A 144,179-nucleotide genomic window follows, 5' to 3' on the forward strand; every position below is an offset into this window, starting at 1 on the left:
TGTTAAAAAAAAAAAAAAAAAAAAAAGGTTACATGGAAGGTACTTACCTAAAGCTCAAATGGATCCATTTAAATAGGAAGATGGAATCTGTTATATGGGAATAATCATCATATTCAATGCCCTCTAGCAAATATTTCCTAAGTGCCCACTGTGTGCCCGGTATTACGTTAGGCACTGGTGATTTAAAAGGCTAAACAAAATAATCTCTGTCACAAGGAGGTCACAGTCTTACGGAAGGGCAATTATCATACAAAGCATAATATGACAAGTGCTATGACCCACAATTTACACGTGGAATGGAAATACAAAGAAGAGGGCACCAAAGGGAATCATGGAAGGCTTCACAGAGGAAGTGCCCTTCAGGATGGAGAAAAGAGGGAGACTTCCCAATGTGGAAAATAGCAGGAGACACTCCAGGCAAATAAATCGTATATGAAAAGTCACAAAGGGAAGAAAATTGCAAGTGGATTGTTATGACTGGAGTGTAGATTGAGAAGTGTGTGTGTATGGTAGTGGTGGTGAGGGGGTAGTTACAATTCATAAGGTAGATACAAAGCAATTGGGGAATACCTTATGCAGTCTGGAAGAAAGTTTGGGTACTATACTAAAGACAATGAGAAGCCATCCAAAACTTTCAAGCAGAAAAGTACCTGATTTGATTCATGGGTTAGAAAGATTTATCTGGAGGCTCTGTGGAGGATGGATAAGAAGGTAGGGGGTCAGTTGGAAAGCTACTGCCATATTCCGTGCATGAGATCATGAGGATCCAAAGCAAGACAACAACCATGGAAATGGATAGAACGCCATGAATATGAAAGCATTTTTAGAGGTAGGATCCATAGGGCTTGATTACTTATTGAATTTGTATGAGGACATATGTGAGATGAAGCAAGAAACGATTTTCTGCTTTGATGACTGGCTGGATGTTAGTAGCAGTAAAGAGGAGTTGGCAATAAAAAAGCAGAAACAAATTTGTAGAGAAAATCAATGGTTTGGTTATGTGGAATTGAAGTTTCCTGGGGGTATTAAGTGAGTCAGATAAACATCACTGGGGTTCAGGGTACAGATGAAGTTGAAGAGGTTGAGATTATTGCTATGGGATGCACTTCTATTACAAAAAGTGAGGGGTGTCTGGGAGGAGATATTTTCTCTGTAGTCCAATAGTAAAACCCCCAAGTAACACTACTCTGGAAAATGCAATATGCAAATAGTTCTTTTTATTATTAACATTAGGTTATGTCGAATTTTAAAATATTTAAACTTAAAGTCAAAATATCTGTACAATTATTACAATTGATTCACTAAATCAGAAGTGACAACACATTATCTATACTTTTATACTAGAAAACAAAATGAAGTCAACAAAATGTAATTACTGAAACTCCACTGTGGATCAGGATACAATGTGTCCAATATTAACTCACAGTTTCCCAATAAGTGTAAAAATGAATATGGCATTGTTTGGACAACTTGTTTCAACAGTGAATCCTCTGATACTATTTGTTCAATAACATATACAAATGCAAAACTGGCAGGTAGGAAAAAAGGTTACTTTGTTTTTTGCAGATATTGTACTTGTAAAAGAAAGTCAAATGAAGCATATGTCACACATACCAAAGTCTTACATTATGCCTTTCTAATACAGACAAGTGAAATATTAACACATACTATTTAAAATAATAAATATATATTTTATTGACAATAATTTGGCATGTTAGAGATACACAATTTTATGTACAATTATTCAGATTAAAACATTTAAACCTAGGTTTTATCTACAAATATTTATCTTCCTCTGCTATTTGATGTTTTAACTCAAGAAGAGTTAAAACGGATGCATCTGTAGATATATAGTTGAGAGTGTGTGTTCAGTCACTTGGCTCTGCGATAGTAATCTGATGTACCATGTCAGACAAATTTTCAGACTCCAGATCCTCTTTGCCGTTATCTGAATTTCCTGATGAGATATAACAACCAGAGTCCCTTGGGCAGTCATCTAACTGTGACTGATTTAAGGAGATGTCTGAGCTCAAGGATAGGGGCATAGGTTCATTTTCTTGCTCTTGAATAACTGTAAATAGAAAAGAGAGCAGGAGTTAGGTAAAGCAACACAAAATCTTATTCATGTACTCATTCACTTTCAAGTATTATCCTATTTTAACTGTTCTAGCCATGACTTCATTACAACGGAAAGTTCTGCTAGTAAAAGATATCTTTGTTTATTTCAAAAGAGAGATTTGCACTCAAATATTCAAGCTACTGTTTTATTAGAAGCCAAAATTTGCCCTTCACTCTTCACTTGCAGTTTCATGGAATTCATGTGCATTTCCTGCATAAGCAAAAATCAATATGGACTCTCATTTTACATTAATAATAAGCTGCCAGAGAAAGCAGATTGTATCCACAGTGTGACTGATGCCTTGTCCAAATACTCCTTAAAGTATCATTACAAAAAGGCACTTATAGTTTAAATGCACAATCCAAGTCAATAGTGATCTTTGTGAACAATTTTAGATTCATGATAATCTGGATTAATTAATAAATTATCACTATGAGTAAGAATGTACAGTAGGACTTCAATTATTTGGAAGTTACCTAATAAAACTTTAAATATCCAGAGTTTTCCCATGTTTGCATGTATCACAAAATAGATATAAGAAACCAGGTTGCTTTTAGAAAGTAAAACACCAAAATTTCCACTGAATCTACCTTATGAATATTTAGTCTTCCATAGCTTTGTCTGTAGTCCTGAATAATAATCATTTATTTTCAGATTGATAATTCTGCATTCTTAAAGCAGTGTTCTATATTCAACAGGCATTATCTTTTAGAAAAAGATGAATATTAAGGATGTAACAAAATATATTTTGGAAGAACCCCTAAGCAGCCTGAAGTTCAAATGTTACTCTTCTCGATTCCTTTAGCGTCAGCTTTCTCTCTGTCCACATGACGCTGAGCTCCTTAGAGAAGAAATAGGTCTCAGGGACTGCCTCTTAGCTGCAGTACCATATCTTCCTCTTTCCCCTTCTAACACTGGGGCTTCACCACAGTAGGTATTTGAATAGCTCCTTGTTGAAAGAGCCAAACACACATTTAAGGTTGGGAAAAGAACTCTGCCTACAGAGGCTTTGCACTTCATCCCATTCCAGTGAGAATAAAGTAAATCCAAACCTCGAAATCCTTCAAAGAAGGAAAAAGTATGATTTTCTTCAATAGGCTATTATAATGCTAGTTAATTTATATCTAGGAAGTCTACTCTTTATCTTATGTATTATATATATATATATATATATATATATCTTGTTTTAAAATGCGTTTTCTAGTTTCCATATGTTTTGGTAACGTTAGTTTGCGATCCACTGTGTGTCTGATTGCCATCAACTTCCATTACAAATGAGAATTGTGCTGTAAGTTACCCTTGTAATAATGAATTAACTTCTCTTTAATACTTATAGAATGGTACTAGTTATGCACCATCCATGGGAGAAATTGAAAAGTGTTACTTAAAATATGTTCTAAGTTCTGTAGTTTCGAAGAAGAAGACTGGCTGAGAAAGGCTGGAAGAAAATCATAAAAATTGCTTCTTAGTCTACTCATCTTCAGAATGAGTCATAACAGTTCTTTTAACCTTTTCCTTAGGGCTTGTATTTGCAACAGTGAAACCATATTCATGCCATTCTTCTGAATCTTCACATTTGCCCCACAACTTCATTTAACTATAGATTCAAATATCAGGTATTTGTCTAGTGATATTATAACTAGTTCTAGGTATAAGATGACAATTTTAATATGCACCTATCGTGATTGTTATTTTTAAATTTTAGCTACCGTGGAAGCATTTTGTGTTCATTATTCATAACAATCTTTAAGTTTAGGAGGGTTTACTTATTATTCACTAGTCTTTCTGAGTATCAGTCATTCATTCTTCTTTCTAAGCCCCCCCTTTTTTTTTTATGAAAAGCAGCACTAAAATGGGACCTCATTCTCTGAAGAATTGCTTTCTATCCTGCCTCTGCTTTTCTATCTTATTGCCACTGAAATGAAATGAGCCAGCTCTGTGTTCCATTATCCAAGTGTTTCTAGAAAAGGCCAGAGAAATGAGTCCTTTTGTATGCATTCTGCCACATCAGCAGTGATCATCCTATTTGGAGTGTGAACCTCTTAGTCATAATGATTGTGGGGATAAGGCCACATTTCCCCAGATTATATTTGGGCCAATATTACCTCAATGCAAAATTAAAAGAACTGATCTACTTTCCTTCACATTGATATCCTAAACAAGATTTGGCATAATGAAAACTGTTTGTTCCCAATACTCTGTTCTATTTAGGCTGATTACCAATTGTGGGACTCTCTTCAGGATATGAAACAGAGTCTTTAAGAACTATAATTTCCAAAATTAGTTCTTCGCCTTTTTAAAAAAAAAAAAAGTATTTAGCTTGTTATTTCACCCCCAGAAGCCTCTGTGCATTCACCTCAATGGAGAACAAAGTAAATAAATTAAAAACCATCTTTACCAGAGAATATGTCATTGTGTAATATTAGTAATAAGAATGTATTTGTTTTTATTTCCACATGAGAAATGCTATATCACATTCTCTAAATTCTAGGAATAGTTTTGTTTTAAGCACAGGTCATTTATTGTAGAAACCTTTCATCCGCAATTTTTATGGAAAAAGAAAATAGTTTCTCAGTATGAAAGTTAAGCAGCACAGTAATTTACAGAACAGCAGTAATTTGCTAAATGATTTCCTAGTGAAATGAAAACATGACTGTGCCTCCTCAGATGCTTCCCACCAGGTTTGCAATAATTTCAGGCAGGTGATCAGCTGGAACCCCTCAATTGTAACTATACAAAGGCAGGTCATTATGTTATATTACGGAGATGAAAGCTATATTGCATTCACTTTCGTATTTGGAGGATCGAGATTTTCCTCTTCTTGTTTCTTTTCATCCTGACACTAATGACAGGGATTGGCGCAAACCTAGGTCTTGTGCTATGCGTGTTTCTTTCCTGCAGAGGAGATGAGTTCATACTAATGCATCCACATTTTCTTTCTAAGTCATTTAGTCCCTTCATGTAGCCATGAAACAGAGTAAAGCTAACTGGTCTACCCAGAAATTGAAACCATAACCTTCATCAGTTTTGTCCCATGGTTCAATCATCTGGGCTAACCAGGCAAGTAACACATTGGAATAAGAAACAGGTTTGCCTACAAAATTACGGACTTCCCATAAGATGTTTCAGGGCATCTTTTTATACTAAAACGTTTCGGATAATACGCTAGGTTTTAAAAGGTATACATAATTCATGCAGTCTATTATTAAAATTATATAAAAACATATACATATGCATACAATTTACAAACAAACGTGTTCAAATTTGTTAATTTCCCCTCTATTTCTAAGGTCATCCACATTGCTTTTTAATGAAAGAATTAAAATGGTATAATTTTTCAATAAAGCCCCCAAATGATTTGTAAATATCTTAAAGGCCATACATATCTAAATTAGAATACACTGAAGAATTATTAAATAATTTGAAAAAGGGTCTTTCTTATTGCTGCCAGTTGACAGCAGGCATAATAGGAACTCCAGAAAGCTGTATAATTCTGTACTCTATGTAATAAAAATAAAATGATAATATTAAAAAATTATTTAGGAAATATTTTATCATCAAGAGCTAATTTGTGTATTAAAATAATTTATTTCCTACCAAAATTGTTACAGAATTGTATAAAGCCCATGAAAAAAACATTTTAAGATAGGTATCAATGTTGAAAAAAAAAAGGGTGGCATGGTGATGAAAACAGAAGACAGCTAATATAATTATTCACAAAATAATTATATTGGAGTTGTGATGTTTAATTAATTAAGAAAGGCAGTCTCAATTATACTAAAAGTGAAGATAGTTTTAAGGAAATAAAACTGGATCCTTATTCTGGGAAAAAATTAATAAAGAGGAGAAATCTGCCCCATCTTTACATATTAAAAAGTTAAAGATTCAACTTTTATGAAAACTAATTTTGCTTGACTTTCCCAGATTTCTTTGCCCAAATCATCCAGACTTTGTCTTTACCATTTTGCTTGCCTTAGCTTTGAAGCCTCTCTTTCTTTGGGCCAAGTACTATAAAATTATGCAAACTTGAAGGCATAGGAAAATTCCTGGCTAAAGGAATTTCTCAATAAATAATTTTTTAATAAACACAATGATATTTAGATGAATTAAAGACAATTAGAACTAAAGAAGAGCAAAACAGGAATTTTGTTAAAATTTAAATGAGAATACCTCTAAGCTCCATCAATCATCATCCTGTTTTTCTCTATCCTGGGGCCATCTCCAAAGAGGGAAAACCCAGGAACACACATCTCAGGAGGACTCAAAACCTCAACCTCATGTTTCAACCTCACTGGAGTCACTCAAATGAAAACCCAGCTACTGTTCAGGTAACTATGGCTAGATTTATTTGTCCAGAGGCAGCATTATCCATGGAGGAAAATTTAGTGGACAACATGGCATTTCTCTCCACTATTTTTTATTTCATCTAAAGCACATTCTTAAGTTACCTGAACACTTTAATCCTCCTAGTAACAGTGACTATCTGGTGTTCATTTCACTTGAATACTAACTCACCTTTTGGAAACACAACAATAAATGAAAAATAGGATTCCATTCATCGGAAAATAACCCGTTGCTTCTGTTCCCCTGAGGCCATGAGAGGATATGGAGTTGAAATGACTTCCCCTGCTCTTGCCTGTTTTTGGAGCCTAGCTTCTAACGAGATGTGTACCTGGAAATAGATCTTTTCGCTCTCAGCCAGGGCAATCTCCACTTCCACTGTGCTAGGTACTTCAGCAGGGGCAGAGGCATACTCACTCAAGATCACGGTAACTCAGCACCTACCTGGGCAGTCTCATTAGACTGCCCCTCTCCCCAACCACACACCCTATGGAGGCCTTTGGTCCCAGGAAATATTTATCCTCCTCAGTTAAAGTTGTCATATTGTACTGACTATTTTGGTAATGACCAAATAATGTTTATAACTGTCACACATTATTTAATTAGGGGCCTTGGAAGGTCAAGTTCATATTTCTTACAGGTTAATTAAACCCATTTACTTGATGAAGGAGTTAAGAACACATTACCCCAAAATATGCTGCTCTGGCATATTGACTATTTTGAGTTGAAGACACTTGAAGAAAGCAGGTGCAAGAATATCACTCTGGCTTTCCTTTTTTTTTTTTTAAGAGAGAGAGAAATAGGGTCTGGCTAGGTTGCCCAGACTGGTCTTGAACTCTTGAGCTCAAGCAATCCTCCTGCCTCAGCCTCCCAGAGTTTTGGGATTACAGGCATGAGCCACCATGCCCAGTCTGAATTTCCTTCTGCTACTTAAAGGCAGATGACATTTCCATGTGAAAGCCACTTTCCCTCTACCAGAAGGAAAGTATGGTTCCTATCCTCAGGGACAGGAAGTTGAGGCGGAGGGAAATCTGTACAATTAAGCAATGTTAGACAAGCCCTTATCTTTCTACCACTCCACCCAATTAGCTAGCCTATTTCAAGCTTCTGTAACTTGTCACATTTTCACAACTTGTTACTCTTTTTCTACTTCAGTATACAAGTGTTCAACTCTAACTACATCTTTGGGTCTTCATTTCCTATGACAGCTCCCTTGCCACATGAAATTTGTGTTAAATAAATTTGTGTGATTTTTCTCCTGTTGATCTGTCTTATGTCAATTTAATTTTCAGCTGTTGTAAAAAGCCTAAGAGGGTAGAGATAAAATTTTGCCTTCCCTATATAGATATGGTAAAAAACTAATCTAATTTCATTACGTCTAAAATTATTACTTTTGACAAAAATAGGATTACTCTACATATTATTGGTCTACAATTTGCTTTCACATTTAACATGTTTTTGAAAAACTTTAATATCAGTAAACAGCATGCTATATCATTTTCCTAACATAACACCTTCAAAACTACTTTATTGTTTGGATATATCTTAATTTATTCAACAGGTTAATTATTGATGGAAGTCCCTATTGTTTTTAGTTTTTACCCAAAACTACTAGATTTTTAGCTAGTATTTTTATGTGGTTGTATCTTGAATTTAGTAGAACCAATACTTAGAACTGGAATTTCTGGATACAAAAGTGTGCATATTTTAAACTTTGATTGTGTTTTACATTATTACCTTCCAAAAATGTACTTATTTACACTCTTGCACACATGAATGCACACATGCATGCTTAGCATATTCATAAACTAAATCTTGATAACGTACCCGAATACCGATCTGCTTATTACAAACACTTGTATGTGTGAGGTGGGATTGCAGGCAACTTTATCTTTATAATAATAGAAGACTGACTTACTATTTGAGGATCTTTTGACCTCCTCATTCATCATTTACCCATTTTACATGCATTTGTTAACCATCCACTAATGCAAATCACAGGACTAGGGGCTTGGGGAAAGCACATGGTAATAGAAGATTGGGTCTTGTTTGGCCAGGGTAATCATTACAATGCTATGTGTAGTATACTATCACAATGCAATATAAACACAGGTAGAGGAGTGCTCTATACATACGGGCATTAGAGAGGAGTGCTCTATACATGCGGGCATTAGAGAGGTCCTTATGTGACTAAAGTGAAAAATCTGTGAACACTTTTCATTGGAAATTTTCTGGTAGAAAAGTGAGAATCCTTATGCTTTATTTTGTAGTTTTTTTGTGTGATATAGAATACGGCATCCATCATAAATGAAAGTTTAGAAGTAAAATTAAAAAGAAATCTGAAGAAATTAAATTGCATGAGGGCGAACAACTATGACTATAGATATTAAATACATACAAGTAAAATGCCTGCATGCTTTCTCTACTTTCTGTGGACAGGTAGCATAACTTTTCTTCAAAGCTGTATATTTATTGAATCTAGATGCAAATCATATGGCAAGTGGGTTGGAAACGCCAGGTACACATGTCAGGGGCTAGGGCACCAGGCTATGCTGGCACTCTGTTAGGCCAACTGCTGGACTGCTGCTTGGCATGACTACAAATCTCCCCTGCTGACAGCTCGTGTTCCAGGCTCCTGGCTGCGGCCCGCCATTTGCCCTGCATCGATTTGGGCAGGCAGGCAGGCAGGCAGGAAGGCACAACTGGGGATGCTTGAGCAATGAGGGGCTGCTGTGACCACAGCTGGTATCAAAGTTCTGGCACACAACCCACCCTTTCCCCTTCCTCCTCATTTGGCACTGCAACCAGAGTTTGCAGGTACCTCAAATGCATTGTATATAGATTCTGTAAAGTTTGCTTCTTCTGTTACTTTTTTTTCAATTTTAAATTTAATTATCCCTGTAATCTAGAGCAAACAAGGTATTTCCATCTCCCATTTTCCCCAAGGACAATAGTACACATTCTCATAGACACAATTTTAAGACACATCGAAGTGCTTCTAAATGTGAAAAATGAGGAACAAGTGCAGAATAAAGAGAAGATGTCTACTATAAACAACAGTAAACCATCTTATTATTCTAAAGAGGCACTTCAGAGTAAGGCAAAGGGGCCTTGAAGATTGTGTTTATGGAACAACAACAACAACACACATACACACACACACACACACACACACCCTCACACATTCTCTGTTCTTTTTTTTATTTGAGAATATGTACTCCCAAAGTAAATGAAACATTTTTAAATTCAGACGACAAATAGAAAAACTCAAATCTGCACAAAATGAACAGATCCTGCTCTCTTGTCCCTTCAAGAGCTGCATCTCACCCCAGTTTTTCTTCTCCTTATAACCTTATCTAGATTCCCAGTTGAGGGAACCGATGACCTAATTCCTCTCAGTTCTAATGCAACACAGGAGCAAGTTGCAAATATCTATGCTGGTCTTGCTGGGACTGCAGAACCCCGGGGTGGTTACCCTCCTCCAGAGGTAATCCTGTGATCAGTGCTAACACCACATGCCAGCCCTTTTATCAGCTTGTTGGAGAAGCACCTTTACTTCCCGCCAAACAGTGACCTAGATACCATCTCACCGGTTAGTATGGTGATCATTAAAAAGTCAGGAAACAACAAATGCTGGAGAGGATGTGAAGAAGTAGGAACGCTTTTACACTCTTAGTGGGAGTGTAAATTACTTCAACCATTGTGGAAGACAGTGTGGCGATTCCTCAGGGATCTAGCACCAGAAATACCATTTGATCCAGCAATCCCATTACTGGGTATATACCCAAAGGATTATAAATTGTTCTACTATAAAGACACATGCACACGTATGTTTATTGCAGCACTGTTCACAATAGCAAATATTTGGTACCAACCCAAATGCCCATGAATGACAGATTGAATAAAGAAAATCTGGCACATATACACCATGGAATACCATGCAGCCATTAAAAAGGAAGAGCTCATGTCCTTTGCAGGGACATGGATGAAGCTGGAAACCATCATTCTCAGTAAACTAACACAGGAACAGAAAACCAGACACTACATGTTCTCACTCATAAGTGGGAGTTGAACAATGAGAACATATGGACACAAGAAGGGGAACATCACACACCATGGCTTGCCAGGGGCTGGGGGGCTAGGAGAAGGATAGCATTAGGAGAAATACCTAATGTAGATGAAGGGTTGATGGGTGCAACAAACCACCGTGGCATGTGTATACCTGTGTAACAAACCTCCACGTTCTGCACATGTATCCCAGAACTTAAAGTATAATACAAAAAAAAAAAAAGTATAATCCAGTTTACATTTTCAAGGTCAAAGTGGGTACAATGCTGTCTATCTTGGGCTAAGAAGAGAAAAGGAAAAATGCTTGCTTTAAATCTTAGAAGTCTGTTTTTTTTCCCCATGTTTTGTACCCCATCCTCTTGATCTCTCTAGATATATTCAAGTCTCACATAGGACTTGTCGTCTTTTCTACATTATCTCAAAATTTTAGCTCTTATCCTCATGATATGTGGCCATTTTGCTCAACTTTTATATTGAATGATTAGCAAAGCAGATCCTTTTATGTTCTCAATCTAACAAACAATGAAACACCAAACTAGGAATTTATTGCGATTCCTCAAACTGACATCATTCAATGATCAAAATAAAATGCATCCATAATATCTTAGAAAATTTACATGCTCTACTCTTAAAAAAAAAAAAAAGCAAACTACTTTTAACCTTTAATGTGACATGCATTTGTTTTTCACTGTCTCAGTTTTATATAACCATATACTCAAGGTCTTTATCATTCAAGGTACAGGAAGGTTGTGCGTTTAATCTTTAGCATGGTTGTAGGAGATATGATTCACAGAGTAGAAAATAGATAAAAATAAGCATGCAGCCAGCATGGTGCCAAATCATCAGAACTCACCATCTTATCAACAAATGGAAGTCATTCTTTATTTCTTGAGCAAGCAGTTTCATATAAGATAAATAGCTTTCAGTCAGAATAGCCTAACATGCAATATGCATCTTTTTGACATGTATATTCTAATACTACTCTAAACCGTAAGATTAAAATAAGAAAAATCTCAGGGTAGTGTGTTGACAAGAAGCACTGGTTGAATCTGTATTTTTTTTTTCCATTTTTCATCTCCCAGAATTTGGCTGTGTGTATGTTTGTACCTTACGGGCTGTCATTAAGTAATCAACTTCTAGTGACTTTCAATTATCATTTTCTAAAGTTTTATGCAGGGGAATAATTTCTGGGACATGTCCTTTCTATATCAAATATATATCAAATATCAAAAACCATTTAATGCTTTGGAGACACTATGTTTTGTTTTCAGAGACCAGGATATGACAGAACATGTTTCTAATAGATATAAGAGACTGAATTATAGATTTGTGAGCTTGAAAAAGCCACTTAGCTACTGGATTTTCATCTTCTCATCTTGCAACGGAAGAATTTTGTGTCAGGTGTTTCTTTTTTTTTTAATTACACCAGCTCTATAAATAATTTTACCGTCTATGAATAATTGTTCTTTTGTTAGCATAGAAAGGAGACAGGTGATGAGTGAGGTGGAATGAAAAAATTAAGGGGATGCAAGCCTTTGGCACTGAACCCATCTTCCTTCTGTGGGTCCCTGGGGACACTGGTCATTGCTGAAAGTGCTGCTTGCCCAGGTTCCCAGCCCCTTCTCTCCACAAACCCTGTTGGCAGGCAGCCATGGTAGCCTCTCGTCTTTCACTTTCTGATATAGAAAACTGAACTAAAGCCCTTGAGACAATTGGTGAAGTAGCAGAAAACTTCAATTTTCAAATATTCATTGCTTTCCTATTGGCCAATTTGCACATGTGGTGGAGTTTATAGTAGACTCCCTTTGATTAAATCTCCATCTCTGCACTCATCTAGCTGTTTGACTTCTTTGAAATTCATCTCCCAATTTATTCCTCATCTGTAAATTGGGTAAAATACCTAGATGTGTGATATTATGGAAGAAAAGCAATTATTTACAACTGTTCAAAAAATACTCTTCTCCTCCCTGTACTTCATGGCCAAATCATTTTGGAGAATATGGGCGATGACACTGGACGTTGTCCATAATAAAACTCTATAGACTCTATTTCTAAGCCAAACATTGTTTAGTGAGGATCCATGTCTTGAAATGACAAGATGTGAAGGAAACTGACTCCTTTACCTGAAAGAACTTACTATATCTGTTTATATTGATCAGTTTTGTCTTGACTTGAAATATTGATTAAATTGGCTACTTCCTGAAGTTTGAACTTTGTCCGCCTCTGTGACCACATCTCCCTCTCTTTTCCATCTCCCAGCCCCACACTTCAAAGAAAGCATGTAATAACCTAGGCCTGATGATGAAATCAGTCCTGCTGATGTCAAATTAGTTATGTCTGTGAAAGCTCTTGGAAAAGGATGATAAGAATAAAGTAAAAAACAATTTCTTAAAAAGTAAACTACTTTCCACTAGATAAAAAGCCAGTGTATAGGAAACATGTGCTCTGCCTCAATTTTGTGGGACTTATGATAGACAGTATAGAATAGCCCACAAAAGGACAATCAGGAGGCCTGGTGCCTAAATAACGCTTTCCTCCCTCCTCACTCTCCATTTGGATGTTACTTGTAGTGTTAGAAAGTATAACATAGCAGCACATACACTGGGTTGGAATCCCAACTCTACACTTCACTAAGGGAGTGTTTTTAGACAAGTTACTTACTGTCTCAATTTCTCATCATAAAAATGAGGGCGGTACTGTCTAAGTCAAAGAACTGGGGTAAGTACTCAAGAGAATAATCAGGAAAGACCCTGGCCCACAGTCTTGCTCAGAGCACACATGTTTTAAAAAATGTAGTTAATAATTTCTAGTATTATTTTTACTGCTGGGTGTGGTGGCTCATGCTTGTAATCCCAGCACTTTGGGAGGCCGAGGTGGGAGGATCACTTGAGGTCAAAAGTTCGAGACCAGGCTGGCCAATATGGTGAAACCCCATCTCCACTAAAAATACAAAAAATTAGCCGGGTGTGGTGGCATGCCTATAATCTCAGCTACTTGGAGGCTGAAGCATGAGAATCGCTTGAACCCTGGAGGCAGAGGTTGTAATGAGCCGAGATCGTGCCACTGCACTCCAACCTGGACAGCGGATTTAGACACCATCTCAAAAACTAATAATATTAATACTAATAATTATTTCTAGTAGTAGTATTTTTTGATAGAGAAGGCTGGATTTGATAATCTAAGTTCCTTTTTATCTTTAAAGTTAGACTTTCCCCATTTGGTTGCTCACAAAGTACTCCTTGCGGAGTTTGGCACACCCTAAGCTCAGTGTTGGGGGACCTGACCAGATTTGGCAGGAAAGGCAATCTGAATGGATAATTATAAAAAATAAAAGATATTCTATCTTTACAAGCCTTGTTGGTGTAGATAGTATTCTGCAAATCTCCATGATTATTTCGTCTTCAGTTAATACTTACAAATACAGAGAACCATCTCATACAATAAAAGTGAGTGCGGAATATTTTTGCAAGCTATTATAACATTTTGAAAGAGTACTATAAACATGTACAAGATGTGACTATGTGGTGATGAAATGAATTTTCCGTGTGGCATGAAGGCTCATTATCTTTTTTTTTTTTTTTGAGACGGAGTCTCGCTCTGTCGCCTGGGCTGGAGTGCGGTGCAGGATCTCAGCTCACTGCAAGCTCCGCCTCCAGGGTTTACGCCATTCTCCTGCCTCAGCCTCCCCAGTAGCTGGGACTACAGGTGCCCACCACCTCGCCCGGCTAGTTTTTTGTATTTTTTAGTAGAGACGGGGTTTCATCATTATCTTAAAGCCATGCTCTGTGCTGTTTTACAGAAGCCATGTGTGACATTTCTCACTAATGGCTTATGTTGTTACTAAATACTTGTCTCTCCCTCAGTCTTTGGGAATGCAGGCATCCACTTGCATGTAAATTAATACCTTTGCAGAATGGAAATGAGGTACCCAGAAAAGTCCTTTCATTTCTTGAGTCCAATAAGGAAATACGTTCCTTTTCCTAATTATATATTTGACCATAGTTATTGTTTTCAAACTTACATGGAAACAGTTATTTTATGGGAAAGCATGCTTTCATGATCTCAGTAAATAAAATGGGGGCTTTGTTTCTCATGATTATACTATTTACACTAAACTGTGATTATCAGCTGGGGAGAAGAGTAGGTGTGCACACTTACTTTCTTCTTCGAGGAAGTTTTCAGCAGCTGATAGTAATCTTCTTCTGTCATCTGGGTTTTCAATATTTAATTCAATGAGGTGACTCTCTTTTATATCCTTTAAATCTTCTAGAGTCTCATAACCATTGAGCAAAAGTGTTGAGGTATATTCCTGTGGGACAAAAAATATAATGCAAATTAGATTCAAATATTTTATTTTTAGTTCTCTTTAGATTATAGAGATGCATATGGGAACCAAAGGTGCCAATACAACTTTCACTTAACTTCACTTGTATTAGTTTTTGACATATGAACTCCAGGGCTCTTCAATGATTGTGTTGTATAATTCTCGCCTTTTGGAAGGCCAAATGTAAAGAGGAAATAATTACCTTAAGTTATACAATTCCAAATCATGGATCAATTCAATAGTTGGATCATGCATCTCATTTGGAAATTTTTCACTTCTCAACTAACTGAATTGGCAGAACTAGCATTACTTTAAGTCTGTCAATAAAATGCCTCTAGCAGAGTAGCATGCTACAGTAATATTTCAGAATCTACATCTCTTCTTGTTTTCATGATTGCAAAAGCATCTGCTCTCAAAATGTTCTTGGGGTAGGTTAAAAAATGAGTTTGAAACAGATGTAATTCTGTACAAAAAGTGGGTGTAGCATTTTGGTTGAAAGGCATTATATAAACCAAAGGAATTCAAGACTTTCTATTTAATTGAAAACTTTTACTAAGCATAGAAGCACTGTAGTTGGGGCAAGAATTGTTTTCTCAGCATGTGTATTTTGTTCATCATTTGAATCAATATATATTAGTTTAAAATTCGTAAGTTTCTGATTTCAAAGTCTGTATGTTATTTTGAAATTTCTATCCTCTCAAACAAAATAAAAATATTAAATGAAGTTGAGTGCTTTTTCAACTTCCTCAGATTCCTCCCCCATTTTACTTGATCTAATTTCAATATCCTTATTTTAATTACTAAAATAGAATAAGAGGAAGTCTAAAAGTTTTAAGTAATCAGGAAGAACTTATGACTAGCCCTTTTTAACAAAAAAAAAAGGAAGAAAAGCAAGAAGAGTGACAATTCTTTCTTTAGAAAAGTATATTCTTAGCACTGAATTAGAATAAAGAAACACAAATTCCTGTTCTGACATATAACCACTTAACTGAGGGTTCTTGGGGAAGCCATTTCAGTCTCTTAGACCTTGGTTTTCTCACAGGTCACAGAACAAACAAGATGCAGAGGCAAGGTGCTAACCCATACATTCTCATAGGAATATCTCATTTGAGGTGCACCAATAGTAATATAGGAAGGCTTAGATACTGTGTGTACAGACAGGAACATAACTAGATAATTCAGAAAAAAACAATTAAGAAAAGTGTAATTGATTATTGTCTTGATGAATTTTGAAAACTATCAAAGTACTTCTGAGTTAATTTTAGAAATGGATTGCAAAACTGTAAATTGATTGATACTAGATGTATTGTATGTACACACCATTTAATAAGGTAGATATTTCAAAAGATATTTGGTAATATAACAAGAAAATAATAATTGGGTTATAAATACAGACAACACAGTTTCCTTAACACAATCATTATGGGGTTTGATGATCACCGTTTTCCTCAAAATTTTTAAAAAATAATTACATTCAGTTATCTTCTCTCAACTTGATTTTCACCTCTGCTTTGTAGAAAATACATTTCCCTTTTCATTTTTCCTTTCACTTTTTTAGACTTACTTTATTTCTTATATTCTCTTTACCATTCTCATTTAGACATTTTATTAGGGCCTTTTATTCTCCTAGATATTTTTCATTGTTCATTGCATTTTCTCAACGTTCATCTCTATTGTCACTGCTAAATACTATTAAGGTATAGTCCAAGGGATATTAGATCAAGACTTGTCCCTGCATAAAAAAATGTCATAAAGGAGAAATAAGAGCTCTTCTTGGAAAACAGGCTTTCCTTTGCTTCTAAGTCTTGTATTTTTAAGCAACGCAACACAAATACTGATCCACTCCCTTCAATTTGTCCATTTACATGCCGCCAAAAGCAAACAGGACATAGATTTGCTCACCTGAAGATGAATCCTCTCTAGGAACTCCTGCAGAGTCTTGGATTTTTCATTGTTACTTCTTCGGTTTGTCTTTATTTTCTTGGGGGCTGCTTCCTCTTCTGAGATGACATCCACATAAATGAATTTGAAGTTTCCCACTTTATTGTTCAACATTCCCGTCCACATCCCCATTGGTGTTTTGCAGATAATGTCTATGATGTCTCCTTTCTAAGGACAAAAAAATCCATAAACATTAAGTTTCAGAGAACTATGATGCTATAAAAATTGGTAGAAAGAATGAAATCATAGAAAACTAGGATAATGAAGACATTATGCTAAAGTGGTTCAGATATAACAGAAACAAATCTAAACATTCACTTCTTTCAAAAGTTCAGGCTGGTGGCATGCTGGGTCATGCTTATAATCCCAGCACTTTGGGAGGCCAAGGCGGGAGGATTGCTTGAGGCCAGGAGTTTGAGACTAGCCTGGGTGACAAAGTGAGATCCCATCTCCACAGTTTTTTTTTCTTTTAATTAGCCTGGCATGGTAGCATGTATCTGTAGACTGAGGTGGGAGGAGTTCAAGGCTACAGTGAGCTATAATCATGTCACTGCACTCCAGCCTGGGCAACACAGTGAGGTCCCATCTTTAAAAAAAATTCAAAGAAGTTATGTACTAGTTACAATGAAGAAAACTTCAACATTCTTGACAAAAAGCTCTCACATAGTTTGATGACATGTTTCTGTTTCTGTTATTGTATCAATTTATCAACTTATAACTGGAGAGCGCAGTGTAATTTACAAAACACTTTTGCCTACTCTAAGTTATTTTTGCTCACAACACAGTTCTTAGATACATAAAGGGAGTATCATCATTATTAATTTAAATATTACAGAAAAAGGAACAGAGATATTAAATGACTTCCGAAGAGCTTGCAGGAAGTTAATGGCAGAACCAGAACTCAAGTCCAAGTTATCTGAACTAAAAAATGATGCTCTTTTTATTTATACTGTCAAAGTAATATATATGTAACAAAGCTCAAGTTATCATTCCTGGAAGTGCTCCCCAGCTGGGGAAGGAGATGAAAGAGAAGTCTGTTAGTCTATGTATTTCTAGTGCATCTGAAAAATTTATCTGCAGTATAAAATAAACCCATTTCAAAAATTTCATCCATCTAAAATAAGGAAATTTTGCAGAATTCACGTAAAAGTATGTGTACACTAAGGATAAATTATGCTACTTAATTCCTTTTAAGGTATTCATGCTCTCCTCTTATTAAGAAGAGACAGCACTTAGATTGAGCTCACAGCAAAGTTTAGATTGAAGTATGAATCATATTAGTATGGACAAATCAATTGGTGTTTTTCTTTACTCACATCTAAGACCATAATTAACTATAGGCTGCCAGTTATTGGCAAGGGTAGAAAACCTCATGGGGATGTGTCTTTGTAAAGAAAATTTATTTCTATGCAAATATGATGTCTATGTTCAAGAGTTATTGTTCCTCTTTTGAGACTTAAAACTTTCTGCCTCAGAGAGGACTTTACAGATTCTAATATTTTAGCCCCTTTTAAGTGTCTACCCTCAAACAAAGCATCAAGCCTGCTACTAAAAATACTTTTTTCTTTTTTTTTTTTTTTTTTTTTTTTTTTTTTTTTTTTTTTTTTTTTTTTTTTTTTTTTTTTTTTTTTTTTTTTTTTTTTGAGACGGAGTCTCGCTCTGTCGCCCAGGCTGGAGTGCAGTGGCCGGATCTCAGCTCACTGCAAGCTCCGCCTCCCGGGTTCCCGCCATTCTCCTGCCTCAGCCTCCCGAGTAGCTGGGACTACAGGCGCCCGCCACCTCGCCCGGCTCATTTTTTGTATTTTTTTTTTTAGTAGAGACGGGGTTTCACCGTGTTAGCCAGGATGGTCTCGATCTCCTGACCTCGTGATCCGCCCGTCTCGGCCTCCCAAAGTGCTGGGATTACAGGCTTGAGCCACCGCGCCCGGCCTAAAAATACTTTTTTCTTGCTACTCTGGGAATGTGTGTTCTTCCATCTAAAAAACAAATTTTATTTGTAATGGTATAATTCACCATGACTGAAATATCTGGTCTACCTTGTGATCATCTGTCTGTTTAGTCTTGTGAACTGTTAGACTAGGTCCTTCTGCCTTTAACAAAAGGGAATCAAATCATAGGTTGGATGGTATCAGCTAGGGAGACTGAGAAGTTCTCCTGAAGCTCTAGAAAGTTGTTAGGCATGGAAACCCTTTACTGCGTCCTTCCTATTATCCTTGAAACTTGTAAATTTGAAACTTTATCCTTTACAGGTATATAGCTGCACATTCCAGGAAAGCCCACAGGTCATCAAGCAAAGACTCAATTTCATTTTGGTTAAGACCCTTGATGGAAATAATAGTATTTCAATTTTCATGGGTAACTGGGGAATTCCTATTGTGTCCTATAAGAGCTCCACCAAAACTCACCTCAGACAGCAGCAGTAGTGGTACCCTGGCATGGTATTGTAGGGAAGTTGAAAGGCTATCCTGAGTCAAACTGTGTTGTGTTTATTTCCTTCTACTGCTCTCTCCCACAATGGTTACTAGGTTATGGGTATCCTTTCCCCAAGACTTGAACTTAGACATCAGATCATTCCATATACATAACTAAGGAGCTTACTATGGGGAATAGTGCATTTTTTATTCTCCAGTTGAGCTTACTCTGATTTAATAGCATGGAAGGGATCAAGAGAAGGGGTGAAGACTTTAAATGTTGAATAATAATATAAATACTCCATAATATATCATAATTATTAGTTAACATTGGTTTAGTGTTAACAATATAGAACATTCATACTTTATGTCCTTTGACTTTTAGCACTTTGTGATATTAGAAAGGAATAATTTAACATTTATGAATTCTTTTAGCACAAAACCTTTTGTTTGTGCCATTGTAACTGACCCCTCTCCTTGACTGTGTGCAGGATTATGAAAATGATGGATTTCACACTCATGATTATGTTACCCTTATATGATAGGAGGGACTTTGCAGATCCAATTAGGGTACTGAATTATCTGATTTTGAATTAACTGAAAGGGAGATTATCTTGGTGGTCTGACAAATCAGGTAGGATCCCTTAAAATAAAGATTAAAGCCTGAGTGAGCTTTTTCCTGCTCATCCTGAAAGAGCAAACTGCTGTATTGTAGAGAGGGCTCTGGCTGGTGGAATCTAGAGGCTGAGAATGGCCTCCAGTTGACATCCAGCAAGAAAAGGGGGTCCTTGGTCCTACAACCATAAGGAACTGAATTCTGCCAACAGCCAGTGAACTCAGAAGAGAACCTTGAGCCTCCAGTGAGATCACAGCTTGCTTAGAATTCAACTGAGCCATGCCCACAATTATGACCTATAGGAACTGAGCTAACAATACATTTGTTTTGTTTCATGCCTCTGAGTTTGAGGTAATGTGTTACACAGCAATAGAAAATGAATACAGAGGATAAGAAGAGGGAATTCAGGAGGGAATATCACTGGGAGAAAGGTCTCTGGTTACTCATAGCAACCAACTTTAAAAGTGCTAGACATTTCCAGGGCATCATGGCAGACGGGAGGCAGGACCAGGTTGCAGCTCCAACTCGAGCAGAGAGAGGAGTGTGTGGACACTCACATCATGAATTTTTGCTTCAGAACAATTGCAGAAATAAATCAGGAAACCTGGGAGGACTCACAGACCCCCTGAAGGAAGTGGATTCCTCCTTCAGTAAACAGGAGACAACCCAAATACTGTGCTGGTATCCACAGCTGAGAGGCCCACAGACAGTTAACATCACAAGACTCTGTGCAGACAACCCCTAGTACCAGTCTAGAGCCTGGTAGACTTGTTGGGTGGCTAGATGTAGAAGAGAGGTAACAACCATTACAGATCGCTCTCGGGAAGCCTCATCCATAGGAAAAGGGGGAGAGTACTACATCAAGGGAACACCCTGTGGGACAAAAGAATCTGAACAACAGCCTCCAGCCCTAGACCTTCCCTCTGACAGAACCTACCCAAATGAGAAGGAACCAGAACACCAACTCTGATAACATGACAAAACAAGGTTCTTTAATACCATCAAAAAGCACACTAGCTCACCAGCAATGGACCCAAACCAAGAAGAAATCCCTGATTTACCTTAAAAAGAATTCAGGAGGTTAGTTATTAAACTAACCAGAAGGCACCAGAGAAAGGTGAAGCGCAATGTAAGGAAATAAAAAAAATGATACAAGAAGTGAAGGGAGAAATATTCAAGGATAGATAGCATAAATAAAAAACAATCAAAACTTCAGGAAACAATGGACACACTCATAGAAATGCAAAATGCTCTGGAAAGTTCCAGCAATAGAATTGAATAAGTAGAAGAAAGAAATTCAGAGCTCGAAGGCAAGGTCTTTGAATTAATCCAAACCAACAAAGACAAAGAAAAAAGAATAAGAAAATGTGAACAAAGCCTCCAAGAAGTCTGGGATTATATTAAATGACCAAACATAAGAATAATCAGTGTTCCTGAGGAAGAAGAGAAATCTAAAAGTTGGGAAAACATATTTGAAGGAATAATCAAGGAAAACTTCCCTGGTCTTGCTAGAGATCTAGACATCCAAATACAAGAAACACGAAGAGCACCTAGGAAATTCATTGCAAAAGGATTATTGCCTAGGCACATTGTCATCAGATTATCTAAAGTTGAGACAAAGGAAAGAATCTTAAGAGCAATGAGACAAAAGGATCAGGTAACCCATAAAGGAAAACCTATCAGATTAACAGCAGATTTCTCAGCAGAAACCCAACAAACTGGAAGGGATTGGGACCCTATCTTCAGCCTCCTCAAACAATACAATTATTAGCTAAGAATTTTGTATCCAGTGATATCAAACTTCATACATGAAGGAAAGATACAGTCTTTTTCAGACAAACAAATGTTGAAAGAATTCGTTACTACCAAGCCACTAAAAGGAGCTCTAAATCTTCAAACAAATCCCAGAAACACATCAAAACAGAACCTCTTTGCAGCATAAATCTCACAGGACCTATAAAACAAAAGTACAATTTAAAATGCACACCCACACACACAAAATGTATGCAGGCAACAAATAGCATGATGAATGGAATAGTAACTCACATCTCAATACCAACATTGAATTAAATAGCCTAAATTATCCACTTGAAAGTTACAGAATTGCAGAATGGATAAGATTTCACAAACCAACTATCTGCTGCCTTCAAGAGACTCATCTAACACATAAGGACTCACACAAACTTAAGGTTCAGGGGTGGAAAAAGACATTTCATGCAAATGGACACCAAAAGTGAGCAGGAATAGCTATTGTCATATCAGACAAAACAAACTTTAAAGCAACAGAAGTTAAAAAAGACAAAGAGGGACATTATACAATGATAAAAAGGCCTTGTCTAGCAGGAAAATATCACAATCCTAAACATGTATGCACCTAACACTGGAGCTCCCAAATTTGAAAAACAATTACTAATAGGACTAAGAAATGAGATAGACAGCAACATAATAATAGTGGGGGACTTCAATACTCCAATGACAGCACTAGACAGGTGATCAAGACAGAAAGTCAACAAAGAAAAAAATGGACTTAAATTATGCCCTGGAACAAATAGACTTAACAGATATATACAGAACATTCTGTCCAACAACCTCAGAATATACATTGTATTCAACAACATATGGAACTTTCTCTAAGATAGACCATATGATAGGCCATAAAATGAGTCTCAATAAATATAAAACAATTTAAATTTATCAAGCAGTCTTTCAGTCTACAGTGGAATAAAACTGGAAATTAACTCCAAAAAGAACCTTCAAAACCATGCAAATACATGATCCTTGGGTGAAAAATGAAATCAAGATGGAAATTAAAAAATTATTCGAACCAAACAACAATAGTGACATGACCTACCAAAACCTATAGGACACAGCAAAGGTGGTGCTAAGAGGAAAGCTCATAGCCCTAAACACCTACATCAAAAAGTCTGAAATAGTCCAAACGGACAATCTAAGGTGACACTTCAAGGAAAGAGAGAAACAAGAACAAACCAAACTCAAACACAGCAGAAGAAAGGAAATAACCAAGATCAGAGCAGAACTAAATAAAATTGAAACAAAAACAATACAAAAGATAAATGAAACAAAAAGCTGTTTTTTGAAAAGATAAGCAAAATTAATACCATTAGTAAGAATTCAAATAAGCTCAATAAGAAATGAAACAGAGGATACTACAACTGACACTACAGAAATACAAAAGATCATTCAAGGTTACTATGAAGACCTTTACATGCATAAACTAGAAAACATGGATAAATTCCTGGAAAGATACAACCCTCCTAGCTTATCAGGAAAAATTAGATACCCAGAACAGACCAATAACAACCAATGATATTGAAATGGCAATTTAAAAATTACCAACAAAAAAAAGTTGAGGACCAGACTGATTCAGAGCAGAATTCTATCAGACATCCAAAGAAGAATTGGTACCAATCCTATTGACACTACCCCACAAGACAGAGAAAGAGGGAACCCTCCCTACATCATTCTATGAAGCCAGTATCACCCTAATACCAAAACCAGGAAAGAGGATAACCAAAAAAGAAAACTACAGACCAATATCGCTGATGAACATAGATGCTAAAATTCTTAACAAAATACTAGCTAACTGAATTCAGCAACATATCAAAAAGATAATCCACCATGATCAAGTGAGTTTAATACCAGGGATGCTGGGATGGTTTAACATATACACATTAATAAATGTGATACACCACATGAACAGAATTAAAAGCAAAAATCACATGACCATCTCAATAGGTGCAGAAAAAGCATTAGACAAAATCCAGCATTTCTTCATGATTAAAACTCTCAGCAAAATAGGCATACAAGGGACATACCTCAATATAATAAAAGCCATCTATGAGAAACCCACAGTCAACATAATACTGAATGGTAACAAGGTGAAAGCATTCCTTTTGAGAACCGGAACAAGATAAGGATGCCCACTCTCACCATTCCTCTTCAACACAGTACTGGAAGTCCTAGCCAGAGCAATCAAAAAAGAGAAGGAAATAAAGGGCATCTAAATCACTAAAGAGGAAGTCAAACTGTCACTGTTTTCTGATGATATGATCATTTACCTAGAAAACCATGAAGACTCTTCCAGAAAGCTCCTAGAACTGATAAAAGAATTCAGCAAAGTTTCTGGATACAAAATTAATGTACACAAATCAGTAGCTCTTTTATACTCCAACAGCGATCAAGCTAAGAATCAAATCAATAATTCAATCCCTTTTACAATAGCTGCAAAAGCAAAACAAAACAAAGCAAAACAAAAAAAACAACTTTGGAATATACCTAACTAAGGAGGTGGAAGATCTCCACAAAGAAAACTACAAAGCACGGCTGAAATAAATCAGAGATGGCACAAACAAATGGAAACATGTTCTATGCCCATGGATAGGTAGAATCATTATTGTGAAAAGGACCATACTGCCAAAAGCAATCCACAAATTCAACAGACTTCCCATCAAAATACTACTATCGTTCTTCACAGAATTAGAAAAAACAATTCTAAAAGTCATATGGAACTAAAAATGAGACTGCATAGCCAAAGCAAGCTTGAGCAAAAAGAACAAATCTGGAGGCATCACATTACCTAATTTCAAACTATACTATAGGTTATAGTCACCAAAACAGCATGGTACTGCTACAAAAATAGGCACATAGACAAATGGAACAGAAAAGAGAACCCAGAAATAAATCCAAATACTTAACAGCCAACTGACTTTTTAAAAAGCAAACAAAAACATAAAGTGGGGAAAGGACACCCTCTTCAACAAATAGTGCTGGGATAATTGGCTAGCCACATGTAGGAGAATGAAACTGGATCCTCAACTCTCACCTTATACAAAAATCAACTCAAGATGGATTAAGGACTTAAATCTAAGATCTGAAACTGTAAAAATTCCAGAAGATAACATTGGAAAAACCTTTCTAGACATTGGCTTAGGCAAGGATTTCATGGCCAAGGACCCAAAAGCAAATGCAACAAAAACAAACATAAATTGCTGAGACTTAATTAAACCAAAGAGCTTTTGCATGGTGAAAGAAACAATCAGCAGAGCAAACAGACAACCCACAGTGTGGGAAAAAATTTTCACAATCTATGCGTCCGACAAAGGACTAATATCCAAAATCTACAATGAACTCAAATCAACAAGAAAACAAATAATCCCATCAAAAAGTAGGCTGAGGACATGAATAGACAAGTCTCAAAAGAAGATATACAAGTGGCCAACAAACACATGAAAAAATGCTCAACATTACTAATGATCAGGGAAACGCAAATCAAAACCACAATGTGATACCACCTTACTCCTGCAAGAATGGCCATAATCAAAAAATTTAAAAATTGCAGATGTTAGCGTGGATGTAGTGAAAAGGGAACACTTCTACACTGTTGGTGGGAGTGTAAACTAGTACAACCACTATGGAAAACAGTGTGGAGATTCTTTAAACAACTAAAAGTAGAACTACCATTTGATTGAGCAATCCCACTGCTAGGTATCTACGCAGAGGAAAAGAAGTCATTATACGAAAAAGATACTTGCACACACATGTTTGTGGCAGCACAATTTGCAATTGCAAAAATGTGGAACCAACCCAAATGCCCATCAATCAATGAGTGGGTAAAGAAACTGTGGTATAGGCTGGGCGTGATAACTCATGCCTGTAATCCCAGCATTTTGAGAGGCTGAGGTGGGTGGATCGGGAGGTCAAGAGATTGAGACCATCCTGGCCAACATGCTGAAACCCCATCTCTACTAAAAATACAAAAATTAGCTGGGTTGTGGTGGCCTCCAGCTACTCGGGAGGCTGAGGGAGGAGAATTCCTTCAACCCAGGAGGCAGAGGTTGCAGTGAACCATGATAGCGCCACTGCACTCCAGCCAGGTGACAGAGCAAGACTCCATCAAAAAAGAAAAGAAAAGAAAAGAGAAAAGAAAACCATGGTGTATAAATATACGATGGAATATTACTCAGCTATAAAAAGGAATGAATTAATAGTGTTCGCAGTGACCTAGATGGGACTGGACACTATTATTCTATGTAAAGTAACTTAGGAATGGAAAATCAAACATCATATGTTCTCACTCATAAGCAAGAGCTAAGCTATGAAGACGAAAAGGCATAGGAATGACCCAATGGACTTTGGGGACTTGGGGAAAGGATGAGAAGGTGGTGAGGGATAAAATACTACAAATAGAGTACAGTGTATACTGCTTGGGTGATGGGTGCACCAGAGTCTCACAAATAACCACTAAAAAACTCACTCATGTAACCAAACACCACCTGTTCCCCAATAACCTATGGAAATAAAAATAAAAATAAAAAGTACTGGAATTTCCCGGCCACGTCTGGTTCCCAAGGCCTTTGCTCTGCTGGGCTCTTGCCTGACATTTGCACCTTTTCTCCCTCTCTCTTCATTATTTCTATTCCTGCAAGTATCAGGCAGAGTTGGGCACCTTCAGCAACTGTGAGGCTTTGGTTTTCAGGAAAATGGAGAGAATTCTTTCCTACCTGATAGACTCTGAACCTGAATCACCTACATAACAACAACTTACACTAATAGCCTGAACAGACTGACACCCCGACTCCACCTCACATATTTTATTCAAACTCTTAGCACTGTAAGTGAGCTTCCACTTCTACTGTTGGGAAGAACGCACTCACACTCTGTTCTCCCACTGCTTATACTTGCTGAAACAGATCATAAAATCAGCATTTGACAAACCATTCAGAAGGGGGGATATGATGTCCTCTCACCTTGATTTTGAGGGAGTCAGTGTCATAGGGACTTGGCGTGAAATCCGTATGCACTCTGGCACGACCGCAGAATGGTCCTGAATATGGGCCATCGTCATCCAGTCGAAAGCTGTCCCGGTTACTCGTACCATCTGAACAGCTTGTTACGCCACCTGATGAAAGCAGAAGTTCACAGTTGTCATTGAAGACTTGTAACATTCTGGACCATCATCTGGACACAACTAAGTATTGATCGTGCTGGACCACTGGATGCCAGGCTCAGGAGGAGGTTCTAATTGACCCATCCTGGTGTCTCTCTCCCAGTTGCTCTCAGTCAGTGACGTCTGTCCTCTGAGCCATTTCTAACCTTTTTCCTGATGATCTGGCCACTCTCTCCTCTACTACCAACCCAAGTACCCTCTCACTTCATTCCCCATAATCTGATCCAGGACACAGTGTACTAAGTATTGGACACTTGCCAAAAGCATGACATCGCAAAGTTCCCTGCAACTTATCACAAGACTTCTTCCCCAGAGTTCCCACTGTGTACCAAAGGCCATTCTGAGGCAATATTTCTGACATAACAGGTGGCACTTTTGCTTGTTGTATGAGTGTAAGGGAAGGAGAAAGTGTGTCTGAATATCTGCACCACCATGTGGTTTGAAACTTCTAAACTGGGTCTTTAAAACTGCTCCAAATCCTTGTTGTCTGCTCCTCTTATTTTTGATCTTAAACTTCAGGAAAAAGAGAAAAGAGAGCATTTTGTCACCTCCCTGGAAACAAGAATGGCTCCCAGTGGAAGTAACTCTCCTCCCCCACCCTCATACTCAGTCATCACGTCATCACTTCATGTCTTCCTTCAGTCTAACCTTTCATCACTCTGTTCAATGAGGGAATAGCCCACGTCTCACTACCATGCATTGTGGAAATAAGGTAAAGCTCCTTCAAAATGTTCCATATTGTATGTGAAGTGATGTAAAACACAGATGAGTTGCATCTAATCACACAAATTAAGTGGTACACGGTAATCGTAAAATGAACCACCATCTCTTCACACCCTGCCTTCCACGGCAACTCCAGACCAGGGCTTTTCACAGTCCATTCTAGTTAATAAAATTCTCCCCACATCCAGCATCACAATATAGAGTTTTAAAACTTCCAGCAGAAATGAATACTAATGAGATCTGAATTTCATACATGCAAAAAAAAATTCTTTAAATGTTTCTGTGTTAGCTTTTGTCACAAAATAACTATTCTACAACCAATAGGAAAATAGGAATAAAACTCAGGATATTTGAAACATCTGGTCTTTGCCATACATCTTCAAATAACAGAAGCAGTTGATTTAAAAGGAAATGGAAAATAAACTTTGTAAAAACGTTTAAAAGCCCTGAAAAGATTAGAGAGATGTATAACAGTCTACATATAAAAAGTCATAAGGCACCCTGCAATAGCAATCGTTTCATCCAAATATTGTAGCTGGAAATGTGACTAAATCCTGAATGATTTCCTTCTTAGAAAAAATATTGATCTTCATTAGAAAATCCTTGTTGGTTACTTATGGATCCCGTTTTGTCACCTAATGGTGATAGTCCTACCATTTATTATTTGCATATTGCTTCACTCTTTACTCGTTCATGCTGGGTTAAGATCTAAAAAGTAAATGTCGGTAAAGTAAATTGATGCAAATGTGCTACATTTTTCAGAGTACTTCAGGAAAAATGGAAAGTGGTGGGGGGGGAAGAAAGATGGGGACACAGGGAAGAGGGAAGGAGAAAGAAAGAGACAGAGAACAGAACAGAAAATAAATTTCATTTATCTGAATACTTAAAGTCATTTTTAAATATTTTGGCTCAAGATAAAGCTGGCTCCCTCCAACAAGGATTTTTATTTTAAAGATGCATATTTAATCTCCTAATATGACTTTTTTGAGGCATATCCCCAAGAGCCCCGTTGACTACAGTGTTAAAAGTTTTAACACAGTATATAACTGTGTCAAATATATTATGTATTATTTAAACACTAGCAACTCTATATAGATTTAATATATCTTACATTTTTACCATTTCTCTTATCAAGTAGCTGGAACCTTGTTGCTAATATAACTTGTTGTTTTTTAATTGATTTAACCCGGACCTCACACCCAGGATCTTGTCCCTGATTCATCAGCCTTACTTGATGAGCTCTGTCCACTGTAGAGACTATCCATGGAGTCACTGGCTTTGAGGGACACCTTCTCTGTGTGGGTCCCAATCACAGGGTCACTGTTTCTATATGGGTGGGCATTCTCTCCATCTTCCTCATCCTTCAGAAAACATATCAGAGGTTAGGTACAGAGAGAAGATTTCCACGGAGATGTTCATTGTGTACATTGATTTAATAGGCAAGACATATTTTAGCAATAAAATACTTAAGGATACATAAGGATAAAATATGAAAGTAGTTAATCTTCAGTTCAATTTCTAGCAAAACCTTCTACAATACACTTGGAAAAATTATTCAGATGACACATTCTTTTTGTAGAATTCAGTTGAAATTATAATGGCTCATTTTCACAAACTAGGATGAATATCATATCAATATTATTTAATCAAAAGTGTTAGATTTATTGACATCTGTGGTTTATCTTTTAAAGCACTTTGACTTCTTCATGTTGTCCTTATCCTTTATTTAACACCATTACTAATCCATTGAGATCTGATCCTACAAGCTTAAGCTCTGCATAGTTGTTTCATGTCAGTTATTTGCACCCTACCAGATCACTAGATATGAATAAAACATGTGCATTTTGCAATTCTAAAGCAAAGCTTATCTAAGAAGCTTTACAAATCTAATACCGTGCTTGCCACCTAGTCAAGTGAGAAGCAAATCTTGCATAAAATTAGAAAAGACAGACAATTTCAAAACAAATTATATTTTCTTGAAAACATCGCCAATGTTTTCCATATTTCAATAGTTTGGATTAAACCTATGAATTTCTTAATATTCATCAGAATGTAATTCAACATTCTTTATTTGTGAGCATTTCTAAACATTGATAAAACTTCAGAATATACATATGATATACACTCAGTTTGATTCTCCACTTTTATCCATTTCTTTATTCATTCAGTCATTCAACACAATTTTATGGATATTTTACCTCCTAGGTACTGGGCAATGTTCTGGGAACCAGGGATTTTCATGGTAAACAAGATAACAGAGTGTTTGCTATAATGAAGGATGTTCTATTGTGTTAGCTGTGTGTGTGTGTGTGTGTGTGCGTGCGTGTGTGTGTGTCTGTGTAGAGTATTTGGGGAGGTGTGTATAAACACAATAAGACAATTTCAGAGAATAGTAAGTGTTATGAAAGACATAAAACCGGGTGATGTGAGAGAATTTGTTGCTGAGGTTAGGGTTACAGGTTGGCTGATTTAAATGGAGTATCCTACAAAGACCTCTGCCATACAGTAACATATGCCCTGAATTATTGACCTAAATGATAAGAAAATGTAACTTATGTGAAGCTTTGGAGACAGTTTTCCAAGCAAAAGGAACAGCAAGAGCAAAATAATTGAACTCAGAATTATCTTGGGTTGTGCAGGGGAAAACAGCAAGGCTAATGTAGTGAGACAAAGGAGAATACTAGAGTGTGAGTTTAGGGAAGCAGACAGGAGCCACATCAAGAAAAGCTTCATAGACCATGTGTGGTGGCCATGGAAATGTGCCACTTAGATCTCTTGCTGCGGCTTGCTGGGGCTTCTTTACTGACAGCCTCAGGACTACCCCTCTGTATCCATCACTCCGTTGGCACTAAAGCCATGCTCCCTGTTAGTAACTGAAAAAGCAGGGGTATTCTTTGAATTCTAGTGGAATGTAGGGTTCCTGTAATGGAAAACTTTAGTATAAGAATCCCCCATCAATCTGACCAAAGCTTTCTCAGAATTCTGTTGAAGTATGAGACTCTCTCTACCTGATTCTTCTTCCTTTTCCTTATCCTTTTATAGATGTCAGGTTTGCATTGCAGTCTAAAGGCTTTCTCTTAAGCCTTCCTAGCATTTCTTCCCATAAATCTGTCTGTGGTGTTTCTACTTCTTTCTTGGGATCTGCTTCTCAGAGGACTAGAATGAACACAGCATGTAAAGGGGTGCACTATGAAGACACTGAAATTTTAACCATGACCTGATTTCCACTTGTCAGAGATATTTCCGGCTTTCATATGGAGAGTAAATTATATGGGGGAAAGAATAAAAAGAATGGAAAGCAGTTAGGGGATTATTGTAATAATCCAGGAAAGAAAGGTTGGTGACTTAGTCTAAAGCAGGAATAGTTTACATGGAGAAATTAGGGAGTTTATATATACTTGGTAATACAATTCAGAGAATTTACTGATGAATTAGTGTGAAAAGTGAGAAAAAGAAGGAATTTAGGGTGATTCTTAGATTTTCTTTTCTTTTTCCTCTTTTTTATATTTTTGCTTTTATTTTGAGAATCAGTGTTGTCTGCTGCCACTGCTGTATGAATACTGAATGAGAAAACCATTTTTTTTGTAAAAGTGTAGAGAATCAATATATTAGCTTTGGATATATTAGGTTTTGGATGTCTACTGGACAGCTAAACGAGGATATCAAAGAAACGATTTTATTAATATGGCAGATAAGTGAAGACGTCATAGCTAGAGATACAGTCGTGAAAAACGAAGTCATGAGAGCAGATGAGCTGACTTAAGGGGGGAGTGTAGATTCAGTGGCGCATCCAGGAACAAGTCTCAGGAAGATCAAATATTTCGAGGGATGAGAAAGAAAGCAGAGTCAAGAAAGCAAGCTATGAGGAAGAAGAAATGTCAGAAGCATGCCCAGTCAAAAACAAGAGAAGTGGATGTTTTATATGTAAGGAAATCAGCACTTGAGTCAAATACAGTTGAAAAGTAGTAAGGAGAAAGAAAAGTGACCATTGGACTTGGCAACACAGAGGTCACAACTGATGGTGACAGCTATTTTAATGGAGTACTGGGGACAAGCCCTATTGAAGTGGCTTGAAAAAGAGAATGGACATATTACATAAAAATCAATAACATAGAATTGAGAGCCCATAAGTAAATCCACTTATTTATGATCCATATATTTATGACAATATATTTGTGGTCAACTGATTTTAACAAGAGTGCCAAGACAATCAAATAGGGAAAGAATAGTCTTTTCAACAAATACTGTTAGGACAACTGTATATCTACATGCAAAAGAATGAAGGTGGACTCTTCCTATATACTGCACAGTAAAAATATCTTGAAATAAATCATACACCAAAATTTAAGAGATTATTAACCTCTTAGAAGAAAACATAGGAATAAATCTTCATTACATTAAGTTAGACAATGGTTTCTTACATATGTTAACCAAAAGCACAAGTGACCAAAAAAAGATAATTGGACTACAATAAAATTAGAAACATTTGTGCTACAAACAATACCATCAAGAAAATAAAAACACAGTCCACAGAATTGGAGAAAATATGTTATATTGCAAGTCATATATCTGATAAAATCTTGCATCCGGAATATATAAAAAACATTTAAAACTCAACAATAAAAAGATAAATAACCCAATTAAAAATGAACAATGGATTTCAAAAACACTTCTCCACAAAGATAGATAAATGGCTAAAAAGCACATGAAAAGATTCTCGACATTGTTAGTCATCAGGGAAATGTAAAGTACAACCAAATGTGAATCAAAATCACAATGAGATTCCACCTCACTTCCACTAGGATGCCTAGTACTAAAAAGACAGACAATAACAAGTGTTGGCAACGATGTAGAGAAATTGAAACCCTCATACATTGCTGGTGGGAATGTAAAATGATGCAGCTGCTTAAAAAACAATTTGCCAGTTTCTCTATTAGACATGGAGTTACCATATATCCAAGAGAAATGAAAAAATATTTCTGCACAGAAAATTGAACAGAAGTATCTGTAGCAGTGTTATTCATAATAGCCAAAAAGTGAAAGCAACCCAAGTGATCACTAAGTGATAAATGGATAAATTAAATGTGGTCCATCTATAAAAGGAGAAATATTATTTGGCAATAAAAAGGAATGAAGTAAGTACTGGCACTTGCTACAAAAATAATGACATGTTGTTCTTCACATTGCTCTTCACGTCACGTTCTAGATGCATGAGTTTTTTTTTTTTTTTTTTGAGACACAGTCTTGCCCTGTTGCCAGGCTGGGGTGCAGTGGTGCAATCTCGGCTCACTGCAACCTCTGCCTCTGGGTTCAAGTGATTCTCCTTCCTCAGCCTCCCAAGTAGCTATGACTACAGGCGTGCACCACCATGCCCAGCTAATTTTTGTATTTTCAGTAGCAACGGGGTTTCACCATGTTGGCCAGGCTTGTTTTGAACTCCTGACCTCAGGTGATCTTCTCGCCTCAGCCTCCCAAAGTGCTGGGATTACAGGCGTGAGCCACCGCACCCGGCCAATGTATGATCTTTCTGAGTGTCAGTTTCTTCTTTTAAAATGAAAGGAATACTTCCTTCCACCCAACTTCTGGGCGTAATGACTGAGGAAGAAAACAAATGCTTAAGTACTTCATAAAGTACCAAGCACTTCTATAGTCTAGCTGAATAGTTTAAGAAAGTTTTAGTAGAAAAATACAAATGATTATCAGAGAATATTTACCTTTTCCTCAGAAAGGGCTTTGATGTACTTTTTACCAACTTTTTTCTTCATTGTCCATGAAATAGCTCTCATTTTTTTACCCAAACTTCCTCCATTATTTGAAGTTTTACTTGGTTCTCCACTTTCATTTGTGGGATCTCCTTCATGTACCTAGTTTAGAATTGTTTACAAAAGACAAAATAATAAAGCAATAAAAAACATTGATCTGAAATCATTGTTACAGAGAACATTCTGAGTTTGTGGACTTCGCATACATTCTGTGCAGCAGCCTCCAAAATTTCTAAAAATCTGGACATAACCCGTATTTTTAAAGTTGTCCAGGCCTGGTTGCTTGAGTTACAAACTCAGAAAGTAAAACTTGTGATGTTAAAGGACTTGAGCCTCACATCTGCAACTCTTTTAGAGAATTTCAGATATTTTTAAAATAGCTGTATTGACCAATCATTTTATTCCCTCTTCTTGAGATGAACAAATAAGATTAAATACTAGGTATAAGGAGTTCTTACGTCTACCTAGGTGAAAAATATTTTATTGGAAGCTTTAGATAGACTGTAGCATCTATTCATGTTGAGTAAGCCTTAAAATACCCTCTTGCTTCTCATAGAAATTGAGATGATTGTGGTTAAAGAAGTTTTCGTGTTAATTAAATCCACTGAGAAATGTGAAATTTTGTTTTCATCTTAGCGTGCACATTTCCTATATTCTCAAGCAATAGTAAATATGAACTAGTTCCAGCCATTAGTACAGAAATCTTCATGTAATTCACATGCTAGATTAATCAAACATCTTATTTGGTTAGACTGCTTTGGTCTTTGCTTAGGAATGCTGTTAAACCAATGACTCAGAATAAAACACACTGTTCACAGCCACAAGACTCTATTTATCATAACATAAAATAATGTTCTGCCAATTTCATTAATATATTATGTGATATATATTACATTATATAGAATCTATATGAAATAAAGTATCCTCACCACCCACCTTGCCCCTCGCTACTTCTGAAGTCTCCCTTGCTCACCAGAGCAGTGGTTCTCAAAATATGATCCCTGGACCAGCAGCATCAACATCACTTGGGAGCAGTTTGTGCTTTAGCAAGCTCTTCGAGTGATTCTGATACTCACTAAAGTTTGAAAACAACTGTAATAAAGTATTGCCATCCTAGCCCCCTTGCAGTTTCTCTATCAGGTTCTCACCAACTTTGTATTTGCTTTCGCCATTGGCTTCCCCTAAATATCCAAGAATTTCTTCCTTCAGTCATCCAGGTATCTACTCACATGACATATAATAGGAGAGCAATTTTCTGATTGATCACTCTCCACACTTCCATACGTCCTGTTTATTGGCCCTGATTAATGATTCCTCTAAGCAGTTAACATTACCCGATAATATGTTTGTTCATTTGATTATTGTCTGCATCTCCCACTATGATGCATGTTCCATGAGACTTGAGACTTGATCTGTTTTCTTTGAGTGTCTAGAGTACTTCCAGGCACATAGCTATCACTTGATATTATTTCAGTAAATGAAACTTCTCATGTAGAACATTGCAGATTTTTTTTTTTCTTGAAGGATATGTTTGGGTTACAAGTCCTAAAATACCTTATATTTGCAAGAAAGGAAACTTGAAGGACATCTAGTTTAACACTGTCCACCATTCCCGTTAGGTGGACAGGTAGTCATTCACTGAACATAAAAAATAACGGGAAACTTCCCTTTAGTGAACTTGAATATTTTAATACAAAAGTTTAACCACATAGTTAACATCATTATTAATCAATATTATATTTTGCTTCGTATCTTACCCCAAACTGCCTATGATAACTATGAATGGACAGCCAATTTAAATCCTCATTGCACTTTATTAATTTCTACATTCAAGGTTATAAAGGCAAAGATTCTTTGCTTAATTCAAAAACCCTGAATACAATATAATTTGGAAGCACTTTAAAACTTTAGAGTTAGCCTTTTTCTTCTCTCTACTTAAACCTTCTGTCTTCATTGTAAATTTATTTTTCTAACATAAATAAGAAATATATTATTTAATTACTACTTGTGTTACCCTACAATTTCTAAGCTTCAGAAAGATGTACTATGAATATTTTTCAGGTTTTTCTAGCATTATTTACAGAAGCTACAAAGAAACTACGTTTATGTCTTTTGAATGTTCACATTTTTCTATGCCTTTCTGCATAGACTGAATTAAATGTCTGTTTAAATATTACTTATGGTTTTGTTGTTGTCTTTTTAAGATTTGTCTTCCTCTATAAGCTCCAGGCATGAAGTAAGGATTTTATTGTGTTATTGCAACAGTACTTCCTGAGTGTCTAAGGGAAAACCTGTCATAGAGTAGGTATTTTTTGAATGAATGCTGGATTTTTGAAAAATATGCACACTATTTTATTAGGTTCACTAAATTCTTTCACAAATTACTAGGCCACCATTATCAACCAATGAACCTGAATGAACATGAACTATCTTGTATAGGTTAATACCAGAATTATAAACTAAACAGCAGTAGAATATATGTATGATTGTGGAGAATTAAAAATTTATATAAGATGCCAACTGAAAATAAAATTATATACAGTTTCTCTCTCTTTCCATATATATATATACAACCACACAAACACATGTATGTGGCTAGAGATTTATATGTATATATTACATTTATTACTTACAATTATGTAAATGTTGATTGACTATATAATTAGGTACAAGTTTACTCATAATTGTGAATATATACATAATAAATTAATAAAAGGGATCATTATTAAAATTAAAATATTTTAAAATATTGCAGATAAATATATTTGAAAATAAGCATAAGATCTAAAAACCTATTGATCTAAAAAGAATATATTTCCTGTGAGGTTGCTGAATCAGGTTCAATGGTAAACAGTATTTTCAGTTTTCTTAGTAGACACCCCTTCTCTGTACTATTTTATTAGTTGTTGTTGTACCTGTCATTAATCACTTAGCAAATGTGGCCCCTACTTTATGAGACAATACGGCAAACTTTGGAGTCAGAGAAGAGGTTGAGTTCTGCCTTTGTCATTTATTCACTCTGTAATTTAGATGTAATTTTATTTGATGAAGCAAGCATATTTCTGCAATGGCAAAATAGATATACTAATAGTTCCTATGTTATAGATAGGTAAATTGTTATAAAGTTACCATTGTGCTTATTTCATTGTGAGTGCTCAATTAAATGTACATATTATTGAAATTATTATTATGTAAACTTAATTCTATGGGAAGTTTTTCTTAAGCTACAATTAAAATGTCCGTAGTTTACAAATGTGTAAGTAGCGCTCACCAATGGGATGTTTCAGTGTACGCTGAAGTGTGAGAGTCCAGTTGAGCAGCCGTATGCTCTCCTTAACAAATGTACAGTCGGGCCGCTTAATCTTGTTCTAATTTAAAGCAATTACAACTGACATAAACTTATACATATATCTATCAAATAATGTGTATAAACACAATGTGTGTGTGTACATTGTTTATAGTAGAAATACTCAGGAAATTTGGAATTGTCAGTGTCACTTTGAATTCTATCTTTTCGGGTTCATGTTTTGCTTTCCCAAACATCTGTTAGGCTTCTTAAAATAGGATTTTACTTTCAATGCCCAGCATGGTACTGGGTACTGATAGAGACAGGAAACAGACAAGAGTCCTTTGCGAAACCTCGCCTTCAAGACTGAAACAGCGGGAGGGCTGAAACACCAGATTGCTGATCCTGGATGAAGCTCACCCTTTCCCCACTGATTCTTAATAACGCCCACCTGTGCACTGGGGGAAACTGGTGGAGCTATGGGAAGTTCACGTGGTTTGCTGCTGGGGGGAGCCTGGCCTCTCTTATTGCTAAGTGGTGACCTGGGATTCAATCTGTAAGGTAGGGGCCTGCTAGCAGGACTCTTGCTTTGCTGGGAGTTCCTCTTTTTTTTTTTTTTTCCTTTTCACGCAATAAACCCTGCCTTACTCACCCTACAGTGTGCCTAAATTTTCCTGGTCGTGTGACAAAAACCCATTGCTTTCTACAACAGGACTAAATAATGGTTTGTTCACTTATCACACAAATACATGCAAGGCTATAATTTAAAAATGTATTTATTTTTCTTATTTTACTTTGCAAAAGTGACATTGTCTTCATAATATTTCATAATGTGTTTGCATAACATTCATAAAAATGGAATAAACTACCAACCTCAGTTGAATCATCTGGTTTTGATAAAGAATTATTCCGAAAACGATCGAAATTCCCAAAACTGCTGCTTCGCTATAAAATAGAAAAGAAAAAGGAAACTGAGAACTTGTTATTTTTTCACTGCCAAACTGATAAATATATTAGATTATAGTTTAATAAGCACCATCTCTTGCAAATACAGGCTTTAAGAAGCTCTTCTCTCTGGAACATCCAAAGGCTGTGAAGATATACCTATTAACATTTTTATATTTACAGTTGATAAAACGTCTTCCTATGTTTTATGTTACAGTGTTAAGTAAGCACCTCAGAGAAAATCTTGGTTAAGTTATTTTAAATTTTTGATTTTGATTTTGTTCTTTGAAGCGGCAGCTGAAGAATCCATGAATTCTAAAGCTTCTTGAAATGAGCTAACCACAAGCTTAACAGCATGCAGTACTAACCAACTAATCAATAAACAAATAACAACAACAAAAAAACACACAAACAAAAAGCAAGCATCTGAGTAGATCCATCATTATGCCTCACAAAGATCAAGTTTGTTCACACACTGGGGCCTGTGGGGTGGAGGGCGGGGAGAGGGAGTGCATCAGGAAAAACAGCTAATGCATGATGGGCTTAATACCTAGGTGATGGGTTGACAGGTGCAGCAAACCACCATGGCACATGTTTACTTATGTAACAAACCCGTACATCCTGCACATGTACCCCGAAACTTAAAATAAAAATGAAAATAAAAGATCAAGTTTATTAAAAAAAAAAAAAAAAAGAACATAAGTGCATTTTCTATTACCAACTCTTGATCATTTGAAATTCTGTGCTGGATATCAGAAAAAGAAGGCACACACATAGACTTATTAATAAATTGAACGCAGCATTTAGGTATGCACAGTCCAAGGCTGGGAGTAAAACGGAATTTTTCCACATTTAACATAGAATTACAATGAGACCTCTGGGTCTGTTTCATTCACTGTTTTGAGAAAAAGCTCAGTATGTTAATAGAAGATGTTGCCTTGAATACCTTTTGCTTACAAAGCTGAATTTTTATTATGCAACTCATTCTAGGCAGGTAATTATAAATAATTTCTGATAGTTGACAAAATAAATGAATGCCTTAAACACATTTTAAAATTCTTTAGAGTCATTGAGTCAAAAAATTGATATTTTCTCACTATCTAATTCTATGCATTGTTTGGGATGGTGGATATCTGATGCTGTGTTCTTTGTGTACTCATAAACCCTGAGAATATTTTCTTTCTAAAGGACTTTATCTTATTTCAAGCTTATCATATTTTAAAAATAAACTGGTGGTACTGACATATAATCTGGTAATGTAGAAAATTAATAATGGGAGTCAGTAATCTATAAAGCCTTATACAACAAGGCCTCATTTAATGCTGTTGATAGGGTCTCGGAAATTGCTACCTTAAGCAAAACCAGGTGTAATAAAATCCTCTTTACCATAGGCTGCTTGAAATAACAAGTTCAAATAACAAGTTCCTATGATCCATTTCTCCTCAGAAAAACATTATCAAATTTCTAAATAAAGAGCCAAACACTTCTAATGGTAAACACTGAAACAAATGCAATCCATACATACATTTAAGAAAAATTAATTTAAGACATTAACATAATTATTTACCCAGTTATTCCAGCTCAGGGTTGCTGTGAGTGGCCAGAGCCTATCCCCACAACTCGGGACACAAGGCAGGAACCAGCCCTGGACAGAGTGCTGTTCCATCGCAGGGCACGCTGAAGCCCACTTCCACAATCACTCATTGTGGAACAACTTGGACATGCCAATTGACCTGACATTCACTTCTTTGGGATGTGGGAGGAAACCCATATAGAAATGAGAAGATTGTGCAAACCCTGCAGTGACAGTGACCCTGGTCAGGAACTGACTTTTTACTCCATCAATGTTATTATAACAAAATGATGTTGGAGAAAACGATGTTATTGGAGGACCTGCTCTATTGTCCTTGCAGAAATCACAGCCTGTTTCAGTAAAAGGCACCTTCAAGGGCTCCTAGTCCCTGGAAGCTCTCATGCCTCCCTACCAGCTATCTTTAAAAATTTTTGTTTCCCTTTTAAATGAACTGAAATAAAAAGATCCTGACGTGTGACAAGGGGTTAGCTTGATAGACGGTGTGATACAGAATATTGCCCCAAGGATGATAGCTGTGTTAGACACAATTAACGCCTTTTGCTGACTGGCCCCCCCTGCTGAGCAGGCCCTTCAGCCTGTGGTGAGAGGAGCAGAAGTGAAGGCTGAAACTGAGAACCACACTGGAAAATACAAAGTCTTCTTACGTAGTACTTACTAGCCTAGAGTGGCTTCTCAGAATATTAATCACTCCAACTTGCCTAGTAGGTGTTTCCATCTGGCTGCCATTGCTCAGCAATCACAGAAAGGAATTGAGCGTATTGTCGTCCAGCTTATAAACAATCTGAACACATGGAAATCTATTACTCTTTTTGATACTTAAAACCATTCTATGGCCGATTGGAGTCCATGCCCAAGGCAATTTTGTAGCCTACATATAGCCTGTTAAATATTAATGAGAGTTAGGGTATGATTTCCACAACTGGATAATGGGTCCTGTTGCACAGGAGGGCACAGAATAGACTCGCTTTAGCATTTTGCTACACTATCTTCTTCCATTAAGTAATCAATAGCCACCACCTTTTAAAATTAATTCTCCCCTCGTTATATCAATAAGGAAAAGCAGATTTAGGAGTCGTGGTTTAAGAAGAACACAGGACTATTACCCTGGGTTTTGTCAGTCATCTCGTTGCTAATTACTCAACGGCTTTATGCCATGAGAGTGTATCAATCCATGTTAAGACACCCTTAAGAAAAAAATCTAAATATTTAAAAGAACATTTACATTTGTTCACTATTCTCTAGTTTAAAAGTTAGTAACTAACTTTCTCAGATGGTATTATAATGTATAGATTATGGTTTATGACAAAAAAGGACTAACGTCTACTATGAGGTCTGGACAATGAACACATTTATAACTTCTGTTCTGGTCAAGTTTTATGATAACAAGGTGAATTATATGGAAACAAAGCTTGCTTCCTAAGTAATAGTACTTAATAAATGAGAATGTGTTTGAATATTGGTAATGTTGCATTATATAATTGTAATGTATTAGACTTAGTAAATGTTATCAAGTTCTTATCAAGACAGAGTTATTATATAAACAAATAGCTGTCTAAAAGAAGAGGAGCTTAAATAAAAATGCTATATATATTTTAGATAATTCTTTGTGTCTGCTGACTTTGTATCATATTTACTCATTATACTCTACATAAACATTTCCAGTCTTTCCTTATGCAATTAGAAGTGCATTTGTAAAATGACACAATACCTATACAGGGAAATTTGGCAATATCAAGCAAAATTACATATACGTTTGCCCTCTGTCCCAAGAATTCCATTTCTAGATGTCTTTACCAGCAATACATTTGGATATGAATTGTTTACATTTCCACATTCACTGTAGCACTTTCATATTATCAAAAAGCTGTAAAGCCTAATGTTCATCAGGAAGATATTGATTGAATAATATATGGTACATCCACACAATGCAAAGGTATGAAGCTGTAAAAAATTAAATACATGTTTTTATATGCAACAGAACAATCTGTAGGATACAGTGTAAGTTGAAAAAGTAAAATGGAGAAGAGTGCAATATGTTTAAATACATCTAACATCAAAATTCATGAGTTCATAAGGATACTAAAAAGAAAAATTCATCAGTTACATTGGGAAATGTTATAATTATATTCTGAAAACTAATAAAGGGACAACTTAGGCATTTAATCTGCCTTTCCTGTATGAAACCTATTTCATCAACCAAATAGTTCATCCACTAAATAGTTGATGAGGGGAAATTGTTCTATATATGTTCATACTTCAGCTAATCAATTAAAAGTGATGAAATAATAAAATTACCATTTTGCAAACCCCTAATGCAATGTTGGATCCAGCCAATGATCATCAATGGTCACTAAAATCACACAAAAGGAGATAACCAGAGTATGTGCTTTGTGATGGAAGCATTAAATACAACTAATGAAATATTGTTTATAAGAAAGAAAGGAAGCAAGAAAGCAATCGCACCAAGCTCTGTATCTAGCTACTAGATTTAAGGAAAAAAAGAGACAGAGGAGCATGTTAAATGATACCAAGAAGATACAGTCAGTCGGAAAATATACAGACAAGAAAATACAGGACAAAACAACTGAGTTTCTTCAGCAAATCAATGTAAAGAAATTTTTAAAAAGAGTTAAAGTATAAACTAAGAGACTTCAGAAATATATCATCCAAATATAATCCATGAATCTTGTTTAAATATAGATCAAATAAACTACTATACCAAAAAAATCAAAAGACAACTGGGGAAATTTTCAAATGACTAGCTATTTGATGTTAAGGAAGTAATGTTACTCTCTTATTTACAATTTGAAATAATCTGGTGAGGAGCAGCAAATGTGTGGGCATGAGGAAGAAACACAATTGGTCACTCTTGAATAATTAGCTGGGCAGTGGATATATGGGTGTAGTATTTACTAATCTCTACTTTTACATATGTTAAAAATTTTCCATAATAAATTGTTGGGTTATCAAAAGAAATATTCCTGTATAATAGCTAAAATGATATAAAAGTTAGTGGTCTCATAACTTTATTTATTTATTTACTTATTTTGAGACCTAGTCTCCCTCTGTCACAGGCTGGAGTGCAGTGGCTCCATCTCGGCTCACTGCAACCTTCGCCTCCTGGGTTGAAGCGATTATCCTGCCTCAGCCTCCCGAGTAGCTGGGAATACAGGTGTGTGCCACCACACCCAGCTAATTTTTTTGTATTTTTAGTAGAGACAGGGTTTCACCGTGTTAGCCAGGCTGGTGTTGAACTCCTGACCTCAGGCAATTCACCCATCTTGGCCTCCCAAAGTGCTTGGATTTCAAGTGTGAGCCACCATGTCCAGCTGGTTTCATAACTTTAATAAGGAATCAATTTGTTTTTAAAAAAATCATAATATGGTTTAGGTCATGGTTGTTTGGAAGTACAGAAAGGGAAGAAAATAAAGTTGTGTTTCTTAAATTCATTTTAGTACGACTAACTTTCTGATATAAATATGGGCCCTAGGATTGCTGTTTTCAAGATTACCTGCAATCACATGGTGCAGTTAACCTTCTTCCACATGGTCCACTTGGCTTACCCAAAAATAGTGCAGAACCAGGGTCAGCTGGGGTGTCTGAACACATTTGTGTATGTGTGTTTCCATGCAATCTAATGAGTAATATAAAAGAACTTAAGAAGATTCTTTTTTTTATTAGTCACCTCTCCAGTTTTGCAAAACAATCCTAATTATTACAGAATATTGTTTCATGATATAAAGCTGGCAGCGTTCTTAGTTATCATCTAGCTCTTCTCAATAAGGAAACTGTTGAAACCAGAACTTGCAAAAAAATCCTTTTTAAAAATTCTCCACTCTGATATACTCTCCCCTATGCCATTCCATTACAGAATCTAGATCCTGTCTTCTCTCAAAGAGACTTGCTTTCTGAGCAGAATAAAAATTATGGCAGTTAGTTTGATAGGAAGAATGAAACTAACTAGGTTTCCTAGAATACTGACCAACCTGCATTTATGAACATTAATGAAAATTAAAGGATCTCTATGTAGAAATCTGAATCAAGCTTCTGATCAAAACCAGAAGAACTTGACCCTCATTTTCTTTCTTAGCCAGCCACTAACTTTGGGGGTCTTCAAATGAAATCTCATCTCCAGCATGACTTAATATTTGGGTAAGGTGCTGCTGGAAAAGTTTCACAGTCTATTTCAAAGAAAAAATTTGCATATGTAAGTCACACATCTACAGTACTTTCTAATATACTGGCAAATTAAAAATTACACACACTCTCCCAACAAATTCTCACCTCTTCTAAATACTGCACAAAGAGCGTTGGTTAGTAATATACTCAAAGATCAGAATTCTGTTTCAGCACACCCTTGTATGAATATTCTACTATAATAAAAGCTGAATCTCAATAAGCTTGTCAGCCTTTATCCAAAGGCACTCGAAGATTTAACTGTTCTAACTAACTCGGGTACTCAGATCTTTTGAAGAGGTGAAACAAATTTAACTCACTTAAAATAATCCGTTAGAATTGCTTCAGTGTCATGTGGTGCCAGTGGAATACACTTCTGTGGGGTATCAGGAAACTGAAGGCTGAAAGACAACTACAGCTGTAAAGCCTTGTCTTCAACACTCACATTTTATCCTGGGATAAAGTCAACCCAAAGCTCAAACATATATCAATGCTTTAAATATTTTCAATGTACATCTGGATTCTAAGAACAAAAACTAGTCAGTCTACTGTATCTCTCTGGTTCAGTAACTTTTCTGTCAACTGCAAAACATCTTCAAGAAGTGCAGATTCTGACTCCACCACGGTTTTACAATGTTTTGTCAAAATTTCCATGCTAAAGAGTTGTTTTCAGAAGTTGAGGTGACACTAAAAATGTTTTCTGCAAATTGAAACCATCTCAAAGATTACCTGAGGGAAAGAAACTAGAACTAAAAAAGAAAAATCAATGCAGAGTGATCCATAACCTCTAAAAGTGGTTATTCATACCAGCCTATTTTATGCAACAAAACAAGTTTGATGAGTAAAAAAGACTCAAAGGTACAACCGTATCTCATACTTATTATTTACCTTGTCCCCATAGACTATAAATCATGCTACACTTCTGGGAATTGGGCAGAAATTATGATATTCTATTTTACTTGAAAGGAGTTCTTAAATAATATTTTGATATGTTTTAAATATTAAAATGAAATAATATTGTTATATGTTTTAAATATTGCTTTTTCAGGTAAAAAGCATAATATGACCAAAGAATTGGTATCATCAATTCTTTAAATATCTATTAAAAAGGAAATGAAAAGCTTTAGAAAATGTGCCCATGATTACACTACCGTGAACTGCTCAATTTGTTTTCCCTATTGTGAAACTTCTGTTTGGCCTACTCACTCCTACAAAATTATGTTATTGTGCACTTTCTATTCCTTCTCTCTCTTCTTCTCTAACTACTAAACCCATAAATAAGTACCACTAAAATAAATAAATGGTACTTCTTGGTCCTCCTGGAATTCTTTCATTATGCCAACACTTCCTTAAAATTTTCAAGAATTTCCCCAGGGAACCCAATTATATGTCTGCCCCAGCCCATAAGGCACCCTCTGCCTGCCTCTGGGCTGCAAGGCAGATGTACTAGCAAAAAGCTCTATGCTTATGTCCTGCTCCCTTGAGGATCTGTTTTGGCCCAACTTCTGAACCCTTACCAGCCCCATTGGAAAATGGTATTTGCTCATTGCTCTCTTTGGAGAGTTTGGACACATAATGTAAAATGTAATGATCCACAAATGCACACTCTCCCAGCCCTTACATGTGTTCAATTTTTTCTCCAAACTTTATTGAAGGTATTTTTTTCATTACTTTTATTCAAGTATGCGCTAATTCCTGAACCAATGCAACAACTTTCAGATTATTTGTCCTCAAATTCTTGCCCCTTTAATCATCTAAAGTGCCATGTCTCACCGTCTCATTCTTCTTTCCGAAATGTAAAGCTTGCTCCACATTGCCATGACTGCTACCAAGAGCCTTCCATCTGCCAAACTCCATGCCATGCTATTTATCCATAATTATTTCATGAGATAAACACCATCCCCCTCTGAGTTAGGCATTAATTTCTCCAATTCACAGATGATGAGAACTGAGGCTCAGAGTGTTTAAACAGTTTTTCCTCAGTCAACAAAATGAGGCTTATACTGAGTATGAAGTGCGTTTGTGATTCTGTGTGGTGGCAGACAATGTTAGTCCATCTGATTTAGCAGAATTTCTAACACTTCTTGCTGGCCACTGTGGATGAACTCATTTATATCTCTGAGCTTTTGTTCCTACTGTTTTTTTGTTCAAGGAATATTGGTCTTCTTTTATTCCACCTACTGAAACCCAGCCCATTCTTCAGCCCATTCTTCGAGGACAGGATTAAGTCTCACCTCCCTTATGAAACCCTTTTCTGATGCCATTTTAGTGAACTTTCTAGTGCATATTGATTGTCCCTGTTATTACATGCTGTATCTCCAATGGACAAAAATCCTACAGTTGTGAGACTTGGGCAAAACCATGGCAAATGACAGATCCCACATTACTCATCAAGTTAAATGTCAAAAATCATACATCTCATAGTTACGCAAAAACAAATTAGAACTTAATCATGTTGCAACTAATGACAATAATTCGTTGATGTTTAAAGACCGTAAGGGTTTGCATCATGTAATTTAACATAAACACACTAAGTGGCTTCTGTGGTTCAACTTAGTACTCAGTGTAAGGGCTGTCCGTATGAATAAATAAGAATCGGCCCTGAGAGAAATGTGTACTCTATTAGTGCCATGGACCAAATCATCCCAAAGCATAAGAGCTAAATAGAATCATGTTCAAATGAAAGATACACAAATATAGAATCAACTCCTATAAGCAGATTATATTCATATACAAAAGAAGTTAAAATGTATAGTAGATGTCAACTTGGAAATTTGTATTCATTCATTTACAAATACTTATTTGTGTTAACTACTTAGTACCCGAAAGTCATTTTGTGTGCCTATGCCTATACCTACTTAATTTATAGTTTGTCTATAGAACGGTACACTAAAATAATCACAGATTTTGGGAGTAACATTAGCTGAAATCAATAGAATTTGAATTCACTTAACCATTTTCAAAAATTAGTAGATTTGTATAATTGTTTAATAATTGTATAATTGTTTAGTTTGTATAATAAACAAGAGGCTCTTTAGAAATAATCACCAAATCCAAAGATTGTGATTGCTAAAGTTATGATATGTAACAAAGGTAGTGGAACATATGTTATATATAAGATGGATCACTGGATGATAAAAAGTGTGTCTAGTATCTAATATAATTCTCTCCCAAACTTTCATAGGAGAGAAATAAATACTGTCTCTAGTAAACATAATCATTTAGGTCACTATAAATATGTTTTGTATTTGTTATAGGAATATTTCACTGGGATTTTTCATTGTCTGGATGAACTATCTCTCGAAACTAAAATTGGCAAAAAGTTTTCAATTCATGCACCAGCATGGATAGTTTGTCAAAGTTTCACGAAGAGCTGTGTTGAGAAGGGTACTAAAGCCACTTTCAGAGTTAAAAAGTCATGATTAGCTGTGTCCACAGTGGTTACAGAAGATAGTGGGTGTTTGGGGGAAGAAGTGAGGAATTGCATTTGCCACCTCTACTCAAATCATTTCCCTGAGCAAACTTTGCATTACTAATTTTGTTATCTATGTACCTTGATACAGGGAGGGCAATTCAAAGGATGGATGACTCAAATTTTCAATTTACAAAAAATATATATTATTCTTCCATAAGTTTGGAAATTAACTGTCTGTTCTGTGCATGCATATTATATTGTTCTATTTATCATAGAATATTAAATAATATTTTAACTAGTCACATCATTATCAACTATTTTAATTCTATAACTGAACTTCAAAAACAAGTAATTCTACAAATAAATAATTCTGCCTAAATAATACTCCTGTATAGGATATGGCAAATAGACAAAAGGTAATATTGAAGATGATGGTTTAAAAAAGCAACTATTAGTTAAGAGAAGAATAACTTCGAATATTGATCTCAATAGACTTTACTACATTAACCATAAATTTAAATACCAAATTTATTCTGGTTTTTGTAATAAGTGACTGATTTTTCTATTTGTTGTACTGTTAATAAGATTTATCATATGTATTTTGTATAGTGTCATTAATCTAAAAGACAAACTATTAAAAGTGTAAAAGAGAAATTATGTCTATTCAATTTTATCTTCAAAGGAGTTAGAAAAACCCAAAAGTAACTTATTATTAGCTAAGTTAAATTGAGCAATTTCTTTCAGGATCGTAGATATAAGCTTTTTTTTTTTCTTTTCAATAATCAGAGAGAGAGGAAATCTTGAAAACTTTTTATTATTATCTAACATGATGGAAGAATATGCAGTACAGCTCCAAAACTTTTAAACATATGTGATAATTGAGTATGTTAACAAAATTTTAGTTTCCTGAAATATTTCCTAACAGTTTACCCATCTCATCTTTACACTACTAAATTACAGTCACTCCAGTTTTTAAAATAAAATAAAATTATCACCAAGAGGCAAACATTTATAGTACCCATAACTTTGAAATTATGATTAAATAAAGATGTAAAAATTAAGTTGGGAAAACAAAATCCTTTTAACCAACTTTCCCATCTAATTATCTGGAACAAAAACTCCCTTTTACTTCCGTGAGTCTTAAAAGTCCTCTGCAAACACATGGAACCAACCCAAATGTCCATCAATGACATACTGGATTAAGAAAATGTGGCACATATACACTATGGAATACTATGCAGCCATAAAAAAAGGATGAGTTCGTGTCTTTTGTAGGGACATGGATGAAGCTGGAAACCATCATTCTCAGCAAACTATTGTAAGGACAGAAAACCAAACACCGCATGTTCTCACTCATAGGTGGGAATTGAACAATGAGAACACTTGGACACAGGAAGGGGAACATCACACACCGGCCCCTGTTCTGGGGTGGGGGGCAGTGGGGAGGGATAGCATGAGGAGATATACCTAATGTAAATGGCGAGTTAATGGGTGCAGCACACCAACATGGCCCATGTATACATATGTAACAAACCTGCACGTTGTGCACATGTACCCTAGAACTTAAAGTATAATTAAAAATATATATATAAAATAAAACGACAACAACAACAACAAAAAGTCCTCTGCATTCACTTGGCCTCTGGGTACACAGTAGCCTCCGAAATGTCTGCCCAGGGGATATTTTAGTCATTTCGCGATCTCCTTGAACGCAAGTAATGACAAACAATAAGCTAATTCTCAAAAAGTTTTTTTTTTTTTTGAGTCATTTTTACTACTTTTAAATGAGTGTGTTTGATGCATGATTTTGGGCCCCCTGATTAATGGTCATCGCCAGCCCAGCTTCTGGAATTGTAATGTTTCCGTGAGCTTCCCTCCAGCAGAGCTCGACCATTAATCCAGTGGCATATGTCAGCTCAGCAGAGCAAGGTCACTCTTCTGCTTCAAGGGGAACCTTTTTAGAAATAATAAAACTGACAGAAAGTTCTTTTTTGCATGCTTTATGCCACCTGAGGTTGAGTGCTGCAGTTAATATCATAAAGCTTATAAACATTCCCATCCCAGGCAGCACCCGCTGCGGCTAGTCTTAGGAATTTAAATGCTTTTTTTCTTGGTAAGAACAGACATGTTTATGTGGGGCAAATATATGGTATGTAATCCCAAACAGGGGAAGAATGGGTGGGAAAATAAAACAGTAAGTTCAGGTTAGGATGTTTGGAAGAGATGATAGTGTCCTGTAACTATTTTTATTTTCAATTACATTTATTTACCTTTCAGCAAACTGGGATTTGGTTAGATGAATATTTCAGTCTATTGAGGGGGTTAATAGCAGAGTTGAAATGTAAGAGTAGTGGTAAAAATAAACTCAGTTTGTAATCACTCCTTGGCCTATAATGTAATGTTCAATAATTATAGAGCACTTATCTCTGAAGGAACTGTATTTTTAAAGTCATAAACATTTGTTTTATTGGTAATGACTTTTTCATAATTGATAAATACAGTGAGATAGTCACAATCTTAAAGTTGAAATTTTTAGATGTCCTAACATACAAATCAGACAAAAGATAAAAGATGATTGCTAGATAATAACTAACAATGTAAAGAAACTATAATCATAAGTATTACAAAATGTATATATCTAATATTTTATTACTTTTATTATGTATGTATTTATTTATGTACGTATTTATTGAGACAGGGTCTCTTGCTCTGTTGCCGAGACTGGAGTGTGGTGATGTGGCAATAGCTCATCATAACCTTGAACTCCTAGGCTCAAGCAATCTCCTGCTTCAGCCTCTTGACTAGCTGGGACTACAGATGTGCACCACTATGCTCAGCTAATTGTTTTTGTTTTTTATTTTTTGTAGAGACAAAGTCTCACTATGTTGCCCGGCTGGTCTTGAACTCCTGCCAAGCGATCCTCCCACTTCAGCCTCCCAAAGCATTGGGATTACAAGGGTGAGTCACCCTGCCCAGCCACTTTTATTTAATTAAAAATATCAGTAGCATAACTGTAACTACGTAAAGTATTCAGGGGGAAAAAAACAAGAAAATTCCAATTTGCTCTTTTTAACCAAATACTGAGACTAATGCTGTATCACTCTGTAGATTTTGATACAAAGTAAATTTGACTTGACTCTTACTCCAGGAGTTTAAGTTGTTAAAACTATAAAAAAATGATAAAGAAACTTAGTGATTTAATTGTATTCATTTTCCTTTTGTAGAGAAAATGTACTTGGAAGTGAAGTCAGTTAGCAACTTAGTTCAATCCTTCTAGGAAGCCAATAAGTTGGTCAGGTATCATGTCTCTATGGCCAGGGTCAGGCCCTCACCTCAACAAGTATGGGTACTTTATTTTTTAAGCATGCAGAAATATACAACTTCAAGGCAAGTAATTCACAAACCAAACAGATAAGATATCAAAAATGGCAATACTAACCAAGCAAGCATTGATTTGCTGTGAGAAATTCATCTGCCAGGAAAAATGCATATTCATGTTGACTGATCAAAAAATTGTTTCTCCTGGAAGGAACACTACACGGGACACCAGATCATTGCTGGAAGTTTGTTTGATTCATGTAGTGGTCGCGGTAAAGTCAATTAAGTGGTATTAAGACTAGAGACATGAAGTTCTCCTAGCCTTAGGTACACATCTCACCTAAGGGGAGAAGTCTGTCCAGCCAAATGGGATATTTGTTTCAGCTGTTTTGCATTATTTGCAGACACAGTGGCAAATTTCTACTCTCCCACACATTTCTAGGCTGTCTGCAAACAACACCTTTTTGCTAATACTTTTTTTCCTTAAGGCAGATTACACTACAATGTTTGATTATTTTGATTCTAGGAATGGTTACTTTGTTTTGATGTGGGTGTTACCCAGATCTTTATCAGTGACCCATTTACAAACTAACTTCTGGAGTAGGCTACTTCTGTAGATGACTAATATTATCCATTAGTCATTTCACGCTCATTATACATATATTGAGAAATCACTACTATGTTCTATACTATCAATGTTTTCAGTGGTAGCCAAAGTGTAATAAAAAGCACATGGAATCTGAAAGTCAGGTAGACTGAGTTCAATCCCTCTTGAATCCTCAACAAAAATCCCAGGGACACAAATATGAGTAAAATACATCTGCTGATCCTCTGTTTTTGATGATGAATGTAGTTGGGAGCACATACTGAAAAATTATAAGTTAAAAAAACAAAAAACAACAACAACAACAAAAAGGAAACATGAAACAAGCACTATGAAAATAGAAAGGAGGGAGAGATGATGAAGTGGGCATGTACTACCAGCTAGGAAGCTTACATATGGTAATTTAAATTCTCACATCAACCCTGTGTGACATGCTTTAAGACTTCCCCTTTTCCTGATGACCACAATGAGGCTCAAGAGACTTAAGAAAATGTTCAAAGTCTCCTGGTTAAGAAATATCAAAGTAAGAAATTCACACTCAGGTCTCTATGCCTTTAGTTCACGTTGTCCCTAATATACTGTGCTGGGGTAACTGATGGAGGCTTTCTTCAGGAAGTGACAGTCCACCTATACATTCTAATAGATTGGGGAAAAAAAGTACAGAGCATTTTAGGCTAAGAGAAGCACAGACAGAAATGTATGAGAGTGGTCAGATCATCAGGAGCATGGGCCTCTCACTCTACCAACCAAGCCAGAAGATCTGGTATTAGGGCCCAGACACAGGTATTTTTGTAAAACACCCCAGATGGTTTTAATATTAGGCTGGTGCAAAAGTAATCATGGTTTTTGCTATTGTTTTTAATATGCAGCCAGAAAGCACTGGTGAAGGGGGTCAAACAGATGTTTTACTTTTTAGTTTTCAAATGATTCCTAATAGAGGCCTAGTGGGTTGTGGCAGAGTTACATTTGGATGGGAGGAAGGAAAGAATAACAAACACTGCAGAGTGTAGGTAAAGGCAGTCAAGTTAAATGTGGGGCTGGCAGCATTAAGGGACTGGTCAACTGGAAGTGGAGAAAGATCTAGAGTCATTGGAAGGAAGGAAGCAACTAAAATCCTAATCCTTACTTCCAATTAGTACAAGCTCGCAGACTTTGTTATGAGCTGAATTAACTCCCACAAATTCATATGTTTGAAGCCCTAACACCTTGTACCTCAGACCTTGACTTTATTTGGATATAGAGCGTTTAAAGAGAAAATCAAGTAAAAAATGTGACCGTTAGGGTAGGACCTAATCCATTCCTACTGGTGTCCTCATAAGATGATGTTTGGACACACAGAGAGAGAGATAAGGAGCACACAGGCCCAGACGAAGAGGCAATAAAAGGGCAGCCTTCTATATGTCAAAAAGAAAAGCCCAGAACAGATCCTTCCCTGAAAGCTCTCTGTGAAACCAACCCTGCCAGCACCTTGATCTTGGATTTCCAACCTCCAGAAGTGTGAGCAAGTAGATTCCTGTTGTTAAAGGCACTCAGAGTCTGGTATTTTGTTATGGCAGCCCTAGCAAACTAATACAGACTAGGTGAAGGAAGGAGGGGGACTTAGCCAGCTGTGGTGACAAATGGCTCTCTTTATCTATGCAAGAATCACTTCTTCTACCAACAGAGACAGTTTAAAATCTTCTGCTATTATTAATCAATTTTTAATGGAGGACATTTTTATTCTCTACTAAGAAGCTATATGAATGTCTTGTTTCTGAAAGTTCATCAAAATCGTTAGCACTAGAAAGGAAGAGAAATGGATCAGTTTGGTAAGGCTAAATTTGGAAACAGATATGCAAAGCATGGACTTGATTCCATTATTGTAAACAAACAAACACACAAACCAAAAAAAACCTCAGTTTTCAGGGATTTTGAAACCATTTATCTCCAAAGCAAGGCAAAGAAAGACTAAAGAGATAAGTCTGACTAAATTGATTTTTAACAAATTCAGCATCTTGGTAGTCAAGATAGTGACTTTATAATGCTTCTTAAAAAATACAATGTCCAAGTTTCCAGACAAAGGGGAGGCTACGCTTCTGTCATTTCTCTAGCTATTCATCTCCTGATCTTTCTCAATATTATTTGAACACTTTTCAAGTATAGCTAATATATTTGGCCCCAAACCTTTTGCTACCTGCTTGGAATAAAACTTGATTACAGATTCATATTCTATAAAATGGAAGCGCTAAAATGAACTAGTGCTTTGTTTGGAGAGAAGGGGTGAAGGCTAAAAATTATTTAAAAGGTGCACTACAAATTAAAATCCAATGGAAAATTATATGTTTAAGAAAGAAGAAGAAACCTTTGGAAAGTGAGACATCAATTTTGGAGTGAATTTCTGGTGGCTGTAAACAATGGAATGAGGCCATTTCTCCTTGGAAGGCAAGCACCGACTGGAAGCAAGAATGGGACAGGACAGTGGAAACTTTCTGTTTGCTGTCTTTAGACTGTATGTGGTAAGTTTCCTATAAATATCCAAATGGATACAATAAGTACAAATATATCCCAAATTTAGAGTCTTCTCACCATCCAAGTCAACTGGGCCATTCTTTTGTCTGAACCACAGTTATCCCTTGCCTGGTTTCTGCAATAGTCTCTTAACTGGTCTCACTCCCTTCAGTATATTTGAAACACAAAGCCGAAATAAACCAACTAAACCGTAGGCCAGATTCTGTCACTTCTCAAAAATCATTCAACACTAGCTAAAATTCTTTTAATGGCCTAGAACGCCCTCTGTGATCCAGCTCTCAGTGGCTGCTCTCCCCGCCCCGTGTACACTGCTCCACTGCTTCTCAAACACACCAGAGACAGTCCCATTTCAAGACCTTTGCACTTGCTCTTCCCTCTGCCCAGAGTAGTTTCCTTCACTAATCCCAAAACCAGCTCCTTCACTTTCTACCAGTCCTGTCTCCAATGCCCCATTCTCACCAAGGCTTCTCTAGTTCTTCATATTTCAAATCTTCCTTTTCTGTTAATTTTTTTTTCTTCTTGACACCTATGATTATCTAGCATACTGTATATTTAACTTATTTATCCTATTTATTGCCTGTCATCCCCAGTAAATATAAGTCCTATTAAGGCAGAGATCTTTGTTTTCTTCACCTTGGTATCTCCAGTGTATTGTCCATAATAAGCATTGAATAGACATTTGTGGCACTGAAGGATAAATTAATGAATGAATGCATGGATTAGTGAATTAACTTTTAAGTCTTTTGTAAAGCAGAAAAAAGTGCTGCCAGGTTGGAAAACTTTAAAAATTCTTGATGCTCAGTCACATTTTATGTTAGGTAAATAAGAATATTTGGGGATGGAACCCAATCATCAGTATTTTTTTTAAAGCTCCTCAGTGATTCAAATGTTCAGCCTAGGCTCCAAAAACCATCGACTTAGAGCCTCATTTCCAAATTTTGAGGTGCTCACAGAACTGCTGAGTATCTTGTTAAAATGTATGTTTCAATTTCATAGGCCTGGGGCAGACTGGAAAATGCACATTACTAACAAGCTCCTGGAATGCCAGGCTGTTGTTCTGTAGGACCACAATGAGTATCAAGTCCTTAGATTCAAGTCAGCCTTGATGAACCTTGAGATACGTTTTAACATGTTCTAGACTCCATTTTCTCCTGACTTGTCTTATTTGGTTTTATCTTTGCATTATAGTTTATAAAAAATATTTTTTTAAATGCTACATAAACACAAAAATGAAGACAACCTTTTGAGAGATCTGGTTTTTTGTTTTGTTTTGTTTTTGGAGGAGACGGAGGTAATAAGTAGAAGTTAAAATAAATATTTATTTATAGCCACCATTTTTTAAAGGGGAAAAGAGTAAATCTAACATATTACCTGCATTTTATATCACATATTTTATTCCAGAAAACTCTGTTTGTAAAGGCAAACATTCAACAAAAATTGTACCCCAGATGAAGAAGTAATAGAGAGTAGGAGGGGAGAGACACAGGGTTGGAAGCAGAAAGTTGTGCCATAAATCCCAAATCTTTTAACTTGGGGAAAATATTTTGCATCTACAGGGCTTTTTTCTTCTTTGTAAATTGGAGATAAAAATAATGTCTATCTCATGGGGTTTTGAGAAGATTAAATATAATAATGGACATGAGCATCTTGGACAAGTGTCTGGCCACAAGTAAGCAGCAGTGCATATAAATACTTCTTCTCTTTCTCGTACCTGGTTAGATAAGAGTTAAAAATGTATCTTAGCAGTCTTGATACTAAAAAAACAGTGAAGAAAGCTCTTTAATAGCACAACTATGTGTCATCCTTGTCTAGGAGCATAAATTTGCACAGCAGGCAGTGCAGTGAAAACAGCTCATAATCAACTCATCACCTCTCATCATTGCTAGGATCAAATGCAAATGGGAAAGAATGCCACTTCAGTCATTGCTAGTGAAAATTAGCATCTGTGACACTAATGGTGTCTCATTTAGTATGCACTTTAGATTAAAAAGAATGGTTTAAAAAAGGCTATTTCCAGAACTGTCATTATTTTAACGTTTCCCTCAAAAATAACAATGGTACTTGAATCTCCTTTACTCAAAGAAAAACCAGCTAAAATTTGTTAACACAGATCATTAATCCATGCCAAGTAAAGGCCAAAATGTTTGTGAGATCCATGTCTTTCTATTTTCAAAGTTTCTACCATATTCTTTAACCGGGACCAAGGTCTACCCTTAGATAACAATGGGATTCTTTAATAACATGAGTATATTAGAGTTCTTAACACAAAGTTTAAAATGAGTTAGAGTTGTACATATACACAAACATATTTACACACATATTAACAGATTTGTTACAAAGAAACAAAAAGACAGGGATGCCCTCTCTCCCCACTCCTATTCAACATGGTTTTGGAAGTTCTGGTCGGGCAATCAGGCAGGAGCAAGAAATAAAGGTATTCAATTAGGAAAAGAGGAAGTCAAATTGTCCATGTTTGCAGATGACATGATTGTATATTTAGAAAACCCCATTGTCTCAGCCCAAAATCTCCTTAAGCTGATAAGCAACTTCAGAAAATTTTCAGGATACAAAATCAATGTGCAAAAATCACAAGTATTCCTATATACCAATAACAGACAGACAGCCAAGTCATGAGTGAACTCTCATTCACAATTATTTCAAAGGGAATAAAATACCTAGGAATCCAACTGACAAGGGACGTGAAGGTCCTCTTCAAGGAGGACTACAAACCACTGCTCAGCAAAAGAAGAGGACACAAACAAATGGAAGAACATTCCATGCTCATGGATAGGAAGAATCAATATCGTGAAAATGGCCATATTGCCCAAGGTAATTTACAGATTCAATGCCATCCCCATCAAGCTACCAATGACTTTCTGCACAAAATTAGAAAAAACTACTTTAAAGTTCATGTAGAACCAAAAAAGAGCCCACATTGCCAAGACAATCCTAAGCCAAAAGAACAAAGCTGGAGGCATCACACTACCTGATTTCAAACTATACTACAAGGCTACAGTAACCAAAACAGCATGGTACTGGTACCAAAACAGAGATGTAGACAAATGGAACAGAATGGAGACCTCAGAAACAACACCACCCATCTACAACCATCTTATCTTTGACAAACCTGACAAAAACAAGCAATGGGGAAAGGATTCCCTATTTAATAAATGGTGCTGGGAAAACTGGCTAGCTATATGTAGAAAGCTGAAACTGCATCCCTTCCTTACACCTTATGCAAAAATTAATTCAAGATGGATTAAAGACTTAAATGTTAGACATAAAACCATAAAAACCCTAGAAGAAAACCTAGGCAATACCATTCAGGACATAGGCATAGGCTTCATGACTGAAACATCAAAAGTAATAGCACAAAAGTCAAAATTGACAAATGGGATCTAATTAAACTAAAGAGATTCTGCACAGCAAAAGAAACTACCACCAGAGTGAACAGGCAACCTACAGAATGGGAGAAAATTTTTGCAATCTACCCATCTGACAAAGGGCTAATATCCAGAATCTCCAAAGAACTTAAACAAATTTAGAAGAAAAAAACCAAACAACCCCATCAACAAGTGGGCGAAGGATATGAACAGACACTTCTCAAAAGAAGACATTTTTGCAGCCAACAGGCACATGGAAACATGCCCATCATCACTGGCCATCAGAGAAATGCAAATCAAAACCGCAGTGAGATACTATCTCACACCAGTTAGAATGGCGATCATTAAAAAGTCAGGAAGCAACAGGTGCTGGAGAGGGTGTGGAGAAATAAGATTGCTTTTACACTGTTGGTGGGACTGTAAACTAGTTCAACCATTGTGGAAGACAGTTTGGAGATTCCTCAAGGATCTAGAACTAGAAATACCATTTGATCCAGCCATCCCATTACTGGGTATATAACCAAAGGATTATAAATCACGCTACTATAAAGACACATGCACACATATGTTTATTGCGACACTATTCACAATAGCAAAGACTTGGAACCAACCCAAATGTCCACCAGTGATAGACTGGATTAAGAAAATGTGGCACATATACACCATGGAATACTATGCAGTCATAAAAAAGGATGAGTTCATGTCCTTTGTAGGGACATGGATGCAGCTGGAAACCATCATTCTGAGCAAACTATCGCAAGGACAGAAAACCAAACACCAGATGATCTCACTCATAGGTGGGAATTGAACAATGAGAACACTTGGACGCAGGGCGGGGAACATCACACATCAGGGCCTGTTGTGGGGTGGGAGGAGGGGGGAAGGGGGAGGGATAGCATTAAGAGGAATATCTAATGTTAATGAGGAGTTAATGGGTGCAGCACACCAACATGGCACATGTATACATATGTAACAAACCTGCACATGTACCCTAGAACTTAAAATAATAAAAGAAAGAAAGAAAAAACAAACAAAATCCTGTTAAAAAAAAAAAAAAAGAAAAGTACATAGCTCGGGTGAGTATCCACACTTGAATCAGGCTGTATATAGTAGACCAAGGGTGTATTACCCTGTAGCCCCATGATGGCTTTGGATGTGGCCCAACACTAATTCATAAACTTTCTTAAAACATTGCGAGACTTTTTTGTGATTTTTTTTTTGTTTTTGTTTTTCTTTTTCTTTCTTTTTTTTTTTTAGCTCATAAGTTATCCTTAGTGTTAGTGTATTTTATATGTGGCCCAAGAAAATTCTTCTTCTTCCAGTGTGGCCCAGAAAAGCCAAAAGATTAGACACCTCTAGAGTAGACTGAAGAAACTTCTTTCACTTTACAATTATTTACTGAGAGTGTACTACATTGAAAGTATTATGCTAGCTGCAGAGGGAAGATATGTGGTGCTTCCTTCAATATTAGGTCATTTTAAAAAATATTTGAATATTAAGAAAGTTGTTGGCCTGGGCAACCTAGCGAAACCCCCATGTCTACAAAGAATGTAAAGATTAGCTGAGCGTGGTGGTGCAGGACTGTGATCCCAGCTACTCCGGAGGCTGAGGCAGGAGAGTCACATGAGCCCAGGCAGGCTGACACTACAGTGAGTGGTGATTGTGCCTGCACTTCAGCCCGGGTAGCAGAGGGAGAACCTGAAGAAAGAGGGAAAGGAAGCGAAGGGGAAGGGAGGGGAGGGGAGGGGAGGGGAGGGGAGGGGAGGGGAGAAAGAAAGAAAGAAGAAGGAAGGAAGGAAGGAAGGAAGGAAGGAAGGAAGGAAGGAAGGAAGGAAGGAAGGAAGGAAAGGGAAAGAAAGAAAGAGAGAGAGAAAGGAAGGAAGGGAGGGAGGGAGGGAAGGAAGGAAAGTTTTTACAATCGTAGGTGTTGACGTGTATGTCCCGGACACCTAGAGGGATTTCTCTGATGAACTTCCTGCATAGTCAGAGACAGGAATGAGGATTTCTAAACTTACAGATGCTCTTACAGACATAGTCTCCCTGATCTCCATAAACTTTAGCTGGCAATTCAGGTGGAAACAGAAATAATATCTACAGTCCTGTTGCTTATAATGGCAGTATATTAAGAACGGAAGTATCAGAAACTAACATATTTCACATCAGTTTCATTTTTCATCTAACTCTGTGTCTTCTTCAAGGTAATTAAGCTTCCTTATGCCTTAGGCTCTTTACATATGAGGCTAAATAAGAGTCATTCTCTCACAGTTGTTACAAATATTAAATAAATTAGTGTACAAAAACCTGTAAGCACAGCAACTGACATGAAAATAAACCAACGATGAATATAGAAAAATAAAATATTTTAATTGGAAAAACAGATAAGGAAAATTGTTATGTTCTATAATTTAAGCATTTGTAGAGTGTAATGCAATAACATTTCATCAAATCTGAATACTGTATATGCTTAGAAGTTTGTAAAATCACTATCAGTAGTGGGCACTAGTGGTAAGATGGTAAAACAGCCAGTTGTGGTTGCTCTTGCCTGTAATCCCAGCACTTTGGAAGGCTGAGGTGGGCTGAGGTGGGAAGATCACTTGAACACAGGAGTTTGAGACCAGCCTGAGCAACATAACAAGACCTCATCTCTACAAAAAATTAGAAAGTTAGCTGGGCTAGTGGCATGGCGCCTGTGGTCCCAGCTACTCAGGAGGCTGAGACGGGAGGTAGTTTGAGCCCGCCCAGGAGTTTGAGGTTGCAGTTAGCCATGATTGGACCACAGCAACTCCAGCCTGGGTGACAGAGCACGACCCTGTTTCCAAGGTAAAAACAAAATTCAAGAAGAAAGATAACAGTAACTTGCGTGTATGTTAACCAAGCCTATTTTTAACTAGTATAAGTATAGAATACTTAACTATTATTCTTCCTATTTCTTTTTTAATTTGCAATTTATCTATATACAGTAGAGAGTTCTGAGATATACATTAAAACCCTTAGAAGTTATTGAGATTCCAGTACACTCAATGGGTTTCTTTTGTAATAATTCTGCAAGAATTTACCAGTTTCTGTTATAGAATATCTATAACAGGCACATGATAAAACTGTAGTTAACATGTATTCGGATTTACTCTTTTTAAATTCATGAACATGTTTATTATAAGTTTTAGGAATATAAGAAAATAATAAATCATTTTTGATATAGGACTCAAAATCTGTTGCTACATGTTATATACATGAATGTTTTGAACCTTCTCATAACTGTAAGACCTATTTGAAAATACTAATAACAAAATCTTTGACCATTAATTATCAATTGAAAAGTTTCCTCATTTTTATTTGAGTTAACATTATGTATAATATGCATTGCATTTGAATTGGCCAATAGATCACTTGAAATAGAACCAATGACAGTTAACAAAAGCTAAATGATTAAATATTTTCTTCATTTTAATACTGTCACTTTTTACCCTACTATAGCATTTATGATTTAAAAAAACCACACAAAAACAAGAGAATCCCTTTCAGAAATTCTGAGAGTATAGTATGAAGAGTTTACGTTTCTGGGTTAGGAAATGTAAACTAACATCTGGTGTGTAGTGAAGACAGTGATTCCCTGTATTTCAGACCAATTTCTTGATGGTTCTGTTTCTAGACATAGACCCTTTTTAGACACAATTTCTTTTCAGTAAATGAAAGGATTTGCACTCCTTCTTCTATGAGCCTTTCATTTGTAGGGATTATCGTAGCATCCACCTCTGTCAATTTTTTTTTTTTTTTTTTTGAGAAACGGTCTTGCTCTATTGCCCAGGCTGGAGTGCAGTGGCACGAACACGGCTCACTGTAGCTCTCAATCTCCTGGGCTCAAGCAATCTTCCTGACTCAGCCTCCTGAATAGCTGGTACTATGTGCACTTGACACCATGCCCAGCTAATTTTTGCATTTTTTTGTAGAGATGGGGTTTTGCCACGTTGTCCAGACTGGACTAGAACTCCTGAACTCAAGTGATTCACCTGCCTAAGCCCCACAAAGTACTGGAATTACAGGTGTGAGCCCATGCCCCTGGCCGGATACTGCTCTTTATTCACATAATATGCAAAGAAAATTACCCACCAAAATAAATGTGAATTAAGAGGAAAGAAGAGTTATTTTAAGACATAATTACAAATGGAAAAATATCACTTCCATGTTAAAAGGAAAGAATCCAGTTGAATGTATGAAAAACATACCTGTACCTTTATTCTCACATCTCTTTAAATTCATACAGAATGAAATCATCTGTCTAATGAAAATAAGAATTCATTCACAACAAAACTTAGCGTTTCCAATGTTACCATTTTCTGTGATATGTTTTGTTCAAAGATGTATATATTTTCAAATATATTTTTATTTTATGAATAAGGAAGTCAAGATTAACAATATTCCAAGCGTATTACAATAGTTACTACTCTTAAGGCAAATAATAATGGAGTAAAGTATCATTTTGAAAATAGTTTAATGTCATAAATATGACTCTAACTCACTATAAAATACAGGCTTTATTAAATTATCTTTAGATTTTAAATATTTTGAGGTATATCATTCTCCATATTAACTTTTATGATCTTCCCTAAACCTACAATTATCAACTATTTGCTGCACTTAATCAAGTAAATATCATATAAAAGTAATCTTTAATAGAAGCACAAGTCATGCTTTTAAAAGCTTTTTTGTATTATTTGGAAAATGTTACTTTGGATTTTTCTTACATTAGGAAAAAAAATCATGATACGTTATCTAGCTATATTTTAAACTAAAGATGCTTGTCTATCCATTATTATGTATAGGGGTCAGAAAGAATTAATATCAAAAATCATTTATTCTACCTTTCCAAAGATAGGAAATCATTTATTTTTGTTTCCTTCAGAAAAACTTGGATGGTAACTTCCAAAGAGTTTCAAAATATTGACCATTGTTCTATATCTCATCAATTCAAAAGGTCATAACAAATGAAAGAAACCAACCTCTTTCTCTGAAAATGGGTGCCTAACATATAAAGACTGATAGACAATAAATGAATCCTTCAAAAAAATCTGGACTCAGCTATTGTTAATCTCGGAAAGAGATTAAAAATTTTATTTACCTAAGAAAAGAAATGTACACATATTGGAGAAATTTTCTGACATTGGTACTTTGTAAATAGTTGTTTTATGTTATAAATAAATCTAGAGTTCTACAATAGAATCTAAACTTTATCCCATGTCATATTTTTTTTAAAGTAGCACTTATTGCCAAGACAAAAAACAGAGCAACATTCTACATATTAATATTACCAATTTATCAAGTCTACCAGTATATGGTGTTTTGATGCTTCTTGAAACACAGCCCAATTTTTTGTGTAGTAATAACATTAGTTCAAGAGAATAGCAAATATGCATCTCTACAACAAACTATCATAATTTCACATTCAAAAATGAGAAAAGTCTTATATTTAACCATAACATTTCCATTTTACAACCTTCTCATAACTCTATTTTGAAGAGCTAATCTCTTAAGAGATAAAATTCATTCAGTAGACTGTTTAATAGACACTGACAATCTCATAGTCATTAAAAATGTGCAAGAAGACTTTATGATAACAAACACGCAGAGACCACTAAATTGATTTTTTTGAAGCTGAGCTGAACTCAAACTTCCCTTACAGATGTAAATGTTCCAATATGCACTATAAGACAAAATTACAGAGACAATAATTGCTAGGTGTGATTTAAAATCCAATCTTGCAATTTAATTTTTCCATATTTGCCATAAGGCATTAAACCCTATGTTTGACTGATGACTGACAGATGAGAACATTGTATGTGTTCAAACACACATATGTGTTTATTTTCTATTAAATAGTTTGATTTTATTTAACATGTATGAAATTTCCTTACCTTTGGTTTTTGATGTTTCTCCTTCTCTGAAACACTGGATGGCTTTCTCTTGAGCATTTTGAATTCTGACTACTCCTAGTGAGTGCACTTTCTGCTGTTGCAGAAACAACTGAAAACAGTCAGCACTGTGCTGTCTAATGTACAGCATCAGATAAGGTCGAGCCCAGGGACCTGCCACTTCCTCCTTCGGTCAGGATATGACTTCAACATTTACATGGGTATTTTTTTTTCTTACGGTAATTCTTTGGTAACTCTTTATTGTCTTGCTATATTCTATGAGGTATGTTCCAAATCTCATACTTAGACATGCCTGCAGTTACAAGAGCCGTAAGGATTTCAAAACAAAACTCATTATATAAAAGCAAAAATCTACAATGTATTCCATGGGTAGAAAAAAGAAAAATCAGAGATAATAACTGAAATAAAACTTGAGATGTTGGCTTTCTATTATTAAAAAAAATAAAAGAATACTCAAGGTAGTCAAGTTTATATATATATATATATATATATATATATTTCTTTCTTTCTTTCTTTCTTTTTGATACGGAGTCTCGCTCTGTCACGCAGGCTGGAGTGAAGGGGCATGATCTCGGCTCACTGCAACCTCTACCTCCCGGATTCAAGCGAGTCTCCTGCCTCAGCCTCCTGAGTAGCTGAAATTACAGGCGCGTGCCACCATGCCTGGCTAATTTTTTGTATTTTTAGTAGAGATGGGGTTTCACCATGTTAGCCAAGATGGATCTCCTGACCTCGTGATCCACCCACCTTAGCCTCCCAAAGTACTGAGATTACAGGCACGATATATTTCTAAATAAACACTGTTAGAAGATGAAATAAATAAAAACTGCTAGAAGACAAAATAAGTTAGACCTTAAACAATATTAATCCTACTTGAAGCATGTATGCATATATTTTAAAATATGGATTAGACCCATTCTAAATATAAATGGGAACCTGACTTTAAAAGTAAATGTTTATGCATATGTTACTTTTCTAATGTATTAAGATGTTGTAAAGTCCTGGTTAACAAAGAGATCAATTAAACAGAACCCCCAATTAACCATATGTCTTTGTGCTACAAACGATGCCATATACTGATAATTGCTGTCCTGGTGATGAGTCAATGGATCAATGGTTTATTCAAATGAAACGCCCAGAGCCTCTATTGAATAGGCCTAGTAGAGCTAATATGACTTACTAAGAGTTTCTTCATGGTTTTAAACTGTTTATTATAATGAAAAAAGCAAAATGCTCAGAAGTAAAAGGAAGAAGTTCAAGTTTTATTGTTAACTGGGGATTTACCAAGGGGAGACTTGCAAAATATATGAAACTCTGATTCTATTTGAGCAACCCCGATTAAGAAAATAAACCTAGATTTCTGTTTATAAATCCTCTGAATTGAAAAGCAGTAGTGCCATATTCTTAATCAGCAGCTTTTCCACATGGCAAATCAACTGACTTTGTTTCTCAGACTTCCCTCACACTTCTAAGCCCTACTCCCTGAGGCCCAAATTTTACTAATTCATTTAACAAATGAGACTCAAATTTCGCTAATTCATTTAATAAATATTAAACTGATTGTCTATTATGTGCTATCTGACAATATTTCAAACCCCTTGACTAGCTAAAAACAATGTTTTTGTTCTATAACAGAATTGAAAGAATATAGTTTTCAAGATTATGGTTAATATGCCTATTATTTTATTACCAGATAATAAAAGCAGACTTTTAATTTTGAGAAGTATTGAGCTAGTGTTTTCAAATTCTGACACAGAGCGAGAACACTGGAAAACCTGAGAATGCTGAGGTTGGGTAATTCCCTAGAAATACATCTCTTAGACTTTCAGTTTGGGCTTGGGTTAAGAAAGTAGGCTAGGCAGATCTTTTGTTTCATCTCTTAAGAAATTGAAAGTCATAAAAAATACATTTTTTAAGTGAACCTGTTGCACTCTCAACACCCCCTTTTCTTCATCTATGAATAAAAATTCAATTATGGAGTTGAATCAATAACAAAATGGCAATGATAATGCTTGTACTTACTACATGGTAGAGTTTTGTTGATAATAAAATGAAATATCAATAAAGGACATACTTATTAGATGATTCATCATTTCAGTAATGTTTTGTGTCAAAAAATGTTTGTGAACTCTAAACAGGCATGATGTTTCAAACAGTTTGGGGCGGTGCTTGCTGTAGGTTATATTTCTCCAGTGTTTCTATAATACAATGCTAAAGAATAGAGAACACTCACATTTATGAGACCTATGTCTGGACTAGATGCGGTTTTTAAAAGTGTTATACTCCAGCAAAAAAAAAATATATATATATATATAATATCCATTTATGGATCTCTAGGCACTTCACCATCTTTAACATTACAAGAAATATTTAAAATGTAAACAAAATAAGTATTTTCCTTCAAGTACAGGTGGAAAAGGAATTTTCCAATCGTTCTTTCACTCAAGAAAAATGTTTTCTGGGGGTTAAAAGACAGATTTGACATTTGAGGTCCCATTCATTACCTATGTGAAACTTCTTGATCCCCAAAAAGATCAAGTGACAAAGTGGTAAATGTTTTTATCAATTATCTACTATTTTATGGAATTTGGTGACATCAAGATAGTTAGTGAGTGACACAGTGATCCAGCAAGCTCAAAAGTCACAGATGGACAGAACAAGAATGAAGAAGAGTCAGTACTGAGCACACCTAACTCCTGACCATGTTTAAACCACTGGGAAACCTGTTGCTTAACATGTGTTCTGAAATAGGGAAATTGCAAAAGCACAGTCTTGGTGCTTTACCATACCTTAATGGTCTTACATCGCAGACAGAATGGAACTTTGTGTACAATATCTGTGTCACGAATCATGAGTAAAAATTTTAAAGAAATTGCAGTTGAATGACGAAGATTGAGGTGTATTTTTCAGGAAGTAAGGTGAGCCATAAAAGGATTGTTTCCGCAATCCAACAAATATTTTATTTAGTGTATTGCTAAAACACAAATCATAAAATTCAAAGCACAGGTAGAAAGAAACTAGAGATCATGGGACATTCAAAGCGATGTCCTCGATTCCGAGACACTGAGGATCTCCATCTACATCTCTCTGCCTTCCACCATCAGGTTGAAGAATACAATTAGATAGTAGTTTGGATTAATCCTACTCTACATTTTTTTTTTTTTTTTTTAGGACATGTACACTTGTTCAATGGATGAAGGGTTTTAAAATCAAGTCTTTTAGAATGAAACTAGATTACCTGCATTACTCTAACAGTTAAAACTTCTCTAACCTGTAGAGTTGGTTGGGCACAATCTTATGTATGCCTCCATGTATTGCTGGGACAACCATGACCAAGGGATATTTTATTAACTCTAACTGAAAATCCTCCTGACTATACCTCAAGTGCTTTGTTACAGGAGGACAACAGAGAGACAAATTTCAAGAATTTGAAAATAAGCAAAATAAGGTTGTCATCACAGAGCCCAACTCTGAAATTAACATTTAACATAAGAATAATCATTTTATAGAAAAAAAGAACTGTATTCCATTCAAACCTGCAGAATTTACTCATCTATGATTAAGAAAAGGAGTCATTCATAAAAGTAACTTAACCTTGATAAATCCTCTCTTCTTTTGGGCCCCCTCAGAGCAGGCTTCTTTCTATAGTACAGGGAAGAGAATTGTATTCAAAGAAGTTGAGTGGGGATATTGTGTTCCTACCTGTTTGTGGCTTCATGGAAGTGGAGATCCTACAACATACTAAAAAAAAACTGTTTCTTTCTAAGGGTTTCCTGAAATAAGTACACACTGGCATCTGATGATGTTCTGTGCAATTCTGTATTTAATAATTCAGATGATGGTGCCAAGCTATATAGAGGGGTCTTGGTGTTGTACCCTCCTCTAGTTATCTAGCTTATTCTTACCATAAGTGGATTAAACATCTCAACACCTCCTTGTTTGGATTTGGGAATTTAAGAGAAATGATGGAATGGATATTCCCCCTGCCTATGGGAGGGGTGAAGGAAGTGGGGGGACAGTTGCTTCCTTGTGAATCTCCTATATTTCCTAACTCTCTGAAGTTATTTACTCATTCTCTCTCTGGAGTTCCTGTTTACTAATTCCTTTCTCTAAGGGACCCAACCCCTACCCAGCTCTTGAAATCCCTGCTAATGTGTTACTAATTGAAAAGCTGTATAGTCACTTTTCTGCTTCTCCTGGTGACCTGCTCCAGTAAGTGACAAGCTCATGTTTTGGGGAGATTAGGGGAAGATAAAATTCTGATTCTGTTAACAGGAAGTGGCAAGAAGATGGGAGCTGCTGAGGTTTGCTGTTTCCAATAAGATGTGAAATCAAGCATATCTATCACAAAGACTAATTTCTTCTAAAAACTGGCCTCAAGTCTACATGAGAAATTAATATTTCACCTGTTAATTTCTCCTTATAAGACCTTGCCTGAGTTTCATTGCAGAGTTCCGAAAAAGTCAACTAACAACCATGAGGTGATACCCAAATAACTTCTAAATAATTAGTGAGTTTGGGGAGAATCTGAATTAATTTTACCTCAAACAGAAAAAGGACAATAACACAGACAAGTACTGGGAATTATCCATTCAAGTTGGTGAGTTAAAGAAAAAGAGAGCTTAGTCAACATTGAGTATCTTAATTCTCCAGACAAGATAATCTATTGCATGGAGATGAACACATCATGCCATTTTTAGCTGGATTTCAGTAAACAAAAAATGTGTTTAACTACTTCCCTTTGTTTTTATTTTAAGCTCTATGAATAAATGATGATTTAACTCCTTGGGTAGATATGTCTACAGGAGATAAAGGCAGTATTCATATGGACATCAAGTACCTGGAATCTGTGATTGCCATTTCTCATTATAAATTTAAATACTGCCATTGTGGTTCATTAGAAAGTATTCCCAGAAAAGGATCTACCCTTGATGTGCTCAAAATACTATGTTTCTGAGAGGTTAGAGTTGCTAGTCAGACTCTGGATATCTTGGGAAGCCTCTTAGAGAGCCTGGCCTGGCAAAATTACTGCTTATTTTAAATTTCCAAAGAGATAATGTAGCACATTATCTTGTTATCTCGGTTATAGAAGAAACAGATAATTGGGTTAAATAAAAAGGACCAATGATCTAAGATGAATGGTGAACCTAAAGAATCATACAGGATAAAACTGCCTTGAAGAGACAAAGAACTTCATAAATTACATCTATGCCTTACAAGATGTTTGAATGTAAGAGAAGACCGAGTATGAAGAATGAGTAGTATCAGTTCAAAGTGATTGGAAAAATTAGGGAGGCTGATAAAGTTTGAGATTCAAAATAAATGCAAATTACTCAGATTACTTCAATAAATTATAAGATTTCCTTTCTAAGTGATTTTAAAGTCATATAAGGACCATAAAGTGGTTGACATAACAAATAATGATAAAATTTAATCCATTTATGATTAAAAGTTATAATATTCATGAAGTAATATTTCTCCAAGTTAATAACATTAATAATAATGTCATCTTGAGTGTTTATTACATAAAAGAAATTATGCTGTGTGCTTTATAAATATTTTCAATACAATCTTCACAAAAATCTTCATGAGCTGGTACTAATATTATCATCCTCAACTTCCTGGTGGGGTTTGGTAGCATGTCTAGTTTGCACAGCTAGGAAGTGGTGGAGTCAGGATTCAATCCAAAGCCTCAGCTCATAACCATCACTCTATGTCATAAGTAGGTCTTGGCATACCTAAATACCTGGCATAAAATGGGAATGATTAATTTGGCTGTTGGGGTCAGGAATGCTAAGAGCTAGGGGGAGGGTAATGTTGAGTTGCTGGCTGCTGGTTGAAAGAGAATTGGTTCAATCATTACATGTGTAAAAAAAATTTAAACCAGTAAATCTGCAACCAATCCAGAACCCTTTCCTATAATTAAGATTCAGTATCATGGGGGCAAGTCTGCATTTCAGACCCCTCTCCAACCCAAGCTACCTTGCTGTGACACTTACAGGCCCTCAATTCTACCCTTGATAAAAATCATTGTCTCTAATTTTATGCTTACAAAAATGGGTGTAGGTAATCAGAGTAAAAGCACAAATGGGACTTATGCACACTTTATGAAATTCCTTTCTATGAAGTTCCTTGGTGTTATGGTCTGAATGTTCGTGTGGTCCCAAAATTCATATGTTGGAATTCTCACCCTCAAGGTGGAAGGTAATAGTAGGTAGGGCTTTTGGGAGAATTAGGTCATGGGGACAGAACCTTTATGGATTGTATTAGTGCCTTCATAAAAGAGGCTGTAGAGACATCCCTCACTCCCACTTTTCCACAATGTGAAGACATAGCGAGAAAGTGCCATCTATGACCCAGGAAACAGGCCCTCACCAGAAGAGAAATCCCCTGGTGCCTTCATCATGGACTTCCCAGCCTCTAAACTGTGAGAAATGAATTTCTGTTGTTTGGAAGCTACCCCAAGTTTATAGTATTTTATTATAGCAGCCCAAATGGACTAAGTCACCTGTTTTTGTTAGGGCATCTATCTGTAAAGTTACTATCATAAGCACATTCCATTTTCTCCTTGAATTGGAGGTTTAGCTCTCCAATTTCTGTTTCTAAAGAGTGTTTATTATTCTCCCAATCTTTGGCTCTTAATTTTGTGTTTTTGCTTGCCTCAATATCAAATCCAAATTGTGGTTATCGTCTTCACATTTCTACAATATTGTTCCTTTCTACATTTCTAAATGTCATTTAAAGTTTTGCAAATATAAAAATACTTACACTAAAAAGGTCAGAAAACACAAGCACCCTCTCCCATCCTTCTCTATTCCTGGACTTCCTCTTTCAACTCTTTTGCTGATCCTTCCAATATTAAAAAAACAAAAGTTTCCAGTTGGTTAGGTTTATTTTTCTAAATAATAGACCAGTATTTTCTTGATTGATGCATTAGGCATTATCTACTGATTCCTGTTTTTGTCCATGAGGATTTTGTACTCTTCTCACTTCCCAACTCCTTTATAATTATTTTGTTAAATCATTATTCACTATTTACATTATCATGATGTAAATAATATTATTCATGGCTGAGTCAAATACTGTTTAATGCTTTATGTTCCTTTTGTTGCCTATTTTTGGAATTTCTCCTGTCTTTCTTTTTATATGATTGGTTCTCTATATATTGTTAATATTTCCCCAATAAATGCTCTGGCAGTTATTTTAAGTGATTTGTTTCAAATATTTAATTTCAAACATCATACTTGTCATTTCAAATGCTCAAACACATTAGATGCTTTTTTCTGTTCTAATGTGTTCTAATGTGGTTTAGTTGTTCTCCATTGAGGATGGAATGGAATTTCTCCTTAATCACTTCCAATGATCTCTTGGCCTAAGTCTCACATGATGTTTCTTTTCGTCTGCTCTCTCATTTGCAGAAACACATCTCCGTAACAGAAAAAGGGCACTTACATCCTTTTAGACCCTTCACAGTTGAATGCTATATTGACTTGAAATCAAATTCTAGCCTGGAAATCACTTTTTTTCTTAATATTTAGAAGGCTTCTCCAATTGTCTTCTAGCTTTCAGAGTGTTGAGAAGTCTGCACAAGCCATTGTGATTCCTGGTTTGTTGTGTATGGACTGTTTCCCTCTTTCTTTTTCTCTGCCTCTTTCCTCTGTATTTTCTTTGTATCTTTGGTATATCCTAAAATATCATATTATGTGTGTTGATATGGGTTATTTAAAAACTTCTCTGGCCGGGCGCGGTGGCTCAAGCCTGTAATCCCAGCACTTTGGGAGGCCGAGACGGGTGGATCACGAGGTCAGGAGATCGAGACCATCCTGGCAAACACGGTGAAACCCCGTCTCTACTAAAAAAATACAAAAAATTAGCCGGGCGAGGTGGCGGGCGCCTGTAGTCCCAGCTACTCGGGAGGCTGAGGCAGGAGAATGGCGTGAACCCGGGAGGCGGAGCTTGCAGTGAGCTGAGATCCGGCCACTGCACTCCAGTCCGGGCGACAGAGCGAGACTCCGTCTCAAAAAAAAAAAAAAAAAAAACTTCTCTTCAGGCCTATGTTACCTTGATAAGATCTGCATCTCTCTTTGTTCTCTCCTTCTGGAAACTTATTAATCCAATGTTCAACATACTGGATTGACACTCTTATTTTATTACATTGCTCTCTGTTTTTCATTTATTTGACCTTTAATTTTCCAATAAAATTCCATTACTCTTTCTACTAATTACTGTAAAAAATGTAACAAATATTTTATTTTAGCTAGGTTTTTAATTTGTATAAATACTTTCTGATTTTTCCCTTTTCATAACATTCTGTTCTTAAGTTTTGGAAAGGCAGTGGCATGTAATGGTTATGAGGGTGGACTTTAACCACACTGCCCAGGTTCAAATCCTGACTGTCATTTAACTGGGTGCCCTTGACAAGTTATTTAGCCTTTCCATAAAATGCACATGATAGTAATGCTTGAAAGATATGGCTATGAGAATGAAAAGAGACACTATTATGGAGTTGTTGGAAAAGTGCTTGGCACATACTAAACACTAGATAGTAACAAGTAAATACTTGGACTATTATCTTTCTGAAGTTATTAATTATCATTTTTACAATTTTCCTTCTATTCCCTTCATTCTCTTGTTTTATTCTGACTTCTTCTGTTTGCTTTGATTTCAGTCTTTCATATTTAGGCTGCTGTCAAATGTCTGGAGATTGTGCTCTGTAGATACATTAGTAAGATCATGGTATGAAAACTCCTACTGGAAGTTCTATGTAAATGGGTGGGCCTGTCAGGTGATCAAGTAGCAAGGAAGCTTTTTGTTTTCTTTTTTTTTTTTTTTTTGAGACGGAGTCTCGCGCTGTCACCCAGGCTGGAGTGCTGTGGCCGGATCTCAGCTCACTGCAAGCTCCGCCTCCCGGGTTCACGCCATTCTCCTGCCTCAGCCTCCCGAGTAGCTGGGATTACAGGCGCCCGCCACCTCGCCCGGCTAGTTTTTTGTAGTTTTTAGTAGAGACGGGGTTTCACCGTGTTAGTCAGGATGGTCTCGATCTCCTGACCTCGTGATCCGCCCGTCTCGGCCTCCCAAAGTGCTAGGATTACAGGCTTGAGCCACCGCGCCCGGCCTTCTTTCTTTTTTTTTTAATTTTTAATTTTTTTGAGACAAGGTCTTGCTCTGCCACCCAGGCTAGAATGCAGTGGCATAATCATGGCTCACTGCAGCCTTAACGTCCCAGGCTCAAGCAATCCTCTCACTCAGCCTCCTAACTAGCTGGGGTTATAGGCATGCACCATAATGTCTGGCTTATTTTCTATTTCTTGTAGAGATGGGTTCTCACTGTCTTCCCAGACTGGTCTTGACTCCTGGACTCAAGAAATTCTCCTGCTTGGCCTCCCAAGTGCTGGGATTACAAGCATGAATCACCACACCTACCCCGAGGAAGCTTTTTCATCAGAAGCCCCGCAAATGCCAGTTTCTGGAGTTCGTTTCTTTGTGACTATTCAGGTCTGTACATACTAACCTTTCCATGCCCTGCTGGACTGTGGAGAAAAGAAAGTAATTTCCTTGTTGCCTTCAAAGGCTGAGCCTCTCAGGGCCTCTGTAGTGCACACTGACTAATTTCATTGCAGCCTCCTCGTCTACAACTTCTGAGATTGCAACTTGCTCCAATTCTCCATTCACCTTTTATTATCCAAAACATTAGTTGACATCCTTTCTACCCTTCTCCCAAATCTCTTTGTCTCTTTCGGTTTGCATCTTCTTGGTAAATGTATGTAGCTATTTAAACAAAGTCTAGTTTTTGTCAACTATATTCCTTCACATTTTTATTAACTCCAAGTCTCTTCCTTCATCCTGCCCTTTAAAACATTTGCACATATCTATCTTATTTGCTCAGCTCCTAATTATATGAAACACATGGCAGGTATTGATTCCCATCAATACCATCCCTACCTTACAGCTTTCAGACTGGCATAGGGACATGGCAGAATGACACAGTAGGAAGAAGGCAAGACACACACATGAAGCCTTTCCACTGAAGCCCATTCTTACATCTAAGTGACTGTGCTTTCTCCACATTTTCATATTCTTCTCACGAGCACAAAAATATAGTATTCTGTGGAAGAGTTTGCCTTTTCATTCTTTATAAACGGGATAAAACAATCAAAACTCAAGTTTTTATTAAAAATCTTCAAAATAATTTTTAAACTTAGAGTGTTATTCAGTACCACTGAATCATGCCTCATTTGGCAGAAAGGCAGTTCTGTCCATATTACAATACGACAGAACAAATTGATCTAAATTTTGCACAGAAGTGCTTTGTTATTAACTTTTATCTGAACATAGTACACTTCGTGTATAATATTAAAATCCCCTGGTTAATTCATACTTTATTCCCCAGAAGCAAAGAGGAAAGCAGATTGTACTGATCAATAGACCATGATTTCCTGTCTCTACCTACAGAAGAAAAATGCAATTAATAGAATTTCATTGAAGAGATATATATGAGCTTCCTTTCCTCAGAAAAGCTATTCGTAAACAGGAAGAGCAAGATCATTTCTATTTCCTTTCTATTTTCACTCATCATAGTGACCAGATTATTTTTCAGGCCTGGTCATTTGAAACTACAAAGTTGTAAAGCTATAGGAGAGAGTAACTGTATAGTCTACTTCTTAAAACAATCAAAAGCCTCATATGATCTTCATGCTATCAACTCTGAGAGCAATATAATTATAAGATGAAATACTCCAATTGCATGTCAGTCAAAATCAAATTTCATATGTATATTACATAAATATGCATATATACTTAGGTATATATGTATGTGTACATGCATGTGTGTGTTCATACACATACACATATTAGGATGTTTCAGTTAAATGGAATTCCACCTTTTCTTTGTAACACGAAGGGTAATGAAAGAGCTTCTTAGGAGACGGAGTATATTTTAAATAGGTGCACATAGCCTTCTCTCACCAAGCACAAAAGTGAGGTTTATACATGGAGTGCAAAGCCACAGCGAGGCGGGCCACCTCGGAAACCTACCTGCATTCTAATTTTAAAGCATTTGCATGTGTCATTTGTGGAAAGAGGAAACAAAAATCTAGTGATCGTTTACAAGATTTTAGAAACATGTTACCTGCAACTCAATTCTATTTTTTTCTCTAATAAGAAAACTTTTCCATAACATTTGCAGCCATGCTTATGAGAAATGAAAGAAAAATCTGGTTTTCTTTGTCAACTGAGTATATAATAAGTCAAATATCCAAGTTAACATCTGTGCCCAGCAACATCCTCTCCAACCAGAATAATAATAATAATAATAATAATAATAATAATAACTGATTAACTACAAACCAATATCTGATTGGAGAGAAATCAGATTTCTTGTTATGTTTCTGAGGGCATGTAATTCTGACCTCCTGAAGTGGCCCCTGCAAGCAGTGAAACACTCAGACTATTAGCTTTTGGCTGAGCAGGCCTGGCAGAAGGGTTTGCTTTTCCTTGTCCTACCCATCCACAGAGGCCCTGTGCTGTGAAGAGAGCATGTGGACTTTGGAGGAGTGATGTAGAGTTGAGTTCAGACAAGCTACATGAACTTGAGCCTGACACCTGTCTTCTCTGAGTCTCAAATTTCCTCATTCATTAAAAGGAGAAAATAACATTTTTTCCATGAGATTATAGTTGGGATTAAATTGTGCAATATGCATAAAATTCCTGACACACAGACAGTCTTAACAAAGACTCATTCCATCCTCTCTCCTTCAGGGACAAAAGTAGAAAGCATGAGATTCCTAGGAATTCAAATCCCATACTTCTTCTAGGAGGTGGTCATAGTGTGACCCAGCTTCTGGGGAACATGTTCAACCCCTGTTTTCAAAGCCTGGACACACATCATTGCTCTTTTAACCTGGTGCTTTCTTGTTGTCACATGCTATAACGATATTTGAATATGCTATTTATCCCCGGCTACCAGTTAAGGGAAATTTCTATGGGGAATTCACTTCTGCTTTCACTTAGATTTAGCATTTAACTGTGGATTTGCAATTGCACTTGACACAAACTCCACACTCTTTTCCATCACCAGGAAGGCTGGAACACCTCTGGCCTTTGCCTATCTATGCCATTCTCCTTTCTTTCTCTGACCTGGTCACGCTGTTCTCTCTGCACTTGGACCACCAGTCAGTTCTTTCCTATCCTGGGATTTTGCTCAAGCTCTTCCTTCTGCTGGAAGTGCTTTTCCCTTTACTTTTGACATGGGTGGCTCCTTGTCATCAAAGTCTGCTTTCCTTCAGGCCACCTGTTCATGGAGGTCCTGCGGTGTGATGAGAGCATGTGGACTTTGGAGGAGTGATGGCATAAGCCTTCATGTCACCTCCACAGAGGGCTGTCTCCAAGCAAGCACTTATAGGTGCTTGATTGTTTTTACTGTTTTGATGATTTTTTGTGTTGTTGGTTTATTTTGATTACTGGAAGGCAGAAGTTAGGACTATTGCTAACACCTGGCAGACAGGGGCTCAAGAAATGTTTGTTGAATAAATGAATCGTCTCAACTGTAATAGGTGTGCACATTATAGGCCACCTCCTTAGATTGACAAGTAACAGGTTTAAAACGGCAGAATCCGTGCCCCTCAAAACTCAAAAGGATTGTGGCAGGTAGAACAAATGTTGAATTAGACAATATCAGAAAAAAAATCAGCAAAAATTTGGAAACACACACACTACAAACTATTAAAAAAAAAAAAAACTTTTGGCCGGGCACAGTGGCTCATGTCTGTAATCCAATCACTTTGGGAGGCTGAGGCATGTAGATCCACATGAGCTCAGGAGCTCAAGAGCAGCCTGGGCAACATGGGGAAACCCCACCTTTACTAAAAAATACAAAAAAATAGCCAGGCGTGGTGTTGCACACCTGTAGTCTCAGCTACTTGGGAGGCTGAAGCAGGAGAATCGTCTCAACCCAGAAGACGGAGATTGCAGTGAGCCAAGATCGCATCACTGCATACCAGCCTGGGTGACAGAGCAAGACTCCATCTAAAAAAAATAAATAAATAAAATAAAAACTTTCTGCTGTATGGAGAAATTCATAAGATATGTCAAAATACCTTCCTAATGATGATAATGATCTATTATTGATCTTTATAACATTCTGTCCCATGGCTTCAACATCTTTTAACATAAATTATTTTATTCTAACCAGCTTTCCTGTGAAGTACTTATTCTGATTCTTATGCATATGAAAAACTATTTGAATTTCCTTTTCTACCGACTCAGCTCCTGATTCCAGGACTTCTAATTCTGAACCCACGAGTTCTCCTGCAAAGCATTCATTGAAATGAACTATCTCCTTACCCACTGAAAGAAATTATGCCGGTCCCATCTCCCCTAAAATCCTGGCCCTATAATTCTCTGAATATTAGAACTTGACTTGAATTTGCAGACTCCTGTTTGTGCAGATAGTGTTTTAGAAAATCAACACTTCTCCTTTGGAAGAGAAAAGAAACTTTCTTTACAAGATAATAAATACATAGGGGAAAAACATGGGCTTTTGTTTGTCTAGTTTATGGTGCAATCAGTATGTCATGTGGTTCATGCAAAGGCAGCTTCTTTATTTCAGCCAGCAAAGGTCATCTCTTCTGGCAACCAGTAGGTGAGCAGAATCCACTCAGTAGTATCACCTTACCAAGGCAGCAATGGGAAAACTACAGAAGTTTGTTGCTGGTCGTTAAACCAGCACAGCTTTGATCACCACCTTGGAAAACCCTAACAAGTTTAAGAGTCTTTTCTATGACTGACTAATGTCTTGACTAGTGAAGGGCTCTTGGGAGAATCTCTCTCTGTCTCTCTTTTTCCAGAGACAGGGGCTCTCTCAGTTACCCAGGATGTAATTCAATAGCATGATCATGGCTCACTGTAGCATTAAACTCATGGGCTCCAGAGATCCTTCTAGGCTTCCTGTATTGCTAGGACTACAGGTGTGGGCCACCATGCCTGTCTGATTTTTTTTTTTTTCTTTTCTGCAGAGACAAGGTTATCCCTATGTTGCCAAGACTGGCCTTGAACTCTGGGCCTCAATTTATCCTCCCACTTCTGCTTCCCAAAGTGCTGGAATTACAGGTGTAAGCCACAAAACTTGGCCTCAAAATCCCTCTTTCAGGCAGACAGAGATAAGAAATAATGGGATTTGAATTCCCCACAGGCATAATATATTGTTTCTGGGCTCCTCCCAGAATTCTTGTCATGCTGCAAGATTTGGAAGAAGCAAGTTTCATCTTATTTGTTTAACAATTATTTACCAAATGTCTATTATGGGCCTGGGACTCTGTCAGGTGTCCAAAGATGAAAGGTATGAGCTGTGCCTTCCAAGATTTCACAGTTTAGTGGGAAGACAGGCAGATCAACAGAGAGTGAGAATCCAATGCAACATGTTCTGTATCAATCTGAGATGTAATAAGCAGTGAAAGCATAGATGATAAACTGTTAATTTGCCTGGAGAAGTTAGGAAATGTTTTACTAAAAATGTAATTCTTGAGAAAACATTTAGTGAAACAGGAATTTGTCAGGTGGACAAGATAAATGGAGGGCATAATCTAGCAATCAGCAGAGTATGTGATAAGATTAGAGGCATGAAATTGGTATTAAAACCATCTTTGCAAGATTATGACAACAAGAAATCTGACATAGCTTACTCCATGTTGCTTCTGACCTCCAGGGTGTCTTTGGTCATTCCTGAGTGTAGGTGAAGTTAACTTTGGGAAGAATTTAGTTTATAGTTTAATCTTAACGCAAAGATTAAACTTCAAAGCATGTCTCTTTCTTTGTTCAGGTAACATTATGCAGACAGGAGAGCTCTAATAGAACATTTTGGACCAAACTGAGAGAGAAGAGTGGTGATCTTTTCTGCATTCTGTACGTCTGTTTCATAGACAAGAAAACATTGAGGAAGTTTAGTGATCAACAAGCTTTAGAATTTTTGAAAATTGGGAGAAAGGTATATCTCTCTATTTCCCACCTCTACGTCATGCTCCACATTTTAGTCAATGCCTTTTATCCAACCACAAATATAACTGTGTCTCTCTCTTGCTTCACAATGGTTCTTCAATGGTTTCCCACCCCATACAAATGTATACATGCTCACCTTACATTCAACTCTACACTGTTGAGCATAGTATATTAGCTTTCCAAGGCTGCCATAACAAAGTCGTACAAACTGGGTGGCTTGCAGCAGCAGATATTATTGTCTCAGTACTGGAGGCTATAAGTCCAAAACTAAACTGTCTTTGTAAAACTAATGAAAGGCCACACTGTTAAGCTTTTATGAGAGGGGCTTGAACACTGATAAGTTAGACACAGTTTCTAGAATTCCTTACTGCTCAAGGGTCATGTAGCCAGAGGTTACAATATTTGTGACTTCCCCAATTTCTCCTATAGATAATATCGCTACTGTAGAATCTAAGATCAGTTTTTTGAGATATCTTTCACACTGCCCCACCCAGACTCATGACTCAACTGGTCATGTGGCCTCATCCAGAGGCAGACTCAGTGCTCAAGGGCCATTTTCAACACCCTGTGATTTCAGTCCCCAGACAATCAGAAGCAGCCATTTCTTTACCCCCTGCCCACAAAATTGTCCATAAAAACCACCTCTAAGCCTTTGGGGAGACTGAATTGAGTGATAACTCTAGTTCTTCTGCATGGGCTGGCCTCAATCAATTAAATTCTTCTCTACTGCAATGCCATAGTTTCAGTGGATTTATGTTGTTTGCATAGTTGGCAGGAAAACCTGTTGGGCAAATACAATATGGTCTAAAACTGAGGAATAATTCCCTACATGAAATGTGTATGATAAATAAGGAGAAAGACATGGGAGGGGGATGACAGGTGTTAGTTTACAGCCAGATTCTGAAGCATCTGGATGGCGTGTGTTATGGGTTGAACTGTATGGCCAAAAAAGATATGTTGAATTTCTGACCCCCAGCACCTCAGATTGTGACCTTATTTGGAAATACAATTGTTGCCAATGAAATTAGTTTAGTTAAGATGAGGTCATATGAAGTAGGGCGAACCCTTAATCCAATAAAACTAGTGTCCTTGAAAGAAGAGGGAAACTTGGACACCCATACGCACAAAGGGATGACCATATAAGAACAAACAGGGAGACTGGCTGTGTGAAGATGGAGGCAGTTAGTGAAATTATGCCACCATGAATCAAGGAGTGCCTAATGTCCAGGGTTATCAGAAGCCGAAGAAAAAGGAAGGAGTCTCTCCTAGAGGCTTTGAAAAGAACATGACTCTGCCAATACCTTGATTTTGGACTTTTAGCCTCCAGAACTGAGACAATAATATCTGCTGCAAGCCACCCAGTTTGTACGACTTTGTTATGGCAGCCTTGGAAAACTAATCCTATGCTCAGTAGTGTAGAGTTGAATGTAAGGTGAGCATGTATACATTTATATGGGGTGGGGAACCATTGAAGAACCATTGTGAAGCAAGAGAGGGCCACATTTATATTTGTGGTTAGATAAAAGGCACTGACTAAAATGTGGAGCATGAAGTAGAGATGGGAAATAGAGAGTACTTTTCTTCCAATTTTCAAAATTTCCAAAGCTTGTTGATCACTAAACTTCCTCAGTGTTTTCTTGTCTACGAAACAGACATACAGAATGCAGAAGACATCACCCCTCTTCTTCTCTCAGTTTGGTCCAAAACGTTATATTAGAGCTCTCATGTCTGCATAACGTTACCTGAACAAAGAAAGAGACATGCTTTGAAATTTAATCCTGCCAGATCCCCTTACTTAATGATGGGAATGTCACAATGAAAGATGATAGTACTAATATTATAATATGGACTCTTAAAATGATTTTGATATTGATATTTTTATGATTAAAAAATTCAGTTGAAAACTCATCATCAATTTGACTTCCCAGAATTGTTTTTCTTGATCTTTATCCTAATTGGAAAAGTGAATTCATATTCATATCTTGAACTGTCTACTCCCATGCAAGCAAAAATGCTAAGAAGTATTCTATAAGTAAGATCAATACTAAGGATACTGTAATAAAGCTGTAATTTTCTGTTACGTATTTTCCTCCAATGTAATGAACTGTTATGATAATTGATAGCTTTAATGAAAGCAAAGGACTGCTGTCTAATTTGGGTAGGTTGTATTCCAAGCTATGATGTTCCTAAGTCTATGTACTCTTTAGCTGTTTCTAATCTTGGATAGTTTAAATAGTTCTTATTATAAATGCAGAAAAATTGAGTATGTTTTCAGTATTTCAAACAACATAAATGCACATGCACACACTTTACAAGTCATATATCTTTACTGAAATGACCAAATTCACTAGAGAGCAAGGAGACACTGCTAAGGTATTCTGATTCACATTCTGCAAAGTCATCATAACCTCCTGAGACACAACATGTCTTTGCATATATGAGTAAATAATTTAACAACTATAAGATACGTCCCCATATATCTTTCATTTCATTTACTGGAATACCAAAACTGACACTGATGCCAAAATAGTAATTATATGAAATAACCAAAAATGTAAAGTCCGTGTTTCTAATTGAATTATATTGAAGGAGAAATTTAACCTGATGTCACTTCGTTTTGAACACGAATCACACAGTGATATTATTGAATTAAGACTCTGTAAGTATGAAAAACTTTTGTGTACACAATTTAGTATTCAGATGTCTTTGGTACTTTTATGTAAAATCATAAAACTTATTTGGGGAAGTTAAGGCTCAGAGAAGAGCTGAAGAAGCTCAATTTATGGGGGGAAAAATAAAGCTGAGAGCAGCACTGGGTCTAGAGCCCAAGGGTCCCCACTTGTGGCACAAATGTAGTGTAGTCTTGTCATGTGAGTGACCTTATTCCCCAGTTACTAAGCCCTGGGTACAAAAACAACAGCGCTTTCTATACTTCGTGATTCATAAAAAATGATATTTTAGAGAGATGAGTGGCCTTAAGCAGAATTGCACAATAGTTTCTTACCCTGCAAATCAAATGTTCTCCAAGGAAAGAACAGGTATAAAATACTTGGAAGGAGCCGTGAATGCCCCATGTCAGCAATTGACATATGTGTCAGCATAAGTAGTGGTAGAGTTATCTCAGTAGGAAAAGATGTAACAAGAATATAGGCACCATTAAGATTAGTAGCAAAAGCGAACCAAAAATCGCTTGTATCTGCATGGGGTGGTCAAGTTGGGTACACTTACCTGCCTACTGGCATTCATTCATTTTGTCATTCCTTTACCCCAGCACCATTTTCGAGTTCCTACTATACGTCCATCATTGGTAAATACATTCATTTTTTAAAAGTCTGATTTGCTTACACTATCTGGATTTTTTAAATGACTAATATCTGGTTCTGAACCCATGCAATTGATTTCAAATCAGATAATCTAAGAGGACCTTAGATGCCTCCATACTGACTTGAAGAAGAGTTTTATGGAGACGCAGATGGAGAATATGGATTATATGTTTAAAAGCCACCATTTCCCATACTCTCATACTCAGTCTCATTCAATATTAAAGCATAGAGGTAGATGAGAAGAAGGGAGATTTCTTGGAAGAGAAAAATGAACAAAATGAGCAAACATTTATTGATTATCTGCTATAGATTACTGGATCTCACTAAATCCTCTTAACAACAGTATCAAGTGTTATTGTCTCCTGTGTTGCAAAGAGGAAACTGTGGTACAAAACAGCTAACTCACCTAAAGACAAAAAGCTAACTAGTAGTCAAGAGGTAAACCCAGGCCTGTCTGACACCACTACACCACACAGCCAAACCTGCTATGCAGAATAAAACTCACAAGCAAATTAGTGGAGAAAGATGATAAACCAAAAGCAACTCCATGCATTTCTTTAGCAGTTGGCTGTACGTCTAAAGCTTGATTTTTATAATCAAAGAAGATAGCCTCTTTATCCTTTTCCTCCTTCCCTTCTTCTGGGTTCTTTCATTTCATTTTCTACTTTGTAATTCCTTTCCAAGTGCTCACTATGCTGTCACCTTCTCCTAAGACCCAAGGGAGTATTTTTCAGGAGCCGTCAGAGGAGGAAACTGAAGCCTGGGGAAGATCACTCCAAATCCACTCAGGAGGAAAAGTTACAGCATGCATAATTTCCAAAGCAGGGTTCAGGCTTCAAAGGAACGGAGAAGCAACTGAAATTGAGCAGAGGGACAACAAAATGGGCACACCAGGGAGCTTGTAAAACCCAGAAGAAAAAAGAACATGTTTTGGGCTGGGAGTGGTGGCTCACGCCTGTAATCCCAGCACTTTGGGAGGCTGAGGGGGAGGTAGGTGGATCAACTGAGGTCAGGAGTTCAAGACCAGTCTGGACAGCATGGTGAAAACCCATCTCTACTTAAAAATACAAAAATTAGCCAGGCATGGTGGCATGTGCCTGTAATCCCAGCTACTTGGGAGGCTGAGGCAGGAGAATCACTTTAACCCAGGAGGCAGAAGTTGCAGCGAGCTAAGATCATGCCACTGCACTCCAGCCTGGGGAACAGAGCAAGACTCTATCAAAAAAACAAACAAACAAACAAACAAAACATATTTTGGTTTGTGTACATCACAGAAGGCCTCCAAGATGGAGGGAAAATATCGTCAACGACTCATCCTCTATTGATAACATTAGCTTTTATACCAGGAGCCATGCTGAGAAGTTCAGAGACAGTGTTAACCTGCCAAAACAAGTCAATGAACTCAACAAAATGCATTTCTTACACATAAATCTGTAATTGCCTTGCTAGTTTTGTGATGCAACTTTCTGAAATATGTATTTGTTTCCTTTTAACACGGGTTCTTGGCCTCCATCTATATACCAAGCAGAGACCTAAGCACCAGCACATAAAATATCTCTTAGCATCCTAACCATAAGTCTCGGAGAAAGCTTTATTTTCCCCACCACACAGAAAAGGGACTGGGGATCAGACAGTAGTGTGACTGTGGATGTCATGGATTCCAAATTTAAACTCAGGATTCCTTCCTTTAAAGTCTAGTGGTCTTTCTCTGATACCATGCTGCATAAACTTTTCAACATCATGATGAATAGATACAATGCTAGCCACAATAAAAGCGCAAATATAAAAATATAAATATATATATACATATTTTGAGACGAGGTCTCACTTTGTCATCCAGGCTGTAGTACAGTGGTACGATCTTGGCTCGCTACAACTTCTGCCTCCCGGGTTCAAGCGATTCTCTTGCCTCAACCTCCCGAGTAGCTGAAGTTACAGGTGTGCACCAACATGCCTTGCTAATTTTTGTATTTTTAGTAGAGATGGGATTTCACCATATTGGCCAGGTTGGTCTTGAACTCCTGACCACAAGTAATCTGCCCGCATCGGCCTCCCAAAGTGCTGGGAATACAGGGGTAAGCCACCACACCTGACCTTTCTCATCTTTCTTTTTGAGCCATGTTAGTGTTATCCAATACAAAGAAGCACACACACATGCACACCACCTAGAGACCTATTGTCATGGTTCAAACATCTTAGGATATAGAGATCATGACCGAACAATATTGGAAACTCTTACTAAAGTAAGTAGGCTTTATGATCAGTAAACTGGGCATTTTCTTTGATCCTCTGACAGAGGAGATCACTTTTGCTCCTCAATGATTGGTTGAATGCTATGTCGGGTGCCTTAGGTCATACAGAGTGGTATTGACAGAGGATTTCATGGCTCCTAGAACCACAAGAAGGCAATCCGCTAAAACATCCATACCAGGGAGGCATTGTCAGAAGAGAGAAAGGAAAATAAAAGTAAAGAACATAAAAGAGTAGCCATAAATAAGAGGAAGTTGCACGAATAAGTCAGGCGAATGGTTTTTAATCCAGCTTGGATGGCAAGCTTGAAAAAAAAAAAAGTACAAAAAATGACCCAGTTCAGAGAATCAGATTTTATTTACATAAATATAAAAAAAAGATTATTTTAAAATGATAAAAATTATTTAATTTAAAAGCATTTTGTAAAATCTGGAAGATACATGGTAAGTGAACTTGTGGTTTGTTAATACCCTTTGCTTGGGGATTTTTCTACTCCATGATTTATGAAAAGTCCCAAATACTCTCTAATGGGATTTTTAGCCCAGTTGGTTGGAAAGCACAAAACTACCTCTGGGGATTTATCCACTGCACCCATTAGCGGCTCTGTACACTCTTCCAGCTGATCCTAAAGGCCTTGAGTACTGAACATTACTAACGGACACCCAGTTCATTCCTGGTATCCTTTTCTCTTTTCTGTGTTCTTAGTGTGAGGTCCTAAGGTGATGTGTATGGCAAGAATGGGACTAAGAAGGCCTTGACTGAAACCGCAGCTCAGCCCTGAAACTGATGGACCTTGGGCAAGTTCCTCAATCTCAGTGCCCTGTTGCCTCTCTTTTGGAAAATTAAATTGGCTGCTTTAATTTTGTTGTGCCTTCTGGATTTAATAACTTGTGAAAATAATATATATATGAGAGGTTCTCAAAAAGATTTCTTGGATACGTGAAAATGAAACTGAAAAATCAGAGAATAATAAATGGTGTTCCTTTATTCAGAAGTTATTCTCAAACTTTGGTGAGAATAAAATATCACTTAAGCAGCTTTTGAAATGATGTCCATTCTAGAAATTCTGATTCAGTAAGTCTGGATTAAGCAAACATTACTAATCATGGAACCACACATTGAGAAATACAGCTTTAGAAGATAGTATTCAATCAAAATTATAAAACAAATACTGGTTTTATTTGAGAACATTATAGGCAGTGATTCTTTCTTTAATGACATATCTCTCACTTAAGTGTTCAGGTTTATAAGGCCTCTGATTCTCAATTAGAATGAGTTTCCTATGTCCCCTTCATGAATAGAGCTGTATCAACCTTTCACATCTAAGCAGCACTGAGTTCTAATTCGTGTGCCACTGTAAGGCAGCCAACTATGGAATGGTGATTGGAAAAACACCACACATTGTTTCTTGCCTACTTATTTTAAAACTGGGTAATAAAAGGTGTTCACCATTTTGCCATGTAAGGTACTAAGTTTGGAAATATTTTCACGGACATCGGGTCTTCCCCCCAGTGATGGCTTAATACAATCCACAACTACTCTTCATTCCTTCATAAAGTTGATCCATGAATATTTATTCATGGAAGAGGTCTTAGTGGTCATCTAGTACTATCCACTTATTTTACAGCTAAAGAAACCCCGGCTAATGTCAGCTGGCTTGTCCTCCAACCCAGAATCTTCACAAATGAAGAAGTTTCCCTTCCAAGGGAAGCCTAATTGAGAGCCAAGTCTACACTCGAAAAGATTTCCCCACTGAGTCTAACTTTGCTATCCAGTGTTAAAAGGGAATCCAGTGTCTTAAATCATAGTATTAGTAGTCATTCCTTCGTGTAAATAAGTGCACAACATTTGGGTTCACCTCCTTCACAGTGTCTTACTGATAATATAAGAAAGCAGGATGACAGATTCATTTTACACAAAAATGCACTCCTTCAAAATAACAAAATAACCAGAATTCATTTTACTTCAGATCCTGAAAGTCCAGCATTAAGAAACATTAAAAAGGCCAGATATGGTAGCTGCATGCCAATAATCTCAGCAGTTTGGGAGGCTGGAAAGAGGATCACTTGAATCCAGGAGTTCAAGACCAGCCTAGGTAACATAGCGAGACCTCATCTCTATTAAAAAAAAAAAAAAAAAAAAAAGCTGGGCATGGTGTCACATGCCTATAGTCCTGTCTACTTGGGAGGCTGAGGAGGGAGGATGGCTTGAGCCAGGCAGATAAAGGCTGCAGTGAGCTGTGACTGCACTGCTGCAGTGCAACCTGGGTAACAGAGCAAGACCCTGTCTCTAAACAAAAACAAGATAAAAAAAAAAGATAATTCTCTCCCACATTCCACAGTAAAATAAATGAATTCATTTTGGCTGACTGCTGTTTTGGGTTATTTCCCCATTTTCCTTTAAAAAAATTTTCCTTTAAAAAAATTAGCGCTGATGATATTTTAATCTGAACCCTCATCTGCTCTTTTGATAGATTTTTTCCCCGAATTTTTTCTGTTAACCCAAGCCCACACAGCCAGCAAAACTCCCAAGAATCTTGCCGCCAATTTTCCTTTTCAATTATATAAAGCTTTGAAAGTTATTGATTCTGCAAATGTGAAAAATTAACTTATCAAAAAATAGCATACATAAAATGGGAACTGGCCAAAGAAACACAAAGAATATTGTTTTAACTGGAAGTTCTATCATTAACTGCTGCAATTACTGTATTCCTGATATGGCTTTTTGCAATATATTTATCACAATATGGGAACGGTTTAATCTACTCCATACAGAGAGCAGTAGGAGCTCTCAGTGGCCTCAAAATATGATGGTTCTTGCCACAAACAACTAATCTAAATTTCTTGCAGATGGCAGGCTTAACTTTTTTTTTCTAAAAGGAAATAACTCTCCTCCAAAAGTCAAATTTGTTTTTAAAACTGTGGTGTCTTTAACCACTTTTTCCCCCCAGTTTTTCAGTTGACACCTTGTCATGAGTTACAGTGGCTTGCATTAATCACTCTGGATTCATAAAGAAAATATTTTGTGGTAGTTGACTATCACATGCAAGAAACTAAGTGCCCTTTGCGGGTGACTGCGCAGGTACCTCTGATTTCTTGCCAAATCATTCAGAATGCCGCAAATCCATTAAATCTCTCCACAGGGAGGAAAAAATTCCCGCATTCTAGAGAGGGAATTTATGAGTTCATTTCAATCACCACAAATGAAAGCCACCCTTAATATTCATTGGAGATTTTACAGTGGCAATATACATTATCCATTCGTATGCCCCTCTAAAAGGCCAATTTCCCTTGAAACCTTGCATGGCTCCAAGCCACTCCTTGTAGAAACAATGGCCTATGTCCAAGTGGAATCAGGGGAGGCAAATGGATGACATTTCCTTATCCATTGGTAATAATTCCACTAAGCCACTATGGTGGCTATGAGTTTCTGAGCTTTAAAAATCAAAGGACAGATTAGGAATGTGCAGTCATGTCATTGTATCACTTCTCTGCTGTCATCTGTGACCATATGCCCTAAATTGAATAGAGCTTTTCGGTTGGCATCACAAGAGGTGACTTTTGAAACTGACATTTCTTTCATTTGGAGAAATGTATATGTTGGAGACATAATTCTATGAGCCTGAGAGCTTTCCATTAATCTCTGTCTTTCTACCACCATAGTTCACGCCACCATCATCTTTCATCTATTTTCCCTGCAAATCTATTTTCTTCACTGTATGTAGAGTGATCTTTCCAAAATATCAACTTAAGCCTCATCTCCTCAACAAATCAACAAGAAACACCAAAATAAGCCCTTGGCTTAAAACAGTTTTTGCATAGCTTCCTCATTGCTTTTAGGGAAGACACAGCAAAACAGCATAACCTATAAGACCATATGTGGTCTGACTCCTTCCTCAGTTTTACTTTGTCCCACATCTCCGTGTTTTCTCTCCCAGCCATTATGAATTCTCATTCTCCTTATTTGGAGTTAGTTAACTCTTCTCTTCCATCACATTTGAACTCAATCATCACTACCCCTGAAAGCATTTTCTGACTCCTTCACTAGGTCAAATTTACCTATTATTGGCCTTCACAGAACCATGTAACAATCATAGCTCTTATCAAATCTGGCATTTCATGTTTATTTATGTGATTAAATATATTTTTGTTTCTAATTAGACTATGGGTTTCACAATAATCTGCTTCTACCCAACAGTTTATCCTCCTTATCTGGCATGATGTAAATACTCAAAACAAATTGTTGAGTAAATGAATAAATCAGTTCTTGATTTTAACACATCTTGTGCCCTGGCTGAAAAATCCTTTCTATGGGTGAGACATGGGCTTCCACTGGGGTTGGGCTTGAGGTGAGCTGCAATAAAGCCATATTTCTAATCCAATTATTCATCAGTATGGTTGTATTTAATAACTGGGAACCATGAGACACATAAAGATCTTACACTGAATATTCATAAGGGTTTTTAGAGTGAATTCAACCACTTGCTTTACAACTTCCCAGGAAGGACAGGGAACATGAATTTCTTTTCTTCATTTTTCATTCTTTCTGAAAAAGGTAGTTATGATTGAGCGATATATTATGACTTTGAAATAAAATATCATGAAATGAATATGTGATGTGGCTATGATAAAATATATGAGAGGGGTTTTAAAAAGCTAATTTCATTTTACATACGCAAGACACTGTCAATACAATCATAATTTGGGAGGTCAGAAAAGGGCAATGGTGATGCACTCCAGCCTCTTCTTCTTTTTGTCTGTTTTCCCCGGTGACTCAGGCACAGTGTCACTACAGTACCCCCAAGAAGCTAAAAGTAAACTCTCACCCATTGCTCACTGTATACATTTCAGTGAGTTAGCTCCAGCTTTCTTATTTCCAGGGAGATAATTGGGCAAACTATATGAAATAATCTTAAAAACTACTGGAAACCAGCAACGTAAATTCAGTGCAACATTTTCTCATGTAATACAGAATTGCTCAGAATTGTCGATGGTGACATCCTAATGCAAGAACCTGTCTTTGTCACCATTGTGGCCACACAGCTCAGGGTACCTGATATATCATAGATATTATGCTGCTGTTTACTGAATGACAAATAATTAGAAGCATATAATAAATTATAATTAAATGATAATAATTTCCCTTGAAAATAATAGTTTTTCTTCATTAAGTTCCAATTAGGTGTCAGGTACAGTTAAACATGTTACATACATTATCTAGTCCAATTCTTACTAGAATTCCACAAAGAAATCTTTGTTTTCCATTTGATAGATAAGAAACTGAAACTCAGAGAAATGAAGTGACTTAACGGTTACACAGACAGTCAATGGTGAGGCCACAGTTGAAGGCCAGGCTTATTTGACTCATGGAGTTTCCACCATATGCTGCTTCTCTTTCCTGCCATGGTTATTTATATAGCTGCTGCAAAATTTAAAGACAGTTTAATGATAGGAAAAATCTGGACTAAGAGTTAGGAGGATTATGTTCAGCATCAGCTCTGCCATCATGTGCTTTGGGATCTCAGGTAATTCACTTAATCTTCATGCACCTCAGTTTCTCTATCTGTAAAATGGCAGTAATACTCTACCTAATTCATAGAGCTAGCATAAGAGCAAATGTGAGAAAAGTTATATTGCACCTTGAAGGCAGGGTCTCTGATTATCAAGCTGTTAAACCCCTACTTTTAATCAGCACTTTCCCATGCAAGATGTCATTTTATACTGCAAGCTGGGAAACGATGTTTCCATTTTTCTAGATGAGATAAGTAGGGGTAAGTTACTAAACTAGTCTAAAAAATTACAAAGCTAACTATCGCAAGAACAGAAAACCAAACACTGCATGTTCTCACTCATAGGTGGGAACTGAACAATGAGATCACCTGGACATGGGAATGGGAACATCACACATCAGGGCCTGTTATGGGGAGGGGTGAGGGGGGAGCGATGGCATTGGGAGTTATACCTGATGCAAATGATGAGTTGATGGGTGCAGCACACCAACATGGCACAAGTATACATATGTAACAAATCTGCATGTTGTGCACATGTACCCTAGAACTTAAAGTATAATAAAAAAATAAAAATTTAAAAAAATTACAAAGCCATGATCTTTGCAGAAAAACTTTGGATTTTATGTATATTTCAGCTTAAAATCCTGCTCTGCCACCTGCATAAATCAGTTATCCTCTTTGAGCTTCAGATTTCTACCATTAAAATGGAAATAACGATGCTATGATACCATCTTACTGAATCATAACACAATTAAAAGAGTATATAAAAGTACCTGAAATAAAGTCAAGTGCTAAGTCAATGGTGACTGTGATTATCACAATGTGTCTCTGTGCTGAAAACAAGATTTCAAAGGCATGGACCACTCAAGGTGGCATCTAGTGTGTATGTGATGATGGGTGGGGGTCAGGGTGATGGTGGCAAAAGCAGATGTCTCTCTCCAACCAAGCACTCTTTATATCGCATAGACCCTGATCTTCTGCTCCCTTCTATGGTCTTACTTCAACTTCACCCATCCATTTTTTCAAAGCAGACTTTCCTCCTCTGAAGTAGCATGTAAAAGGATTTTTTAAAGTACTTCTGGTTTGAATGGTGAGAGATCCTGAGAATGAAAATGAAAATTCTGGCTCATGAAGAAGTTTCTGTAGCCCTGAAGTGAACTCATATGCATAGTTGCTGGTTCTGGCTTACATTGTTTAAGTTATGGTTGATGCATCCAGAGACCATGAGGGAGAGAGAAAGTAGATGGGATAGAGAAAGTGTAGTTGTTCAGAAAACAAAACAAAAACAAAAACAAAACCCTAAACCTAAACCAGCTTAGGTAAAGGTAAAAAATGTAGAAATAAGGCCAACATGCATCTTCTGAAGAAAATTGCTTTGAAAAATTAGAAGGAAACCTTTATGTACAAGTCTTTTTCTGCACATATAATTTATCTTCCTCATTGTATCCTTATGACCCAAACTATTGAAGACAGCAAGGATCTTAAATAACATCAATATTCTCCTCCATTCCAAAGATGAGGAGGTAGAAGCCCGGGAGATGAAGCAATTTGACCCAAAAAGATCCTACTATGATAGAGCTGAGCTCACAGCTGACTCTTCTGGCTTTGAGCAGTACTCCTTTGAGGGTATAACACAGCCTCTAACACACCATGCTACACATGCAAAATATGTCTTTTCTATAGTTTGCTTAGCAATATTTGAATTATGAACATATTTCTTTGCAATAAAAGAAAATTTGGCAACACTCGGAGCATCTGCCAAGGCTCATTATATGTTCTAATGAGCTCATTCAAATGTTCTAACATTCAGGCTTCTCTCCTGCCAAAGATTGATGTCCAGCTTTGGTGATTTGCTTCCTTCTGTTGAAGCATGCAAGAGAGGCTCTAAGTAAAAAGGACATGTAGGTCTCTCACAGCTAATGAGAAGATTGGGCCCCCCTCAGATTGTCCATAATTGTCTTCCTCCTTCTATTTGAGAATCTAGTGAAACAAATTCCAGCTTCCCTTGTGAAATTCAAAATGTAGTTATAATTGATTATCATGGGTCCTATTTCATGATCATAAGAACTAATCTAAATTATAAATGTTTTATGATGACTTTAGGAAGATTTTGCTATAAGGAGTATCAGTTCAACTTTCTTCTTAATATGATGCACTTGAGTAAACAAGCACAGAGTGAAAAACACACGAAGAGAGAAAAGGAGCAAAATCTTTAGGGTAATTCATGAAGAAGAGGGATTCTTGGTTTCCATAACAATTCTATAACTCGATCACAGGACTATTATTTTCACATATGCATGAAATTTGTAATTGGGAAAAGCCAAACATCAACCCAAACAATTTGACTGGTTTGAATGCTATATTGCTGTGCCTCAAAAGTCTAATTTAATAATATCTCTATTATCTTGGGTTTCCAGACTAATACTTCACATTTACAGAGAAATTACATTTTGTCCTTTTATCTTTATTTTTATTGTAAAAGATTTTATTGGAAAAGACACTTAAACATTTTATGCACATTTACGATTTACTTTCTTCATATTCAACCTAATGAATTTCCATAAACCTGACATATTCTACTATTATAATATCTCATATTTTATGTGTTTATTCTATAAGCTCTTCTTTAGCTAATAAAAAATATGTTCACATGTCTGGCTAGATCTTTTTCAAGCTTATTTTATATACAGGTACTACAAAGTGTTTGCAATTTTAGTGAATTTTTACACCAAAAATTGTGATTACTTATTCTTCCATTTTACCATTTTCTTTTAATAAGATCTCATAAACTCTCTTGTCCACCCCTTCTCCTAACACACATGCATACTTCTAAGGCTCCCAAGTTCGTAGGCTGGATGTCTTACAAGGCACCTTACATGACTTTGCTAAATGAGTGAATGAATGGATAAATGAATGAATAAGCTATTGCAGAATCTCCTAATTTTCAAATTCTTCTCTTGGGTAAATGCTGATTCTCCTACCATCAAACATTAAATTGGTCATAATTAAAATTTCATCCTATAAAATCGTCATAATTAATGATTATTTTCTTGCTCACTTTAAATTTATAAAATTATTTTTAGAATCTTGATTGTCAAGTATATTAATTTCAGCACAGACTGTAGCAAGTATAGATATGTTTTGACATTTTGTATCACATTTTCCTGTTTATCTTTTCGAAATTCTCAGTCCAGATTACCATTTGTGATGCTTTCTTTTCCACAAGTGGCCCAAATATATTTGCTGAAACTTTTTACCTTTCCATCCCACTATAATTCCACTGCAAAAAAGTAAAATTTGAAGCTGTTCCAACAAGTGGTTTTTGATGTTGGAGATGAAACACAAGGATGTTAAATTATGAGGAATTATGTATTGATAGTTCATAGCCTACCTTCCTCTGGGTGGGTGTGTGAGCTTTCTTCTTAGTATGTCTTATTGTTTACCAGGCCCAAAAATAATACTGCCCACCACAAATGGGAACACACAGGTTTTTTGGCAGGAGCCTAACATCACTAAAGCACAAAGAAAATGAGAAGAGAATCTGCAAATTGTTTTTTCTTTTTCCTAAACCATGTGCCTCCTTACTGTCTTTTCACTGGTCCTCTCTAGTCTTCTTTCCTTCCATATTTCTGTTTTTCAAAGTCTACATCATGGATTCTTACTCATTCACCTACACTTCTAAACTTCACTACTGTTCATTAGATAGGTAGAGAAGAAAAGGAAGGCCAAAATGAGGAAATAGTATGAAGATATGAAGATGGATAAAATATCATTGTGCTTGATGAAAAGATGATACTCATTTTATCTGTAGTAAAGAGTGTGTAGGGCCGGGCGCGGTGGCTCAAGTCTGTAATCCCAGCACTTTGGGAGGCCGAGACGGGCGGATCACGAGGTCAGGAGATCAAGACCATCCTGGCTAACACAGTGAAACCCCGTCTCTACTAAAAAATACAAAAAAACTAGCCGGGCGAGGTGGCGGGCGCCTGTAGTCCCAGCCACTCGGGAGGCTGAGGCAGGAGAATGGCATGAACCCGGGAGGCGGAGCTTGCAGTGAGCTGAGATCCGGCCACTGCACTCCAGCCTGGGCGACAGAGCAAGACTCCGTCTCAAAAAAAAAAAAAAAAAAAAAAAGAGTGTGTAAAAACGACCTGTGTGCATCTGGTTAGAAGGAACATTAGGTGAATGAGTTTAGATTTGACCCTGTAGGTTATGGGGGAGGCGTTTAAAGGTTTGTGAGGGGAGCAGTGACATTATTAGATTTGAGCTTCAGGATCATTAATCAGGGTAGCATTTATCAGTTAGAATAGTCAAGAAAATTAATCTGTTAGATTAATTTGATAATGGTGTGTCATGTTGATTGAAGGGGGAAGACCAGGGTCAGAGAGACTGAGGGAGACTGCCAAGGGAGAGAATAGAGAGACAAAATGGAGGACAGGCACAGACAGCTTATCCTGGTTACGTGGTCTGTCTCCCAAAGATGTCTGGTTTTCTTGAGACGTATTAAAACCTTCATACAACTTAACAGTGAAGCTGTGTATCCCAAGAGCACTTTCCCATGTCAATAATTAGCATCCACTGCTGCACATTTGAACTGAAAGAATTGTAAAACCTTTTGTTGCTCTATTTATTGGTGAGCATTAGCAGGCTTCCTGTTCCTCCAACTGAAACAGTTGCGTAAAGAATTTTTCCATCATCCACACGGTTTGTCACCATTGTGATGAGTTCATGCGAGATTCCAAAACAGCCTTCTCATCTTGCCTTAGATACCTTTAAGTATAGCCTTGTTTATGTTCTCACCTTCGGATGCTGTAATATCAACTCCACTCATTTTTCTTTGATTTTTGTCATATGATTCTGTCTCTCACTATTAAAATTTTTCTCTATATACTATGTTTGAATTCTTCTATAGGCAGGTCTCTGTTCTGTTTTTTTGGGTCTTTGACTTTGCCTCTTCCTGAAAGATCTTTTATTACTGTCACTTTTTAAACATTTTCACACTATTTTCATAAAATTGGGTTCAAAATATTTTAGAAATTTGACAAGAGGAATGGATATTTGCTCCTTGTTCATGTCTAGATTGCATCAATTTCTTTCTTTCTTTTTTTTTTTTTTTTTTTTGAGACGGAATCTCACTCTGTCACCCAGGCTGGAGGGCAGTCGTGCAATCTCGGCTCACTGCAATCTCTGCCTCCCGGGTTCAAGCGATTCTCCTGCTTCAGCCTCTCGAGTAACTGGGATTACAGGTGCATGTCACCATGCTGGGCTAATAATATGTGTGTGTGTGTATTTTTTTTTTTTTTTTTTTTTTTAGTAAAGACAGGGTTTTACCATGTTAGCCAGGATGGTCTCGATTTCCTGACCTTGTGATCTGCCTGCCTCAGCCTCCCAAAGTGCTGGGATTACAGGTGTAAGCCACCACGCCTGGCCCCATTTCTTAATCTTATAAAAATATTTGTTTATCCTTATAAATCTGAAAAAGTCTCCCAGATTTTGAAAAATGTATGTGTTATTATAAAAACATTATATGAAAGGAAGATTTGTCTCCTTCACAGCCCACCAACTCTATCCTTTCTTACCCTCATTCCCTGCCAAGCCTATGGCTCATTTTCCTCCTTTTGTTAAGATGTTCCATGCTCTTAGCTTGCAGAGCTTCATAAGTACTCTTTAGTTATTCTTCTTATAAATTGATTTGAAACACTTGGCTTCAAAGATTATTTTTGGTCACCTCCACTATTCCCTTTCTTAAGATGCATCTGAAATCCCCTCTCAACACCACTCATCTCAGATGGTAGAAAAGATCGTCATCCTTAGTTTTTCCTTTCCCATTTCTCTTGTGGAGTATACCCTTTCATAAATCTGATCTTTTACCTTTCGCAATTTATATCAATTCCATAATCACATATATTTCTTCACTCCCAGATCCCACAGACATTACAAACAACTTAACTTCATGTTAAACATCTCTATGTGTCTCATTTTCCTGTTGACTTCTGTGAAGAGCCCTTGACAAATAATACATTTCCCTGTCTGATTCAGTTTGTTTATAGTATCTCAACTGAATAAAATGTTCCAATCTTACAGACCTCTGGGTGCTTTGATTTTTGCAATAAATATTACTTACTACAGATGAATCCCAACAGTATTTCATTAAACTTTTCTAATAGATATTAATAAACTTGCTTAACTAATGGGTGTTTTTGGTATGCAAAGAGTTACTCAGAGGAAAGAGTGAGTAGGACTGAAACTACCTTACAGAATCGGAATTAGTGGGTGAAAGAGGGTAAGGAGTTTACTCAAGCTCACTCTGCTGGCAATGTCAGAGCTGCATTAAATCCATCAGCACCCACCTTGAGAGTGGGAGGCTACAGTGGGCTTAGCAGGAAGCATACCTGGATGAACAAGGACTTTCTCAAAAATGAATTAATTTCAGACCACCTAAAAACTCTGACGTAATAATAGAATCAAAGACACCAAGTGGATCACAAGGTCAGGAGTTCGAGACCAGCCTGGCAGGCCGGGCGCGGTGGCTCAAGCCTGTAATCCCAGCACTTTGGGAGGCCGAGACGGGCGGATCACGAGGTCAGGAGATCGAGACTATCCTGGCTAACACGGGGAAACCCCGTCTCTACTAAAAACTACAAAAAACTAGCCGGGCGAGGTGGCGGGCGCCTGTAGTCCCAGCTACTCGGGAGGCTGAGGCAGGAGAATGGCGTAAACCCGGGAGGCAGAGCTTGCAGTGAGCTGAGATCCGGCCACTGCACTTCAGCCTGGGCGACAGAGCGAGACTCCGTCTCAAAAAAAAAAAAAAAAAAGAGACCAGCCTGGCCAACATGGTGAAACCCCATCTCTGCTAAAAATACAAAAATTAGCCAGGCTCGGTGGCAGGCGCCTATAATCCCAGCTACTAGGGAGGCTGAGGCAGGAGAATCGTTTGAACCCAGAAGGCAGAGGTTGTAGTGAGCCAAGATCGTGCCACTGCACTCTAGCCTGGGTGACAGGGAGAGAATTTGTCTAAGAAAAAAAAAAAAAGAGAGACACCAGAGTGTACTATTCCTAAAATTTTTGAAGTCAAGGAGAAACTAGTGTCCTTGTAGATTGGATTCATTTCCCATGAAATGTGGGGTTTAGGCCCAGCTCCATCATATCTGCATATCTTGGCACATACATTTTTTAAAATATAATCACACTCTTACCCTTTTAAATTGCAAAAATGTCGCCTCTGACTACCTGCCATTAATGGTAAGTAACATTCATTACAGAAGCACATCTTTTCAAACCCCAACACTGCCTTCTTTACATTCTATAATATGAAAGTTAAATAACCGAAATAATAACCCTGCAATTACTATTGAAAAAAATACCAGCTATGCTGAAATGAAACTGGATATTTTTCACTTGTTGTTATAGAATATATGTGTAGAATACAAAAATAATAATTTGCACTCATCCGACTTCTTTCACTTTAGTGTCTCAAATCCCAGAGTGTAAGTGGTCTCATTAAGTTTACCAAACCAATTTAACTCTAACATGCTCTTGAACCCCCTCTCCAAGTCCACTGAGGCCTTTCTGTGACGAATGCTGAACACTATCATCTGAAATTCTGAGCATTCTGTAGCTATGTTTGACCTTCTGCAGATAAAACTCACTTAATCGTTAAGTTATATATTAAAATAGACAAAACTACCCAAATAAAAAAGAAAAATATGACTATTGTGTATTTCCCTACATCTACACACATCCACAAACACTCACATGTACAAAATAACTTAATTTATGTATAACTGGATTTATTAGAATGAGGAAAGCTTTGGCTATAAGAACAGCTAGAAAAACAAGAAGAAATGCTTTATCTGGATCTATGGAAACAAAGTCCATTGGTTTCTAAGCTCCATTTATTTAGGCAACAAGTGCTACACAGATATTTATTTATTTATTTATTTCTGTTCTGCATTTCATGTTAGAAAATGCTTACTTTTTTTTTTTTTTTTTTTTTTTTTTTTTTTTTTTAGAGATACGGTCTCAATTTGTTTCCCAGGCTGGTCTTGAACTCCTGAGATCAACTGATCCTCCCACCTTGGCCTCCCAAAGTGCTGGGATTGATGGTGTGAGCCACCACACATGGCCAATTGTTCAGGTATTTATTGAGGGCCCATTATATTATAGGAACTATGGAGGATACAAAGATAAGTTATTCCTCCGAAATATACAAATACTGAATTCCAGCACAAATGGAGTATGGTAAGTTCTATGAAGACGAGGGCAGTGGAGATAGCATCTGGCTGTGTATCTCCAGTGCCTGATACTGTGAATAGCAAATAGTAGGTGGCAGGATGTGTTTCATGAATATGTAATGAAAGAATAATGCCGTCAAATAATGTAGAAGTTCAAAGGAAGGAGGGACAACTTCTGTCTGGTGTTACCCAGAAAAGCTTTCTAGATGAGGAAGTATTTGATCTGAGTCTAAGGGTTGACGGGATGGGTTCTAACAGAGAGAATTCACATAGCAGGCAGAGGCCATCACACAGTCACAAAGAGAGAGGCAAGAAAGTGTGACACAGCCTTTAGGAATAGCAAATCATTCAGTTTGGCAGTTCGGCATAGGAAATCAATAAAGTGGGGGTAGTACATAGACAAGACTGAAAAATTAGATTGAGTCCAGACTGATGAAATCCAGAAATGTCAAGTTAGGGAGTCCCGATTTGATTCTTGAAGGAAACTCTATTTGTGTTCAGATGCCTATACAACAGCTTAGCCTCTTGCCAAGGAGCCATCAGCCTTGATCCTGCTTCTGAAGCTGTCAGAAGAAGTCATCAGAAGCGTGCCCTAATTATATTATCGGCTACTCTCCAAGAAGCTACTCTAAGAGAAAACCTGCAAAGCGCAGCAGTCCCAGAAAAGAAGATGAAGACTAAAGACATGGATGCAGCTGGAAACCATCATTCTCAGCAAACTATCGCAAGAACAGAAAACCAGACACCTCATGTTCTCACTCATAGGTGGGAATTGAACAATGAGATCACTTGGACACAGGAAGGGGAACATCACACACTGGGGCCTGTCATGCGGTGGCGGAGGGATAGCATGAGGAGATATACCTAATGTAAATGATGAGTTAATGGGTGCAGCACACCAACATGGCACATGTATACATATGTAACAAACCTACACGTTGTGCACATGTACCTTAGAACTTAAAGTATCATAAAAAAATTAAAAATAAAAAAACAAGGAGAGATATTTAGAAATGATTAATGTTGGTCAGTTTCATCAGTTCTAAGTCTGTTATCAGATACCTATTATATTTACCATGATACTTCAAACACAAGTTACTTTGGTTCTAGTCTTTGGAGACTTAATGCAAAAATCTTAAAAGGTAAAAAAAGTTCCGAGAGAAAATATGCCTTTTCAGAGACCTCTAATATGTTATAAAATGTAGCCTCTGTCTAAGAAGAGACTGATTCTTTGAGGAAAATGGTAGAGTAGGCTACCTGGACACACAAAATTGTCCCATTCATTCACTGAAAACACACATGACCAGGAGCTGTAGCGAAATAAAGTTATAAAACATGCCTTGAGCAATTTACAATGAAATTGAAAAAAAAAAGTGCCACTCTTAAGTACTAGAAGATTTATAATATTTGACTTTAGCTTCTTGACTATTTCCATTTTTTAGTTAAGAAAATTAAGATTAAAAGGTTTAAATAACTTATCCAAGCCAAAAAAAAAAAAAAAAAGTGGCGCAGCCAGAATCCAAATCTAAATGTGTTTGACTCCAGAAAGCATACTGTTTCTCATGTATCATATAATAGGCTTAGAGTCTGCCCTAGTATATGGAAAACACTCTCATGCAGTAGTTAAAAGCAGGATCTCTAGCTAAAAGCAAGACCTAGGTTATAGGCGTTGGCTCTACCTCCTATTAGCTGTCTGACTTTGCACCTGTTGCTAACTTTTTATGCCTCCATTTTCTCAACTGTAAAATTAGGGGAAATAATATTTCTTTTCTTTTTCTTTGAGACGGAGTCTTGCTGTCACCCAGGTTAGAGTGCAGTGGCGCGATCTCAGCTCACTGCAAGCTCCGCCTCCCGGGTTCTCGCCATTCTCCTGCCTCAGCCTCCCCAGTAGCTGGTACTACAGGTGCCCGCCACCATGCCTGGCTAATTTTTTTTTTTTTTTTTGTATTTTTAGTAGAGACGGGGTTTCACCGTGTTAGCCAGGATGGTCTCGATCTCCTGACCTCATGATCCGCCCGCCTCGGCCTCCCAAAGTGCTGGGATTACAGGCATGAGCCACTGTGCCCGGCCGGAAATAATATTTCTTAAGGTAATATTTCATAATGTAAGTCCTTACCTTATAGAGTTGATGTGAGACTTAAATGAGATAATACATTCAAAATGCTTAGAAAAATGGCAGGCGCAAAGAAAATGCTCATTAAAATTAGCTATTATTTTTCAGTGAAATTTCATTATAATTGCAATAATTTAGACAATTCACTTCACATTTTCTTGATCTCAGTCAACACACAAAGTCTTCCTTCAATCAAAAAGAAATCCCTGGAAACATTTTATGCAGTCATTAATTTGTACACAAATGAATATATGAAATGTTAACATGGGTAAAAGTCACAAGAGTTTGGTTGCTTTTTGGAAAGACAACTCTTGCTCTGGTAACTTTTCTGACACTGATAAATTTGACTGATTAGCACTTTTGCTCTCTGTTTCTTTCCTGACAGTACAAAACCCCAGATAAGATGACACATTTCCGTAGCTTGCAAACTTACCCATGAATGTAGGAGATCCATATCTGAGCAGGAAGACTTGAGACGTGTGTGGCGAATACAAGAGGAGCAGTGGCCCCAGGGTCCAACTTGTGCTATTTGGAAATCAACACATGTCCAGAGAGGGTTTTCAGGAAAAGGCTTCCAGTGATGCCACATGTAAGCTTCACCTTCATACCAAGCTAATTTATCTTCCAAGTTGCAGTCATTTAAAGTGCTAGATCTGCCCAGTGATGCAGAAAGAGTATCCAATCTCATCTCCATTTCTTGCTTCCTCCTTGTGCTAACACTACTCACTTTCTTTTCTTGGGACTTGGTTAATTTTAAACAAGAAATCAATGTGTCATCTTCATCTTCTGAATGACAAAGAAATGGGTTAAAAACTATGATTATAATTCTTCCCTTTATATAAGAGAAATAAATGAAGTGCACTGGATAAACTAAGAAGCCATTCAATTTTACACAATTATTTACAGCAGCATTTATTTAAAAAGTAAGTTATTTTGCTATATAAAATTTTTTGTTTTATAAAAGTCTCATTTTTCTGACATGTTTGAAACCATAACTATTGATTAAAGTCTATCTCACTGGAATGAATGGAGGCCACATACAAATAATATGCTGAAAGATATCTGAGAAAAAAATACAATTTTTAAAAAAATGCACCTTTATGTTTCTATTATTAAATATGTTTAATTTTAAGGTCATGTGTATAATAAAGAATTATAAGGAAACAAATAAAATTATATGCCTTACATAAAAGAATGAAATCTCAGTGGGTATGGACTGAAATCCTACTGGCATTCCAAAATTGTCTATTTTAATACCAATCTGCCAAGAGATTTATGCATACAGTGCGTCTCATAGTGAAATAGTTTTTAAAAAGCAAGAACGACAAAACCAAAAAAAAGGCATATCTGTAATACTAGAAAGTTCATTTGTGAGATCTATATTTACACAATGTGGCAAAGACTCTGATGAAATTTCTAGTAATACAGAAAACAGTTACAGAAAATAGAAATATATATCACCCAGAGTCAATCGCTCTATGTCATGGAATCCCTTTAAATCTAAATGTTTAATGAGTATTTTAAAAAGAGTTTGATTAATTAAGACATGCTATTATAAATCAATAAATGAAAATCAAAGTTGCATGCCATGGACACACCAATTTGCTATGCTTACATCGAAATTCAAATATATGGTTTTCTATGGCCAAAGAATGGGAACAGTGGACACTGCTGAGCTTCCTCCATTGTGCTCTCTCACTCTGTCTCAGAGCCTGGTCTTGAAGGGAAGGAGAAATGGGGTGGGGCATAAATACGGGGTAAAATTCAGGAATAGGTGGGGATGTCTGTTTCAAAATAACTTGGCAATAAAAACAATCCTCAATGTTTAATGATTATCTTAAGACCTTATCAAAATGGGCTTCATTAATATATGCTTCCTTAGTTCTCCCTCAAAGGAATTGGAACAGCTTATTGAGTTCTTACTTACGGAGGTTTATTAACGTCGGTTTCACCTCATCCAGACTCTGCACTCTGGCTTTCTTAGTCCAGACCAGTTTCTGTAGTCGCTTTAATGTCCCCATTGATTCCACAGGGTCACCGCCCAATTTTATGGCCTAGTACAAACACAGCTCAAGGTAAAGACAAATTATTCTTCACAAAAGATTAAATACAAAATATGTTGAGACCATAAATGTGGAAAAATTAATAATGTGACCTTAAAACCTGAAGCTTGAGTCAATTTAAGCAATAACTTGAAAGCACACCACATTTTTGGGGTTCAAAATTATGAAATATGTTACAGCTGTCCAGTCATACTAAAGCAGAGTGGTTTTACCAATTTTTTTTTTTACTTCAAAATACAGCAAAATGGATTGAATTCAGAAATATCTATAAATGACTCACTCCTGCCCACTATGAAACAGTGGAAAAAAACAAGATCTTTGCAGTGTAATATAGATGGAACAAGAGGTTCCAAGTTGCCATTTGCTAGTGTTGGAATAGACCGATAGCATGCGAAGTCTACCTGTTAATATTAGATAAAGAAGAATTTAAATCATCTTCATTTCCTTTTTGGAAATTTGTGGGCAAACAGCATTTGTTTCAAGTATGAAAATTTTTCAAATAGCATACTTTAAAAAAAAAAATAGACTCTTGCTTTCTAGAAGATAGGCACTAAGTGAAACAAAAGATAGCCACAGCATACCACATTATGTTTTAGTATACATGTCACTTGTTTATTGTGACAAAATATGGATAAGATATAATTAACATTGCATTAATGACTCTTGTTTCCTTTAAAAAGATTCAGGAATGTTTCCCACTAGTTTACGGTTGAATTTGTACTTATACAGCTTTTACTTATTATCTTAAGGTTAGTTCCTCTTAAGGATTTCAAAATACTTTGGAAATTAACTCTGTGTGTGCTAAGTTTTACATGAGTTGATAAAATCATTGTGCTCTGTTGAATTCACTAGATGTGATGTAATACATATAGGAATACTTTTTCATCCAGAAAGTTCTACTCAGAAATATTTCTCCACCTGCTTTTGTCTCATTCTTTCCATTGAACAGCTGATAAATAACATCTACAAAGACACTGCAATTTTCAAAAGGTGAATATTGCCTCGTCATTAGTGTTTGAATGAGACATTTATAATAATGCTTTCCAAGCCTTTGAAAGAGACTATAAGCCCAAATAAATGTTTGGAAGTAAAGAATATCTGGCATGCAACATTTCCAATCCTTATACTCAGCTGTTATCTTTGGTCTTTATGATAGACTTTGAACAACCAGCATAATCTTGTTGTTCTGTCTCTGCAAAATAGCACTTACGTAGGAAATGTGATGTTTTTGTCAGAGGAAGCCATATCTTTTTGCATTAAATAAATGGGAAAATATTGAAATCATTTTTAATCTTTCAGAAAGGACTGTGATGAGATATGCTTAGAAACGCAAAATCTTCCCTTTCTTTCCAACACAATTGTTCAACACAATTGTTCAACACAATTTCTATTGCTTACTTTTTGGTATTATTTCTCAGTGTTTCTTTTAGTGCTTTCTGAGTTACTTGGTTTTATAGACGCTTTACAACTTAGGAAAGGCCATTTTCTACTCTTTAGACCCTTTCAGAAATAATCAGATGACATTGCACAACCATTTTTTATTTGCTGTGCTTCTACTCTTATGTCAACTTCTTGTTACGGCCAAAGCTTAATTGTTCCACTGAAACACTGGCAACAAAAATCACCTTCTCTTTTCCCTTTGTGAAAAAGGTTTTAATGTGGAGAAAGGTATTGTATACTAGGGAAACGGAACTTGGTACAAATGATTTTCCCCCAAGAGGAACTAAAGCATTTGGAAGGTATCTGAATTCAGATAAGTAAGATTTCATGGCCTAGAGGTTTTAAAACAAACTGACCTTTCATTATTTTGTTCACACTCTATTATAGCCTTTTTAAAGCATGATATTGTTATTTTTTGTATCTTTATTCACTTTGAGTTACTAGACATCAGTCTACTGCATTTTATTTCTTTTTTTAAATCCTATGTGTCTAGATTGTACATGGCTTAATAAATATGTACTGAATGTAAATACAATCCTAATTTTATACATATTTTATGTACACAATGGAGTATCGATAGTACATTTTTGATACTAGACTCATTACTTTCTAATAGCAAAGTATTTCTGGACAACCTCCTCTTGTTAATAGGTACTACATATCCAAGGGATGAAATTTAGAGTTAATATTATTATAAAAGATATAGAATCATTAAAACTATGTATTAAAAAGAAAACGCATTCAGATTAAAAATACAGCCAGGTGCGATGGCTCATGCCTGTAATTCCAGTACTTTGGGAGGCTGAGGCGGGTGGATCACAGGGTCAGGAGATCAAGACCATCCTGGCCAACATGGTGAAACCCTGTCTCTACTAAAAACACAAAAATTAGCTGCGTGTGGTGGCATGCACCTGTAATCCCAGCTACTTGGGAGTCTGAGGCAGGAGAATCGCATGAACCTGGGAAGCAGAGATTGCAGTGAGCCGGCGTTGCACCACTGAACTCCAGCCTGGGCGACAGAGTGAGACTCCATTTCAAAAAAAAAAAAAGAAAGAAAGAAAAAGAAATCCTCTAAAATATTTTTCAAATGATAACACTATTTATCTCATTTCTCTTATCTATTACCTACATATTTGTACTGAATGTGATTATGTTTTATAGTAACATGACTTTTAAATTCTAAATGTGTTCTAAGAAGATTGACCCATAAATTAAACCTAGCATTCAAAAATCAATAAGCTTTTGTTGAGCACCTACTATATGCCAAGCACTCTCTCACATTCTGGGGATATGGCACAGAGGAAGTAATATGAGATCACTCTTTTTATCAAGTCTAATTCTAGAGGGAGGTGATGGGCGATAAACATATAAACAAGTATATAAACATAAGAATGTGACATAAGAAATGCTGTATTAATAATTAACAGGGTGATTGAGTGGGGATGCAAAAGGAGGGTTTATTAATTTACTGATCAGGAGGAGCTTCACTGAAGGTACTAAAGCTGAGGCCTGAATGATGAGAAGGAACCAGATATGTGAAGATTTAGAGAGGGTTTAGAATTCAGCAGTTGGTCAGAAAGAATACTTCCCCTGAAACTTAAATAAGAGAAAAAGTCAGCCAGGCAAATAGCAGAGAGAAGAAAAGTCTTGGAACACAATACAGTTTGCAAAGGTTCTAAAGCTGGAATCCCTGGAAGAATGCTTAGTATGTGCCCATGAAGGGAAAAAAAGGAAGAGTACCAAGAGATGAGCCCAGAGAATAACAGAGATCCTTCCAGGAGGATTCTGTAGAGCAGGTTGAAGAATATGGAATATCTAATCAGAGGATGACACAACTTGGCTTACAGTTTTGTTCTTCTCTCTCTACTGAATTTTGATTTTCCATTTCAGTGGACTCTTCCCAATAGCATTCAAATGTGCCTTATGTCATTCATCTTTACTTCATCATCTTTTTCTTTACCACTTTTTCTATCCTAGGCATTTGTCTCAAAAATGTTAACTATGTATGCTTTCTGTAATTCTATTAACTTCTCATCCTTTTAATCTATCTCATCTATCAGCTTTCATCTTACCATTCCCTTTAAATTGTCCTTGTGATCTAATGAGCCATTCTTAAACTCCTTTACTACTTGACATTCAGCAATGTCGACCACAGTGACCTTCTGGAAACACTCTCTTTTCTTGGCTTCTGTGACATCATGTTCCTCTGATGTTTCCTTTTACTTTTTTTGGCCCTACCCTCTATAACTCCTATATGCTGACACTTTCCTTTTCTTGAAATTAAATTTTGAAATTACTTAAAATTTATCTGATATCACCATCTTTCTCTTCTCATGTACATGCACGCATACACACCACTTTTAATACCACTTATGTGCTAATGACTCCCAATTTCTTTCTTTCCCCAGGCCTCTCTGCAGAGCTTCAGACTCACATATCCAGCTATGTATTTAAAACAATTTTTAAGCACAATCAGAACTGACCTCTAGACCTATGCTCCGAATATGATGCTCATCCCATCTTCTTCAACTCAGTGAAGGCCGTCTTCATCCACCAAGTGCACATTCCATAACTAAGAGTTTGGCCTAATGTATCTTGAATGTTTCTTTTTCTCCATCTCTGTTGTTACCAATCTAGTTTAATTTTCTTTCATTGATACTACTGTCAAGTCTCTAATTGGTTTTCTTTTCACTTTTGTCTTTCTAATTTAGAGTCATCTTTGAAAGATGTAAATTTCCATCAAACTGGTAATTATATGTGAATGTAAATGTAATTTTTCATATGTATATATTTAACACGTATATACTATATATTTCATATATTTATGTCAAAAATAGAAATATCTTTTAGTTCATTTTGCTCATGCTTCCTTAACTAATATAAAAATTTTGTTAGAAGTACTTGGTTAAATATATCTCGTTTTCTGACACTTTGCTTGAATATTAATATTAGAGAATAATTTTTAGAAGATAGCATCAATGAATTATTGAACTGGATTAGTCCTACAATCATATTGTATGAGTTGGGATGGAAATTATTAGACATCTAGTCTACCAGAGTATATAAAAAATGAGAAAACTCAGAGAAGTTAAGTGGCTTACTCAAGGAAAGATAATTTATTAATAATAGAGTTGGGATGGAAATCAAGTATTCTGACTTTTAATCCAATGTTCTTTCTTACAAGATCTTTAAATGCCAGCATAATTACTAGTTATCTAGTATTGACAGTGAAATTAAGACCAACCAAATTCAAGGAATTTATTTGGAGGTTAAATATGACTTTTCAAAACAGAGGATAAGTATCAGGTAGACATTTTCAGATTTATAGGCCTATCCCCTTAAATATACATAATTAAGAAGGAAATATATAAATATATGTGTGTGTATGTGTGTATATACCTACATATATTTGCTAGAAAGGCATTTAAAGCTTTTAAATCTCTCCTGATTTTATCATTTCCTTTCACAGAAGGAAAATTTAGACTTATGGAGACTAACCAAACCCAGATTGCATATCTGTCTGAATTATGTCCTCTTCACTCCACTAATGAAAAGGTAGCTGAATAACATGTCAGATTTGAATGAAGCAAAAACAAAACAAAACAGAAAACCCTTTGTTCTTATTTTTCTTCTTAATTTCTGATTTAGAAAAATTGTACTCTCTAGTGTCATATTTGACAAGTATTCAAATAACAAATCCTAATAACTTGATGTCTATTTCACATAATTTCTTCAACAGGAGAAATGGAGATTTTTAAAAATTGATATTTTGGTTTAACTTTAAAGAAAGCTATAACGGAAACTAAAACTTCAAGTAGTTTCGTATGTATTATATAGACAGTTTTTTCTAAGTTTCCTGGCCTTATGACTCGTTGTTTCATTATTAAAACTGTGCCAGTGTATGCACAGGGCTTAGAAATTTTTTAATGCTCACATGTATTAAGTGAAAAACCAGAATGTAAATTTGTATAAAAAGTATAAATACCACTATATGTGGCCTTTTTCTTTCTTTATATACTCTACTCTTCTTAGTTTTCTACAATGAAGATGTGTTAGTTCTGTAATTAGCATAATTGGGAGAAAAACAATTTTTATTTTTTTTTTAAAGACACGGGTCTTGGTCTTGCTCTGTCCACCAGGCTGGAGGCTGGTGTGCATTTGCACGATAAGAGCTCATTGTAGCCTTGAACTCCTGAGCTCTAGTGATCCTCCCATCTCAGCCTCCTAAAGTGCTGAGACTACAGGCATGCACCATCATGCCTGGTAATCTATTTTATTTTAGTTTTTGTAGAGATGAGGCCTCACTATGTTGCCCAGGCTTGTCTTGGACTCCTGGCCTTAACCAGTCCTCCTGTTTCAGCCTCCCAAAGTGTTGGGATTACAGGCATAAGCCATCACATGTGGGAAGAAATTCTATAAACTACAAAATGTATTTAGAAAGCAGATTTCAATAATCCAATCTATCCTTGCTAAGAAGGACAGAAGTACTCAGTTTTTCTAAGGAGAATTTGTTCTTAGCCACTTGAAAGGGAAGGTGCTTAGAGACAGGAAGAAGAGAGCTACCTTCATGTTAAAAACAAAATAAAGAAGAGGTTTTAAATGTTGAATTATTAAACCCCTAAATCTATATCTTCATTTTCTTCTCTATTCATGACCTAAAAAATATTCTAAAAAGATAATTTTTAAGGTCACAATGATCAATAAACATTTAGAAACTCAATGGACAATAATAAAACCAATGGGATTATGAACTAGAATTGATCAATGCAAACACATGAAAACAAATACATTTCACTTCAGAGGTTTATTTTATTGCTTTCTTGGAACTACAATTAATTAAAAAGATGATTTAAGATAATTTACTTACGCAAATGAAATATTGATTGAAGAAATAATTATAGTTTGTGGGAAAATTGCCATGTTGACATTGGATATTCATATATCATTATAATTTTAAAAATTATTATTTTTCAGTGATAGAAACTGAACTTAAACTAAGATTGGATAAGCACTTACAACAAAGCTAGGGAAAATTTTAAGTCATCGAATAGATGAGTAACTGAATGAATTAGTTAACAAAATCAAATATATTCTCCTAGAAGGCTTATAAGACATTTATTTATTCATTTATCACATGAGGACCTAATTTATTACTGAGGACCTAATCTATGGGAGGTGCAAAGAAGAATGAAACATTGTGTCTGCCTGTGATGCACATTGCTTAACATGAGTACTAAGAAAAATAGTCATCTGTTCTATTCAGGGATTCAACTTCTTCCTGGTTTAGTCTTGGGAGAGTGTAAGTGTCCAGGAAATTATCCATTTCTTCTAGATTTTCTAGTTGATTTGCGTAGAGGCATTTATAGTATTCTCTGATGGTTGTTTGTATTTCTGTGGGGTCGGTGGTGATATCCCCTTTATCATTTTTTATTGCGTCTATTTGATTCTTCTCTCTTTTCTTCTTTATTAGTCTAGCTAGCGGTCTGTCAATTTTGTTTATCTTTTCAAAAAACCAACTCCTGGATTCATTGATTTTTTGGAGGGTTTTTTGTGTCTCTAGCTCCTTCAGTTCTGCTCTGATCTTAGTTATTTCTTGCCTTCTGCTAGCTTTTGAATGTGTTTGCTCTTGCCTCTCTAGTTCTTTTAATTGTGATGTTAGAGTGTCAATTTAATTAATTCAAGATGGATTAGAGACTTAAATGTTAGACCTAATACCATAAGAACCCTAGAAGAAAATCTAGGTAGTACCATTCAGGACATAGGCATGGGCAAGGACTTCATGTCTAAAACACCAAAAGCAACGGCAGCAAAAGCAAAAATTGACACATGGGATCTAATTAAACTAAAGAGCTTTTGCACAGCTAAAGAAACTACCATCAGAGTGAACAGGCAACCTACAGAATGGGAAAAAATTTTTGCAACCTACTCATCTGACAAAGGGCTAATATCCAGAATCTACAAAGAACTCAAACAAATATACAAGAAAAAAACAAACAACCCCATCAAAAAGTGGGGAAAGGATATGAACAGACATTTCTCAAAAGAAGACATCCATACAGCCAACAGACACATGAAAAAATGCTCATCATCACTCGCCATCAGAGAAATGCAAATCAAAACTACAATGAGATACCATCTCACACCAGTTAGAATGGCAATCATTAAGAAGTCAGGAAACAACAGGTGTTGGAGAGGATGTGGAGAAATAGGAACACTTTTACACTGTTGGTGGGATTGTAAACTAGTTCAACCATTATGGAAAACAGTATGGCGATTCCTCAAGGATCTAGAACTAGATGTACCATATGACCCAGCCATCCCACTTCTGGGTATATACCCAAAGGATTACAAATTACTCTACTACAAAGACACATGCACACGTATGTTTATTGCGGCACTATTCACAATAGCAAAGACTTGGAATCAACCCAAATGTCCATCTGTGACAGACTGGATTAAGAAAATGTGGCACATATACACCATGGAATACTATGCAGCCATAAAAAAGGATGAGTTTGCATCCTTTGTAGGGACATGGATGCAGCTGGAAACCATCATTCTTAGCAAACTATCACAAGAAGAGAAAACCAAACACCGCATGTTCTCACTCATAGGTGGGAACTGAACAATGAGATCACTTGGACTCGGGAAGGGGAACATCACACACTGGGGCCTATCATGGGGAGGGGGGAGGAGGGAGGGATTGCATTGGGGAGTTATACATGATATAAACGTCATGCACATGTACCCTAGAACTTAAAGTATAATACAAAATAAAAAATTAAAAAAAAAAAAAAAAAAGAAAAATAGTCATCTGTTTCTGTTCCTGTCCCCCTCACTGCAAGGTGATCTCTTTGAGGTTCTAGTACTGTTTTGCACATATCACTTCTTAGAGTCAGTATCATCAATGAATATATTCAATCTGAACAGCTGGCCAAAAATACATCTGGAGGAAAAAGTTGATGTGTGTCATATGAGAACTACAAATAAAATTCAATGATTATTCACAGGAAAGATTGCGTAAGGTGGGAGTAGGGAGGAGAAATGTGCTTGACTAGAGGATTAGCAGGTATTTAAGAAGCTAAGCAGTATAATTTAGGATGTCTAACAAAGCCATTTATGTAATAGTCTAATTCTACTATATAAACACTAAAACCCTTTCAAGTCCTAATATAATATTCGAGCTCCTCCTTCCTCTCAAGCAGATTTTGACATGTGTAATTCTGGTCTTGGAATAATGTGCCCTCTGAGAACACAGTAAAAACAGAAATGAGTCTTTCAGAAGCCACACAGGCCCAATTTTCCATAGTGTAATGAAGTCGTAACGTCACGGCCATTTCTCCACTTCGGCAGGGGAAGCCAAGACTGCTTTTTGCTCACTGACCTATAGCTGAGGGTCAGTCTTTGAATGTGGACACACTGCCAAGCTAGCTGGGAGTTGCCAGGATTACACAAACCAGAGTTGCAAATGGGGGTTGTGTTGATTTAAGAGAAAAGGCCACAGAAGCCACATCTTTCTTACTTCCTGTGTAATATCCTCTGCTCTGAAATTTTGAAGAAGTTTCTAGAACTACTCATAAGAACATTTCTCTTTTTGGGTACACTTCCTAGCTGACCAAAACTTATGAACAATAGGAAATTTAAGAGCCAGTATGCAAATTAATTTTTATTATCTATTGGATTCTTAGCAAGAAGAGGAGCTATGGATGGAAAATTACACAGTAAAAGAAGAAAAACGTTTTTATCTAGTATTTATAATTTCATATCCACAAGAAATGTTAAGAAAACCTAGAGTAAGAACCTGCCCTTGTGTGCGGACGAATGATTGTTCTGCTTTGAAAATCTGCTCTGTGACTAGCCATGTGAACTTGAGTGAGCCACTTCACCTCTCTGCACTTCAGCCCTTCATCTTTAAATTGAAGGATTGGATCATAGGAATTCATTGTTCCTCACATGTCCTTGGGGACATTTGACTAGATAAGTATCTTCTTTTGTTACTTTACATAAATTCTTGCGCCTTAGAAAAAATATCAAGGAAAAAGTGGGAATGACCTACTGTTAATCATAGATGATCAGAGTCTGAAGAAATATTCTCTAGTCCAACATTTTACCTTAAAAATGTGGAAACAGAAATGCAGAAATATGAGTTTAGAGACCTAAGAGCACAGTCGGTGGTAGATCCAATTCCTGCCATCCAGTTCTCTTGCTTCTGTTTCTAATTAAGGCATTTCATAATCCTCCCAAATGTACAGCTTTATTTTCATCTGAAAGACCTTTTTGTATTGACTGAAGTTCATTTGTTTGTTTCCCACAGCTCTTTGACATTTAACTAGTCATTAAGAACTTAGATAGCATGAGGAAATAGCAAGGGCAGAGCTCAATAAATCTTTTTTTAGGGAACAGAAGTAATACTTAAATCATAACTTTCCGTCACCTCTTCCGCCTACCTGGTACAACTTAGACATCTCTTAGACAAAAAGAAAAAAGAATAGTTGAAAAGAAAACTGTTATAAAAACTTAGATGTTACTAACATGTTAATAATATTGGGGGAGAGAGAGCTATAAATAAAGATATCAAAACTTTCATATCCATACCTGCATAAAGATGATTTACCAAGAGTAGTTATTTGTCACAAAATTACGATTACATTTTGTAATCGACTATTACAAAACAATAGTCAAATAAGTTGCAAACATTAGCTTGTCGTGTTCCGAAACCATCTACAACTACAAATAAGACTTATAGTTGTTTCATATCAATAATGCTATAATACTTGGCAATGTACGTGAATATCCTGGAAATTTGCCAGACCTTCTAAACCATGTCCTTTCCATGAACCTCTGTTTAGCAATATCTGAACAAGGAAAAGAAGGCAGTTGATGTGATTTTAATATCATAAGGGACTGCTGGCACACAGAGAGACTTTTTAAAAAATGGTTTTATTATATTTCATTCTATGGACTATAATCCAATTAATTAATTGATTTCCTGTTATCACACACTCATACTGTTTCCAAGTTCTCTTTTTTAGCAATGCTACAATTATGTGCACTTCTCTCAGAAACATGAGATAGCACCTATTTTCCCCAAATCAGAAGATAATGCTTTTTAACATTATAAATTTTTTCCTATCTCAGGAAAAGTTGCTAAATTTTATGGAAAATTATTTATATAACAACCTATCCTTCTTTAAAGGAAATGCTTTATGGTCCTTTTAGTTCAGAAAACCACTCAATAAGGACAAGTCTCTTTTGATATCCTTTAGAAAGTCTTCCATGTGGCAGCTGAAAACAAATGTAATAAAGAACCATAGAAAACAGTGCTTGTGGCATTAAAATGATTGGAAAAGAGATGGGAAATCCACTTAAATAGTTATATCAGGGAAGAAATGTCTCACCATTTCATCAACAGTAGGTTCAGCTTGTCTTTGATAATGACATGGACTCCAGCATTCAGCGGTCACCTTAGAAATTAGAAAAGGAAAAAGAGACAACTAATGTTAACATTCTTTAAAAAACAAAACAAAACAAAACTCCACAAAGCTACCAAACTAATTGGGAAAGGATTCATTGTCTTAATTAGAAATAATTATCTTGTTATCAAAGTACACTGATTAATGTTTCATCAGTGACTTCATCTGCATATATACACATATATAGACAAATATGGAATATGTGTAGGTATTATAGTATACACACATTATATATCCATATATGTGTGTGTGATATGTGTATGTGTCTATGTGTATTAGATTCACTCCTCAGCCCTCATATAGGGAAATCCCAATCCATGATCTCACATTTAGAAGGCTTGGTGGAAAGAGGGGATCAGGAAAGTTTTATGAAACAGCCCACTGTAAACCCTTAGTGCTCTACATTAAGTACATAAAGGGCATCCATTTTAGAAACGCTGATTGAGTCTAAACTCAAACCAAATATACATTTGGAGTAATATCTCAAGTTATAGTGTGGGATATCTTTTATTACATTTGGTACCTGTCAGTGTAACCTTCTTATTGTCAGCTTCTACTCCTTTTGAAAACTTTATGTACCTGATATCAAAAATTTCTACCTAGGGCACTTCAGGACTGCAGCAAAGGGCATTTGATGGAGTCCATAAAAGGTAATAAAAGGGTGCTGTGGTCTGAATATTTGTGTTGCTCCCAAATTCATATATTGGAATGTAATACACAATGTGATAGTGTATTAGTCCATTTTCATGTTGCTGTAAAGAAATACCTAAGACTGGGTAATTTACAAAGAAAAGAAGTTGAATTTGCACACAGTTCTGCAGGCTGTACAAGAAACATAGTGGCTTCTGCTTTGGGGGAGGCCTCAGGAAGCCTCCAGTCACCATGGAAGGCAAACGGGGAGCAGACATTCTTACATGTCAGGAGCAAGAGCAAAAGAATGAAGGGGGAGGTGCTACATACTTTTAAACAACAGCTCTCATGAGAACTCACTTATTATCATGAGAACAGCACCAATAGGGTAATGCTAAACCATTCATGAGAAATCCAATCCCCTGATCTAATCATCTCCTACCAGGCCCCACCTCCAACACTGGAAATCACAATTCAACAGGAATTTGGGCAGGAACACTTATCCAAATTATATCAGATAGTATTAAGGGGTGGGACTTTTGGGGAAGTAACTAAGCCATAAGGTCTCTGCCCTCGTGAATGGAATTAGAGCCCTTATAAAAGAGGTTGAGGGAAATTGCCTTGCTCCCTTTTTAAAGCAGACACTGAATCAGCTGGTGCCTTGTCTTGGACTTTTCAGCCTCTAGAGCTGTGAGAAATACATTTCTGTTGTTTACAAATTATCCAGCCTAAGGTACTTTGCTGTCGCTGCCTGAAAGAACTAAGACAAAGTGATTTCAAATTTTATTCTGAGGCGAGTCTGCAACGAGATTAAGAAGAATGTAGAGACAGCGCAATATGAATATTCATTAATCATCTTGAGGGAGTATGCTCTTTATTTAAATATTTATGACAATCACAAAAATTTTTATTATCACTATTTTACACATCAGGAAATTGAAGCACAGAGAGTTTAAGCAGCAAGTTTAAAGTCCAGTGTTTTTACTCATATAAAGGTAAGGCAAGTTTGGTTTCCATAAAGTCTAAATCCCAGCAGAATTCTGGATTTCTAGCTCATAAAATATAGCCAAAGAACAAGAGTTTTGAAGCAGAAAACTGACAAAGTAGCTGAAGTGACTGAAACAAGTGCCAAGTGGTTGGATTTTATTTTTGCCACAGTGTGTAGCCTGTGGGTTCTTAAAGCACTGGGCCCATATGTTCAGGTTTGTTACATTTTAAGGATGCTACCTAGTACCCAGGGCTTGACACAGTATATAAGAGTGCATTTACTAGTCATTTTCTGGGTTGCAAAATTCCTTTTTAAAAATGAGTGAGAATGATGCTAAGGAATACCAAGTAAGTCCTCTCAACCTTTTAGGGCAATCCAAAAGGAAAACACCTATACATATGTGGAGTTCATTCATAAAAATCATTTGTTAGAATCAAGTATTTCCTCTTTTTAAAATAAAAGTTAAATGTAGAGTTGCCTAAACTCTCTTCTTTAAAAGTGAAAGTATACTTATCATAAATGCAGTATAACTTTGGATAAGGAAATGAGAAAATCCAATATGATCTTAATTTTATTTCACCAGAAACAAGAGATTTGGATTCCATGTTAACATTTTATGTTTCTTTAATACCAACAGAAGCCACTCTTGAAAGTCATTTACTGTTAAAGAGAAGAGATTAGATTTTTTTTTTTTAAGATAACAAAATACAGCCCTATATTCTTTCTACCTGCAAAATAAGTCATAATCTTGCTCTTTGGAAGTAGGAAACTTCTCCATCTATAACCTCAAACTAGTATAGTTCTAATGGTTTTAAAATATGCTCACAAATTCTTTTATAGAAGAGGTCTTCAGAAGGTGGATCATAATACTGCTCCCCTACCCTTAGTGTGAGCTGGATTTAGTGAGTTGCTTCTAACAAATAGAATAAAATGGAAGTAATGATGTTTAACTTCTGAAATTCGGTCTTAAAAGGAATTGTGGCCTCTTCTTGTTCTGTGTCTTAGATGCTCACTCTGGGGAAACCAAATGACATTCTAACCAAATGACATTCTATGAAGACACTCAGCCTCATGGATAGACCAAAGTGGCAAGGGACCTATCCCTGCAGTCAACTCCCATCAAAAAACTGAGGTCACCTGCCTATAGCCATGAAAGGGAGTTAGCAACAAACCTTTCAGCCCCAGTCAAGCCTTCAGATAACACCTTGAGAGACACTAACCACCTGAGATTATAACCACATGAGAGACTCTAAGCTAGAAATGCCCAGCTATACCACTCCCCAACTCCTGACCCACAGGAACTGTGAAAAAATTTTGTGTTTGTTTTAAGCCCCTAAATTTTAAAGTAATTTGCTATTCATCAATAGATATGTAATACGATAGTTAAAAGTCATACAATGGATAAGAAAGTACTTGAAATAAGAAACATTGATCAATATACAGTATCATTATTTCATCATAATATAATCACTTCATACATAAAGACTATCATTTGGTTGACACTGTCATTTTGAACTCTTTTTGTTTGTTTTCTACCTTTTAGATTGTTCACACTTTTGTTTAGAACTGCCTCAAATCTGTCTGATAAAACCTAGTGAAAGACCTGTCTCTCCTGCTTGTTAATATATCACAGCATAACCTTAAATTATTTATCCAGTGACCCAGTGTTGTGACCTTGGTTAAGCTCATGAAAAATTGGTCCCGTTTTGTCCATTCTACACGCATTTCCCAAAAATTGTGTGCTATGTTGGATATAGTTTTAATTCTGTATATAGCCAATGGGATGTGTATAGCCAATATTTTATTTGTTAGTAATCCAATTTTCATCTTAAGGATTAAATGACTAACTCTAAAGGCTGTTTACACTACATGAGAGCTGAAGGAGACTAGTCTAGTTTGTGCAATAAAAGGTGAGTCTAGACACTGTTTAACTGTGGACACCACAGTTTTGTCTGATTGCTTACACAGAGCAGAGTTCAGCATTAGCAAAAGTGACTGTTTTAAAAATAAGGTATCAGGAATGTATTCAGCTTTGAGGAAGAGAATAACCAACAGTGGTTGCTTAAACAAGTATGGGGCTTATGTTCTGTAAAATAGAAGTGCAGACATAGAGTTTCCAACCTGGGTGCAGCTTCTCAAGGATGTCCTCAGTGAATCAGGCTCTTTGCATGTGCCTGCTCCACTGTCTTTCATGTCTGCCTTTGCCTCACCACTGGAAGACAGCTGCTGATTTACCAGGTATTACATCCAGCTCCAGGCAGGAAAGAGAGCAAAAAACAAAGCTTTGTCCTTATGAGACTCTGTCTTATTTTTTATTTTCCAGAAAAGAAAGTCCTCCTCAGGAATTTCTGACTGTATTTCATTGGCCAGAACTGGATACCATGACCACCCCTAACTACCAGGTAGGCTGAGAATTCAAATGCTGAAAATTACAGTCTCCATAGTGAAAGACACGAAGAAAGAAATTGATTGAAATGGGTTAATTAATTCAAGTAGCAACACTTTTTTTCAGTAAAGGAGCTCAGAAGAAAATGTTTTGATTCAATCCTGGGTAGGGATGCTGGACAGCGCTTAATATCACCAGCACTGAAGGTAATACATATTATCTCTGTTTTCTATCATGAATATGAATGATACTCTGAAGGCTGAATGCAACCTAGGAATTTACGTGAGAAATGAGGCATGCAACACTTTGAAAATATATTAGCCCAAAGTCTGTATTACTGCATATTTTATTCCCCTTTTAATATGCTACAAAAGGTTTCAGCCATCAACTGAATGCTGCCAGAGAAGAACAAACAAGAACAAGAATGCAAAAATAAATGCTGGAAGTCAAGTTTTCGCAAGATGTTCTTTATGGTTGGTATGATCACAGTGCTAAGCAGACTGATTTGCTTCCAGCTCTATCCATCAGCACTTCTTCCATAAGCCTGGTTCTCCAGGAAGTTTATCCCAGGCTATCTATGCAGAAATGTACATGGGGCAAAGTGGGTACTGGAGAAAGCATTCCCTGAACTCCTTCTCTTGCCCCTGCTACCTGATTCTTTGTAACTTCTTCCATGCCTGAGATCTTCTCTTCTGTTTTGAGAACATGAAGGAAACATGTTTGCTTAAGTACGTTCTGATTAGGAATTAAATATTTAATTCTGATCATTTTTAGTGTCTGAAAATATTTTGTAGGCATGGTCAAATGATAATTATAACTATAAAATGTTTTACATTCTACAAACTTTATCCCATGTTACTAATATTCAGGAAATGATCATAGGAAAATATTTACACTAGGATACTGTTCAGTATTTTAACTGTTTCTATTTATACATAGTTTTAAGAAATTCTACAATGAATTTATATCATCTCCATAATAGGGAACAAAAATCAACTTCACTTTTTTCAGGAGGCTGTTGTCTTCCAAGACCATAACTAAACCAAGTTTGGGATTATAGAGTTAAAATCATGAGATATCCCATCTGTGAACACATATTCATGGCTATAATTTGGACGTTTGTTGTCTCCAAACTTTATGTTGAAATTTGACCCTCAATATTGGATGTCAGGTGATATGGTTTCATTGTGTCCTCACAAAAACTTTCATCTTGAATTGTAATCCCTATGATTCCCACATGCAAGGGCGGGATCAGGTGGAGGTAACTGGATCATGGAGGCAGTTTCCCCCATGCTCCTCTCATAATAATGAGTGACTCTCACGGGATCTGATGGTTTTATAAGCATCTGGCATTGCCCCTGCTCGCACCCACTTTGTCCTGCCACCCTGTGAAGAAGGTGCCTTCTTCTCCCTTGCCTTCCACTATGGTTGTAAGTTTCCTGAGACCTCCCCAGCAATGGGGAACTGTGAGTTAATTAAACCTCTTTCCTTTATAAATTACCGGGCCTCGGGTATTTCTTCATAGCGTTGTGAGAGCGGACTAATACATGGGGCCTAATGGCAGGTGTTTGGGTTATGCGGCTGGATCCCTCTACAGTAGATTCATGTTCTCCCTCAATGGTGAGTTCTCACTCTATTAGTTCTTGCGAGAGCCGATTGTTTCAAAGAGCTTGGTACGCACCTCCCACCGCCTTGCTTCCTCTTTTGCCATGGAATCTCTGGGCCCCCTTCACCTTCAGCCATGAGTGGAAGCAGCCTGAGACCGTCACCAAATGCAGATGCCCAATCTTGAACTTTTCAGCCATCATAATTGCGACCCAAATAAACCCTTTTCTTTATAAACTACCCGGTCTTAGGTATTTCTTTATTTTGTGTTGTATTATTGCAACACAAAATGGACTAAGACACTCACCAACTCTCTTGAATTCAAGATTTTCATGGTTTATGTACTGAACATTGTCACATAAAAATACCACTTCCTAGGCTCCAGTCATGACGATCCAGGTGAACAGGAATATTGCACCAAAAGTTTGCCTTTTTAAGTAATACTCCTGTTGAGTCTGATACAGACAGTTCCCAGGTAGGTTTGGAAAAACACTTATCTGATAGTCATTTGTTCACTGATGGAAGGCCAAGTTTCATGCCATAGTCCACTCTTATGCCCACTGACAAGCCACTTTGCTACTCACACCAGCTTCTCCATTTGACATTGGCTCCCTGTCTTCCCCATCTTTCAACAGATAAATTACATCTCCTTCTCCTCAGTCACAAGGAGTTAATACATTAATATTTTGCATAACACTCCTTGTTAAACTATTCTGTCATATAGATAAGTGTTTCTTAGTTAAATTCAATTGAACGTCTACTGTGAATAAAATTTAGATAAGACCAGTGCCTCCTCTCAAATAAGGATTTTTAGATTAGATGGCTCCTGCTTGTCTGCCACTAGGTATGAATTCCTTCGGTTTTTAGTGATACACTACATGGCACAATTGAATGGTTACCATTTGGAAGCACCATTTCTTGGCCAATTTTAACCTTCAGAAGAATTGTTCTTAGGGTAAAGATTTATTATTTATTTATTTATTTATTTATTTATTTTTTGAGATGGAGTCTCACTCTGTCGCCCAGGCTGGAGTGCAGTGGCCGGATCTCAGCTCACTGCAAGCTCCGCCTCCCGGGTTTACGCCATTCTCCTGCCTCAGCCTCCTGAGTAGCTGGGACTACAGGCGCCCGCCACCTCGCCCGGCTAGATTTTTGTATTTTTTAGTAGAGACGGGGTTTCACCGGGTTAGCCAGGATGGTCTCGATCTCCTGACCTCGTGATCCGCCCGTCTCGGCCTCCCAAAGTGCTGGGATTACAGGCTTGAGCCACCGCGCCCGGCCAAGATTTATTTTTAACCATTTTCTTCAAAGAACTTTCTATGTTACTTTCTTCTTTCCAAGAAACGGGTCTATTTTTCTACTAAAAACCTACAGAAGGATTTCTCTTGGCACAAGGCATGCCTAGGGAGCTATTCCAATAAACCAGCTGTTATTTTTCTTCTGGCTATCAGACAATGCTTCACTTAGATATTATATCTGAGGTCTCATCTGAATTTAGGAAAATGAGACTGCTTGTTTCAGAGATAATCTTCCAGCTGTGCTTGTGCAAGTCTCATTAAGTCCTTGAAAGAGTAAGAGGAGAAGGAGGGTGAGGGAGAAGGGGAGAAAAGAGGAGGCGCAATGACAACAAATGAATTTTTAAAAGTATGTCTTAACTACCAGACATAGAACTACAGTGTTTTAATGACATGTCTCACTGAATCCCATGAAAGTTCTGAGATATTTTTTATAGATGTATTTTACAGATGATAAAAACCAAGGCAGAGAGAGTCTAAGTAAATTGCACAATGCCATATAGCTACTAACAATCAAAACAAGATTCAAAGTGAACTCTGTCTGATAATCAGAGCTCTCTCATCCATGCACTGTGGGAGAACCCACTTGGACACTGTACTCGGGCAATGTGTTACCACGTCTTGTAGCATAGGCCTATCAGTCTGGTAGCATCAGAGCAGACAGCAGAAACTGTAGTGGATCAAAATCACAACCTACCATCCAATTTATTGGAGGGTCTCCAATAGCCTCAGGAATCAGGCTGGATTTAGGAATGTGAGCCCCCCTTACTCACCAAATCAGCACTTTACAATTCATATGCTATGTACCTTCTAGCTACTGCACCAAAGAAGTTCAGTTCTAAATTTCTAATGAAACTATCAGAATGATTAAAGAGAACCTCATGGCTATCAGAAAAAATACCAAATTCAGTCCGATGCCTGAATTGGCCTTGTTGACTCATATATCCTCTCTTTTTACAGGGTGAAGAGCAAGTATTTGGCTATTGATTAATGTTACGTTACGATTGTTAGTGAGGCCAAACATTCAGACATTTTTAATTGTCCAAACTCCTGGGCTAATTAATGCAATTTTGAAAGGGATTGGTCAGGACTCATAGTTTATGTTTTTATATAAGTGTTTAGCATAGGTCTTGACAGAGAACATCCCAGTATATTAATTTACTATTCCCAGAGTTACTTATCAAAAGGCTGTACAATATGATGTTTTGCAAAATCAAAGTAGTTTATTATCTTATCATCATTGAATTTTTTTCATTTATGTTTCAATTCACAGGGACATAAGCATATCAGTTACAAAACAACTCTATAATAACTAGATAGAAAATAGCTACAAGGCTGTGTCAATATTGTCCACTATGTCTAATATATTACAGAGCTGAGTAACAAGATGATTTTCACAAAACACTCAAATGCTGATTATTCACATTACCTGATAGGAAGTTCCTTGTAGAGTTTTTCCTTGATGAGTATGTATGTTGTTACTTAGAAAATCGTCTTCATTTAGATCTAAGAAAAGAGATAACTGTTACATACAGAATATCAGACATTACAGGATTTAGGAAGTTTAGGTGCAATGTAACACTCATGTTTTTATTTAGTCTGTAAGACATTACATTGGATAAGTCAAAAATATTTTTTTCCTTAAATATATGCTTTTTTTTTTTTTTACAAGAAACAGATCAAAATAAAATAGAAATTTAACAAAACAGGGATGCTGCTGACCATCTGTGTCCCTGAGGAAGTGATAGAAATTCACTGTGACTCCCTTTCTTGGTAATAATAGGATTGTGGACTAGCTACAAAAGCCACTTCTAACTTCAAAATGCTATGACTCCATGCAGTTATCACCTCACCTGTTTCTATTAAACTAAGCTTTCCACCCGTGGCATTTTGAGCTTCATTAGCTTAGGTCTTCTCAACGTGAATTATTTATGCTGAAATTGTTCTATGCATGCTTTAGTAAAAGCTTTGCAATGTAGCATCCATTTGCTTGCAGCTAAATGAAACCTTTTCAAATGTAGCAGCACTTCCCTTTTAGCTCCTGCAAATGGGAGCTTCATTTGTTTAAGTCTCAAATACATGGTATGTTAAAAGAGGACAAGACTTTATGGGTCACTTAATCCAAGCCTCTTATTTTACAGATGAGGAAAGTGCGACCCAACATCACCTCGTCACCAGGCCAGTGACGTTTCCTTTCACTTTCACTCCTATTTACTTGCAACCATTGCTTCAGTTTTCTACTATTCCTCATTCTCATATTCTGCAGTGGAAGCGAGAACAGGCAAGTCCTATCTTCCATGCACAGTGAAAAATAGGTACAGATTTTTCTCCAGATCTCCATCATAGCTATAGTTAAAAGATATGTTAAATTCACAGCTCAGTCTCAAAGTTACTTGCACCAATAACAGTATTTAAAATGAGACTAACCATACAACAGGATTCCAGAAAGTACCTAAATTTTAAAATGAGCTGACTTTGTGATCTGGTTCTTTGAATCAAGAATTTATGTCACAGGGTCAGGCTGCTAGTTGCTGAGTTTTTGCAGCTTAGTTTTTAGTTTCTGTATTGAGAAAAAAAAATATTGCCTCCCTTCTTTTATTCCTTCCCGTCTTGTCTCTTTTAGTCACCTTTTTACAGGAATTTTGAATTACTCCTTCTATAGCCATTCTTCTGGGTATAGAAAAAGAACAGTAAAGTGGCCTCCTGTGTTCTAGAATCTGGAATCAAGCTTAGAAAATAAGATACGAATATGTGCAATGCACTTACATAACAACACAAGGCAGAAAAACGAGTGATTCATACACAATAAGATGGAGAGAGATCACTATGACTCCGAGAACTTGTGGAAGAGACAGGCCAGGAAGCTTGAAGAATGGATACAGTTTGAAAAGGTGGAAGGAAAGGAAAAGGTGTAAATTTAGCAATGATGCCATGAACCCTGGCCTATTATGCAGCATAAATGGAACATGTTTAATTAAGTGTAGAGATTGAGGCTGGTTAGGCCAGATGGCAATTCTGGATATAGAGTAAGAGGAGGTAGGGCTGGATAGGGGACTGAGGCCCAACTGTAATGGGCCCTGAGTACCAGGTGGAAGAATTTGAGCATAAACCATTAGACCAATGTTGTAAATATAAATATCTACAGGAATCAAATATATAACTAAATGAAGTTAATTCGATCAAGAAGGCAATGGGAATCCTACAGTGAGCTTAAGATCCAGCTCCCCAGCTACAGGGTAGCCATGGCTCTGAGCTCTCTCAGTTGAAGTCACCCGAGACTTTGGGTCTTGGACTGGCACTTTCCCTCGTGTTTTTCAAGGGTATACAAACGTATGGATTTTCATGTAAAATTTCCTGATTTTTAAAACATCATGTGGCCCCACCAAGCTTTTCTTCTGAATAAATTCAGCTATAGAGGTACCATTTCACAGCCCCTGCTGTAGAAAATGGGGGACCTTTAAGGGTTGGGACTAAATTAGGCAAACTTAAACCTTTGGTGTCTGGTCTCATACATTTTTATTTATTTATGATTCCCAAATATTACCCTCCAAAAAGTGCTTTATAAAGACAGAATCTATTTGGTCCTAAGTAGCAGCAAAGGTGGGAGTTGAATTAGACAATATGTGGGCTGTATTTTCCAAAGTTGGCCACAACCAAGCCTTCCCATTCCATCAAGAAATTGAGTCTAATTCTTCTCCTGTTGACTCTGGGGTGATCTTAGTGACTCACTTGTCACAGTAGAGTGCAGTGGAAGTAATATTTTGTGATTTCCAAGGTTAGGTTAAAGAAGCCTTGCATAAGCCGGGGACAGTGTAGCACCCACATCCCAGCTGCTTGGGAGGCTGAGGCAGAGGATTGCTTGAGTCCGGGAGTTTAAGATCAGCTTGGGCAACAGAGTCAGGCCTTGTCTCAAAAAGCAAAAAACAAACAAACAAAATTACAAAACAAGAAACCTGCAGCTTCTACCTTGGGCTGTTGGGATGTTCATTCCTAGACACTTCTTCCTGTGATGTGTGAAGCTCCCTTGCATGTTGCACACACTTGAAACCCAACCCTGAGGCTGGGAGAAGCTGGGGCGACATGAAAAGGCCACATATAGGTTCTTTAGTTGGCTGCCCAGCTGAGCCGAGCCTAACCTAGACTAGTGGTCAGACATGTAAGTGAAGGAGCCTCTATAAGACTCCAGCTACCAGATGTTTAAGTCCTCCCCAGTCATTCAAGTCTTCCCAAATGAAGCCTCAGACATCACATTGCAGACCAGTTCCCCAACTGAATTACTGACCTGCAAATGTATGAGCCTAATAAGATGTTCTGTTATACTACTAACTATTGGAATGGTTTGTTTGCTGCAATAGATTATCAGAACATTCATGAACTACATCGTAGATTACCAACGTCAATGTGCATAAAAATATGCCATCCAGCATAAAAATTGAGATTACAACTGCCCTTCAAATACAGAGGCAGCAAAAGGAATAAAAGGGATGTAAAAAAAAGTTTTTAATTCTAATCAGTTTTTAGGTTTTCTAACATAGATACTTCTGACTATACTACTTTTCAAACAGGCAACTATAATCTCAGTAAGAACTCCTCTAAAGAATTAAAGGATCCGAAGATTCATTTGAATAAAACACCAGAAGTCTAAGTGGTCTCATCATTGAATTCAGAAAGCCTTCCTTGGATATATGAGGCATCACACCATGCAGTGGGTACCCTTTCCTCAGGGACTTTATTCCCACCTTGTAAGCGAGCATTTAGAGGTGTGAAGTAGGATTTCCCTCTGGTGTTCCTCATGTAGTCCAGTTTGGCCAAAGTTAAATTACCTGCCCTTGGGAAACACGTTTTTCTAAAATTAAATGTGTGTTTCCTGAAAATTAACCAGAATGGTGAAAATAGTTGTGAATTTATATCATCTTTTGCCATCTTAAAATTAAGCTACTTGGCCTCAGGCCAATGAAGAAAAATAATTAATAAGATCTTGAAAAATTAAGCCAAAATATTTATAAGCTTACATTGAAGAGGCTGGACAAATAATGATGTTGACTAGAAGTCAGGAGAGAAATTAGGTTTCAAACCAATGGTAATTGAAATGGTGGACTAGAGTAGAAATCCTTAAGAACACCTCTTCTTTCCCTCTGGGTTCCTCCTTTTATAATTAATCTCATCAAAGCCACATGTAAAGAAGATTTATTTTTAAAGTAAGTTTGCAGCAGTATAGGTGAAGTTAATGTTTCTCTTATTACTAACATTGTTTTCTGACTTTGTCTGGTCCCTCACTTCCCTTAGTAATATATGCCATTTTTCCCCAGCTTTTTCTTGTAGAATAGTCTGTCACAGTTACACTGATTGATTGAAAAATTTCTGAATCTCCAAATAAGTTTTATTTCCTTTTTATTATTTTTTAAAAGTTGATTTATTTTTATTCTTTGTACTTTCTGGTATAAAATATGAAAATCCTATTCTTGAAATTATCTTTAATTAAATCATAACTTAATCTTAGGTAAACTCCAATTCACAGATTCAAAAGTTTGTTCTTCTCAACTCTTTTTAATAAAGTCGAATAAATTTAAATATTTTTAAATGGACTTTAGCTTAGTAAAATAAATATTACAAATATTCTTCCTATTTATAATGCCGAAAATTTAACAATTAACCCGAATTATAGATTAATTTCTCCTCACACCTAAGCTATGCCAATTTTTTAGTTGTAAAGTCCTAAGCACTCAATTTATTCTACATTATTTTACAGATGTAGTCTCTTTTAATAGAACAGATGTAGGCTTAGATAAAAATCTCCTTAGAAGAAGGAAATGGACTAGATAAATTAAAAATATTATGCATCTGGAACTCAACTTATTCTGACAAATTTGGCCTTAACCTATATAGTAGAGTCATGTTGTTGAGCTATGGATTAATATATCAGACACAAATCTTAGCTAAATATAGCCTGTGGAATCTTTTCATCAGGTCCCAATATTCTTTAGGGCTGAAATGCTATTAATATAATGTGTTAATGTCAAAATATCATTTTGAAATTGAAATTGAGGAAAATTGCCTTTTTTTGGCCTTGAATTTTATACGGTTTCTTAGGACTTAATGTCACTCCTACAGTTTATTTCCCTATATATTTTCTTCTATTTTATTGAAGCTATCTTTACAATTTCATCATTAGTATCTAGTAAAATCATGTGGGCTGTGGATGACAACAATGATGCACTTTCCCATCTTCATCTCACTGAACTCCACAGACTGTCTATCCTCAGGCACAGTAAACTAACCCTAAGTAATTATGCAATTAACAGCTAAAAAGGAGTGTTTAAAATGAGAAAGAAATATTTTAGGTTGATACGTAGGTCACTAATTACTTAGAAATACTCTGAACCTTCCAAATGAAACCACTATACCCATAAAATTAGAGCCTACAACTTGTGGCCTTGAATTTCTCCCTTCAATTTATAATGTTACAGACAGCCTTGGTCTCTGGCCACCAACTCTTCCTAGTACAGCATTAATCTCTAGGAAATGTCCAGTGACTCAACTGCTGCTACTGAAATGTCTGCTGAGGTTCTTGGACACACACACATGCACACACACTCGCTGAACACACACGGTCACTCAAGACCCTGAGAAATATCAAAGCTGGGAAAAACTCTGTAAAGGCTTTCTTTCTTCCTTCTCTGACAAAGCAACCAGAAGTAACTCACCTAAGGTCAGGATTCTTTGCTGCTTTTTCAGTGTAGCTATAAGAGGATTCCCTGCCTTTTATTCCCAAACTAACAAAACAAAACAAAAAACATACATAAGAGAAAGGTAGTTTTAGGAAATAGAATACTTGAAGAAATTTATGGAAAAATTTGTATCTACAATAATCTGTAACACCATTATACCTTCTTTATCCATAGATCAATATACAATAATCTAAAATACAACAGGTGCTTATAGAAAGATTAATAGATAAACGGAATGGTGGATGACTAGAGAAACTGATAGACGAGTGTTTGATTAACTGACTGAAGGTGTGAATGCATATAGCTGGCATCCATGTGGTAAAGACAGAGTCCAATCCAAACATGATAGAGAGGGAGGTAGAGCAAGGTGGCTGAACAGAACCCTCAGTAATCATCCCTCTCACAGGAATACCAACTTGAATAGCTCTTCACACAAGAGAGCACCTCCGTAAGTAAGTAAAAATCGAGTGAGTGATCACAATACCTTGTTCTAAAATCATCATATCCTTGAAAGAGGTACTAAAAAAGTAGGAAAGGCAGTTTGGGATTGCTGATTCCACCGCCCTCCTCTATCCCTGGTAGCATCCTCATGGTGCTGAGAGAGAATCTTTGTGCTTGGGGAAGGGAGAGCCAAGTTATTGTGGGACTTTGCATTGACCTCAGTGCTGTCTCTCACAGTGAAAAGCAACACAGGGCAAACTTTAGTTATCCACTACAGGGGGAGTATATAGACTCGCCCCCAAATTCTGACTAGCCCCTCCAGAGTGGGCTGAAGCACTTTAGGGTCCTAAGTAAACTTGAAAGGCAGTCCAGACCACAGGACCTGAAATTCCTGGGCAAGTCCTGGTGCTGTGCTAGGCTCAAAGTCAGTGGAATTGAGGTGCACATGATCCAGTAAGACATCAGCAGGGATGGTCAAAGGAATGCTTTCATCACCCCTTTCCCAATCCCAGGCAACACAGCTTGCAGCCCCAGGAAAGACTCCTTCCTTCTGCATAAAGAGAGGACACAGGAGAGTAAAAAGGACTTTGCCTTGTAACCATAGAATAGAGCACTAGGCATACTCCTAAGGTTCCCAATCCATTCTTCACTCCCAGGTGAAATTTCTAGACTCTTGAATCATCAATAGCTAATATAATCAATTTTTTTCTCATTCCAATAACCCTTGGGGATGAATACCAAGCAGATCAACTTTTGATACCGTTTTTCATCTTTGTAAACTCTTAAAACTTTCTGTTTTATTACTTGTCTTCCCAAAGTTAAGTAATTTTAATTATGAAATCACTTACTATTAATATGTTATTCTATACCTGACTGCTAATTTACTCTCCTGGAAATTTTTAAATTATAAAAAGACCTAATTATATATTCATAATCAAGGTTATTTCTCTTACATTTTTTAAGAAGACCTAAACATAAGTATTAACATATCGATGTTATCTTTAGAGTTTTTTTGTGCTCTAATTTTTATTTTATTTTTTTTGAGACGGAGTCTCTCTGTCCCCCAGTCTGGAGTGCAGTGGCCGGATCTCAGCTCTCTGCAAGCTCCGCCTCCCGGGTTCAGGCCATTCTCCTGCCTCAGCCTCCCGAGTAGCTGGGACTACAGGCGCCTGCCACCTCGCCCAGCTAGTTTTTTGTATTTTTTTAGTAGAGATGGGGTTTCATTGTGTTCGCGAGGATGGTCTGGATCTCCTGACCTCGTGATCTGCCCATCTCGGCCTCCCAAAGTGCTGGGATTACAGGCTTGAGCCACCACGGCCGGCCTAATTTTTAATATATTTTCAAATTCTTTTGTACATTAAAACTTTCAGTTTTCTTTTCAATTGCTTATTTGCTTCAGCAGGCAACTTAACTAGATCCCACTTCCTTTCTGTACGTGTCTATGTGATGTTTATACACATATGTATATGTATACATGTATATATTAATAGTTTATAATAATGCATATTCTATTCTTATTTGGTTTTCCTTTTTAAGTAGACCACAATATTCCACTTATTTTCATGGTGAAAGATGTAAATTTTTCTTACCTGCCCTTTAAACTACTTTGGGCAAATGCAAAGTCAGCTGAACTAAATTTAGCAATTACCTTTTAGCTGACAGGGCCTTCTGAGGTGGGAATCATTCTTATGCTTGCTGTGTTCCTGCCAGGTTTTGTCATTCACAGTTTTTCCTTCTAAAATGAAGCAGATAATTAGTTAGAATTCACAGTAACATTTGTCCAGTAAGTATAAAACATTTGAAATCAAAACAAGTTCAGCACGGGGGTTGTAACTTGGTAAGTGATATCTTAAGAGAGCTCTAGTTCTAGGGAGTTCTAGTTCCTCATGGACAACTGCAGGTATCCTGTGGGCTACCCACTTATTCCCATGAACTACATAGGCACCTCACCATATATGATAGAATGCTGTTACTCTAATGTCTCTTGACAGCTTATGATTGCATTATTCTTTGTAGTAGTTTTCTTGAATTCATAACCAATTATTATTATTATTACTTTTTTGAGACAGGGTCGTACTCTGTTGCCCAGGTTGGAGTACAGTGGTGTGATCATAGGTCATTGCGGCCTCAAATTCCTGGGCCATAGCTATCCTCCTGCCTCAATTTCCCAAGTAGCTGAAACTATAGGCATGTGCCACCATGATAGGCACATTTTCTTTTTTTTTTGTAGAAACAGGGTCATAATCAATTGTTTTTATGCATCCTTAAAAGGTTAAAGTATCCTTACCCTCAAGATTCCACATCATTTCTAACAAACTAATTGTGTAGAAAGAACATTGAGCTGTGATGGTTTCAAGAAACTCTAAGATCCTTGAATGGAAGGTCAATGATTTGCTCAACTTTGTCCTCCCAACATCTAAAGCAGGGCCTGGACATGTGAAGAAATGAATTGCACCAAATGGAAAATTGGAGTCCCTTCTAAATTACTTACTTCAGGTAAATCATTCTACATGTTCTATCATACATGGATAAAAGAAATGTTAAATAATGCCACCAATGCGTAGCGTGAAGGTGAAGACAAACTCAGCATGCTGTGTTGTTTCCAAAGTCACTATTTGCTCATATGTTTTGATTGTAGAAAAGGCACTTGATCATCAAGAATCATGTTAGGATAGAAATATTGGTTGTATTGTATGTACATGCTGAATAGACTGAGAATGGATCTAGATGAAAAAGAAAATTTTGCTTTACTTCCTTTTATTTAAGACTATGCGCTCTTCAAATCAGGGCTGATATTCAAAATATTTAACAGTGAGTGACTGCAGGACTGTGATAGGATCCAGCACCTGTAGATGTTACTGCTGGGAGAATAGAAACCTGATTAAAACACAGATATCCTTCAAAGTTGTACCCATTGTGGGGTATCACCTTAGTCAGAATGAGCTTTTCAGATCCTACCAGAAAATTGTTTTTTTAAAAAGAAGGAAATGGCCGGGCGCGGTGGCTCAAGCCTGTAATCCCAGCACTTTGGGAGGCCGAGACGGGCGGATCACGAGGTCAGGAGATCGAGACCATCCTGGCTAACACGGTGAAACCCCGTCTCTACTAAAAATACAAAAACTAGCTGGGCGAGGTGGCGGGCGCCTGTAGTCCCAGCTACTCGGGAGGCTGAGGCAGGAGAATGGCGTAAACCCGGGAGGCAGAGCTTGCAGTGAGCTGAGATCTGGCCACTGCACTCCAGTCCGGGCGACAGAGCAAGACTCCGCCTCAAAAAATAAAAAATAAAAAATAAAAAAATAAAAAGAAGGAAATGGATATTAGCACCCGACTCCTGTGCTGGGAAGAAGGAAAGGGAAAAGGGTACCCACAAGTTTGGCACACTACATTAAAAAAAATTATTGAGGCCTGGTGTGGTGGCTCACGCCCGTAATGCCAGCACTTTGGGAGGTCGCGGTGGGCGGATCATGAGATCAAGAGATGGAGACCATCCTGGCAAACATGGTGAAACTCCATTTCTACTAAAAATACAAAAACTAGCTGGGTGTGATGACACGCACCTGTAGTCCCAGCTACTCTGGGGGCTGAGGCAGGAGAATCGCTTGAACCCAGGAGGCAGAGGTGGCAGTGAGCCCAGATCGTACCACTGCACTCCAGCCTGGCAACAGAGCAAGACTCCGTCTTAAAAATAAATAAATAAATAAAATTATTGACTGGATGACCCAGATGTTTCACCATTGTGAATGTTTTGTAATTACTGACTCCCTATTTGCTGTAAAGTAAAAAGAGAGATAATCTATTAACTTTCTAAAAGTAATGAATGGAAATCAATGTTACTTTAGAATTAAAATACAAACCAAACTGATTGCATGTGTTATTACTATGAATGCTATCACAAAAATTAAAGAGAAGATTTGGTGTGTGAAAAGTTGTAGAAGAGACTTTTATAATAAAACCACTTTCTGCTGATTTTTTATTGTCTCATAGATTCACAGATCTAAAAAGATCTCTAACAAGTCACCTTGGCCATGCAGCAGCCAAGATACACATGGAGAGCTGGAAGATAATCAGCCAATGAACTACCAAAGAGGATTATTCTGTTTAAATATAACAGGAAATTATTGCAAATAAATCAATGAGTTCTTTGTCATAGCCATTTAAAGTTAGAATGAAGCCACTTTTAAAAAATGTTCTTCTGTATAATTCAAAGACAACTCAATTTGACTCTCATTAATCAGTTTTGTTGCTTTATGGCAGGAGCAGGAGAAAAGAACTTTTGGGGAGACAGAATACATCATTTACACTTATAACTTTGGGAATCACTAACCAAATATTTTATTTTCAGACATAAATCTCCGGAATAACCTGGAAGAATAAAAGAAACAATATTTAAGTCTAGATTTCATAAATAGCATCTTAATCAAACAGAAATTAGAATGTGTGCAACACTTTGGGAGCAGAAATGAATTCTACCTCTAACTAAGGTCTACCTATGATCTTGAATCTTCCTAACCCTAGGTGGCAAATTACAGTAAATACAAGTATAATTTGAGTCTATAAATTTCTATGCTATATGGAGAAACTGATATTCATAAAACCTGAACAAAATGGTAAGTCATTTTACATGAAAGTATCTCAGGATAACCAAATAGTTATGGGGGGAAAGTACTTTTCCAAATAATTATGTTAATAAATACAGAAAGGATAATGTAAATTTAATATAACCATTATGCAATCTCTAATAAAATAACAGATCTGGAAAATAATCACCAATTACCAATAAAGCCTAATTGAAAGGCTGATGGGCAACTTTATGCCGAATGGCTCCACCTGATACCATCTGAACCCACTGAGCAATATCACTGTCATAAAAATATGATCGTGCTAATCAATTCATGTGTGTGGGTGAAAACACACATATCTCATAACTGACATTGTTATAGCTTAAGTGTTTTCGACTATTGATATTCTTCATTGTTATTAAATTAAAACCGAGATTACCCTTTTTTCAAGCTCAAAATTGTGAGTAAAAACATGCATAGATAGGATTTCCTTTTCCTTAATTTTTTTTCCTTTTAATTTTTTAATGCAAAATGGTTAGGACATCTCTTGGCACATAGCAAGCATTCCAAACAAATAAGCTATTTATAATATTGTAAAGTGAGGTAGGTAAATAACAGCAAGACTAAACATATAGCTTACAATACAACAAAAGAGAAAGTATGCAGTCACTCAAGACCAACTTTTAAATATACATATAAATATATATATTTGGACCTTTTCATACTTTATATATATTTGAATCTTATCACACTTTGAGATTTAACTAAAAGTTTACAGGAAACATAGAGTAGAGAAAAACATGCTTAAAAAAATACAAGGATTCAATCAGCAAAATTCAAAAATCTGGGAAATTCTTCAGGACACAGACTCCAGTTTCTTCAACGAATAAATGAAAAGACACAAATGAAGAGACATGAACTGAATCCAGCTGAGCTTTTTGGATCCTGATTTAAACAAACCAACTCTGAAAAAGCATTCGAGTCTGTCAGAAATAGTTTAATATTGACTGTATATTTGGCAATATAATGTCATTTGTCTTGTTTTGTTCTAGTGCAGTAATGGTATTGTGATTATGCTTTTCAAAAAATAATTCCTTTTTTTTAATAATATACACTGAAGCATGAAATTATGTGTCTGGCACCTGCTTTATTAATACAAAAACAGTGGGGATGCAGTTGGGGGAGTAGAATGGGTAGAAATAAAATTGACTATAGGTTGATCCTTGTTTAAGTTTGGTGATAGGAGTTTATCATTAACTCTTCCTCTATGTATGATTGAAAATTTCCATAATAAAATGTTTTGAAACAGAAACAGAGGATAGGATTATGCTGACTGGACTGTGCTGATCAGTTCATGGGTGAGGGTAAACACACACACATATCATCACTCACTGTTACAGCTTAAGAGTTTTCCACTATTCATATACTTGATAGTCATGTGCTCACTTAGGCAGCACAGATACATATTCTTGACAGTCATTAAATTAAAACGAAGGTTACCCTTTTTAAGTCCAAAATTGTAAGCAAAAACATGCATATATAAGGTTTCCTTTTTCTTAATCTTTTGTTTGTTTTTAATTTTTTAATGCAAAATGCTTAGGACATCTCTTGGTATGTAGCAAGAATTCCAAACAAATAAATCTGTTTATAATACTGTAAAGTGAGGTAGGTCTATAACAACATGAGACATCATTTCCATCAGGAGAGTGGTGGGCAAAAAAAAAAAAAAAAAAAAAAAAAAAAAAAAAAAAAAACAAACTAAGGAACTCAATGGAGACTTCAATTTTATTTTAATTGCTTGGACTCTGAGGCCTACCTTAACTGATCTGGTTTATGTTAGAAAAATTGTAAATTGGTCAGCATCAGACACTTTCCCTTTAATTAAATCCTCCTGTCATCTATGTTTTGGTAGCCTATATTCTGTGGAAGCATCAATCATAAGCCAACAGCTACTATTTTGTTTAAGCACGTGCCTTGGAATTAGTGAATTTCTTATTCATGGTCAGAATAAACAGCCTCACATACATGGCGATAAGACTGAGAAAGGTCCTGCCAAAGTCCCTTCTTTACTCCACCTCATGCTTAAAATGCCAGTGTTGTGGTTTAAATAGTTAATTGTAGCTAAAATACAACTACGCCACCCTGACAGGTCCTTAAGCTGTTAATCACCCAATTACCTACTTACTATGGACGTGTTTTATATTTTTAACTAGGAGAAAGCTTTGAGCAGGGGGAAAAAAAAAGGAAAGAATATGAAAAAGCACAGAGTGCCCGGGTGAGAATAGAGTAAGAACTTATGAGAAAAAGGACACCCAGAGAGAACGTCACATAATTCACAATTTGGCTTCAGACCAATCCAGGGTGCAAGGAAGCCCCTCGGCAAGCAATCTGAAAGTTTCCCCATAAACCGGCTTCCTGCCCCTGTGTATTTCCTGCTTATCAATGAAAATCCCATTACCTTATGCAACATGTGTATGTCATGTTCTCTGGCAGCTGGATGTGCTGAACGTAAAGCCAGACTGACCTAAATAACCTGAGACTCTTTGCAAACACATTTTTATGTGGATTAGAAAACTACTTCGGAAGATTTACAGGTCACTGATAGAAATATGTTTTTATGTATGCTCCCACTTTAATCTAGGCCTGGTTTAGACATGTTTCTTCTGAAAATTTAATTTTCACATCCCTGTCTACTGAAATGTCACAACATAGCTTTCCCATGCATCAGCATAAACAGAGAAATGGTAGCAAAGCCATCCACATCTAGATTTGTACTTGACAGCTCCAAAAAAAAAAGTACTTTGCCACGAAGTCCACTAAAAATTCACATTCAACATTACAGAACTAAGGGAACATGAAGTTTACAAAGTAAATTTGACTTACTTTCTCTTTTTTGGTTTTGCATTCTCCAAATTAGAAATCCCCTGTAAAATAAAATAAAATAAAATACATAATATAATATAAGACGAAACTGTACCAAGAGATCCAAAAGAGAATTCATTCATTTTCTAGTATAATCCGAATGCAGTTCATTTTGCCTCTTCCCTAGTAAAAAGACTGATATGTTCCTCGTTGCATTTTAGTAATGTGTCACAGAAGTTTGGCTCAAATTTTAACTTTTTCCTTTTGTCTTTGTAACTTTGAGAAAGATAGGATGTTTCCTTTATTAACTAGGGCTTGTACCTTATTTTAAGCTATTGCCAGTTTTAAAAAGCCCTTGCCAGTTTAAAAAAACAACAACAGGTCTTTTAAATTAAAACACCCAATTAAATCCTCATTATCTAAACCTTCTGTCCCTCCATCAATCCACCAAAACCAAGGACAGAGATACATACCACGGTGTGTTAGTTATATCATAGAGTGCCTTCAGTTGAGAAAGATGGAAAGTAGCCTATCACAATACCCTGAGGGTGTTGAAATGTATCTGTGATTCATCTGACCTTTTTCTTCAGACCGAGTGACAGTTGTGTAAAATCCCTTACACTTTGGGGAAAGAATTTATCACATTTTTCACCATCCTTGAAAGAGCTTAAACTGCCCTAGGCACCTTTAAAAGCCCTTCAGATTCTCTCTTTTTTATTCATCTACTCCTCCATTTAAAAAACATTTACTGAATATCTGCATGAAAGGTGACCAATTGTGTTCTGGAGAGGTGCATTTGTTTGGCATGGCAGGAATTTACATACTAAAGAAAATTGCAACCAATATTCCACTTCTGAGGGGAAAAAACACAAATGCTAAGGCTAAGAGGAATGGTGAATGTAAACCGGAAAAAGGAAGTTTGATTTGATTATTCCAGTGTTAATAGTACCAGCCTGAGCACAGTGAAATCTAAGATAACCTTTCCCCAAGATAGTGATTGAAGGGGCCATTTATCTAATCTTTATTTTGTTTGTATCAAGAGTTTTAACTGCAGAGGACAATTTGGATATCTTATTTTCCTAGCGGTTGAGCAGAGCGTTACTAAAACCCCACATGCTGAAACAGTCAGTCCCTGAACTTAAGGAGCACACATTACCAAGTTTGAAATACTTGTGCATAACTCACAGGACATTGCTTGTAGGGAAGAGGTGGCAGATGGGGGTTGTAGGTAAGGATGTGGGAGTCATGAATTACGCCCTAATGTGAGTTAGGATATCAACAGGCCTTTGAGGAGTTAATGGTCAGATGGACCACTCCTTCCATTCTCTATGCTTTGTCATCCTGTGCCCTAGAAGTATACAATCTCTATTCAAGGTCTTTTTCTGAAATTGTTTAGGTCTTGAGCCAGCTCTCTCCAAACCTCAGATTAGAAGCTAATTGTGTTCCTTGCCCCGCAATCAGTAGCCACATACATTTAACAAGCTTTGTGACAATCGTGAGGAAAGAGGACGGCCACCCATCTTTGTAGTAGTGCTTTTCTGTTATATATATTTGGAACTTACTAGGAAAGAACAAGAAAGTTCCATGCTCCACAGTCTATGCAATCGGGACCAAATATGTCTTAATAGTCAAAATCCATCATTCTGAGTCTCATTAGTTTGTCGTATGGGTTTAGATAAATCTCTTGGGATTATGAATGCTGCTCTCTTCAGAACAGAGTGTACCTTTTGTGAGAATAGACAAGATTTGCAATAAGGAATATGGGAAACATTCGATACTTTTTCATTTTTAATTATTCAAGTCACAGTATTTTGGAATCAACTTCTTATATCAGCATTCCTCTGCCTCTGCTATCAAAGAGGTTAATTCCAGATGACTCACAAAATGTATATGCAATTGAGCAAGAGAAGTTTGAATCTGGAAAGAAGAAGTATTACGCAAACACAGTCTCCTGTATCACCTGAGTGAAGCTTTTGTTAATATAATTAGCTACAAAGCTTAAACACTTGTAACAGCTGATTGTGGTGAGAGGAACATAATTAGCTTCTGGTTTGAAGTTTGGAGACATCTGGACTGAGATTAAAAGAATTTCCTAAGACCACAAATAGAGATTGGTTACTTTTACTATACATGTTGTCACAATATTCTCTAGGGACTATCCACTTTGTTCTGGTTTTACTGGAATGGGGGTCATCCAATTTTTCCTCATGATGAATCTGTTTAGATTTGGGACATTTTGTTAAAAGACTTTCTTGTAAATATATTTTGGGCAAAAAATTGAGCAGTAACTTCTTTTTAATCTTTATTAAGATGAAAGAGTTAGTGTAGTTCTCCTTAGGCAACCTGCTTCCTACAAGGTAGGGAGAGTCAAGCACATTAAATGTGGGTCTGGAGTGTGATTATATGAGGAAGAGGGATTACTTAAACAGGCCAACATCTACTTAATTAGAATAATAGGTCTATTCCCTCGGTGTTGCCTAGTTGTAGATTACTATTGAACTGGTTAAGCAATTTTTAGTACTGCTTATACCAGACTCAAAGCAGCTGTGGAAAATGTAAATGGCTTTCAATTCTGACTGCTGCTTACATAAGCAGACTGTCACGTACATTGGAGTTCATACCCTGGGTACTTTATTCCTAGAGGGGCAAGTCAAAGAAAGACTACATGCAGTTTTATTTTTAGAACCACAGCTGTGTGTGTGTGTGTGTGTGTGTGTGTGTGTGTGTGTTCTACTCTGAATTCCAAAAGGAAGATACCACTTCAGACAGTTATTTCAGTGAAATAAATGTCTAGTCCATTAATTTGACATTTGCCATGAATACCAGATCAAACTTACTCCTGTTAGCCTTCACTTCAGTATCCCCTAAGTTAGGCAGTAATCATTTGTCTTACCTTTCATTCACTAGGGAATGTGTGGCTTAATTTTATTTTTCTCCCTAGCAATTGTTTGAAATTAAAAAGTGAAACGTAGAAAAATTATTACAAATCAACCAATAGAAACTAAGAAACATTTCCAAGCTGTGTTATTTTTAAGGTAAATGAGGGAAGGCTCTAAGAAAAAAGCACCTCCATGTATAAAATTAGGTCAAAGTTTTAAAAAATAGAAAGAGAAGATGTACCTTAAAAGAAGAGATAAATTGTAGATATCAAATATATTTCTATTCTCATGCAGAGGTTACAGATGACTATCCTTTGGGATTGAGCCTAATATGTGCCTGTTTCTTGCTTTATTGGTTTTTAAACCTCACTTTCAAATTACAAAGTCAAAAGGAAAAATGTGAATATGTCAGGAGTTGTTGCCTAGCTAACAGAAATGTGAAAGGTGATTCTGCACCAGAGAAAACTGACTGGCAGTAATTGATGATGCAAATCCCATGGTGAATTTTTAAGACTGTAGAGCTGATGGAAACTTTGATTTGAAAATGAAAAACTTGAGGCTCAAAATGATAAATGGACTCATTTAGGATCAAGCATATTGTGCTTTACCTTAATTAAATACTGGTGGATTTAAAAAATTTCTAATACATTTTCTTTTAGAATTGTACAAGTCATTCATTTCTACATTCACATTTTATTCAACAAACACTTATTGAACATCTACTATGTACTAGACACTGTTGTAGGGGAGAAAAGATTTCTTTCCTCACCTATCACAAAGTTCATGGCTGATATTCCTATAACAAAAGAGAGATTAGCAGGAGAAAATAATATACAGTTATTTAATAAAAGTTTTCTGTGGCATAAACCTTCAGAAATGAAGACTCTAAAACTCAGAGAAAAGTGTATTTTTTTTGAATTGCCATGCAGAAATATGATTGGAGGACAAAAGGTATGATCTGATAGTAATAAATTGGAGGGAATTTAGCAAGGCCTGTTTGTTCAGCTTCTTCTTGGTCTCTCTGTGTGACATCCCTTTTCTCTGAGTATAGGGCAGAATACCTGTCATTAGAGAGCCTTCAGAGGAGGAGAAGGGGAGGGTAATTCAGAGACGTGATCTTCTTAGATTTTATGGCCTGATTCAGGGTAGAAGGAGAGAGGGGGAATTATAATTCTATGGCCTGTTTCAGGGGAGAAAGGGGCAATAGAAATTTCAGTTTCTGGCCGGGCGCGGTGGCTCAAGCCTGTAATCCCAGCACTTTGGGAGGCCGAGACGCGCGGATCACAAGGTCAGGAGATCGAGACCATCCTGGCGAATATGGTGAAACCCCGTCTCTACTAAAAAAATACAAAAAACTAGCCGGGCGAGGTGGCGGGCGCCTGTAGTCCCAGCTACTCGGGAGGCTGAGGCAGGAGAATGGCGTGAACCCGGGAGGCGGAGCTTGCAGTGAGCTGAGATCCGGCCACTGCACTCCAGCCTGGGCGACAGAGCGAGACTCCGTCTCAAAAAAAAAAAAAAAAAAAGAAATTTCAGTTTCTACGGTCCACTTTAGGAGAGAAGGGGCAAGAGAAGGTCAGAGATATCTTCCTGCTTCTGCTGTTTTCTTCAGTTCCTTGACTTTAAGATACTCAGTGATAGGGTTAGGCTTTGTGTCCCCACCCAAATCTAATCTTGAATTGTAATCCCCAGGTGTTGAGGGAGGAACTTAGAGGGAGGGAATTGGGTCATGGGGATGGTTTTCACTATGCTGTTCTCGTGATGCTCAGTGAGTTCTCACGAGATGTGATAGTTTCATAAGTGGTTAACAGTTCCTCCTACACAAGCATTTCTCTCTCCTGCCACCATGTGAAGAAGGTACTTTCTGCCTGCTTCCCCTTCTGTCATGATTATAAGTTTCCTGAGGCCTCCCTCACAGCGGTTTGACTAAGAGTCCATTAAACCTCTTTCCTCTCTACAGATTGCCCAGTTCTGGGTATTTCTTTATAGCAGTGTGAACATGGTCTAATACATTCAGTATGCCAATGTGTCATATTTTAAGGTAGCATTTCATGTGCCCCTCATTGTTTTAGATGCAAAAAAGAATTGCAAGTAGTCTTTCTCTCAATTATCTATCACCAATGACTGTTGATCTCAGAATCCTTTTAAATTCCATTTTTTTGGCTTTGAAGATTAAATGAGTTAACATATAAAATCCTTACATGATGTCAAACACATTGGAGATACATATAGATGATATTTCTCGTTAGATAAATTGTTTATCAATAGTTACATAGAATTCTGATTTTGAATTCTATGAAGTGAATTGAACATGGGTACAAACACATATGTAAATATGTAAAACACATATAAATTCCTATTAAAATAAGCTAATTTAATTTCTATTTTGTTTAATTCATTCTCTTGCAAAAATGAAGATTGTTCACTTGCATAATTAAAATGGTTATATTAATACTAAAATACAGTGATTCCAAGAATGCCACACGCAAACTGAATAAGTATGTCTCTGGACATTTCTTGGCTTCCTATGTTTGAACAAAGTTCCTGCAGATATTCAAAGAAGACATGACAGTTCATTATTAAAATTCCAATAGAGATATGGCAAAGAGGATGATTATGAAACTTCAAAGTTAATAGACTAATTTTTCAGTGGATCTAAGGCAATCAGAAAGATGAAAAAATACATATTGAACTATCAACTGTATTCTCAAAACAAGAAGATTTATGTGACTAGTAACAAATGATCACAAATGTGAAGAAGTCCTACTGCCTTCCTCCATACCTGATTGCAAATGTATGGAAAAAATCCAATGATGGAGAAGTCTCCCAAGTTATGAATGAGATCACTATGGCGAAGGGGAATGTTGGTAAATATCAGAGTCCAGTCAGTTAAAAAGCAAGTTACTAAGAACAACAAGGATAAAATCCTATCCCTTTTGTGATTTCTTGATTTTACATATTTGCAGAATAATAACAGTGGAATACATACAGTATCAAGCATAGTTCTAAATGCTTTATGTGTAGTAATTAATTTAATCCTCACAACAATCTGTAGGATTGATACTATTACAGTTAACCTCAATTTATAGATAGGTAAACAGAGACACAGAGCAGTCAATATTCTTGCCTAAGCTCACACAACTAGTAAGTGATAAAACTAGGGTTTTGTGCGTAGTGTCTTCACTACTACATGATACTACTTCTATGCTTGATGGCATAGATACAAAATCAACCTATCATCTAGGTCAGAAATTTCACAAAGCAGCACTATTGGCCAGAAGGGAGATTAGCTACAAAAATGCAGGGAAATGTAATACCACATGTCATTACTAAATAAACATCTCAGAAAGAACACCCTTCTTCAAGCACTAATACTAATGATTTAGTACTATTTGAAGACAAGTATGTAGACAGCACACTGATGTGTTTTAAAGGTATTAATCATTTTGTAGATGCCATCATCATCATCAGAGAATGCCCAGCAATTTATGACAGCACATTTAATTAAAAGCGGGCACTTCAGGAACCAATGAATTTAGGTGGCAGTCTGTGCATTAGAGCCCCCCCCCCCCGCCTGCCACCCAAGCATATTACTGTAATAACGTTACGGTTCTCAGGGAAAAAAGATTTTATCCTGCTGTGAGAATAAAATGAAGAAGGAAAAGCAACAATCAGCTCTTTCTGATGGGAAAAGTAAGGCTTTCTTGCCAGCCTGTTCAGCTCCTGTCTTCAAGTAACAACCTCATACAGCTAATGAATTCTGGTTTCTCTAAGAGGGTGGTGTACAGCATCCACACACAGCCTCTCATCGCAGGGCAGGTCCTGTAGCTTATAGTGTCTGGAGAATGCACAGGGGCCATAATCCATCAGGAAGAGAGCTGGTAAATTGCACGAACTTTGCCATTTGTCTACTAGTGTGCGAAGAGAACTTTATATCAATCCTAAAGCAACAAACTCTTCTCAGAGCACTATAAATATCCAGGATGGCAAAACAGGTTACCTAGGGGATGGCTATTTGCATTATAAAAGATTCCTCCTTTTCAAAAAGATTCCCTTCCAGATGTCTTAAAACAGAGCTCTTTTAAGTATCCTTAAATGTGATTTATAAAATTATATTTACACAAGGTTTTAGAAAGGGAAAGAACAACTAATGTTTACTAAGTGCCATGCGTCCCGCCACTTATTATCTTCTTTAATCTTCATAGCCACGAATGAAACAAGAGCAAGACAAACAAACTTGCACAAAAATGTGATAGGAAATCCAATGGGTAAAAATGTCAAATTCCATCTTTGCAACGGAAAAGCACTGAACTGGTACCCCAGAACCTGGCTTGCTCTCCCAGGGCTGCTACTAAACTGGACAAGACCCAGGAACCCTCTCAGAGCTCAATCAGGTGTCCATGTATAAAACGAAGGCTGATAAACAAGAACTTTAAAATCCCTTTCTGTAGAAACAGTCCATGGTTCCTGATCTATAGTAGTTCAGTCCAATGTCAGTAGTGATGACAAATGCTTTTAAGAGAAAATTAAAGTAGGAACGGGCTTTTCTGCTTTACAGCTTTTTTTTAAATGATTAAAGAGATAACCATGGCTTTCATCAGATTCAATTAGTAGTTCTCCCGTAAGCCTAGGAAATAAAAAAAAGAACAGAGCACAATTAACTTTAATCTATTGATTTCATTTTATTTTAACATAAGTCTCTATTTACGGGAGGGAACCAATTAAAACTACCAAAAGGTGTTCATGTATGAACTGGTGGCAGAAGAACAGCTGTATGTAATCATAGATATAACAGGAAACAATAAAAATGAAGGAAAAGTGCAGCCTTTTTAGTCAACGTAATCTATGTTTTACATATTGGCTTGCTATGAGTCATTATACAATCTCAAAGTCAAGAAAAGGATTACGTGCACTGTTTTGACATTGACTTCTCTTGTTCATAGTTTGATGAAGACCTAGCTGATGGATGCCATTGTTAATCTCATTTTCTTCCTTTAGTGTCTATATTATTAATAGCTATGTCAATGCTGATGATAATATAAGACAGAACAAAAAACTCTCAATTTTAATAGTTTAAGTCAAGTAAGAAATGCAGTTAAGTGGTTAGAATACCAACTTGGGAGTCACCTACTTTGACTTCTCCATTACTCACCTATTCTAAGATGACATGTCACATTTCAATGTGTCCATTTACCCATTTATAAGACACTAGACTCTAAGTGGTTTTTTAAGACCTTTTTTGAAAGGTTCTGGGACACTGTGCAGTGATAACATCTTAAACACCTCTCTTTCATCATTTTTAACTCTAGTTCTTCCTTTTTAAGCTGACCTTAAATCTCACGCTCTTCATGGGACTTGTACCATTAAACTACGAACCACAGTTATGTACTTAGAGTTAACACCGATTATTGATTATTTACTTTGTCCCAGTCTTCCAGCTAATAGTATAAAATACATTGTCACTTTTTATTCTCACCTGATAATTAAGTCACAAATAGTTTTCTCATTTTATAGGAGAAGAAACAAGGGCTTAAAGAGTTTAAGGAACTTGTCCAAGATGGGATTTTTTTTTCTTTGAAACAGAGTCTTGTTCTGTCACCCCAGGCTGGAGTGCAGTGGCAGGATCTTGGCTCACTTCAAGCTCTGCTTCCCAGGTTCACGTCATTCTCCTGCCTCAGCCTCCCGAGTAGCTGGGATTACAGGTGCCCACCCCCACACCCGGCTAATTTTTTGTATTTTTAATAGAGACAGGGTTTCACCATATTGGCCAGACTGGTCTCAAACTCCTGACTTTGTGATCTGCCCAACTCCACCTCCCAAGGTGCTGGGATTACAGGCAAGAGCCACTGTGCCCCACCCAAGATGGGATTTTTATAATGTTTGTTTGACTTCCTCCCCCAAATTTTGTGCTTCTAATTACTGTATTGCATTATTTTTAGGAATTCCTTCTGGGGATTCTTATAGAAGTTAGGCTTGATACTTATAAATCAGAATTTAATCACAGTTACTTGTGTTACTCTCGAGATATTTTGAATATATATTTTCTTGCTGAAGTGGACATCTGTCTTTCATTGATCTGAAAATCAATGTGTAGAAGAAAGAATAAGAAGAGGAAGAGAAGAGAAAAGAGAAGTAGAAGAAAAAAGGAAGGAAGGAAGGAAGGAAAGAAGGAAAAAAGGAAAGGAAGGAAGGAAAGAAACACATTTTCTAACTTCTCTTGCTACTAGAATAAGGTATGTTGTTTAGGTCACATGTATCACAGACGCGAACTTAAGACACTGATATAAAACCTAACATAGGGAAACAGCAAGGTGTGTGTATCTATTTTTAAGGTCACAGACTTCAGTGGAGAGAGTGTGGTTCTGGAGCCAGCCACTGTGGTAGTAGCTTCTGGATTTGGCCACTTCCTGACTGTGATAGAAGCAGCAGCAATCTTTGGTGGCTGGTTTATAGTGTGCCTTCTCGGCGTAATTCCTGCAAGCTTAGAGTATGTGTTTTCAGTTCCCAATAATTCTGGGCTTTCTATAACCTGTAGTATATTCCTTTCTGCTTAAATTAACTAGCATTCATTTGTTTATCTGCAAATAACCGTGATCAATATCTTGTCACATTAATTTTAGTTCCTGTATCAGTTATTTATTGTTGTGCAACAAATTACTCCCACATTTAATGGCTTAAAAAATACACATTTATTATCTCAGAGTTTCTGTGGGTTAAGAATATGGACCTGACTTAGATGGGTTCTCTGTTCCATGGTCACTTACAGGATTGTAATCAATTGTTGGCCCAAAGGTCTAAGGTTTCATCTGATGGTTCAGCTAGGGAAAGGATTCTCCTTTAATTTTACTCAGTGATTGTTAGCAGCATTCAATTTCCTGAAGGCTATTGAGCTGGAGGCCTTACTTCATTGCTGGCTATAGACTGAATGCCTTTCCTAGTTCCTTATCATGTGGGTCTCTTCCAAGTGGAGTGGAATCTGGCTTCATCATAGTGTGCAAAACAAGAAGGCAACAGAGGCAGTCTGCTAGCAAGTCTTTTGTACCCTAATCACAGAAACGACTTCCTGTCACCTTTGCCATTCTCTACTGGAATCAAGTAACATGCAAGGATGAAGATTACACAAGGACATAAATACCAAAAGGCAGATGTTATGGTTAATTTGTTTTATGTGTCAACATGGCTAGGCCACAGTACCCAGATATTTAGTGAAACACCAGTCTAGATGTTGCTCTCTCTCTCTCTCTCTCACTCTCTCTCCACACACACACACACACACACACACACACACCATGCACACCCTATTAGTTCTGTTTCTCTAGAGAACCCTGATTAATACAGTGGGGTTCATTGAGGTCCTCTTAAAATTTTGCCTTCTGCAGTAGCAAAAGGAAAGTCATAGAGTTTAATGTTGGACAACCCTCCACTCCAATAAAAAATCTTAAATGTATTTATGGAGCCATTTTAGTACAGCAAGGGGCCTTAAAAAATATTTGATCTAACTCTGTTAGTTTTTAGAGGTAAAAACTGGGTTCTGGATTGGGTAATGACTAATCAAGTTCTATTTAGAAACCAAGCCAGAAGGAGAACTCAGTTTTCTATTTTAATGCTCTTACTATTGTCTGATAAGTTATCCCAAGCTGAAAGTGGAGAATTATACCTGGTGGCCTAGTACTGATTGTAGCAAAAGAAAATCTTCATGGACAAATGGAGCAGGGTAGTTCTACCCTTCAGTTGTTCTTCCCATAATGGGCAATGGCTTTCTGTTGGTGCCCTCTATTCTTCAGCCCAGACTCCCTAATGATCAATAGCATGCATATCCAAGTCAGCTACCTGAGGTCATGGATGCTGCCATTGACTATGAAATAGAACAAAACTAACTAGCCATGAGGGGATTAACCCCTGACCTTGGCCTCATTAGTGCTGAGCTCTAACCAACTGTTAGACACATATCATATTGTTTGTCTTTGAAACTATGCTTGAATCTGCTA

At 36.7% G+C, this 144,179-nt stretch overlaps 2 protein-coding genes across 4 annotated transcripts in view; both read right to left on the reverse strand.

The window, feature by feature from the left end:
• Positions 1–1,195: 1,195 nt before the first annotated feature.
• Positions 1,196–62,562, reverse strand: SAMSN1 (SAM domain, SH3 domain and nuclear localization signals 1). 2 transcript variants are annotated; one of them, XM_033232175.1, is made up of 9 exons: positions 62,411–62,538; positions 43,594–43,674; positions 37,432–37,503; positions 33,225–33,374; positions 28,742–28,871; positions 26,588–26,739; positions 16,755–16,961; positions 14,687–14,837; positions 1,196–2,071 (listed from the first exon to the last, which is right to left on the reverse strand). In XM_033232175.1, the coding sequence occupies exons 4-9, from the start codon at positions 33,294–33,296 to the stop codon at positions 1,869–1,871; spliced, it is 915 nt and encodes a 304-aa protein (XP_033088066.1). In that variant the 5' UTR covers positions 33,297–33,374; positions 37,432–37,503; positions 43,594–43,674; positions 62,411–62,538; the 3' UTR covers positions 1,196–1,868. The 2 variants fall into 2 exon arrangements, with proteins under 2 accessions (XP_033088066.1, XP_033088065.1); XM_033232174.1 differs by lacking the exon at positions 43,594–43,674 and having other exon boundaries at positions 62,411–62,562.
• A 36,163-nt stretch (positions 62,563–98,725) lies between these two features.
• Positions 98,726–144,179, reverse strand: part of LOC117095600 (putative uncharacterized protein ENSP00000383407) — a 56,306-nt gene continuing 10,852 nt past the window's right edge. Inside the window, exons 2-7 of one of the 2 annotated variants that reach the window (XM_033232177.1) lie at positions 133,337–133,377; positions 130,219–130,256; positions 127,543–127,629; positions 120,155–120,231; positions 111,747–111,812; positions 110,348–110,365 (exon numbers count right to left, since the gene is read on the reverse strand). In XM_033232177.1, the coding sequence (XP_033088068.1) occupies positions 110,348–110,365; positions 111,747–111,812; positions 120,155–120,231; positions 127,543–127,629; positions 130,219–130,256; positions 133,337–133,377 (327 nt within the window). Of the gene's footprint in view, positions 99,632–100,772; positions 100,900–110,347; positions 110,366–111,746; positions 111,813–120,154; positions 120,232–120,578; positions 121,200–127,542; positions 127,630–130,218; positions 130,257–133,336; positions 133,378–144,179 lie in introns of those variants that run through there. The other variant, XM_033232176.1, reaches the window with a different exon arrangement.

This window comes from Trachypithecus francoisi, unplaced genomic scaffold (genome assembly GCF_009764315.1).
Source record: "Trachypithecus francoisi isolate TF-2019V2 unplaced genomic scaffold, Tfra_2.0 Lachesis_group14, whole genome shotgun sequence".
Lineage (NCBI taxonomy): Eukaryota > Metazoa > Chordata > Mammalia > Primates > Cercopithecidae > Trachypithecus > Trachypithecus francoisi.

Bases quoted from the DNA above. Each gene is read 5' to 3' on its own strand.
- SAMSN1 (XM_033232174.1), bottom strand. From the start codon at position 62,467: ATGCTCAAGAGAAAGCCATCCAGTGTTTCAGAGAAGGAGAAACATCAA. The intron at 16,962-26,587 runs GTGAGAGGACAT...TTTTGTCCTTAG, and splicing joins CTGACTCCCTCAAAATCAAG to AAAGGAGACATCATAGACAT. The intron at 14,838-16,754 runs GTGAGCAAATCT...TTTGTCCCACAG, and splicing joins TAGAGAGGATTCATCTTCAG to GAATATACCTCAACACTTTT.